General features: G+C 43.8%; 3 protein-coding genes and 1 long non-coding RNA gene across 8 annotated transcripts in view; 3 read left to right on the top strand and 1 right to left on the bottom strand.

The window, feature by feature from the left end:
• Window positions 1–42,342, top strand: part of PELI1 (pellino E3 ubiquitin protein ligase 1) — a 44,092-nt gene extending 1,750 nt beyond the window's left edge. The window contains exons 2-8 of one of the 4 annotated variants that reach the window (XM_048935997.1): window positions 9,784–9,948; window positions 33,272–33,416; window positions 33,865–33,994; window positions 36,396–36,497; window positions 38,438–38,635; window positions 38,745–38,933; window positions 39,884–42,342. In XM_048935997.1, the coding sequence (XP_048791954.1) occupies window positions 9,894–9,948; window positions 33,272–33,416; window positions 33,865–33,994; window positions 36,396–36,497; window positions 38,438–38,635; window positions 38,745–38,933; window positions 39,884–40,450 (1,386 nt within the window). In that variant the 5' untranslated portion in view covers window positions 9,784–9,893 and the 3' untranslated portion in view covers window positions 40,451–42,342. Of the gene's footprint in view, window positions 1–9,783; window positions 9,949–23,346; window positions 23,506–33,271; window positions 33,417–33,864; window positions 33,995–36,395; window positions 36,498–38,437; window positions 38,636–38,744; window positions 38,934–39,850 lie in introns of those variants that run through there. The other 3 variants (XM_048935996.1, XM_048935999.1, XM_048935998.1) reach the window with 3 other exon arrangements.
• A 17,429-nt stretch (window positions 42,343–59,771) lies between these two features.
• Window positions 59,772–104,241, top strand: VPS54 (VPS54 subunit of GARP complex). 2 transcript variants are annotated; one of them, XM_048935276.1, is made up of 24 exons: window positions 59,772–59,883; window positions 60,226–60,307; window positions 68,745–68,906; window positions 69,740–69,981; window positions 71,376–71,454; window positions 73,981–74,015; window positions 75,157–75,288; window positions 78,297–78,682; window positions 81,932–82,058; window positions 83,003–83,110; window positions 85,025–85,080; window positions 86,736–86,832; window positions 87,317–87,648; window positions 89,403–89,532; window positions 89,966–90,147; window positions 90,913–91,025; window positions 92,288–92,351; window positions 93,841–93,946; window positions 96,253–96,340; window positions 97,881–98,002; window positions 98,114–98,194; window positions 100,912–101,019; window positions 101,734–101,828; window positions 103,109–104,241. In XM_048935276.1, the coding sequence occupies exons 3-24, from the start codon at window positions 68,771–68,773 to the stop codon at window positions 103,212–103,214; spliced, it is 2,925 nt and encodes a 974-aa protein (XP_048791233.1). In that variant the 5' UTR covers window positions 59,772–59,883; window positions 60,226–60,307; window positions 68,745–68,770; the 3' UTR covers window positions 103,215–104,241. The 2 variants fall into 2 exon arrangements, with proteins under 2 accessions (XP_048791233.1, XP_048791232.1); XM_048935275.1 differs by having other exon boundaries at window positions 60,226–60,332.
• A 116-nt stretch (window positions 104,242–104,357) lies between these two features.
• On the bottom strand, window positions 104,358–127,562 carry UGP2 (UDP-glucose pyrophosphorylase 2). Its single transcript, XM_048935277.1, has 10 exons — window positions 127,373–127,562; window positions 122,209–122,336; window positions 121,564–121,671; window positions 110,864–111,049; window positions 109,083–109,216; window positions 108,168–108,465; window positions 106,926–107,123; window positions 106,498–106,740; window positions 105,963–106,067; window positions 104,358–105,463 (listed from the first exon to the last, which is right to left on the bottom strand). Exons 1-10 carry the CDS (start codon window positions 127,386–127,388, stop codon window positions 105,356–105,358), a joined length of 1,524 nt encoding a protein of 507 aa, XP_048791234.1. The 5' UTR covers window positions 127,389–127,562; the 3' UTR covers window positions 104,358–105,355.
• On the top strand, window positions 111,059–119,137 carry LOC125688797 (uncharacterized). The gene is made up of 3 exons (XR_007374880.1): window positions 111,059–113,699; window positions 114,013–114,075; window positions 114,997–119,137. It is a non-coding gene; the product is annotated as an uncharacterized LOC125688797 (long non-coding RNA).
• Window positions 127,563–142,297: the final 14,735 nt, after the last annotated feature.

The following is a 142,297-nucleotide window of genomic DNA, read 5'->3' as shown; positions in this document are numbered from 1 at the left end:
AGTCTTGTACTTAATGTTTCTGTTCTTACTAAACAATGAAATGTGTTTCTTGGTGTGGCAAGCCGTCATACTGTTTTGTTTTTTTTTTTGTCTGAAATTGAAATTTCAACTGCTAGTATTTCAATTAAAAATATATTTATATATAAATATAAGTATATGAAATAATATATATAAATATAAGTATAAATATTTGTGTTAGTGTAAAATTTGTGTTATAACCATTTTGAGTTTTGGTATTGGTTTATATTAATAAACTAAGTAGAGAAAACAGCATTATTTCACTTTGGGATTTATGGCTAGTGACTGCGTGGTTGTAGGTGCCAAGTAGAGCATCATCTGCTTGTAGCTGGTGATATTTAAATTGTTATTAATTTGTAAGGAACTAATTAGAAGTGTATTTTTGTATGTAATATCTTCTTAGACAGGATCTATGGAATACAGGAGAACTGAGAACCTGAAATGTTTGTAGATCCTGATCTGTGCTGTGAGCTAAAGGAAGAAGAAAAAGGGTATTTCATGAAAAACGAAGTCGTCTTTAAGGGCATGCTTGTAAGCTAAGTGGGGCAGTTGGTTTGGAGCTCTTGAAGGATGCTAATAATTGAAAGTACTTGTTGCTAGGCTGGTCACTGCATGTCTTGCTGATTAGGCCATAGAAGTTTTGACTGTAGGTGGCATTAAAAGGAAGAAGTCCTCAGCTCTTTTCCTTCCAGACATTCATTCCTTAATCTTCAGATTCACAAGTGTGCTGACAGACTGTCAAAGGAAGTGACAGCAAAGAGATGGTGTAGGAAGTAGGTCAAGCTCTGCTGAATACTGCTGAGATAGTTTCAGTGGAAAAAAAATAAGCATGTCTCCATCTGATCTAGTTTCTGTTTCCTTTCTATCTACTGGTTACAGGAGTTGCCAGTGAACCTTACCCTCCTACAGCGGTCTCCAGGTCCTACTGAAATGAACATTGTGTCCCTAATCAGGTGCAGTTAGGCTGCCTGGATGGAAGGCCTGGTGGTGAGGAAGACAAAACAGCAGTTTTGATCTGGTTCTGTGCAGTGCTGGGTGTCCACAAATTGCCAGCTGAGCAAAGCTGTAGTGGTCCTTTGTTTTCCTGGAGGCCTGAGGCAGTTTGTTGGGTGGATTTCCATTCGGGCTCCTTCACTGTGCTGCTGAGGTTCTGCTGGGGGCAGTCTGGAGCAATATGGTAGTGTTGTGGAGTGTTCTTTGTGGCCATGCTGTTTGCCAGTGGAAGTTAAAATTGTTGCAAGTATCTGTAATATTTCTTGTTTGGGTTGTTGTTTGAATATAACAAGTACTCAAAAACCTGTGAGTTTAAGAAAAAAAAATCAAAATCTTTGGCATGCTGCAAGTTATCCTTAAGTTACAAAAAAGCAAGCTGCCTCGTGGCTGCCGACAACGTGATCTGCAGGAAAATTACCATCTTGCACTATGAATGTGTTCCGATCCAAGTGTCCTGTATTTACACTGTTTTGAAGGCAGGTATTACTCGTATGTGGAGGTGGTGCTTCAGTGCTTGGCCCAGGTAAGTGCATGGCTTAATGGCTGCCTGTGTCAGCCTTCTGTCATGGCCTTCTTCTGCTGACCCTTGTCACGGTACTTGGAGCGGCAAATGCGCTTAGATATTAAAATGACCTTTCTGCAGTAACCTGGTAGTCATGAGGGAATACAAAAAGTTGAGCAGTGTGTGCCCTGGCGAGCTGTTGAAGCCACCTTCAGAATGTCTCTGCAGGACGATTCTGTTGATTTTGTTGGCCTCCCTTCACCATGCTGAAGGTAGGTGGTCATCTAATTTCAGTAAAGGCTGTGAGGTGCTTCTAAAGGATGTGAGCTCAAGTGTGAGCTAGTCAGCAGATTTGTTTGATTCGGACTGGTTGGAAGCATTTGGTTAAAGATTAATGGTATCCTTAGGTCCTCGCCATGTAGGAACGTGGTTTGGTTCATGAATAGGTAATAAAAGTTAGTCTGTTGACCTTGTTTCTTAATCCATGGTGCTGCAGTCAGTCGTAGTTACTTGCCTGCCATGCATGGTATGTACTTACATAAATGCCTAAATTTTAGGCTCAAAGCTCTTGTACTCAAGAGCAGAGTGGATCAACCCCTGCAGTGCATTTCGGGCTGCCATTTTGGGAGTGTTCTCTGTGACTGTTCTGAGGTGTATGGCACTTGGCAGAGGAGAAGCCCCTGGCCCCATTGCTGCATTCCTGTTGGAGAAAGGATTTACTCAATTCATGCTCAGATTGCAGTACTTTTCCTTCCTCGCCAGCAGAATATGTTGCAGAAGACTTTGTCATGCAGCTCAGAATGTTCTTGATCTTCCTTGATGTCAGCTATATGGCGATGTCAGCCAGATGTTTTCCTACACCGACACTGTTTGCAGCAGTTTAATTGCATAAATGTGTTTTCAGAAAGGCCAAAAGCATTCTTTTGGGGAGGCTTTTAGTAGTAGATTTGGGGCTGAGAGGTGCTGATCTGGCTGTATTAGATAACAGTGGGCTTGGGTATGTGTCAGTGGGGGAAAATGTGCCTTCTAATTGACAAAAGTTAATCAAAGTCTGTAAGCTAACAGGCTGACAAAAGCTTGCCTGCAAGTAAAATACTTGGGCAGATAACCATGACTGTTTTGGCAGAAAAGCTTTTGTTGCTAAATGCTGTGTTTCTGTGTTTGTTTCTTTAGCGTTTGCTATAGTGGCTGAGGCTCTGTTGTGGGCTAATCTATAGAGTAGTACAGAAATGAAAAGCAAGCACGGTAATAAAAAGATGAAGTTAGACTTGGACCAGAAGAGATCTGTGGATTATTTTTCTTAAGCAGGATAATTGGAGTAGCTACTAGAGAATGCCTTCTTGTGTGTTGAGGTTGCAAGTAAATTGGATACATCAGAAATGTTTTGTAGGTGTTTGCAAGGTATGGAATTGGTGCAAGTTTGTTGAGTAAGATTTGCTGGGTGATGCAGAGGTAGGACTCCAGGAGGAAAAAAGGAAAAACTGCCTAGCCAAAGCTGTTTTTAAGTAGACTGCTATCAATGGATTATTGCGTCTGTTGCCTCTTGATTTACTTGCTTGCATGTACTCAGCTACGTCTATTTCAAATATGTATTATATGACCATTTGGACTTCATTACAAACAGTTTAAAGTGCTCGTTCTTGAGCTGGGGTAGCAATTTTTTTCACAGGCAAGGTGGGTGATAAGAGAACAAAACTTCTGTAAGGAATATTCTGTAACATTCTGGAAGATTTGCATTAAAATTGGTGGAGTTCAAGCTTGTGAGAGGTTTCTGGAGGCAGAGTAAGAGCAAACCTGGATCTGATTCAAGTATCTCACCCTGAGCGGTCTGTTTGTCGCTGCTGCTGCCCAGTTGTTTGTCTGAATGGAGCAGGCAGTGATTGGGAAGTAGCAACTGCTGAGAGTTTCTGCTGCCTTCTGCCAGTTCCTCCTCTAGGAGGGCAGCCCCGTAACCTGGTTAACAGCATTAATGTTTTAGTTGTTCTTTAGGTCAGAGGGTCCGACTGGCATCTCTGGGTTACATCTACCATCAGTTCCTTCTGTTGTCAGTCACTGAGCAATATTGAATAGGTAGGACTTGGTGTTAAAAACATACGGACTGGAGTAGTTCAGCTATGTTTTATTTGTCCTAAGAAAATTTATCATGTAGAATAATAAAAGCTGTCTCTGAAGAGCTCCTATTTAAGAAGTCTCAAGTCTCCTTTTCTCTTAAACGTTAATGTGTATTGATTTTTTTCTGATTTTTTTTTTTTTCTTTTTTCTTTTGATGCCATCCTGATATTCTTTCTACTTTATGAAGCAGTTGTAATTCAGTGCTTTTGTAAGAATAAATATTGTCTTAATCGTGGCTTACCAAGATTTGGCTGGGAGGTGAGTAATGGTTCTTCTGTCATATCATATAGCCCAAACTATTTATTTGCTATATGGTTAGGGGAAAAAAATCCAAAATGCATCACACGTGGAGTCTTACTATCAAGTAATTAACTTCCTTTTAAAGAACTTGTTGCTCATTTTCCTTTTGTAATGCACCTCTTGGGATAAGCTGCTAATTCTAAAAATGTCAGTTCTACCATTTCCCAGTAACGTATTTCTGTCTTTGTTTGCTTTTTCCCCAAGCCACTTAAGTACTCAGAGGCATGTTTAACATGCAAGAAAATAAACCCAACACTAGGTGTTTAATAAATACTGCACCTCGCTGCATTTTGTTCACTGCTCTATTTCAAGGCTAGCGGAAGATGACTGTAAACTTCATTTCTTAAGTAAGAGTACAGGGGCCTTAGTTAGTCAGGTAGGTTATGTACTTGCCCTTTGGGCTGGCTCCTTTCTGCTGAGCTAGTGCTCTGTTTTGAGTTTAGAGATTGAAAAAGATGTCACTAATGATGTCCAAATCTTCTGAGAAACAGGAGTTCCTCACCTATGGGAAACTGGAGCCACTGATTGTCCATTGAGCCATTTCCATAATCAAACTTGTATGGTAAATCCATTTTGTATTTGGGAATACTGTATTCTGAGAATCTCACTGCTCACCCATGGTGGGAGTACATTGGCTGTCCATGAATGGCTTCCACACTGCACTAGTAGTGATGATCGAAAGCCGAGTAGTTGGAGGGAAGAAGATAGAGATGGCATGTTTTACAGCTCAACTCTTAACACCTACCAGTGGTTGTGTGATATTTCTTTAATGTGCCTTCTTTACAGAGATGGGAGAGATCCAGTTCAAATTCCCTGGAAGTCATATGGGCAATCAGGAAAGACTTTCTTAAGAGGGAAAAGATCTGAACCTTTTTCCTCACTTCTCCAGATAGGCGGTGCTGAGAATCAGGAGGCCCCAAAGTAGGCCCTTAGGTGTTCCATTTGGTCTTTTTTCTTAATTGTGTGACAATGCTTAGGCAAATTTGTGCTGATAGTGCTGCTGCGTTAGATAAGGACTGCTCTTCTGGTCCTGTCTGCTGTGCCCGCATCTCCTTGAGTTAAATGACCATGTAACTGTGCACCTCATCCCTGGAATGGCAGACCAAGCCAATACAAGTTGTACTGCAGTGCACGTTACTGACTGTAGACAGCTGATCTCTCCTTTGTGCATAGATGACTTTCCCAGCAAAGTCACCCCTTCTTGATCCCTGTGGTAGGTGGATCCATCACTCTACAATCTTTGTTCTTTGATCTTCTGTTAATAAGGTAATTACTATGCTGATGATAGCCCACATCAATTCTTAGAGCATTCATTTGGTGCTGCATGAGAAATAGCTGTACAGTAGAGCTTTCGACTGTAAAGACACTGAATTGGTGCCACAGGAGCTGCTGACTCCTGGTGAAGGTTTCTGAGCACTGCTCAAGGTTATTGCAGAGGGCTGGAGCATACAGTGCTAAGGGCAGCAGCTGGGATTTCTTCCTTCCTTTTGGAACAAGAAACAACACAGTATTTTGTTGAGGTGATCACCTGCAGAAGCTGAAGAGCTCAACTGATCTTGCAAGCAGATAATCACATAGGTAGCTTTATTTTTTTTTGTGCGTGTGTGCACATCTTTCTGGTCACAGGCTAGTTTTGTTAGCTTTGCCCAGGGGCTGTGTGAGTAGCAGATGTGAATGTAGAGTAGGTCCTTGTGCTTGTTGCTCTTGGCTGAGGAAGGCCATGATGCGGTGCTGGAATGTGGGGGCTTAGGGACAGCAGCTGCTTTTCAATTCCTCTGCCAAGCTGTGTGTGTGTGCTTCTTGATTTTTTTTTTTCCTCATTTTCATAACCATTTACTATGCTATTTGTTGATGAACTATGTGTAGCAGGCAATGAAACTCCTACCTGTACAGGAAAAGCATTAGGAGCATTTTTTCCTGCACTCGGTAATGTAAAGCTCCACAAAAAGGAGCGTATGGAAGTTGGCACTGTCTAAACAGGAGCAGAGATATGAGCGTGATCCAAAAGATAAGGGGAAGGTAAACTTTTACCTTAAAGCTCTGAGGGGCCAGTCAAAGGAAGAAGTGAAGAGCTTGCTTATTGTGTCAATTAGGGATGTGTAGTGAACATCTGGTGTTTTTCAGTCTCTTAGAGTCCACAATAACAAGTGGCGTAGGCCTGCTGCTCTTTTACTGGTAGTATGAACAGCAGTAACAATCAGGTTTACCTGGCCCTTTTGTTCTGAACTTCAGAACATCAGCTGTTAATAAATAGCAACTTTAACGATCCAGGTAGTACTTGGCTGTATATGTATATACATATACAGTATGTGTAGAGATGGCCAAGGTTTTTCTCCCCGCCTTGCTCTGATCAGATGTCACACATAGGGTGATGTGTTTGTCTCCTGCTCCCCAGCCAGAGATAGGGATGGGGCTCCTCTGAAAGCATGGGAGGGATACATTCCCTTCCAGATCCCAGGGAGGTGTGGGGGTGGACATGTAAGCTGTCCCTAACGTAACAAGAGCAAACATCATGAGGAGTTGTGCTCTGCTGTGCTATCCAACTGGGAGCTCAGTGTTCTTTTCTTGCATTAGGTACTGCAACGTTGGGGGGAGGGATCTGTTTGTGAGGATGGTGTCTGTGAAGCCCCAGGTGGATGCTAAGCTCATATCCTTGCCTTCATTTTGATAAAAGTTAAGGAACTCACAGGTGTTGATGCTTGATTTGCTGATGTTTGGAGGCTGCTACAGAAATGAAAATTAGCATTTGGTTCCTAATCAAATCTTGCTCAGCTCTGAGGTATGCAAACTAATGAAGTGCCAACACACGTGAAGCTGGGTGAATAAACTGATAGCACACTGTGAGTTCCCGAAGTTCACAGTTCTCATTTCTTTCTTCTGCTTTGACTGTCGGGTGTTGAGGCGTGTGACCAAGGAGCAGGTACAGAACTTGCCTGAGCCACGGTGCTTAGGAGGAAAGCACAATGATTTCTAGTATGAGGAGTCACAACATCTGTTTGTAACCTTTGTCACAAGTGGAACAAATTATAAAATGGTAAATGCAGTTACTCTGCCAGTTGGCACATGCTCAATTTCACAAAGCGTGCCAATTAGATTCAATACAAACGTTCCCTCAGAAAGATCACCTTGATTTAATTCTTTTTCAGATGCGTAAAGTAGAAATGGTCTGAAGCTTTCTGTTTGTCCTTTAAAGACTGCTATATTTCTAGCTCTTGGCAGTACTTGTCCACAAGTACTTCATGTTCCACTGGGCTTATGCCAAATTTAATGTACTGTGTGTACCGAAAGCATCAAAACCAGAGTGACTTCAATTTTAGATTTTCCAGCTACCATTATTGATATTTCTTAGATCTGTTCCATCCAGCCTATCAGTTTAATTTCTTTTCCCTCTGGGAATTTGTGGGAGGATCTTGACAGTGTTTATTTGCCTGTCTGGGGACTACTGATGTGAGTGAGTGCCGTGGATGAGGCATCTCTGCAGAGGCCAAACTCTCCGTTTATGGGAGCTAAATCAGCACACTGAAATGTTTTTGAGCTCCTGACTTTCACAGTGATGGGCACACTGTAAGAATAACGTTATAAGCAAAGTCCTTCAGCTGTTCTTCAAGGAACTTGAATTTGGTAAAAATCTAAGGCGAGAAAGGACTTATTGTCAGCTAACCTTAGTCCACGCAGTACCAAAAATTGTGGGTTTCTGTTTCGCAGTGCTCCTATGCTGTACGCATCCAAGCCTGTAAGATGCTAGACTCTGAAGAGACAAATGAGGTAAGGGAGAGAAACAGAGCAAGTAGAAGCTGTGGTAGTAGACAAGGAGAGGAAGGAAATAACTGGGAGAAGGAATGGGGCACGGTGCAAAACAGCCAACCAGCATGGCTTGGTTTGTTCATAGTACCACAGTCATCAGGTCTGCTGATCCCTGCCTGACAGCTGTGTCTGTTGGCTTCATATTTTGGCTGTTCATCTTTTATTTTCAACCCTCAGGGCCAAGTAGCTGCGCATAAGCATGGCTTCTGGCCAGGTGGCTCATCGCCCTCAGAGCAAAGCAGGATTCCCTTCTATTATGCTGATATGGAAGAGTGTGGCACTCAACAGAGCCTGGTGTTTCCCCCTCCCCCTCTTACAGTTTTCCTGTGCCTCTTATTATTAAATGCCGATCTGTTCTGGTTTGCAACTGCACCCTCTGTTAGTGCTGCTAGAGCAGAGTTTGCTTAGTTCTTCAAAGATGCCTGAAACTGGGAAGAGAGGGAGGGGTCTCTTGTTGCAGAGGGATTTGAAATCCCAAGCAGTTCTGTGTTCCTCATTAATACTTGACATATGTGGGAATTACTCGTTAGTCCTCCTGGCACCCAGTGGTTTTTGTTAGGCCTGACTCCTTTGCCTAGTTTCAGTTGTTTGGTGTTCACGCACAGCTTGTAGTTCAGTGCCTGCTCCCAGATAGGAGTGTAGCAAAGACAAACAGAAAAATTGTCCTGTAGAAAGAAAGTACAAGACATGACTAAACAGTCAAAGCACAAAAAATGACTAAGGACAGAATCAAAAAACTATTGCAAACCTGCTTTTGTATCCAAGACCAAATTGAAAGTTTTTAGTTTATTGCAGTTACTGTGCTTATTTTCAAACTAATTTTCAAATGTTCTTTGTATAAAGAGAGTATTTTGTGTTGGATTTTTGTTGTACCAAGTCATCTTTTTGCTAGCTTTTGTTACACAAAGGAGCAAAACAATGTAAATAAAAGGGTGCGTGTAAAGAAAACAAGAATCAACTTCAAGGTGAAGAATAGGAGTGGCTATGTTTCCTTGCTTTTTCAAGATTAAACATAGCTTTTAAATGCTGCTGAAGAACAAACTGCTTCCTGTCGTCTCATTATTAAGTAGTGCATTCATTTAACAAAACCCAGGCACTAATTTTGTTCTTTTTTGGAAACAAATGTACGGTCAGCTACATTGAGTTCTCTGTTCCTGTCTGTTTACAGACATGTACGTGAAATGTAATGAATCCAATTGAGGAATAATAGGTCTGGGCTTCAATCTGTGAACACCATAATGTGGCTGTGCAAAAATGTTGACTAAATGCAAGGCAGTGTACTTTATGCTGTCTTGAAATTGATTAACCACAGGTTGAAATCCTGCTGTAGGTCAGCTGTAACCTGGTGCGGGCATTCCTACAGAATAGGTGAGGAGGATAGGTGGTAAATAATAGTTCTGTGATGCAGTGCTCCTGTCCTTGCACACAGGGCTTGTATCTCTGTACTAGTGACCAGGTTCCCGATGAATAGAAGCGGTTTGGGAAGGGATCTTTGGAGATCATCTAGTCCAGCCCCTTCTGCTCCCCCCGCTCAAAGCAGTTTGAAGTTGAAGCCAGCACTTTAATCTTTTCATTCTGGATAGTCTTGAACAGCATACAAACAACATACATTGTCCACTGGCATTACTACCAATCTCCTGTCAATATATAACCTAGAATTACTCAGTATCACTCCAGAATTTTGTGCTTTTTTTTTTTTTTTTTTTTTTGTAAGTCTTGAGCATGCTTGAACAGACTGGTATCTGAATTCACTGAAAAATTTTGGACAACTGAATGTTTGAGCTGCTGTGCGCTAGGAATATCGATTGGGTGTAACATATGCCATGTTCAAAGAAATGCTATGAACAGAAGAATTCCTTTCCTCAAAATGTCTATTTGTTCAGACATTGAGCCAACCAATAAGTCTCTGCATACCCATTCTTCTTTACAGTGGCTGGAGCTACAGATTTCCTGGCTCTGCCTCCACCAGCCGACTGTTCTCAAATGGTGATGCTGTTTGGTGCTAATGTGGATGGGGCTTAACCATATGGTCTCGCTCTCACTTTCTCTCGCAGTGTTGAAAAATCTTGTCCTGTCTACACTAGCAGCTAACTGATCTGCACCCATTGTTGACAGCCACCATCATCAACAGGTCATTTTCCCTCTGCGAGCCTGGCTTTTGGTTATGTATCGTAAATCCAAGTGGAAGTGCGGTTACGATCTTGCGGTTCTTGGACACGGTGAGTTTACATCTGTACAGTTGCCATAAGAGAGCAAACGTTTCTTCTTGCATCTGAACTTCCATACATGAAAATCTTGAAGAGAAAGGTAACTACATGTAACTATCATCTACATTCCCTGAAGATGTCCCTTTTATTTAGCTCTTCAGATTTTAAGGTTACTTGCTAGAAGTACAAGTGTAGAACAATACAAACTATTAGTGCTGTCTTGCTGTTACTGACCATAACTATATTTGTTTCCTAAACACTGCCTTTTTAAACTGGGTGGAGAAGAAGTGCCTTAAGTTATTTATGACTGTCTCCTTACACTGACTGCCCCAGCTTTTATAAAACTGCTGACAAGAGATCTGACTGTTGAGCTCTACCAAGCCATATTCCCTCATTCCCTAACATTGAATTTCTACTGAAGACTGTTTCCAGGGGCTCTGAGTTGATATAATATCACAGTGCCTGCTGGCTTGCTTCTCCCTCTTGTCTCCCTGGCCTGTTTGCATGCAGCCCCACTCCTGGGCTCTGAGTTGTGCAGCCCTGCATGCTTCTTTGCTCTGGATCTGCTGACCACAACCTTCCAGCAAGGAGGAGATATTTCTCACCAACCTCATGGAAGACTCCTGTTGATGAAATTCCTTTCTCAGAGGTTCAGGGAGCTGAATGTTGAGCTTTGTCATTAGTCTGACAGTATGCCCTTTTGATGTGGTAGACCTAAAATGTTTATTTTGCTTTTAGTAGCTCTGTCACTGTATGTATGTGGCTCATTCTTTTTTTTTCCACTCTCTTTTGGATGACTGCTGCCACCTTGTTTGCACAAAAGTGATAGAGGAGCGTTACAAGAACATCATCTTTTGCTTGCTTAGACCAGCTTTGATAGCAAAACTAAGTCTAGTAAAAGTGAGAATGCAAGCTCAAATCCAATGGGTGTGATTAACAAGACGACTTGGCATATGACTTTGAAAATGTTTACAGTTTTACCTTACATGTTGGGGGATCAGAGCCGGTAGGCATGAGATGGTAATCATAATGATGTTTTTCACGATCAAAGGTATCATGACGTCAGTGGCTGCTATTTTTATTTAAACTGCCTAATTCCTGAAGCTGGTTGTGAGCAGTCAGTATAGGTGGTGAACAAGCTGGAACACTTTAAGTGTAGAAAACTCAATGTCATGACTTTTTCAAATGGGTTGGACTTGATTAATGCTGCGTAGCGCTTCCAGTTTCAGATCAGCTGTAGATTCCACCATGCCTCTGTTTTCTGTCAAGTTTCTCTTCCAAGGAAACTTTTATTTCACAATACTTGACAGTGCTGCTGTATTTGAAAGTGGAGCTTGTCAGATAATACGGTGTGATCTAGAGCTTTAAATGCACTGTAGCTGTAGCTAGTGGAACTTTGTTTTATCAGTTCAAAAGCCTCATCTATTAGTAAAGGAATAGTCTCTAACAAGACAGAATGGGTCAGAGAACATGCACAGTGCCTATAAGCCAGTGTACTTGCAACAAACTTAGCAAGACTCTGCTTCCATAAGAGCTGTGGAATACAGTTGTTAGTGAAGCTGAGTGCTGGAGAATCTCAAAGGGTCCTGGCTTCTGAGTGCTTCATCTCTTCAGTCAAACAGTGCACGACTGAAGTACTGTAGCTGGCACTGAGAGCTGTCTCTGCTCCGTAGCCATCCTGAATGTCTGGGGGTTATCCAAAATCAGAGTGGTGAATTAAATTACGTGTTCAGCCCATATCTGTTCTAGTGCAGTCTTGCTTGGGCAGGCTGATAGTCATCTTGCTTAAGCCGGTTAATTCGGTTGGCTCCAATGGAGCTGAATACTTACTTGCAATACTTAGTTGCAGGTAATAAATATGACTTGGATATCAGGTTTGGTGAGGTGACCAGGCAGGTGAACAAGAGCAGAAGTAGGAGTCTAATTCCTTTTCCTTGCTAAGTCTGCTTTTACTTTGGTTTTTTTTTTTTGGCATAATATACTGAGAAACAAAGTCCTGCTGCTCAGTTCAATTGATTGTTTGCAGATGAGCTGCAAACCTCGGTTTTATTTTCGTGAAACATTGTGAAGGCTTAATGTAATAACAAAAAGAGAGAAAGAACTCAGTCTGTTGCTACATTACTGTGCCAGGAAATGGTCTTTCTTCTCTGACCAGTTGTGTAGCTGCTCCAGCCATGGCGTGATGTAGCTGTACTTTTTTAATGATGGCTTTGTTTAGGTTATCCTTTTAACCAATGGTTTTGGCATGCTTCAAAGAAAGAAAGCAAGAAAACACTTATCTTTTAGGGGATCTTGCTGCAATATTCTGCTTTGGCTAAACTTAAGGACTGCAAACATTTATAAAAATTTAATGGGCAAGTCTTCATGTGTGCCACAGTGAAAGCCATCCGAAGTGTGTTGAGTTTGCAAGTAGTTATTCACAGGGCTGAAGCTTTGCCAAGGGATCTTCTAGCATCTTCTGTATGTTGGAGTAGTTTCAGGTTGTTCTGTGCATTTCTGGCTGGAATGATTCCAACCTGTAGTAGAGGACATGAGTTCTCTACTGCATTTTATTAATCTTTATATTTTTAATTTTTATTCTTGCAAATAAATATAAATCTGTCAGTCTTCAGCATATGTGGGCGAAGTCATATAGCTTTGGGGATGCAGTTTGCAGCCTTTTTTATCCAGTTCTTCTACTCTACAGGTAGACTTCTATGTAAGTATTTGTTTCTCATTTTTAATATGAGATGGGCACTTAGTTTAATTTTAAATGTGATAACAATGGTACAGCTATATACATGATATCTCTAAGCTCTTTCTCACTGCTATTAAAGCATAATTTCAAGATGAAAGTGTAGAGTTGCAGATTGGTTTTAGGGCAAAAACTTACTTGAATATAGAATTATCCTCTATTTACCCCTTTCTATTGGCTTTTTTTTTTTTTTTTTAACAATTAAAATGAAATTTCTCCCTTACAAACAGCAAAAAAGACTCGAACAGGGCTGCAAATAAATAAACTAATGATTGGAGCTGATGCGGTTTTGTAGTGTTCCTTAGGATGGGTATTATTTCCATGTTGGTGCCCTGCTCATCTGGCATCTTTTTGTTCCAGCAGTGCTGTGTACAGGCAAGAACTGCACAGTATGAACAAGGCTATAGGAGGGTTAACTTGTGACAGCACTATTTATTTGTGTAGTTTAGACTTTGTGCCTGGGACACGTAATTCACACGCTTCCTTCAGTAAAATGCTGAAGGTGCAGAATGACTTCAGACTTTCAACTACAACAGTGACTATGAAGCCAGAGAAAGTCATCTTTGCTTTGTTTAGAGAAGATATGTTACTTTTACAACTGGCTTTAAGGTTGCCAAAGCCTGCTAAGTCTGAGTAGTGACTTCCTAACGCGTGTGATGTGGCTGCTGTGGCTGTTTGTACCTCTGCCTTACAGCATTCTGCTTCTCTGTGCATGGCTGACACGGCATCCCCTAAGTAGCAGAGTAACTAATAAAGCTTGCAAACTGTGAGCAAGACTTCTGCAAACCTTTACGAGTGCACGTGACTGAAGCACTGATGTGCTCCATGTGAACAGCTGTTAGAGATTTGAAGAGAAATTCATGAACAATGTCTGTCCTGAGGGGGCTGGTCTGTCCTGAAGAACTTGCAAAGAGTTATTTCTGAAGAGCCAGATTTCTGGCAATTAATCAGTCTGTACTTAAACAGCTGGCTATTAAAGGACAAGTGAAATAGCCCTTCCATACTAAAAAAAGCTAATGCTTCCAAAGCAGGACTTAACGTTTCTTTGGTATACTTGAGGACAGATGCCCAAGCAATAACGTATCAGATGCTGATATGAATTTCTGAGGTGCACACAGGGTCAAAGTTGAGTCTTCTCTCAAGCTGATTCTCAAGGTTCAGGAAGGAAGAAGTCTGTAGTATATTAACAAATCATTTTGGTTCATAAATGACTGGTTGCTGTAAGCCATATGAAATTGTTTCCAAACTCTGTAAAGTACAGCTGTGTCAACTGTTACCAGTTATAAATGACCTGGTCAGATTTCTGCCAAAACTGCAGCTCTTCATGGCCCTTTTTGGTGCATTTGCTCTGCAGTTTTGCCTGAATGCAAAGGCTTTTCTGTGAGAGAGAGTGAGTAATCCTGCACTGCTTACAGTCCTCCTCTCAAAGCATGCATGTATCTTGTAAAACCAAAGCCATTGCTAGAAGTGAATTTGCCGATGTAAGGTATTTTGCATTTGTCTCTGTGTGTCTGAGTAATGCACAAAAAGGTAGAGATGTGAGTTTTCTTTCATGGATGATCTTATTCAGACCTGTAGCCTAATCTGTAACTGCTCAACTGCAACTGGTGTGAGGCTTCTTCAGGCAAATCTGAAGTATCCAGAGTCTTAGCTAGGATGCAGCTTTAACATGCATTTCTTGTGGTGGTGGTGGGTTTAGTTGTTTTGTTTTGTTTTGTTTTTCCAGAAGACTTTCTTGAGTTGTGTTGCTTGAAAACATTTTGTGGGAGATAGGTAAACCTGCATTGGATGATGAGAAATATACCGAGCTTGTGTCCCCAGATCTCAGTTCTACAAATATGTCCAGTTTCTAGGCCATTTGTTGTATGTTTGCTTTCAGACAGAATTCCACTGTCTTCAGGTGATCAAAGAAGAACTTGTTTGTCTTCAGGAGCGCCTTCCTCACTGGTAGAATTAAGAAGAGTCAAATTGCTGTCTCGCTAATGTAATTTCATTAGAGTGAGTGATGTGACTGGCCATCCTGGTAAATGCAAGGGCAGGCCACGAGGCTGCCTGCTGAATGGTTAGATGCTGTGTAGCTATGAGTGCACACTGACTGCTGCTGGAAAGCATTCTGGGTGCTTCTGAAAAACAGGTCCTGTGTGACCCAAACACTTGAAAATATTTTGCCTTTTGAGGACTTACTGGTGAGTGTGCTAACTCAAAGGAAAGCACTTGCCTTATTCAGCTGGATAGTCTTTTATTTGAAGGTCACATTTTTCTTTGTAGATAGCCAGTTGTAAACTTGAGTTATAGTTGAAAGTTTCAAGGTACCTTCACATTCAAGTGTTAAACACAACTAAGAGCTATACTGTCAGGTCAAAGGGACTTCAGTGTTTGTAGAAGTATGATTTCTACTCTTAATCTCTTTGGTTTAGTCATTGTTTGGCTTTTTTTTTTATTGTGAGTATGCACAGTAGTACCAGAAGTTCTATCTGAGAAGACTATCCATAATACTTCAGTGGTTGTGTTTGTGAGGCCACAGTTATTCCCACCATACCAGCAGTGCTGTAATAGTATTTTCTTTCTTTCTTGTTGAAATTTCAGGAAAAAGCTTGAAGGTTTTGTTCCTCTCTGTGCTCTGTCCCTCTGCAAAGTTGTGCTTGAATTGTTGCTGCACGGAGAGTGGTGGAAAAGAATCAAGAGCACCTACCAGCTCTTGCTTTGTACATGTGGACAGTACTCTGGATTCCTATATCAGCTTAAGGGTAAAATTTAGGGAGGGAATCCCTAGCACTGACTTCTTACCAGTACTGGAGAATGACCTGCGTATTGCTGTTGGTGCCCATGTAGAGGTGAACGAATGGCTGTTGCATCCTCTCAAGTGCAACTGCCTATTTTTATAAGCAGCAAACCTCTTAGCCAAATTGGATTAGAAGTGTAGGAAGTAAAGTATTGCTCCTCCTTAAATATAGATAAGGAGGAAAAAAATGTATTATCAAATAGCATGAGGTTTTTTTTTTTTTTTTCCTCTGAGCCATTACAAAGTGGGAACTGGTAAGTGATCCAAAGAAACATGAGGAGGTGGAGAAACTGGAAATGTGGTCTGTTTGCACTGCTGGCTGTAGAAGGATAGTAACATGAAAAGAAGTTCATAAAATTAGTTTTGTGTTTATGTAAAGCTGCAAATATTAGCATAGAAGCTTTCTAACCTTATTTGTCGAGATACAGCTTTTAATGTATTTAGAAATACTGAAATATAGCTTTATTAGGAACTTCTATGCGTGAAGAAACCAATTCTTTTCTCTCAGATCCTTGCTTAATGTATCCTTTCTTCTGCACCTGATCTCATATGACCTGATTTAAAATATTCCTAGAAAGGCATACTTGAATGTCAGAAATATGGGAAACTGCAGCCCAACCAGCCATTTAACTTGTGTGTGGGGCTGCAGAATGTGCTGTCAGGTCACTGTGGAACATTGATGCTGGGCTGGCAGGGGGTAGGCAGACCTCTGACATCCATCCAGAGGTATGTAGGTCACACGCTTTTATATGTAAATGCTGGAGGTGATATGTTTAGGAAGAGATGTGTTTTGTACCTTACATGAAGGCTGTTTGAAGCTTGAAGAGAAGGAGGAATAGAGTAAGATGGTACATTAATTAGCTGTAAGTTACCAAATATTCATGCGTGAACTACAAACTTGGAATGTTCTTGTGCAAGAATGGAGATTATCCAACATGTCTGTTTGTTGTTTGTTTTACTGGAACAACAAATGAACTTACAGTCGAAACGGTGAGTGTCAGGAGTGTAATAACAGGGTGATGAGAAATTAAGAATAAAGCAGAGGGAAACTGTTGGAAGAGCTTGACTTTCATACTTCACAGCTTCTCAAAGTGAAAAATTATATGCCTTGTTTTAAGATAGTCATTTGTGTAATGTGGGAGTTGAATAGAAACTGTACTGAATAGTTTTTAAACTCTGTCCATCCTAAGATTGGCTGGAAAGTGGGTTTGGAGAGTCAACATCTCATAGCTGAATTTCTATAACTGAATACTTTAATCTTTTTTTGGTCTATATGAAATGATTTTTCATGCTAAAAGTGAAGCAAAGATGTGTGAATGCTTCTAGCAACACGCTCTCTGAACTTTCTCTGAAGAAGTCTCTGATCAAACAATCTCACTTGGTGGGAATGAAAACTTTCAGGTATTGCAGGTTCAACTAGTCCTGCTAGCAGGTACCTTTAAGTTTTGCAAGCAGGAAAAATACGTCATGGAAATGAATTTGAATTGGAACTATGTTTCTTAATCTAGAGAAACTAATACCTGAAGCTCAGTGAATCTAAGTTCTGCTCTTCAAAGAACTCAGAACTACTACAAAGTTCTTTGAGGAAGTACTTGTCCATACCCGATGTTAATTGAATTTGCAGATACGGCATTTAATTTGCAAGGTTTTCAACATCCAGAAATGTTCCTGGAGAATTAAAAAACCAAACAAAAAAACAAAGACCCCTCGAGGTTACTTTCTTGGATAGAAGCCCAGTGCAACTGCATCTGTATGCTTCTGACTTAGCAAACTGCTTACATGACCTTTTGGGAAAGTAATGTTCTCTTCTCTATTAACTTTTCTGCCTTGGATTTTGGGAATCCAGCACTTCAGGTATTTCAGACCATTCTTGAGAGGCCAGATGAAGGGCAGTCTCAAGAGCAGGTCAAATCCAAAATGTCTTACTTGAGCAATGATTGCTGCGAATAAAGTTCTGTGATGCCGGTGCTTGCACAGTTACATGGAACACACTTTTCTTGAAGTGACTGTAAAACACAGGATGTTGTGGCTATTATCCTTTCAAATGCATAATTAGCCCACACAATCTTTGGTGTGTCTACAGTGAGCTCTCTGCAGTAGTTCTTGCTAAACATTTTGCTTCAGGCAAATGGTGAAACAAACTGGCATAGGAAGGCTGTCAACGAAGATGAAGCTCCAGATTGGTTTGGAAGTCATCTTTCATCTGCAGTTCTCTGCCATTCAATATGTTTTTCCTATTTCCCAAGGGAAGGCATGTCTTGAGGGGCCATTTCATGCTTAAAGCTCACAGTCTCTTGCTGTAATAACTTGGCATTGGGGAAATGAGCTTCTGCTCTGAGCAGGAGGTTGGACTAAATGGCATCCTGAGGTCCTGGATTATCTTGTGATTTTGTGAAGTTCCTCATAAGAAAGAGATAGACTCAACCTTTTGGGAACATATGGGCATTGTTCTGATTTTTGGTGCATAGTGAAGAAGGGGAAAGGTGACAAACCTGTAATACCAGATGGCTTATTTGAGGGAGACCTGAATTTAAAATCTCTTAGGATTCTGTTGTTTTGAACCTCAGACAGAAAATATTTTTAATATCATTGGAGACTTTTGGAGTTAGCTTTTGTTTTTATATTTTACATCATGTCATTCCATCTAGAATCAGCTTAGAATTAGAACTAGGATTAATTCTTGACTGACTGTTCTGTCAGTAGTCCTGCAACCTGCAGGTGTTTCTTCAGTGCTGCTGGAGGTTCCTTCAGCTTACAGTAAGAGTAACTGAAATACGTTGTCAGTCCAATGGTGAGTAATCTAGAAGCACTCTTTTTGGTGGGGTCTCTCCCCAGCAGGAATTTGGAAGTACTGAACAGATAGAGTGCCAAAGGGCCACGTGTGCCTGCTAAAACAGAAACCAGTCTTGACAGAGAGGGCCAGTTATGCTTCTGCTCTGCAAGATGGAATATGCATTGATGGTAACGTGCTGTACTTAAATCAACGAAGGGCGTTCCTGGTTCACCTCAGGAGGAGGCACACAAATTTCTAAGAGTGGAACAGGACTTCATAAGAGGTGCGTGCTATGCTCATCCAATAGCTAAGGATGACTCAAGCCATGGGAAATGCTTCTTGCAGTGTGATTTATAGCTTCTGTGACTAGGTTCTTGCAGCTTCAGCAATGGATTGCTCCACAGTTGCCTAAGACACACCATGGCTGTTGGATGACCACTGTTGTAGATACGGCAGATCTTTTTGGAAGGAGAGTTTAACTCAAGATTCTATTTGGGGCTCTTTTACTTGCTGTCCTGCAAATCTAATTATCCTCTCCTGACCCCTTCCAGAAGTGATCAGTATGGTTCATAAAGCTGCACCATCTACCCTTCATGTTAAAACAGCACGAGATAGAGCAAAGCGTTCTCTGAACACTCTAACAATGGACCTTTGTTTGCTTGGCCCTTGAAAGAATTTTCTTCTTGCCATTAGGCACCACTCAGTAGTGCAGGGAATTAGGTCATTTCCTTCCCTCCTCCTCTTCCTGCAGATTACTCGATTAACGTTTCTATTGTATACTCTTAATTAGCATGTTCTTGGCTTCGGGCTGCTTTCACCCCTTAATCTCCTTAAAACACTGTAGTATGACTTTATTAACTATATAACATGGGAATTCCTTGCGCAGAGATTACGCGTGGTGTAACACAATGAAAGATTAATGGGACTGGTAAGCCAGTAATCTTCCATCCTTTCTTTTTACCCTGTATACCCGTAATGGAGCCAATACTTTCCAGTGCATGGGAATTGTCTTTTTTGGAGTATCATCAGCTCTGATCATAGCTCAGTCTCTGACTCCATGGGAAACAGAGGTAAGGTGGTGGATAGTGCATGTTTGGCATTCAGTGTTGAATGTATTTCCCCTTGGGGCTGCTACAGACCTTGTTCTTCCAAGTTTTTGCTCTTACTGTTTCCTGTAGTCCCTTTTTCCTCTTTATCTTACGTGCAATGATTTTGAGCATTTATCCTCTGTTGGGCTTTAGTTTCACTCCCTGTCTATTTACTTAAATAAAATTATCGACAGTCATGTGTTTAAAATGTCTTTCTTGAAGCATTAGGATCAGGTGAACTCTGAGATGAGACATTTTCTACTCTGCTTTCTCAGCTGTCCACATGTTAGTGGACATAGCATTGCCCTTTATCCATGACTGCAAGTCTGTCTTTTTTAACGTACAGGTAGAAGTACATTCCTCTTAAAAGCTCATTTTGAATGTCATGTGGAATCACGTAATCATATCAAACTGTACAGCATCTGCTTGTGAGTCAGATAGAAGAACATGACGATTACAGCCCTTTTTCTTTAACGACTTCAAGAAAAGAACCTCCCCTGCATTTAAGCATCACTTCATGAAATTAGCAATGATATCTTGGGCTGCAGATTTCATTGTTTTGATCTAGCATGGTTGGCAGCATCTCTTTTTTGGGGGAAGTCAGAGCGTGCCTGGTGAGAGCACACAAGGCATTTGCTTCCAGTCCTCGAAGCAGAGCACAGTTCTTATTTGAAGTAGAAGTCATTAGACCTTCTCTTAATAGGAGTCAAGAACAGAGGAGAGAAGAGCATGGCTAATGAATAAACACAGGCAAGGAAATGGTATTTTAGAACTCAGGGTGAGGTTTTTGTCCAGCCACTTAAGTGTGCTGGAGTAAAATAAACCCAGATAGCCCCCTGCTTTAAGTTAGAGCATGATGAGCTGTGAAATGGAATTGTGAAGCGTATGGCTGCTAGAAGACTATCCTCAGGAACAGGTCATAGATAACGGGGGGTAGATGGGATGTAGGGATGTTAATGGGGATTGTTACCTGTGGGAGGCTGGGTTGACCAAGTAAAAGATACATCCAAACCTGCAGTTGCTCATTCTCCAACTTTTATGGCTGCAGCATGAGGTAATCCACAGGTTTATTAACCTGGGCTCTGTTAAATGAAGAAAGAAAATAAAGCTCTTGGAAGCCAATTAACATTAAGTTCTGCTTTTCAGACTGAACTCTTTTGAAACAGTGCTACTCGAGCCTTGTGACCTTTGTGAGAAAAGTAATCCAATCTAGAAATGTTTGTGTCAATGTAACTGATCACTGCAGTTAAATGAATGCACTGCTACAGAGCACCTTTTGTATCTTTTGTTGCCATGACTGTATGTGAAGTGATGCCAATGCAGTTATGATGTTTTAGGGATTGCTTGTTTGTTTTTTGAACAGCCATCGTTAATATTAAAGCTCTTAACCTTATGTGGGCCAGGGCAAAGTGTAAAATACTTGAAGATGATTGGGATTAGACAGCTCTTCCACCGTAATGCAAGGTGCCATTTGAAGGCTTTACTTCATTTCTTATCACTGGAAAGGCTAGGCTTGTGCACCACAAGAGTGAGAGCACTGATTTTGGCAGCGGAATGGGAGAGGGACCAAGTTTGAACCTCAGGATGTGGCTCAATGAGTCGCTGCCTTTACTGATGAGATTCACTTGGAGGGTTCTGATCTTGTCACTGGCATTGTGCAGCTTGTTTATAGAGTTAACTCACAAATGGATTTAAGAAATAATTTGAGTTAAAGTAGTTGGAGTCTGTGTGGATTTATTTTTTTTTTTTAATTGCTTTATCAGTTTGGTAATCTGATAGCTGTGATGATGGCCATGCCATCTGAGAGCAGTATTGAGCAGCATGTGCTCTTTGGTGGCCAGAAGCCGAGAGCAAAGTGGGAATGATAGAATTTGCACATTGGTGCTTCTTCAAAGTGCTCCTGTGTGCTTGGTGATTATGAGTCAGTCACTTCTGCTGTGCTTAGTAATCCGTGATGGGGTGGGAGGGAGCATCGTTGAGCCTCCAAACAGCTTTATTATCCAGAATATCTCTGTGGCAGGGAGTTCTGAAGTTTAGTTTTTCAAGTGACAAGATCACGTACCAGCACAGCCTTACAGTATTGCTTTGAGGAAGGTTAGCTGTGGAGTACAGGTGGAGGAGAGAGGAAAAAATCCTAAGCACTGACCTCATTCTCAGCAGTGAAGCTTGCATATATGGAGTTGCAACTTGTGCTGCATTACAGCATTATGAACCAAAAGGTAGTTTGGCAGTGCTTAGCTCTGGGTGCTCCCATCTAATGCACCTCCCCATCAGGCCTTCAGTTCTGCTGCTACAGCTGTTTGCACAGCCGTGCTGTGAGCTGAATTAGGAAACAGATCCAGCTGAAAAACAATAAAGCGGGTAAAGGAACTTTTGAAAATGCAGACAGCTTTGCTGTGAAGCAGATCAAGTAAACCAATCCATGAAGCTGTGCTTGCAAAATTGCAGTGGTGAGCTGTGCTATTGGAAAAAGCAGCAGAAATATCATCAACAAACTTGTTTGAAAAACAGACAAAATCCACCAACTCTTTTAAACAAAAATATCAGCAGCCTGGGGGGCCTGATGGATGAAAAACTTAACATGAACCAGCAGTGTGCTCTTGCAGCTCGGAAAGAAAGCAAATGGAATCCTGGGCTCCATCAGAAGGGGGTGGCCAGCAGGGACAGGGAGGTGATTGTCCCTCCCTACTCTGCTCTTGTGAGGCCTCATCCACAGTGCTGTATCCAGGTCTGGAGTCCCCAGTACAAGAAAGACAGGGAGCTGTTGGAGAGGGTGCAGAAAAGAGCCACAGAGATGATCAGGGGATTGGAGCACCTCCCCTACGAAGACAGGCTGAGGGAGCTGGGCTTGTTTAGCCTGGGGAAGAGAAGGCTACAGAGTGACCTCATTGCAGCCTTTCAGTACCTAAAGGGAGCCTACAAACAGGAGGGGAATCAACTCTTTGAAAGGGTAGATAACTGCAGGACAAGGGGAAATGGTTTGAAGTTGAGGAAGGGAAGATTGAGTTTGGATGTCAGGGGGAAGTTCTTTGCAGATTGGTAAGGTGCTGGAGCAGCTGCCCAGAGAGGCTGTGGATGCCCCATCCCTAGAGGTGTTGGATGGGGCCCTGAGCTGCCTGGTCTAGTATTAAATGGGGAGGTTGGTGGCCCTTTATGTGGCAGGGGGGTTGTAGATTTGTGATCCTTGAGGTCCCTTCCTGTCCTGCCCAATGCGGTGATTCTGTAGCACAGACAGATTTGGTTATGCCAGTCATCAGCCTGAGTGCGCCTCATTTGAGCCAGGGTAACTGTGTAACTGCTTACTTCATCACAACTACATTGTAAAATGATGTAAATGTTTAACTGCTGTGCTGGATCTTACAGCAGAGGAAGAAGGTTGGCTTGATCAGTTCTGTGAGGTGGTGACTTGGAAGCTGTTGTAACTCAGTCACCATTTTACGCTTCAGGCATTTAAATGATCCAACCCACTGGCTTGCTGCAGTGATTTCAGAACCTGATCTGGTGCATGCAGATTTACCTTTCTGGATGTGCGTCCTGTAGGAACGAGCTGTTGCAGCAGCATTGGCCAGATGAGTCCAATATCCAAAAGCAGCTGTGTGCAGGTATGTTGTGCATCCAGGACTCTAGTAGCTGAAACCAGGCTGGTAATACCTGAAGACTTTCTTCTGTTTTAATTCTTAGTGTATTAAGAAATTGCTTTGTGTAGGAGGTGAGAAAAGCTAGCTGGGCTAATAAGTGATGATTTAAATGAAAAAGAAAGGTATAGCATGCACGGGTACAGTTATGTAAGAGGAGCTGAGAAGGAAATAGAACAGTGATTCTCAGAGAGCCTAAACTGAAGAACTGCTGGGGAACTGGGCTGCAGGATAGCTTTCAACACACCCTCTAGTTCCTTTTTTCCTTTTTGGGGCTGGAGAGTGATGAATTTATGGCATGACAAGCAGGATGCAGGCTGTGACTTCAGCCAATGGTGCGCAGCGCGGTGGTGTTTACCTAGCTGACGTAAGGCAGGGCCAGCCCCTGTTTAGTCAGAATGCTTACCCACTGCCGAAGTAAAAGCACACAGCAGAGGCACTCAGTCTGACAGTTGCTGGGATTTAAGTTGGTGGATTTTGTCTGTCTTTTAAAGAAGATACAAGGTTTTTTTTTCTTCTCCACGGAGTAGAAATCTTGAAAGAACAGAAGAATACTGGTAAGTTCCCTCTGTGCCATCTCTTGTATGTTCTAACGTTGTGTTTCAGTCTTTTGTAATAGCCTCCTCAGTTGCATGGTTCTCCAGAAGGCACCTGAAAGTCAGTTTGGTGATGTGGCTGAGGGGAAATCTGAGAGCAGGCAACATTTGTGGGCTGCTTCCCCACCTCAAATAGGAAGAGATGCTCAAAGTGCTGCTTGTTCAGAAGGAGTCAGTTGCTTCTCATTTGCAGGTGCAGAGCAAGATGCCTATTATGAAATTGTACCAAGGGGGATTTCTCACAGAGCTGTTAAATGTCACTGTTGCCTAAACTGAAAGAGGCTTCAGTGCAATTGTAACTCTGATGTTTGCAAGGTGAAATAATAGGCTATGTGGAAAAGCTTTAGCGTAATACAAGCATCTGTGTAGCTGCTGTTTTGGTGCACAAACTGCCTCGTCAGGAAGTCAGAAGCTCAGAAAGCAAAACAGTAATGTTCAGGTCTGTGGAGCAAGATGTCATTGTGGTTTTGTGCAAGTGCAGGGTTCTCAGCTACTTCAGGTGCACTGTACAGTAGGTGTCCTGTGCTCAACCATCAAAGCATAACAAGCTCCATCTGTTTGTGTAATGGCCCTTTTAAAAATGGAACACCTATATTTTGGTACAAACTCTTAATCTGTACAGGGAAGTTGAATTACTGCGAGTGTTGAGACTACTTATTTTTGAGGTAATAGTGTGTAATTTGTCTGAGGGCAGTGAGGAGCGGGGATTCTAAGGGATCCTGAGTGCAGAGCTCTGTGTCAAACCATTAGACTTTACTTCTCCCACTTCATACTGGCACTGTACAAAGTTTTTCATTTCCTGCTTCTACTTTGACCAAGCACTCTGAAGATATAAATAGACAGTGCCGTGGTTAATGAGCACATAACATTGTTTTATCAGCATGCCTGTTATACTGTTTTATGGCTTGTATAAATGATTTCATACTCAGATTTTCAAATAAAAAACTCCCTTTTTGAAATTATACAGAGTGTGTAGTAACTGTCACAGTGCAAGTGCAACCAATCTGCAAGCTGATCTCTGTAAGTAGCTTGTACAAATAACTTTTGTCTGGTGGCTCAGCCAACACAGCCAGTGCATCCTGCAGTTAGTTACTCTAGTGCTCAGAGTATTAAGAAAGGAAAGCTTTCTTAATAGTAACCAGTAAGTTAACACTGAGCTTTTATGCTTTGTCACTGGTTTCTGACAGCTGACTTGGTGCACATGGGTGATAAGGGTGCGTTGGAAAGGCACCAATTTCACTGGTAAAGAGCCTTTTCTTGCTAATTAAGGTTACGGATAATATTGCAGTGACAGCTTTAAAATAGCCACCCTGTGCTAAAAGACAAATGTTTTCAGCTTCCCACACGCAGTCTGAATTACATCAGCTATAATCTGTAGGAGGATATCATGGTTTCCTCAAGGGAGGATCAGCTGTTACTTTTCGTAACTGAAAAAAATGCTGGATTTTTTTTTTTGAGAATATTTTCAGAATTGATTTTTGTCAAACTGTTAAGTTGGATCATTAGCTGTTACATAACTCCTTCAGTTTTAATATGCCTGACCCCGCTCTGATCCCATCAGTGGCAATTCAGAATAACGCAACTGAAGGTAGCAGAGGTCTGATTGAAATCAGGCCTCTGTACTTAGATTTTCCATCTTCTGAAGAAGAATATGATTTTTGAGCACCATCGTGAAGTACAAGTTTTCATATAGGCCCCTATAATAGAAGCCTTGTTCTAAAATGTTTGCCTGAACAAGTGCTTGTACTCTCAGTATTGTTTCTGAGCTTCATAAAATTGCTAAGAGCTGCTTTGGTTTGCCTCTGTGATGGAAGCAGCACTTGAGGCAGCATGCTGTATGGCAACCTAACTAAATTGCTGTTTCTCTCACTGGAAAAGGTTGGCTGTAGTCTTGGTGCACAGTGGTAGATATGCTCTTGTGTGTCAAATTAATGCCCTTTTGGAGTTGTCTATAGGCAATATGGTTTTTTTCCCGCGTGCTAAGACTCTTGTATGACATGTTTCCAGGATTACCAGTCTACCAACAGCAGATGCTGGTGATAAAAAGATGCTTTCATTCTGTTTAGGAGAATGAAAAATCCCTGCATTGAGACTTCACTGATGTTTTCAAGACAGAGCAGCAGACAGTTGTTTGCACTGCTTTGTGCTTGGTATCCTAAGTGGGAGAGGCTGCTTCCTGGTTTCAGGATTTGGCCTTGTTGTCTTTTCAGTGCTTTTATATCATAAAGTGCTCTTGTGTATATAGTGGATGACTAAGCTTATTCAGAGGTTAGAAAAAGCAGACAATATAGAGTAAGGAAAGGAAGCCATTCAAAAACAGGTCTGGGCTAAATTTCCACGCTCCTGAGGCTTTTTCTGCACCTTTTTTTAGGTGCTTAAGCATTTCTTTTCCTAGAAAGGAGGGGAAAATTAATGACCCTACTGTAGAAAGGAAAAATAGCACTACTGATCTGAAGTGACAGTGCAACTTGAATACTTAACAGCTGTTTTGCTGTACCTTTCCTATGCATCTGCAGTGCTGTAGAAAGAATCTGACTGATCTAGAAAGTGAAATTTAATTAAACTTGCTGAACCTAAAGTTCCAGGTATGTGTGTGAAGGAAACATGAGCTTGTTTTCAACTGGGAACTGGGTGAAGAGTGGAAACTATAGCTTATAAACATGAAACACTCTCCTGTGACTTATGTGCTCTTTTTACTGGAGTGACTGCCTGGGTAAAAAATAAATAAATAGAAGCTTTTAAAAAGAAGTCAATTGAAGGAGAGTAACTTCACAGTGATGATTTAACCATCTCATACAAGAAAGTGATTTCCCACTCTTTGCCTGCCCTCAGAGCCATCGTGGTACAAGGAACTGATTCCTTGCTGCTCACATAGAAGAGTAGGGGCATTATCAGTATCAGGAAGGTGACACTAATTCCAAAGACAAGAACATCTGTTTCAGAAAACAGGCGGTCACTTTGAAACGTGACGACCTGTGAAGGTACTGATGTTTCAAGACTGAGGCACAAGCCACTCACACAGAGTGATTCTATGTGATGATCCAAAATGTGCTGCTACTCCTGTTATTTTGTGTGTAGTGCTGTAAACTACTGCGCTAACAGCCGTGTTTCCAAATCCAGCAGCCTCGACTTCATAGAACTTCTAATCAAGCAAGAAGCTGGTCTGCTGGAGATTGCTTCTTCTACATCTCTCCAGTTGCTTATTGCCTCTCTGTTCTTTTGCGCTTGCAAATGTCTTCATCTTGAGGGACAAGCATTATACACCAGACCTCTTGTGTCATGGTTACCTTAACTTTGATGTTCCAGTCCTTTAAACATACAAGTCAGGGTTAATTTTTGAAGGGTTAAGGAGCACTTGTGCTTTAGTTGGCTCTTGAGATGGTGCTGGGTTTCCTAAAATGGGGTTCTAGAACTAGAATTAGGTTGGAAAGTTGTGTGCTCCAGTCTCTCTGCTGTCTATGTGGGGCAGCCCTAGATCAGGTTATTCAGGGCTGTGTGCTGCTGAGCTTTCAATATTTCCAATTCCTCCAGCAATGGAGATCTTGCAGCTGCTCAGGACTTTTTGTTTTACCCCTAATTGCTCATCATAATTTCCTGTGTTTGCAGCTTATTTGTTGCCTCCTATTTCCATCACTGCATACCTGTGAGAAGAGTTGGGTTATGTTTTATCTGTATCCTCTCTGACTTAAAGCAGAACTGCTGAGTGAAGAGCTGCATATGACAGTTGCAAGGGTTGTAAATGGAGAACTACAAATAGCAAACTGTATAAAAAATGAGTAGCTAAGCTGTCTTGTGCTTTATTTCTGTAAGGAAAAAAACCCCAAACCCTAGAATATGTAGATACAGAACATAATGATAATATAAAAATGGAAAAATATTCATCTTTTGCATCTGAATCAGCATATTTTTAATTTCCTCATTGACAGAGGACTTTTTATGCAATGTTTTTTTTTTTTTTTAATGCAGTATTTTAGAAAAGGGCTAGTCTGGCACTAGCTACAGTTGCGAACAGCCTATAATGCTGGCTCTGTGTTTAGAAAATGATGGTAATTTATTACAAAGAGACTTTTATTCTAGTATTTTTAGCTCACAGCAGAGTGTTTAATGAATCTCTGCTTGGACTCATTGAATTTATGTTCTCCCTTCCCCCTACCCCGTTTTAACCATTAATATACTAGGATGCTTGCTGCAGTTTTAAAAACCGTTCTTGGTCTACTAAATAGCAAGCTTATTCACAAGGTGCTGTGCCCCAGTGCAAACAGGATTGGAAGGCTTTCTACAGAAGCCAGTACAGACTAATTATGAATGTAGTCTCATGATCAGGAAAGACAGAGGAATGATTGAACATAGCTGGTAAGTTAAAGCTGGTAGTTCAACCAAAATTCATTACATCTCTGGATTCCCCACTGGAAATGGTTTGTTCTGAGAGCATAGATTCTTGTAACTTGCCTCTGTTTTCATTCTGTTTTCATGTGCCCAAAGGCTTAAACCTTGAGGTAGTAAGTGAAGACAAATGTCAGATCATAGAGTGGCTTAGGTTGGAAGGGATCTTAAAGATCACCAAGCTCCAGCCCACCTGCTGAGGCAGGTCAAGCTGCCCATGGTCCCATCCAACGTGGCCTCAAACACCTTCAGGGGTCGGGGGGGCATCCACAGCTTCTCTGCATGATATGCCTCACCACATTCTGTGTAGGGAATTTCTTCTGAACATTTAACCTACGTTTCTCCTCTTACTTTAAAGCCGTTCCCCACTTTTCCTATTGCTATCAGACCATGTAACAAATCAGTTTCCCTCCTGCTAATAAGCTCCTTTCAAGTACTTGGAGAATGCAGTGAGGTCTCTCCAGAGCCTCCTCCGGGCTGAATAAGTTCAGCTCCCTCAGCCTGTCTTCTTAGGAGTGGTTCTCCAGCCCTCTGAGCAACTTTGTGGCCCTCCTCTGGTCCTGCTCCCACAACTCTACATCTTTCCTGTACCTGGGGCCTCAGGCTTGGATGCAGTACTGCAGGTGGGTCCTCATAAGGATGGAGCAGAGGGAGACAGTCCCCTCCCTCACCTTGCTGCCACCCTCCGTTGATGCAGCCCAGGATGCTGTTGGCCTTCTGGTTCTCAAGTTCAGGTTCACACTGCTGTTCATATCCAACTTTTCATTGACCAGGACCCTCAAGTCCTTCTCTGTAGGACTCTTCTCAGTGAGTTCTTTTCCCAGTCTGTATGCACTGCCCCAACCCAAGTACAACACCTTGCACTTGGCCTTGTTGAACATTATTAGGTTCACATGGGCCCACTTCTCAAGTCTGTGGCATCCCTTCCTTCTGTTGTGTCAACTGCACTGCTCAGCTTGGTGTCATCAGCAAACTTGCTGAGGATGCACTCAATCCCATCGTCTGTCAGTGATAAGGAAGTTAAAGAGTGCCAGTCCCAAGATGGACTGCTGAAGGACTTGTGCCTCGACACCTGGACAAAGAGCTGTTGACCACAACCCTGACATTCCTGGCACAGATCCTGATGTTCAGTTGGACTTGAACTGATGTATGTATGTCTCTAAGTGGCTGAAGGCATGTTAGATTTGCAGTGCTTAGTGAGTCTGAGCCTGTTCATTATTACATGCTGCAGCAGCACATGGCTTGCTAGGTCTGTCTCCAGATTCAGAGACTGGTTTTTGAATGTTACAGGACAGAGGACAATGATAAGGCTTTTCCTTCTATACAAATGTTGTCAGAAGTATGTGGCTTGCTTTCTGCAATAGCAGCCTTTGCCCTGTGTGACTCAAGTGAGTATTTAAGAACAAAAAGGTTGGTAGGAAACTGGGTTTCCGTTCCTAAACCAAATTCAAAGTATGTTTTCAGTTTAGATGTCAACTCTTTCCACTCCCTCAAAACAGCTACCCGTAGGATGACAATCATAGAGTGGCTTGGGTTGGAACGGCCCGTAAAGATCATCTAGTTCTAACTCCCTGCTGTGGGCAGGGTTGCCAGCCATCTAACATAGCCTTTAGCAGCTGCAGGGAGGGGGCATCCACAGCTTCTCTGGGCAAGCTGTTCCAATGCCTCATGCCATGCATGGCAATGTTGTGCAAGTTACCTTCCACAGTCTTTCTCCTGGCTGCAGAGAAACCAGTTTTAAGAACAACAAAGTGTTGTTTATGAGGTCTTCCTCTTCTGTTTTCCTGCTTTAAGACTGAAAGATGCTAACTGGTACTCATCATGTTTTTGTGCTAACAGCAAAGATGTGCTTGCTGAGCAGCACCTCTTACCAATTCAAGTAGTAGTGCCTTTTCTGATTGTGTGTGAAAGTTACTTTACTCACAAATTCTCTTTAATTTTATAGTGGAGGACTGTGTTCAAGGATGTTGAAGGAGTTTTAAAGTAGTCTCTTGTTCTGGGACTGTCCCAGCGATGACAAATCCACTGATGGGCAGATACACCACTTCCAAATTAAAGGTCATGGCAAAAAGCTAACTTGCTTGTCTTCAGTTCACGCAGCCAGTTGCTCAGTTGTTCTTGGATACTACAGCACCAGGTTGACTTTTTGATGTATTTAATTAGCTTTTCATAGCACTTCCATGAAGTCTGATGTAGTATTCTAGAAATAAAAGCCGGGCAGGTCATTCTGTAAGACCAAAAGACCCATTACTGTAAAACTTAGTGATTTCTTCCGGGCAGCTCAAGAGCATTCTGTTCTGTAAGTTCCTGTATGCTGTATCCAGCTTTAAAAGATCCACAGGCCTTCTCTGTTTCAGGACTGGGGTGGTTATCCTGTGGCCCAATCGAGCAAATGAGTTGCAACTGGAGTAGTTTTGTGAACCTCATAGGAAGAACTTGATCAGCATTTATTATTTCCAGGAGGAAAAAATGTCTTTGTTGTGAGCACAGTGCATTGGGCAGATCATACAGTGTGAGAAGTAGCTTTTGCATTGCATGGAATTGCTAAGGGGTTCTGAATTTGGTATGTGCCTGAAGTTACTGTGGTAGTAGTTAGAAGAGCGACTTGTGCAGCCTGTGGAGGTTCTGACATACTTGAGAAAAAAATCAAGTTCTAGCATTCAGGCCATGTTTTTGAAAAATGTGGAAGCAAGCTGTTGTATCATTTGGAGCTCTGGAATTACATTTCTGGGACCTTCATTGAGTCAAATGAGAAGTGGGTTTCTGCTGTCTGTGCTGCTCCTGGAATAAACCTGCTTGGGTTTATTTAAATGTGAAACAACAACAAAGGAAGGAGCTGAGTGTCAGATGCTTGATGCTTTCTTGTATTAAGACTTGTTGCACAGCTAAAGCAGGCACGTGAGCTTCTCTCCCTTTTTGATTTCTGCTCTGTCAGCTCTTAAGAAGAGGTCACTGGCCACCAATTTGGGTGGTGCTTTCAAGTAGAGTCTCCCTTAATTGTTCATGTGCAATTACTTTTACCAAGACTCAGAAGCTGCCTGACTTGGAGATGCCTTTTGTTTCTTTAGCTTTCCATGAAGTTGTTCACTCAGCTGGGGAAGTTTTTTGCACTAGTGTTAGAGACTAACATTATTTTTACTACTTGCTTCCTCCCTTTCTCTGTGTGAATTGATGAGCTCTTTTTCCTGAATGTAGAGGAGGATGGGTACTACTCAAGTCCTTTTCTGTCTTTTTTTTGTGGCATTTACTGTGCTGCTTGCTAGTAGATGGCATTACAGATTTCATAGTGGTTCTTCTCAGTTGTTAAATGTTAATTCAAAGGACAGACACTGCGTGCTTTAGCAAAGAGATGTGAAGTGCTGCATGTGAATATGTGATGACCAAGTTGAAATTACTTCTATGTGGAGAAGATTGAAGTGAGTGCAAAAGACTGGTGTGAAGATTCAAGAGGAAAACAGGTTAATTGTTTAGGGAGGAGATGAAATCATTAGAAACTGGGTTTTGAAGACAACATGAGTAACTCTAATGCAAGGAAACTTTAAAGCAAAACAAATGCTGAAATACTGAATTTGATGGTACAAATACTTCACAAAAAATTATCTGTATATGAACATAAGGATATAGATTTCTACTGACTTAAGTAGAAATATTTGATGAAAATACATGCTGCTTATTACAAAATGAAAATACGGGAGAGCAGGCAGGAGACATGCTGTGTGGTAGTGCTGTACAGATCAGGTTTAGTAGGATGCACTTGTACATCTAGCAGTGGGTCAGGATTGTGCTAACGTTACGTGTGTGCTAAACGAAGGCTTTATTTAACTTATAGTTTCAAGTACTGCATAGTCCAGAGTACCCAGGCTGAGAGCAAGGAGAAAAAAGATGGAGGAAAAAAGAATAAAGGTAGATGAAAGGTTTCGGTTTAGTCTTCTGCTGCAATGACTGCAGAACACAGCCAGAAGTTGGGAGAACAGTAAGATGTGTGTAGCCCTCCTGAGTACATGGGATAGCATTCAAGGGGGCATTAAGGAACATACTGATTTCTGAGATAACATTGTGGCTGGTTGCAAGTAGGGGGTCGGTCTGTCTGTGCTGAATGAGGAGGTGCTAGCTCGAGAAGGGCCACTGAAGGCCAGGCTCCTGCACGGTGGAGCAAAGAGAACTGAGGGTAGAGATGGGTCAGTGAAGGTGTCTTTGTTCCAGGTGCTGAACAAATGTGAGCAGGATGGTCATGTTTTCTTCTCTATTAGGGCATATGGTGGAGGGTAGAATGACACAGTGGTGTCTTTTCTGCATGACATCTACTTCCAGGCAGAAGAAAGCAGAAATACAACATCATTGTCACGATTAAAGTGGATGACAGGATATGAGAAATGTCGTGTGGGCCAAAAATGTTTGCTTGAATGGAAGGCAGAATATTAACAATCCGTTCATAACCAAAAGTGCAGAACTAAAAAGCTTAATGGTTTTATGAGTCCGTAAAAAAGCTTGGTCTGGAAGTACCAAGGGAATAGTCTTATTTCTTTTAAGTGAAAGCTTCAAACGGGCTGCTGTCGGCTTTATTTGATATGAAACAAGTGCTGTGATAGTACGCTTCCTCTGGAGCATCCTCCTCTTTGTAGGAGTTGGGTCAGGGTCTGGAAATGTTACTAGTGAGAAGGTGTAAAGAATGGTAGTATGCAGTGATCCTGAAAACGAAATAGGACCAAAAAGTGCACTCCAGGAAACCACTCTCATAAAGAATTGCTCATAATTTTTACTGGAGATTTGTTTCAAACAGCTGTTTGCATCACTTCTCTCTCTGCTCAGGCACAGGTCACATTGCACACCCCAAATTCATATGGTAGACTCGATATGTAGTTGTATGACAACTTTCTCCAATCTGCCTACCCAGAACTTTTTTTGAAAGCTCTGAATCAGATAGTTTCCATGAGAACTTGAAGCTCTTTGGTTAATGCACCAGTCTTGTTTTTCCTTTCAATTTGATCCTTATCAGATTCTGCTTCTTGATAGCTGAACAAAGCATGCTCAGTGAAGCTATATACAATTTATACTAAAATTTTACTAGAATAAAGCGTAAATGGAAACAGTGTTTTTTATCAAGGCTGAATGGGAATTTTCTAAAAACACTCATCTGCTCATGTAATTGTTGCAGGCAGCACAGCCTGAATTGATGTATCTACGTGTGATCTTTTTAAAGTTATTTCAAGCAGAGCCAAAACATGGGAAAGCACCAGGTGCAAAATAATGTACCTACTGTATCAGGAGGACCAAAAATAAGTGTGCAGGTTGGTGTAATTGATGGATTTGAGTCTCTTACACTTCGTTTTCTTTATTTTTACAGGAAATAATGAAAAAAGTGTGCCACAACTCTTGATCAGTGACCTGAAGTTTGAGAAGAAGTCACTAGCTAAGCTCATGTTTTCTCCTGATCAAGAAAATCATCCATCAAAAGCACCAGTGAAGTATGGTGAATTGATCGTTTTGGGGTAAGTGTTTATGTTTGCTGGAAGTGAGAATGAAGGTAGAATTTCAGAGCATGCTTAAAGCAGTTATCTGCAGGTTGCTGAGAGAGGTGATGTTATCATGCTACCTCTCACTTTCATACTGTGTCTTGAACTCCTTTCATATTTTATCTAGCAAGCATTGAAATGAATCCTTTCTACTTGTTGATAGTAGCTCTGAGATGAATCCTAGAGAGTATTCCTTGCTCTGCAGTCTTTGGGTGCATGTGCTGTAGTTCTGTAGGCATGTTTCAGTACTTCAGTTACCTATTATCAGATTTAAATACGTGTAACTAATTGGAGATCTGTACCTTTTTAATATTGTACTAGTTAAGAAGACTTTGTGTTTAGAATGAAATTTTATGTAGGTCTGCACCTCTTGAAGTTGTACAGAAATATGGACTTCATTATTTTTCTGTCCTTTCTTTTATAGGTACAATGGGTCACTCCCAAATGGAGATAGAGGAAGAAGAAAAAGTAGATTTGCTTTATTTAAAAGGCCCAAAGCAAACGGGGTGAAACCTAGCACTGTGCATATTGCCTGTACCCCTCAAGCAGCAAAGGTAAGCTTGATTAGCCAAGTAATAGCCCCACCAGGGGGATGCAGTGCTGGACCAGTTGCTCACCAATGCAAGTGAGCTGATTGGTGACATCAGGACAGGGGGCTGCCTGGACTGTAGTGACCATGCAGTGGTGAAATTTACTCTCGGGATATCAGGCAGGCAAAGAGTAAAATCAGGATGCTTAATTTTAGGAAAGCCAAATTCTATTTCTTCAAGGATTTAGTTAACAAAACTCCCTGGGAATCAGTTCTTAAGGGTAAGGGAGTGAAACAGACCAGTCAGATCTTAAAGGAAGCTTTCCTGTATGCATAAGAGCTTTCTATCACTGGGTGTAGGAAGGCAGAAAAGGAAGGCAATAGGCCAGCATGACTGAACTGTGACGTCATCAAACTGGAGAGCAAGAAGAAAATGCACAAGCAGTGGAGGCAGGACAGGTAACCTAGGAGGAGTATAGGGATACTGCTAGGTTGTATGTATAGGGTTGGTGTCAGGAACACCAAAGTGCAACTGGAACTGGACTTGGCAAGGGGTGCAACAAAGGATAAGAAAGGCTTCTATAGGTATGTAAACTGGAAAAGGAAAGTTCAGGAGGGTATTTCCTCTCTAATGGGCAACAGAGGCAGGCTATTAACAGTGAACAAGAAGAAAGCTGAGATATCCAACAACACTTTTGTATTGGTCAACAGGCAACAGACTCTTTAGCAGTGATAGGACAAGGGGAAATGATTTCAAACTAAAAGAGGGGAGGTACAAATTAGATGTAAGGAAGTTTTTTACAGTAAGGATAGTGAGGCACTGACATGGGTTGCCCAGGGAGGTGGTGGTGTCCTGTCCCTGGAGACCTTTGAGGTCAGGCTGGACAGGTCTCTGAGCATCTGAGCTGTAAGAGTCCCTGTTCATTGCAGGGGTGTTGGACTAGATGGCCTCTAAGGGTCCTTTCCACTTGAAAGGATTCTGGGAGTTGTGTGATTAAGTCTTGTTTCTGCTGGTGCTGTCTAAAGAATTCCAAGTGAAATCCATGCTGAGATGAAATAAAAAAAGCATGAAGTTCTGACTGTGAAAAGAATGATTCATGTTTATTCAAGGATTTCTGGTACCTGTCAGGTTTAGCAAGAAGCCATGCACAGTCTTTGACATACCCAGAATGAAAAATGCTTGTTTTTGAAACACGAACACTCAAGGCCCAGTCCTGTCGTGTAAAACCTTTTATTTTGTTTTCCCTCCAAATTTGCTACAGACATTTGTTTCAAATTTCCTGTGTTTGCACTCATTCATGCTTTAGGGCTAAGCTTGCTTTGTATGAAGCTGATTTTGAAATGATCCTTGATCAAAGCTGTGTTTGTACTTCCTACTCAGTCCAGTGGGGAGGAGTTCCCTGAGATGAGGTGGTTTGGCAGGGCACATTTTTTGTGGCTGGTAACCAAGTTCAGAGTTCCCTTTAAGAAGCAGTGAAGAAATGGCCTAAGTCCTGAAGTTGAATTGTACTTCATGTCAAAACTCAGGCTATTATAGGTAAGGTATTACCATGAAATACTACTTTATTGTGGTGTTTCAAGTGTATTGCAATTATGTTCAGTAAGAAGCAGATTGCTTCCACTAATACCAGTGGAGTTCAAGAATGCATAAACATTCTTAGTTATTTAGAGATATTCAGTATGTTCAAAATCAGGCCCTTGGACAAATTCAGTACAGTTAAATATTTGATTCTGAAAATAATTCAGTGCTTAGAAATATTGATTCCTAGTTTAATACTATGCTGATTGTTTATGGTCTTCAAGTAATAAGTGCTATCTGGAAGCACTTCACAGAAGTTTGTTTGTTCAGATAGTTTTAGTTTTGCTTATGAAGCACTGCATAAATCTCTAGAATGAAAATCTAAACTCGCTGAAGCCTAGGTTACTTTGCTACAGCAAAGTGTAAACTGGGTAAGAATTGATAGCACTGCTTGTAACTTCTTTGTTCATGTGGTTTATTAATCATCAGTGATTTTAATATGAACTCAGATATATATGTATATTTTTTATAATGAATTCTGTAAGTTTTTATCACTTTGCTGTTGAGAAGTTCCGGCTGAATCCAGTTTCAGCCTTTGCACTCAGTTCTGTTCTTTGTGCCAAAGCCAGCTGTGCTTTAATATTAAGCATGACTAATAATCCGTCCTGATTACATTTATTTTGTGGCAGCGTGTGGTAAAGAGACCAGTTTGGTCTGTTGCTGAATCAATCCTACAGCTTTTTTTTAATGGTGAGGACTGGTTTTTGTCAAGTCTAACTACAGGTGTGTCACTAATGAGCATCACACTTAATGTGTTCATTGAGCAGAAAAGAGCCTGGCTATGTTGCTGCTGTATGTAGTAGATTTGTTGTTCACTAGCGCAGTAACTTGTCTTTTCTTTCCACAGGCAATAAGCAATAAGGACCAACACAGCATATCTTACACTTTGTCTCGGGCCCAGACAGTAGTAGTTGAATATACCCATGACAGCAACACAGATATGTTCCAGGTACGTGAATTAAGTGATACCTGCACGTATTCTCACCTGTGCTGGTTCCAGTGAGACATTATCTCAACATGCTTTTCCTCTCAGATGTGAAGCTGTTACTTTTGGCGCTTTATTCTTCAGAGATGTTTAATTCTGTTCATTCCCAAGGCCATCACATATACGAGGCTCTGTACGTGTGCATCTCTTTTAGGTTTACTTGGTCAGAGGCCAAATCTGTTTTTGCAACTAATGCACAGAATTATGGTTTTGCTGTTGACTGCCACTCAGTCACTTAATTTTGTGAGGAGGGATGAGACACAGCTTAAGAGTAAAGTGCACAGTTCTCTGAAGCACTTGGAACTTTGCTTCCAGCATTCATGAATGGATTTGGGATCAGCCAGTAAGAGGGTGGAAGAAATGCAGTGTAAAAATACAGGAGAAACTTCTAACACAACCCTAGAAATAAGTTTAAATGGTGGGAAATGTTGAGAAAGGCCCAATTCTAGTGTACTATTAGTTTAGAATAACTTTGTAGGAGTTTCCTGTGTGTATGACATTGAACCACAAACAACGTTTGCAGCTGTGTTCACTCATATCTTATTATTTCCTGTTTTTCTCAAAAGGGTTTTGTTTCAGATTTTGTTTTGTTTCTTCTAATTCCTGGACTGATAGCGCATTGATTTTCGTTGTACTTAATGTAAGGCAAGGAGTTCTGCTGTCACAGCATTTAACTGTGACGACATTGCAGAATCTAAGAAAGTAGGAGGTGCTGGTATGTGGTGAGGAAGCTGTGTGCAACTGCAAGTATCTCCAACAGCAAAAGGGCTGTAACAAACTAACTGCAGCATAAGCTGTAGTTTAAATGTTCTCTGTTCAGGCATGCTATGGCATGTATTCTGCTCTTAAATTGCCAGTGGTGATCTTTGTGTACTGTTGGGTTATCCTGTCTAAGGGAAAGAAAAAAAAGAAAAACATATTCTGACAAAGCAGTTTCAGTCTCATGAAAGCTCTCTAGCCTTCACCAAAAACTACCTCAGGCTCTTTGTCTGCTGCCTAGCAGTTAATCAGTCTTAATATAACCAGCTATGTTTTAAGAGGCTTGAGAGCTCTGAAAGTGAGTGAAAGGTAATAATGTACAAGTGGGCTTAAAACCTGGCTATGGGGATGTTTGGGGTTGGGATATAACTTCTCTGTTTTGTAAAGAGGAAAGGACGAAAAAGCAGTCAAAAACATGCAACTGTGTCAAAATTGGTAAAAGCGTGTGAGACTGCAAATGTAATTTTCTTCCATACAACTAGAAAAGAGGGCGCAACTACTCTGCAGCCTGCTGTTTCTAAGACCATCGTCTTAGAAGAAATCAGGCTGCGGTCAGATGTTGTATCCCTGTTGTGTTAATATTAATGTAGCATCACGCTGCTCCAGCCACAACCATCTTGTACCTGGTCTTTCCTGACAGATGTGCTGCTGCTTAGTACCTCACTGGAGCTGCAGTTTCAGCTCATGCAATCTCCAGACAGTTTTCTTACACCTGTACCTCTACCTAGTATGGCATTGCTCAGAATACTCTGGGCATGCAAAGTGTCTGAATACCACTTTTCCATTTGACTGCTTTGTCCCAGCTGTTCAGCTGCTGCTGCAGCTGATCCAGGTGACCTGAGTTTTAACTTCTCTGAGGAGACTTTCAATGGGAAATTATCTCAGTATTAGCTTAATTACATCTTTTTTTTTCCTCCTTCCTTCATTTGGCTGTACTCAACCTTTGGAATAACTTTGATCACATGAAGATAGAGAAAATAATTCAGATTAGGCTTCAGAAAACTAATCTCAAATTGATGGACCTAAGTGCTTCAAATTGGAATGCTATGATTTTTTAAAATCACTTCTAAATTGTTTTGGGCTTGAACATTACTAGGTCTAAAGGCAAACTTCTAAACAGCTTTTTTTTTTATCCCTTTTTGCAGATTGGTAGATCAACAGAGAGCCCTATAGACTTCGTTGTGACAGATACGGTTCCTGGAAGTCAGAGTAATTCAGATACGCAGTCTGTGCAAAGCACTATATCAAGATTTGCCTGCAGAATCATATGTGAACGTAACCCTCCTTTTACAGCAAGAATATATGCTGCAGGATTTGACTCCTCGAAGAACATCTTTCTTGGGGTAAGGGAATTCTTTTTGTTCTCCCAAATCAGTGCAGGCTTATTTTTGATCTAATTTGAGTCTCTACTTCAGCCAAATTAGAAGTTCTCATTGAGGTTGTTTCTCTTAGGAGAAGGCTGCGAAGTGGAAGACTTCAGATGGGCAAATGGATGGACTAACCACAAATGGAGTTCTTGTTATGCATCCACGTAATGGATTTACAGAAGACTCCAAGCCAGGAGTATGGAGAGAGATATCTGTGTGTGGGAATGTGTTCAGCCTCCGTGAAACCAGATCAGCTCAGCAGAGGGGGAAAATGGTAAGAGCGGAGACCAGCGTTTTATGTAGCATGTTTAAGATGGGCACAGGCACAAGTGATACAGTTTGGGCCTAAATAGAAGCCAGAATCTGCCTAATTCAGTGCATTTGTCACCTGTGCAATAAGCTGCATTGACTTATGTCTTCCTCTGTTCACACATGAAAGGTTCTTGCTTGACCTGGAAAACTAAATCTGTCTCAGAAATAGTACTAAACTACAGATCGAGACTATTCTCCCCAGATGAGTTGGCACTCGAGTGTGCCCTTCTGCAAGATGTGATAATCCTGTTCATGTTTTAAAGAGCATTTTCCCGATTCTTCCTTTTGTGTTCACGCTTTGAAGTTTCCTATGTTTCCCTTCTTAAAGAATAGAAAAGAATATTTATTAACACGTGTTCTCTGTACCTGGATATTCATTTCTTTGTTTGCATTTTTTTACCTTCCTCTTTGCTTCCAAAGCACTGGTGGTGACACTTTTAGGAGGTGATTAATTTTGGTATGACTTGAGTCTCTTAGCAAAAATAAATGTGCATGAATACTTTATTGGTGCATTTAACTAGGAATGCTGGCAGCTTATTTTTCTTGGGGAGAGCAAAGTCTTGTGTAAAGGCACAGAATCACATTGTTGGAAAGGACCTACAAGATCACCTAGTCCAACTGGCCTTCCATTCCCCTTGATAGCACAAGCCGCTTCACCATGTGTGAATGAAGCAGTCTAAAATACAATGGAGGACTCCACGTAATTTTTTAACGTACACCTTAATCTCTTAAGAAGTTTTCCTTAGAAAGAGGAGGAAGTGGCACTGGGTTCTGTGGAAGTCTTGCATAGGGCACTTATTAGTTGCTTGAAACTTTATCTGGATCTTCCAGGTAAAGCTGTGTAATGAAAGTGCCTTGTTACTCTTCAAATAATGCTAGGTGGCACCTTTCTCTTCCTCTGTCCATCACAAGGTTGAAAATGAGACAAACCAGCTGCAGGATGGCTCTCTGATCGACCTGTGTGGAGCAACGTTGCTGTGGCGCACTGCAGAAGGGCTTTCGCGCACTCCCACCGTCAAGCACCTGGAGGCGCTGAGGCAGGAGATCAATGCGGCGAGGCCCCAGTGTCCGGTGGGCTTTAACACCTTGGCATTTCCCAGCATGAAGAGAAAAGATGTTGTAGACGAGAAGCAGCCGTGGGTGTACCTGAACTGCGGCCACGTGCACGGCTATCACAACTGGGGAAACAAGGAGGAGAGAGACGGCAAGGATCGGGAGTGTCCCATGTGCCGCTCTGTGGGCCCTTACGTGCCTCTGTGGCTCGGATGTGAAGCGGGATTTTATGTGGATGCGGGACCTCCAACTCACGCGTTCAGCCCATGCGGCCACGTGTGCTCAGAAAAGACAACTGCTTATTGGTCCCAAATCCCTCTTCCTCATGGTACTCACACTTTTCATGCAGCCTGTCCCTTCTGTGCGCATCAGCTGGCTGGTGAGCAAGGTTACATCAGACTCATTTTCCAAGGACCTCTTGACTAACACACGTATATCCGAGGACTGCAGTAAACTGATAAGCTAAGCGATTCTGATTTTTAAATCAACCGTTTTTCGTATTCTCTGGGCTTTGCTGGTTTGCATTAAGATGAAGAATTTTGGTTTTTTTTTCTGTTATGACAGCTAAATCCCTCTCTATTGAGAAAGGTCTGCAAATGGAAGAAACAGGGGTAAGAGAGAAGTCCTGCTTGTTTAGTTAACTGCTTCCTGAGGAGGTGAAGGAAGTATTGCGGAGTGAATTGAAATGCCTTTCGTTTAATGGTTTTGAATCAAATGCCCCCACAGTATTTGAAATTTGTTTCCATTCTTTTTGTATATGGAGGGTAAACAGTTCAAAGAGCAGTAGTTTACAGCTTGGATGCAAACATTGTAAAATATAACGTGTATATTAACTCTTTTCTATTTATCTTTATTATTGAAAATGCATAGAATGTGTAGAGTAGCGTGGTCATAGTGAGTTACATCCAGCAATTGGATGTGTAGAATAGTTCTGGATGGAGAAGGAGGTGAGGTGGAAATGGTAGAAAAATCTTTTTTAATCTGCAGTACTGAGTTCTTAGAATAGTTAAAATACTTTTCGAACAAAGCTAATGCAATTTATGATGGCGTCAAGATGTGCTTTAACCACGTGAAAGGTAGCTAAGAAGGACTTCTTAAAACGTCTTTTTGGTAGGACTGTACTTAAGATCTGGTTATGAGAAAGATATTTACCAGACTCTTTGAATATGCAACTTAGTCTAGATTAAGGATTTTTCCTCCCTTCATGCTAACATGTCTTTATTTAGCATTAGTGACATTTCTGAGGGGTTTTTCCAATGTTGAACTTTAACAAACCTGAAAGATCAGGCTCATTTTGTTTCTTGCTGTTTGGGGAGGTGAAAAGTGCATGTGCCCATGCCACATGTGATGTGGGGAGCAGTTTGTGAGTGGGCCACAGTCTCTGCTCGAGAAAGGTTCTGTCAGTCACACATTCTGCCTTTTGTCTGGCTCCTTGCAGCTGTGCATGTGGGAGCCACCGGTATCGTGTGCTTGCCTATATGCTGCTCTGAGGAGCTGGGTGCAGGTACTCATCTAGGCCACACGTGGAACAAAAGAGAAGCCTGGTACCTGCTGGATGTGTGCTGCATCCTGGCGTCTTCGTGCATTTGACCCAGTTGGCAATCTGGTAGGGAAGAGCTTGCACTGGGACTGGCCTCATAGGCTTTGCTGTGGATCTGCATAAGATCTGTTCACACTGTGGTGGGCTCTAGGTCGTGGTCTCTGTGCTCTCCTTACCCTAACCTTCATTTCCATTCTGTATTCGCCAGGAAAGGCCAGTGCACTACATCCAGCTTTGCTGCTAACCCACCATGTTTAATGGCAAATACACAAACTGACTTTTTTTTTAGGCCAACCTTTTGTTGTTTTTTTTCATATGTACTGTATAATTGACGGTAGCAAATCTCCATACTTTATACCTTGCTTTAATTTTCCCTTTCAAAGCTGTTCTAAACTTTTTGGTTTAAAAAGAGGTGTATGTTGCTTAGATGTCATGAAATATTTGCTTTCGACTGTCAATTGTTTCTTCATTTTTTTTAAAAAGAAATTATATATATTGTTTGGTTCACTCAGGAAATGCATGTGTCAGGAAACTTGTATTATAAGTTCAGTTAGTTGTCATGTACATGTAACTGCTGTTACTCCCTTTTCATAGAAATATAACTGATTTTGACATTCTCCAGATTATATGCATTAAGTAATGAAACTTATGCAGCAAGAAACCCCCTGTATTGTAGTTGTTCTAATCATCTTATTCAAACTATGTTATACTGTAGTTTAATTTTTATTTGCAAATTAATTTATTCAAACTATGTGAGTAAACTCTTTTCAAAAATAGAGATCTTGGGATTATCTGTTGCTTTGCTTCCAGGAAATGGGGAGGGTGTCTAGAGATGACTTCTGTTGTGTTCTGCACGTGTAGGTTAAGACTGAAAAAAACAACTGAAGAGTTTAAATGTTCGTCATGGTTTGGAAAGGCTCCCTTCAGATCTCACTTTTCAGCTTCATGTTTAACCCTACATTAACAAAGGCAAGGTCATTGTTCAAAAGGCGGGTAAATGATCTCTTACTCTGAGTGACTTGAAATTAACAAAATGCAAGCAAAAATGCCAAGCAAGTGGCTGGACTCTCAGAAAACTTCAGGAGCTCTTGATTTCATTGTCCACAAATTGGATCGACACATCTTCTCTGGTCATGATCTTGTTGAATGCGGGATTCAGAAAAATCAGAAAAGGAAATAACAGAAGCTATTAAAGCAGGATGAGTAATACAGAGGCAAATTGTGAAAACAGATTGAGAATTGGAGTGCAAGTAACTGCACGCAGCATACTCACCCCACGTTGGTGGTACAGCGTGGAGCCAGCAGTGCTGTTGCAACTGGGTATGCAACCATCTGACTGCAGAGCAGAAGAGGGGCCCAGTGCACAACCATTGCTGAACCTCTACCTTATTGAGATGATTCTTTATGCTTCTGTTACAGTTCTAGCCTCCTCCCCTTCTTAAAACAGAAACGTTACAGACTAATGTGTAGTTGCTGAGGAACTGGCTATTTCTCTGGGTAGCATTATGTTAAGGTAATCTTTATTGCCCTGCACGCTGCCTGTAGTATATTTAATCTTGCTTTTCAAATGGGCCTTCAGAAGTCTGAGACGTGGAAATCCCACTGTCAAAAGTAGGATAGCAGTGGTTAAGAAGGCTGAGGAGCAATTTCCATAAGCCGTTCAAGCTAACTGAAAGCAGTGGCTTTGACTGTGGTTCCCTATTTGAGTTCCCCCAGGCTTCTTTTCTTCAATAAACAATTTGAACAGAAGGTCTCGTACTCTATAAACTGTAAAACAAACGGGAGATTAAAAGTAAAATCATCCCTTTAACACAAACAGCTGACTAAAACTCCCTGAACTTCAAGGCCTTTGCTTCTGTACAGATGTGGGAGTTGGGAGAAGTGCAGGAGGAAGCGCCCTGCTGGCGGTGAGATGACAGCTTGCTTAGCCAAAACCAGCCCCAAATGAAATCTCTGGCCCACTTTCAAAGGTTTATTCAAAAGGAAGGAGGCATTTATGCAACTGGCAAATGAGATGTGACTATTCCCTGTGGGGAGATCACCACAGGTGTGTGGAACTGATGGAGGAATGCTCATGGATGTAAAGTAAACATAGGCCTTTTTCTAGCCTTTTTGTGATCATCTGCAAAAATGCAACTGGAAATCAGCATGTAGCTTTTTGCACTTGGTTTGTGCATCACGGCTGTGCTCTGTGCAGTTCTTTGTGTGCTGTGTAATGCAGGTTATCTAATGAGCTAATTTACTTTTCAACTGTAGGAAATTGCAAGGATTTAATACCGGTAAAAGGGAGCAGGTTGATACAGCAGCTGGCTAATGAAGCCCTTTTGTTTCCAGAGCAGAAGCAGGGCAGCTCTTGGTGCATTGACTCACAGCAGAATTGGAGGCTAGGATGTTGCTGGGACTTTCCCTGGGGAGGCAGTGGGTAGCTGGCACCAACAGAGCACCATTCCCTGGGCTGACTCAGCCATTGGTTTCAAGCAGCACACCGGGCGCATGGTGTGTATCTGAGATGTGGGCTGGGGATGAGGTTTTCTAATCCCATCTGTGCTAGGCTTTGTTACACCTGCAAAAATGAGGCCTGTCTCCAGAAGGGTTTAATGACATGATTGTGATGGCATGGCCCTGGTGTCCTCCTGCACTGCACTGTGTGGAATCGCATAACGACCCTGCTGTAGCACGTGTTACCCCTGTCTGAACAGAGGCAACTTCCAGGTCTGACTCTAGGAATAGTTCTGCAATGTAAAGTTACTGGGATGGCTACAATTACTGCCTGCACACCGTATTTCAAAATGGATTAAGCCTGGCTGCTGTTGAATTAGTGGAGATTTTTTGCTCTTTGTCTCAGCTTGTGCAAGACTTGCTTCATTCTCTGAAAACACTGACAAAGCTGCTCTGCTTTTAGGTGTAGTATTTGGCTTCAACATAAGGGCTGTGATCATCCTAGAAATGCAACTTCTAAGGCTCTTCTTATGGCTGTAGGAGATCACTTATACATGCTGTCCTGCATCCTATGAAAGAGATATGGCAAAACAGGAGCTGCTTGGGCTCCTGTAACTTGTGCTGGGGCCCTTTGGCAAGCTGCTGCTGCTGAAGCCAGGCAGCACTGCACCTGTCCCTTCCCAGGTGCTGCTCCCATGCAGCAGCAACAGCTCAGGACCTTATTGACTGGTCATGAATAGTGGCAGCGTGTCATACTTCTGATGTTGTATCGCATGGAAATGTACCTTAAGTCAGAGAAATACTGCCTGTGCTGTTGCACATGAAACAACCTGGAGCTTCAGCTGAGCTGGGTGCTGCTGGTTGCAAGTCTCTGCTTTCTGAAAGCAATAAGATGGCAGCTGCAGGGAGCAGAGACCCATGGTTTTGTTCCTCAAGCCTAGGCTACCTCTGACAGAGCTGCCTCAGCACTGTGCCTGCAAAGCTGCCACATGAGGGGTGGCTGGGGCCATGCATTAGTGCAGCATGGGTACCAGAAGTCCCTGTGTGTGAATCTTTGTGGCCCTCCCTTGGTCTCTCAGGAGCAGCTGCACACTCTCCTTTTCCCTTTCAGCCTCGGTAGATGCAGTCCTTTTGTGGCCTCAGCAAGCAGGTGACTGCAAAGCCTGCAGCTGGCCCTGTTCATGCTGGCTTGTGTGGGATCAGCATAGGCACCAGCTCAGGCTGCATCACCTGAAGCTGAGCTGTGGGGAAGATGAGTAACCGGAGGCAAAGTGCCAGCTCTGGCAGCCAGGAGCTCCCTGCCCACTCCCTGGCTCCAAGCCACACCTGTGAGCACAGTGCATCTTGGCCACAACAGGGGAACGGTAGCAGCATGTAGGGGAAGGAATAACAAGGCAGAAATATCCACAAGCGAGCAGTCAGAGAAGGGCTTCAGTGCTTGGAAACATGGGCACTGATCCTTTGCCTCAGAAGGCCTCAGTACCTGTCAGTGGTTCTCCTGAATGAGCGCCATCTGGATCCAAAATAACCACTCAGAGGAGCAAGCTCCAGCCAGCCCGCAATTTGGTTTCCAGGGGCAAGTGTATGTGTGTGTATGGGAGGAATATGAGCAGGGCAAAGAGACGCAGAGCTGCCTGAGTCTTGTACAAACTGTGGCTCAGAGGTTTTTAGAATAAAAGGTGGCATCCTTGGATTCTTCTTCCTTTGACACAAACGCATTTCAGTTCAAAGAGGCTTCCAGTGCCCGCAAAAACATTTGGCAATGAGTCCCACGGCTCAGCTGCACATCATGAAGTTCCTTCTATTTGCTTTGAGCCTTGTCGCCTGATGACTTTGCTGAAAATCCAATCTATTGTATCACAGGAGGCAGCGAATAACCATTTCTTCTTTACCTTTTATATGCCACTCTTAATTTTGCTGCAAGCGTGCCCACCTATCCTTGCCTGTCCTACAGTGAATGAATGAATACCAGCACTGCAGTCACCCACATTTCTGGCCTGGCCTATTTGCCTGACTGCTGGCAAGATGCTGAGCTGTGAGCAGAAGCACCTGTAGAGCCTCCTGCCATTGCTGCTGAGGGGCCCATGCAGCCATACAGAGGGGAAGGCAGAGGTGAGGCATCTCACAGCCTCTGTGTGGGTGTGAAAGACCTTACAGATAGAGCAGTGAGGCACTTTGCTGCTGGGAGAGGCAGCTCCTTTGTATGTGGCAACACCTGCAAGATTGCAGTGTTTTTATTTTGAATGCTTTTGCTGATATAGTGTCACTTCTGTGGAAACTAAACAGCTCTGAGGAGGGAGTAAATTATTAATCTGCTCTGATTCCCTTCCTCTACCATGTCTATGTATATAACAGTTCTTCACTGAGATCACACCTGGAAAGCTGCTGCCTTCTGAAATGTAGAGTAGAAGAGTAGAATCCTTTGGAGTTATAGCTGGTACGCACACCAAGCTTTCTGTTTTCCCTCTTCCTCATGGAAAAGTCTCATTAAAAGACTTCCCCTGCAAATCGCTCTCATAGCACACAGCTCACTCCTAGGGATTCCCTGTGAGAATGCTTGCATTAAGCATGAGCAGCATGGGGAGGGTGGATAGGAAATGATAATTCACTTGTTCAGACAGTAGGTGAAAGTAGAGAACCAAGTTAAATCACTTGGGAAAAGCTTCCTTATATTCTTTACTAATCATTCCCAGGATCATCTTCTCTGCTTTTATTTACAGCTCATTGTCCTTATCCTTTCATCTGTTTCTGCTTCAACAGCAAAAATGTTCAACATTTTTCTGTAGCTGTTTTTTCAGATGGTTTCTCAGTTACTATGATAATGACTTCTGTTTTAAGTGTTTCTGTTGAAATATGTGATTATTTTTTTGTGCACCAAACCATGATGCCCAGGCTTGGGTTCTGCAAAATGTTTTTGGTTTTTGTTTTTGTTTGTTTGTTTACTTTTTCTATCTATTCTTCAGTCTAGATAGGGTTTCCCTTCGGTCTCTCCTGGATTAATGCTGAAAATACGAGCTGGCAAAGAGTGAGGTAAGTGCAGTTGCTTCCCTGTGCTGCTGGGACACAGCCATCTGAGGGACATCTTGTTGGTAGCCCCTGCTTCATCCAGGGCTGAGGGGTTTGCTGCTTTCCCTGGGTAATGCTCAGATCTCACCAAGTCTGTCCCAGCACCTCCCACATCGCAGTCTTCTGACACTTGCAAAAATAGCTCTTTGTATGACTACCTCACAACTGGGATCCACCTGTGCTATTCCATTTGTTGGGCTGCAACTGAGGAGCTGAATGCACACGAAGCATGTAGTTCTTGCATTCTCTCATCTCTCCAGAATAATATTTTTAGCTGATCCCAGAAGATTTGAAACAAAACAAATGCATGCAGCAATATTATAAACTTGCCTAGATGCAAAGCTAAAAACTGCAGCTTGCTGTCATGCGTGGTAGAGGAGGAATCGAGTCAACTCATCTTTTCCAAAAAACAGGCTTTTTTTTTTCTGTTGTGTGGGAGGAGGAGAGAATTAGTTATTCAGTGGAACAAGGACAATTAAAAGCAAATGCAGCTCCCAGTGATGCCATCATCTGTTCTGTTAGCCCTGAGCAACACAGACACAACCTGGCTTTTAATTGGCTTCTTTTTTTTCTGGTCCGTGCTTCCAGTTGGCATGGTGGCTGACATTTTCAAAAGCCTTCGTAGGATGGAGATGAAGACATGCCTCCTTCCATCGTGCCTGGGCAATCACTTCAAACAGGTTTTAAAGGGGTGGACAGCTGAGGGTCTCACCTGTCCAGCCTTTCTGCAGGGAGCTGTGTCTGGGGATCCCACCACAGGGTAGCTGTGGGTTCTGCAGAGCAAAGCTGCCCAGGCCCCACATTCTTTTAATGAAGTTTTGTTTCTAAGGAGGAGCAAAATCAAGCAGATCACCTAAATGCTGAATAACAGCACCAAGTATGTGTATATAATGCTTTTTGACTTATTGGTGTTAAAAGTGGATTCAGAGCAGCTTTCCTGAGCGGAGCAGGGTGACCGAAGTCCTCAGCTCCACCATCACTCCTCGTGCTTTCAGTGTTACTCAGCACTTTGCCAGCGTCACTCTTTATCACTTGGAAATCTCACTCCGCCTGTTCTCAAGCAGGAGGAGCAGAAGGTGTGCACAGTGCCTTCAGGCACCTCTGACTCAGTGCTCCTGTCACAGCTCCTGGCATCTGCCTGCCTGGGAAAGCCATCGCTGGGGCAAAGCCCTCTGTAAAAAGGCTTGACAAGAGACTATGCCAGCATCAGGCAGCAAACCACCACCTCTCTGTCCCTGACACTATATTGCCAAATGCACCGTCTTTAGACAGTAGTGTTTTTCATACCACAGGGCTTGTGACAAAAGTCTTACAGGCACATACAGCCCATAAATATATTTGTATTTTGCTATATTTTCATCTTATTAAGCTCATGGTTAGTAAAGCCAGGCTGTATGTATGTTTCTACGCTGAAAGTGTGTTCAACAGTATCACGCAATAGGCTTTGGTTTTGCTGACCCTCAACAATCTTTCAGACTGTAATCTGATTCAGATTGCAGACATATACATATGGGATGTCAGAAATTGGCTTCCCCAGTCTGCAGGTGGAGCAGGGCAAGCTTGTGTGAAGAGGTGAGTAACTGTGGGAGTCCCCATGCTGGGGGTATTTAACTCACTTTAGCTTTTGATAGCCTAATAAATGGTAACACGCACAGTACATGCTGTGTGGTGGTGGCTTCTAAATGATTTTCTTGCCCTCAGTTCAGCTTGCTACCTTACGTCCTGTACAGACACTGTCAGCAATCACTGTGTTTGCTCCCAGGTCCTGCATGGCAGCACAAAGCTGTGTCAGGCCCCAGTGCCTCCGAGGTGATTCCATCCTGATCCTGGCAGAGCCCCGGCGAGGAGCTGCCAGCTGATCCATTTAATGTGGGCTTTGCTGAGAAGGGAGAGTGCTAATCTTTTAATCGTAACGTCGCCTGTACTGAGTCAAACGTCTTACAAAATTCCACCACAGCTGCCAAATTCAAAGAAGGGAAGCAGGTTTGATAAACGCGTGTTTTTGGTAAAGAAAAAAAGGAAAACAAAAAGCTGACCGACATTCAGTTATTCAGTTGATGTCCTTTACAGGACATGAAGCTCTTATCAGCTTCATTTTGCTCGGTATGGATGTCAGATGAGCAGTGATGGTTCTGCCTCTCTCCTGGGTGCTAGCTCTTACAATCTCTGGAATTTCCCTAAGACTTCAAGCAGAAAGGGGAAGAAAAAAAAAAAAGAAAAGAAAACCAGCACGGGTTCCCAAATTGCATCAACCACCACTTTCTAGAATTTCAGATGCAAGCTTCTTTGCATCAGCTGATTTTAAAGTTTTGTTCACAGTGTAATCATGGATCTGTGGAAATCCTCTCTGTATTAGTCAGCCCTGGGGCAGGGTCAGCTCTACTCACATGCTGCTCACCAGCATTCAGTCTCAGTGACCTCTGCAGGCGGTCTGTTCCTCAGTTCAGCTATCCTTGCAGAGAGAAATTGCTCCTCATCTTGAACCTAAATCTCCCCAGAAGGAAAGATTTAGCACATTATTCTTGTTCCCTCCCCAGAGGATGCGGAAGCAATCATTCTGTTCTCCCTGCTTCTGGCAGCCTTTTACGCAGTTGAAAGCTGTTAGCATGTCTCTTCTCAGCCTTTTCTTCTCTACTAAAGGAGTCCTTTTGATCTTCACTAGTAGGTTATGCTTGCCAAACTGCCCTGGTTCTCGTTTCTGTTTCCTGATCTCTGTCTTCAGCTTCATCACGTCCTCCCTGAGGCCCTTGATGTGCTGACTGTAATGAGAAGGGCCCTCCCCATGTCCTGCACACTGCACGTCCTTCCAAAAACTTACCCACCTTCTCCTGTGGGGAAGAAGATCCCAATTCTGTTTCAGTATGTTTCTGATCACTGAGAAGCATTTCGGTTTTGCTTGCCTGAGCCCCAAACGCTGAGCAATTTGAATCTGTTACAGCATCCTCCTTCTGGGTTTTTATGACAAGGTGACAGGATTACGCGTGCCAAAACAACTCTGTGTAACAAATATCAGTGCCATTTTCTTCCACGTTTGTGCTGCACGTGAAACTAAGGCAGTGCTAAGGATGGGGGCAGAACAGCTTCTATCCTGAAGAACACTGGAGAAGCTTTCTCCCGATGTGGGCTTCTACTGTATTTGTTGCCTGTGCTGCTCCTGGAGCATGCACAATTCACCATGTTTCAGGGGGTGGTCCTGCATTAGGATCTGCAGATCAGCAGTCTTACATAGCCAGGCTGCTTCAGTCTTTCTGTTTCCTGTGAAACCAACCCATTACAGAAGGAAGCTAGGACTTGTCAGGACAGCTCCTGCTCTAATAAGGTAGAGTGAAGAGCAAGTTGAGACCAAAAATTACTTGCTGTTTGGGGTTTCTCTTGTATTTTGTTATTAGAAGAAAAGCAACCCAAAGCAATGCCTTTTGTACTGTAAGCACTTGTGAAGAGACTGAAAACAAGGACGTTACAGCTTTCTGCGTGATGTATGCCTGTCATTAATGGACAGCTTCCCCTACATGATGCTGAATGAACTCATCCACAAATGCACCTGGAAGGAGGGAAGGAAAGGTACCAAACCAGCCTTAAACTTCTGGTACTCAATTTATTAAAAATTAATGATAAGCCATTAATAATGAATGCTGGCCGGAAGATGGGAGAACTGCAGTATAATGGCCTCAAGATTTCTATTTAGTCAGATTTCTCTACAGAGCTACAAAAGAAGAGGGCAGCTTTCAAAGGGATGAAAAGACTCCTCTGAGGGACAGGTATTAGAAGCAGCCTGAAACAGTCTCTGCAGCCTGGGTAGGTTGGTAGAAGAGTATTTTAAGTGTTTCTTTCATTGAAAGCTGAGCTGAGGGGGTTAGCATGCGGGTCTTCTGAGGAAAAAATGATTGTGAACACAGAGACCTTGAGTACAACATGGAATTGGGGTCATTTCCTCACTGACAGAGATTTCCTGTGTGAAATTAACTCTTTCCCGCTGCATCTCCCAGCTCTCGCAGCACACGTGCAGAAGCACAGCCTTCTGCCTCTTTGGGCTCCAGTGCTCCCACCGTGGTGGCCGTCAGGGGAATACAGAGCCAGGACAGGATGACGTGATGCTACACCTTAAGCATAAGCAACTCACCCATCCGTTTGCCTTGTAGTGATGATGTCTAGACCATTTCCTTTGGTGGCTGCATGAGCCAGCATTATTCAAGTGAAGATATGGCACATGTGTGACTTCACTTTCCTAGCTGCTAGGCCAGTTGTCTTATCAAAGAGACAAATGGGGTCGGTTAGACACAGCTGGTTTTTGTAAGCCCAAGGTGGCTGCTGCAGTGTGCTGTGTCTGGATGTCCCCCTAGATTTTGATAGTAGGTTCTCTGATCCTGTGGGACCTCTCCTGTCCCTCTGTGTTTATAAAGTCATTTACATTTATATAAAGCTGCCATTGGAGTAGTTTCTTGAAGGCTCCAGAATACATTTTACTTGGCCCTGCTGACTCGGAATTCCTCTAATCTCTCTTAACTATTGTTTGAGCAGTTCTTTTCCTCATCTGGCCTGTATTTCCTGTCTCTGGTTGTTAGCATGAAATGTGTTAATAAGCATCTGGATGCCATTAACATATTTTGTGAGGACAGAAGCAGAATAATGGTAGAAACTGAAGGCAGAGTGTAAGTAGAAGTGAATCTAATGTTCTCTCAGGTTTGAGTTAGGAGCTACCTCAGAACAAGACCTCTCTGCACCTCTTTCTTCTCCTTGTGAAACAGTGGGGATGGGGGAGTTTCCACTCAGTAACAAGAAATGCTTCCACAGGATATCAGGTGTATCAGAAAGAGCTTGTGGAAAACTGCTGGCGGTCTTGTCTGGAAAACGCACCTGTCCCAATAAGCATTCCTTCTCAGGCTCTTAGAGCAAGGATCAAAAGGAGGCTGGAGACAAAAGTGCAGATCAGTTCTTTCACTGCTTTTCAGGGCTGGGAAAATCTACAGAGCATATCTGAGGCTCTTTTGAACAGTCACCAACAGATGAAGTGATTTGAGGCCTTGCCCATACGGCAGTTGATTGAGCCAGCTGCCGTAGGTCTTTTAGCAGAGGTGCTTTTTAATATGGCACTAGCACCTTATTAAATCAAGCAGTGAAAAGTGTCGCTTTGGTTTTGACATACTACCCATAAAATACGATGTTTTCCCTTTGGTGGTGTTGTCAAGGTGAAAAAATGAATTGGTGGATTTTTTCCTTTGATCTTGAACTGTGATGTCAATTGGAAGGAAAGTGTCACCCTAGACAAATTGGGGTGGTACAGTGGCTGATCGGACATCAGGTGAGGATGCAGGCCCTGCAAATGCAAGGAGATTGTTTCTGTCTCGTTTCTACCTCTAGCTTCTTGATCCCATTGCTGTGGAGGCTTCTGCTGGTAGCAAGCAAGCATCAGGAAACAACAAAAGACAATTATTGTCTGGAATCCTGCTACTTTTTTTTTTTTTTTTTTTTTGATAAGTGGGGAAAGGCTGCCATCTGCTGTAATAGAAAGTGGTTGCTAGAAATAGAACTGACCTAAATCAAATCGTAAGTCCTGTTGAAGCTGTGCAGAGCTCAGGCAAGGTATGATATCCGAAGGTAAAATGCACATTTAAAGATGCCTTGGTGTTTTCCAAACAAATCACTCTCCTAATAACAGCTATTACCTGTTCCTACAAAATCATGCCCTTAGTGCAAGAGTTATCCTTGTTGTTCCTACCTGCTCTAGCCCATGATATTTCCAGTTGAGTTTGGAGATAAGTAGAGGAGTCTTGAGGCATCAAAGCCTATAGCACTTCTCATGAAGCTGCTGCTGGGAGACAGGCAGTGTGCTGCTTCCCTAGCTGTCCTCAGTTTAATCTAGGTGCCAATGGGGCTTGCACAGCTTCCCAGCTCCTAAAATGCATAACAGCATGTGTTTCTCCTTGCAGTGGTATGTGTGATCACTAGGATAGCCACTTCTGCATGACTCTGTTAGGAACCGTGGTTGTACCATCTACCTGTGGACCTTGCAGCTTGGAAAGGACCGAAGTCTAAAGGCATCTACAACTCAGGGCCCTTATCTTTCTTCTTATTAAAACAAACAAACAAACTTCTGTGCTGAAACCTGTGATAAAACTAAAATAAAATGTGTATCTCTGAACCATTCCAGCCCTGCTTGCTTGGTACCAGCTTGCTTGCTTCTTCAAAACCGCATGCTTTGGCTCACGGGTGTTCTCACAAACAAACAGCTTTAGTTTGCTTGGGCAAAGAAAGACTATGAGGCCAGAAGGAATTGTACCAAATAAGCAAGATAGCATGAGAATAAGTGCAGTGTGGACTCAGTGATCCCTGTGGGCTCCTTCCAAGTCAGAGTATTGTATGTATGATTCTGTAGGAGCATCTCAAAGAGCAGGAGAATTGAAAAAGAGTCTTCTGCCTACAGAAGTCTTATTTACACCTGGCAAAGCTGGAGGGCCCTGATAAGGCACCTTAATTCCCATGAATTCCATATATCAGGCATGCATGGCCTTTACACCATGATGCCTTGTTCCCAAACATGAGAATCTCCTGTTGTATTTTTCAGTAACTTCCATGTTGCTATTTAATTCAGAAGCAAAGCCCCATTTGAACTCAGGCTGATGATATCAGAGGTACCACTCAGACCACACAGTTTTCCATTATATTTCCCTGAAAGCATCCTGCTAGAATCCCTCTATTTGTAATGGAGGGGTGGTGGTGACCCATTTCAAAGGGAGTGTTGTGCATAACAAACTAGCCTGGAAATCTGACATGCACAAAAAAAAGCCAACAGAACACACTACAGCCACTGCTTATTTTGGTATTCATGTACTCCACCAGAATAAGCTGATATCTGATAAAATGTGATACAAAAGCACAAGCTTTTAATTTTATACAGCCTCAGTACCAGAGGCTGACAGTACAAAGAAGAAACTGGGTTGAACGTGGATATGTTTGCAGCATGTCTAGTATGCCAAGGAATGCCTTGAAGCCAGGAGGAACTCTGATACCATTGTAGATGTGGAGGAATAAATGCTGTATCATTTAGGGGGAATGAGATTGATTTTACATCCCTGTTATTAGCTGTCTTTATGTTGTAAGAGCATCTTGAGACTATTAAGAACACCATTCCTGTCCTAGATAGAGGAGAAACTACCTTCATCCAGCCACTTTTTCTTTGGGCAGGCTATAAGAGCAACCACTTCTTGTCACACTCTATGCACTCTGCCATGCAGATCATCCCCATCCCTGTGAGAAAATATGGATATTGTCCACCAAGGTTAGGCCAGCATCTTGATTCAAACAAGGATGCAACATGCTATAGCATATGAGATGGGCCATCATGACCTCTCTACATGGACGTGATCCTCAGCTACAGTAGTTAGCATTTGGCTGACATGATAAAAATCATCTGCAAAATCACCATAGGTGGGATTTTTGAAAGCCACTGAAGTTGCCCTATAGAACTGCTGTCCCATTCTGAATCTTGTTAAGCCCCTGCTTTGTTTCTTGTGGCAGTGCACACCATGCTCCACTTACACAAGGCATGGAAATGTTTTCCCTGCTATTGCTATGAAAAATTCAGCCTTAAAATCCTTTCACATCACTGAAGACAAGGAGAACATAAACTCTCCATCTGCTTTCTGTGCAGCATTCATTATTTTACATATTTCTTTCATATCCCCTGCTTCCTCTAAGCAGAACTGTTCCTTGACGTTTGGTTGCTCCTATCATTGTTTGGTGCTGCTCTTTTAGTGACAGGATTACCCTGTGCACTCAGGGCTCCTGGGGGACCTGCCCCTCTAATGATATTGAATCACTATTTCCCCTCAAATTCCTTAGCATCTCAATGCCATGCTTGCAATGCAAGCTGTGAAAGTTTCTGGAATCCAGCAATACCGGGGCCCTTCCAACAAGGACCTAGGGTAGTAGAAAAAATTCTTGCTTAGAAGTATGTGGGATTTGACTTGTTTGCCTAAGAGAGTCTTTGTAGGACTATGTCCCATGCACAAAGGAATAAGGATGTTTGACATTTTATATCATGAGGGCACTGCAACACGGTGCCAGCGCTGAATCACATTTTCCTGCAAAGCCTACGTGGCCCTTGGCCTTCAGCGGGAAGCTGAGATAACCAAAGTGCTGCAGTCAGAAGAGTTACCAGGAAAACATACTTTATGGCTGTAAGTTGTACTCAAAAAAGGTAGATAAACACCACGTCAAATGAACTATGGTTTACTGGCTCACGGTCTCCTCACCAAACTCTTCTGATTAAAAAATGGCAATTTGAGTTCTGCAGAGAGCTAACAGCACATTCAGGCTGCACACACGAGAGTTCACAAGAGCAGAAATGCTCTTTGCCCCACGGCACTTCGCTGTGGTTTAAAGACACTTTCTCAAAGCCACTAGAAATCACCCATGAATATCCTAGGGTCTGGGAGACACAGAGACCTTGGGCTGGGCTGCTTTCTCCTCCCCAGCTGTAAGTAAATACAAAATTCTTTCCATTGCAACTGAAAACTGTTTATTAAATGTCATGAGAGGGCGTGTGGCTTTCCCCTACGTCTCTAGCACAATTAATCATTGTGGATTTAAATGCACTTCTTCAGTGTAAGAGAAACAAAGACCAGAGGTTTTCAGCCACTCCCTGAGCAAGTGTCATTGATGGGTAGGTCCAGCTCTGCATGAAGGCCACTTCACATTAAGTGAGTGATAGATTCTTTTTTAATGGTTGCTCTGAGTGATCAGCTAGTGTGAAGATGCTTCAGAGTCGTACGTGAGCACTGCACTGGAGATACCAGGAGAGCACTGCAGCCTCAGCTCTAGCTGGCACAGCGTGGCAGCAGGTGTCTCAGTGCACCACTCATACAGTTGTAGGCTTACAAAATGGTATCTGTGCCACAGCACTGGACATTAGCCTCAGGCTGACCTATGGGGCTGGAGAGGGAAAACTGGTTTACCACTGAGGCTGTGAAAAGGGCTTTTGCTTCACAGTGGCTGAATAACCACCCACGGCTGCTCCTCCACTGGAAATTCCCTTTCTTTTTGCCTTTTCCTCCATTTGCATCTCCTCCCATCCATTTCTTGTATGTATTCCTGGGCCCCACACAGCTTGGGAAGCCTGTTGGAGGCAGCAGTAGGTAACCCAAACCAGACCCACAGCAGAGCACAGGACTAAAATACAGCCTCCATCTCTCCCACAGGCTCTTGGACTTTCTTTCAGCTCAGTGTGGTTGCCAGCTCACTCACCTCTTGGACTCCACTGCCTGAACTGTCTCAGATCTGAACAACGCTGCAGCGCAGCCCTGACAGCACTGTGCATAGCTTTTGACCCAGAGCCTCAGTGTTTGTTACTCACAGGCTCCTTGGGCCTGCTTACTAATAGGCCTCAGTCTCACAGTGCTGTCAAGACCCAAAGTAAAATGACCCCTGGAAAAGTTGTGAAATATTTTTGATTGCTAAGAATGGGCAGACCTGAGCAGTGCCATTTCCCTGCCCTAGATCCACAACCCATTTCAAAGACACTTCTGATTTTATTGGCTTCATCCAAAGGAGCAAATTCTGCAGACTCTATGTTTCTGTCATACAGATCTATATGCAGTGATCAGTTTTACATTATTCACGATCTCACATTTTATTGCTGTGTGTCTCTGCAGTCTGAACACAGTTGTCGCTGTTAGAGACAAAGAGGTTTCTGCCAGCTAGTGGAAAAGCTGCTATGAAATACGGTGAGTGAAGTTTACAGGTTGCTAGAGGAAAATTCCCGTTGGCTTTGTAATAAGCATTTAATATTTAACATCTTTTTCCTTTACTACTTTTACTACTGCAGCTCCCAGAAAGCCTGTTTGAGCTCTGCTGAGATGATATTAACAGCAGTACTTCAGAAAGCCAAGAATGGTATTTTGAAGTGTGAGAAGGTACGTGTTTATTTTCCAAAGCATGTCTACGAAAGGTATCATAGATGTAAAGAGGACGAACCAGTGGTGCTGATGTCACGAGAAGCTGAAGCCAACAATTCTGATGTAAGAGTAACATTAAATTAACCATTTTTGCAGTGCTGCATTTTCTGCTTCTCAACCTCACAAAACAAACAAAAAACCCAAACAGTTACCTGCTGCTCTTGCAGGGTAGACAGAAAATGAGATTTAATTGCATTCTCACACACCAAGCTGTTTCAGCAGCTTTTCCCAGGCTGTCATCCACATGAGTGGCAATCAGTGGCCCAGGCTGAGTAGCCAACACTTCAGTCTCCATGTGGGAGCACACTGAGCTGTGCTTTCTATGAGCTTTGCAATGAGAGATTTGGTACTGTGTGAGCAGTGAGCCACAAAGACATTGTAAAATCTGGCAGGAATATTCTGATGCAAAGAAGACTGTGATCTAGAACACAGGTTTCACTCTTCAGTTGTTTTAGCTTTAGAGTTTTAACCTGGATCAATGGAAGCAACAACAGTAAAAACACCTAAATGTCCACCTCCAGTGCTGGGCATGAAACTATTGCTTCTTAACAGCTCTGGAATATCTGGAAAGAGCTGTATTGATACTGTATTGAAATAAAAAGGAGCTGAAGGCGCACCTTGTGCCCTCAATAAAATGTGATGTTGCACAATCAGAGCTGTGAGACACGCTGGCTGGAACTGTGATTACCACAAGGTCCAGGACTGATGAATAGGATGCTCACACCTGTACTGTGGCTGAGATGTTTCTTTGGCTTTGTAGCATCACGCTGCTGAGGCTTTCCAGATAGGGAAGTAAGAGCGAAGTAACTGCAAGGTAAGCATCTTCAGATCTTTCTTTGTGCTCCAGGATGTAACAGTTTGAATCCTGGGGACTCATGGATGCTTCCAGATGTATGGTGGCCCAAGAAAGCGAAATCAAGAAGTGAAAGCAAGAAGACTGCAGCCCTTCAGAAATCCTGCCAACTAAAACTCTCAAGCAATCCTTTCTGCAGTGTCTGCAGAGCTAACAGTTGACATGAGCTCCACAAACCAACAAGAACATACAGTGTACTGGATGGAATAGCAGGTCCCACAAGTAGTGAGAAACATGACCAGGAGATTCCACATCTTAAATCCAAAAGCTGTGACTCTGCCTCACATTTACACCCGTGCTAATGTTAAGACAAAAGAGTAGTCCCCTGGTAACTACAGCCTACGTGTGTAAATGCACAGGTGTGAATACCCGTGTCACTTTGCTGCTGAAGGCAAAAATATTAGCAAAACACAGCTTTGAACTGACAAAGACATGCAGTCTGTCCTGTGAACACAACATCCACACACCTGAAACTCCAGCCTCTACTGTGGGACGTACAGTGGCTTGCTTGCTGCTGGATCTGTGTTTTAAATGTACTGAATCAAATTATTCTTTGGGATAAGTCTTTCATACCCTGTGGTAGCAGTGCTAGTGCAATCTGTTTGGCTTGATACAACTTTTTGCCATGTTGCAGAAGATGTGAGACAGGAAGAAGGAAATGGGATGCTGCATGCATAATATGCAGTCTCTTAAAGACAACTAGCAAAAGGCAGAGTAATAATCTCCTGTGTGGACAGCAGAATCTCCACAATTCTCTTCCTGCTATTCATTTATGTATAATGAATGTGTGCATGTATCTATTTCTATTTCCTGCATCTACAACTAATTTCTCTTGAAAAAAAAAAGCCTGGTCTGCTGCACTAGCAACCGGCGTGAGGTTGTTAAAGTTGTCAGCAGTTTTCCATTGCCTTACTACGTGTGACAAGTGAGAAGCTGAAGACAGGAGCCTGCTGCCCTTTAGAGTTCCCTGAGCAGGAGGGCAAACACTAATCAGGACAGGTACAAGGCTCCCGAAGAAGCAATCCAAGAATCCTTGCAACTCTCAGACGCTTAATCCTGGAGGCTGCCATTTGGAACTCTGCTCCAGAGCCTGCAAAACACATTGTACACAACAGAGGCCTGTCAGCGCTCACTGGGGAGTGAAAAAACATCTCGCAGGCAGCTGTGGTGACGTGGTTGAATGAGCTGGGCTGCTGGGGCCGAGCAGCCAAATTCTTCTCAGTCGCACCAGCCAGAACAAACAGCGCTTCATGCCAGCAGAGGGGCAGGCGTGGTGCGTGCAGGGTGTGAACTTCCACCGACGCACTTCCGTGGCCATCAGCCCACGGTGACACGTCCACCTGCCTCTTTGCTCCTTAATACCAAGGGAATGACCGCCATTAATTAACCGGAGCCTCGAGCGGCCCTGCACTGTGATACCTTCCGAACGTTAGACCCGCGTTAGCGTTTGATCAGGACGTTTATCAGGACGCCCTGTATTTTGTAGGCTATCCCGAGTTCAGCAGTGGCTGAACGTTAAACGCGGTTTGCGAGAGCAGCGTCCGAACCGAGGCCGGCGGCTCGGGGCCGTGCCCGCTGCCGGGGGGGGCCGTTCCAGCGCCACGCGGGGCCAAGAACGTTTCTTTAATCGCCAATCCGACTCTCCCCGACGCGGCTTTGGCGACCCGCTGCGGAATCAGCGTCCAAAATGCAAGTCTGACCGCACGCCGAGCCGCGGGGCCGCCCGCGAGCAGAGTGGCAGCGGCATCGCGCCCGAGCCCGGCACGGCGCCGCGGGGCCCCCGAACGGCAGCGCGGCCACGGCGGCGGCAGCAGGGACACCCCGGGGCCATCCCCGGCCGGGGGCGGCCCCTTCCGCCGTCTGCGGCTCCTCCTCCGGGCGGCGGGGAGGGAGAGGCGGCGCCCGGGCTCCTCCCGCCGCCGTACCGCCGCGCCTCCGTGCCGCCGCCCGGGCCGCTTCCTGCGCCGGGGAGCGACGTGTCGGCGCGGCGGCGCGCAGTAGGCCGCAGGTAGGCAGCGGGGAGCCCCGGCCGGCCTCCCGGCGCCGGGCCGCCCACACGGCCGCCTCCCGAGGCGAGGGGGGGTCCGGCGGCCGCTCTCGGCAGCGGCCGGGAAAGTTGAACGCCCCCCCGGAGCCCTTTGTCTGGGCGGCCCCGGACCCGGCTGGGCGGGCGGGCGCTGGCGGAGCGCGGGGCCTGGCCGTGGGGGTGCGGGGGAAACAGCGCGGATCCCTTCCTCCCTAAATATCTATTTCGTATTTCCATGGCAACCGCGGAGCGGGAACGGGGCGGTCGTGGGGAGGTTTGCCCCGCGGGGACGTGCCGGGCTCTAACGGGGGCTTCTCCCCTCAGGTCCTCGGCTGCCTTGCAGCCACGGCGGCGGGCGGTTCTCGTATGATGCAACCGGCAGAGATATGACGACGGCCTCCTTCAGGTGCTCCGGGAGTGTTTTCACCGAGGTGCGGGCGGTGCGGTGGGTCTGCTCGGGAATGGCCGCCCCCATGTGCAGCCTGGGGGACGGCACGGGGAGCGCCTTTCTCGTTCGCCACTTCCCAAACACCTCTCCGAACCGGGATCTCGGTCGCTTGCCCCTCTGTTGTTGTGCTGAGGGATGTGATGCGGCAGCGGGGCTCTGTAGGTCGGGTGGATGCTCGGACCTGGCGATCCTGAAGGTCTTTTCCAACCTGAATGGCTCTGCGGTTCTGTGATAGAATTGTGGAGAAATAAAGGTTCTTCCCTTTCCCACCTTGGCAGCGGGAAGTCTTGTTGAGAGGGACATAGTTTGATGTGTCTGTCAAACACTGACCACCTGTACTCTCAACCAAACAGTAACTTTCTCTGTGACATCCAGTTCTGACCTTACCGTTTCGTTGATTTTCCTCATCCTTTTTCTTTATATTTTATAAACACTTTGGATTTCTGTTCTAGAACACTGAGTAGTCTCAAACTTGTAAAGTACAGCAAAATATCTGTCTGAGAGATTTGCATGCGTGCTTTTGAGAGTTTTAAGATGCAGGTGGTGTGATGACTTTACCCTCTGAGGGAGTCCTCCATGAGAAGGTGACCTATGAAATGAGGATCCTGAAGTGTAACCACGATTGCCCTGTGCATCCACAGCTGCTTTGTATCCCTATGAAGCTGCGTTCTTACTAAACACTCTGACTGCAGTACGTTAATTGTTGTAGTGGCTGCAGTAATTCTCCAGTCTGAGAGCCTGTGTGACAGTTCCACAAACTGTAGCATATACAAAAGCTATAGTTGCTCCATTGAAATCCTTTGGAAGTAAGACAGTGCTTCTTTTGGGTGGGAAAACAATGCCAAAGATGAAGTAATAGACAGGAGGTCTGCAGCTCTCTAAGCAAAAGCCACTGTGCGTTGTGTGGGCAGCCTCTCCAGTGAGGCCTGCAGTCTGTGTGCTGGGAGGGAGATCGGCCTTTCCCATCCTGTTCCCCAGTAATATCTGGGAACATCTCTCCTGCGTGTCCTTAGGTCTTCAGCAACCAATTTCTCTGTGGTAGAAGTTTGGTGCGTATACAGAGAAATTTTGTCTTGCTGTTGGCAGCATGAACTTCATGGGAAGAGAAAGGGATGTGTGTTGAGCAGAAACATTTCCTTGAGAAGTCTCAGAGGAGTCAGAGAGGGTAGATTGAGAACCCAGCCTGCAGACTTTCTCCCTGTCAGTTTGAGTGGGAAGAAGTTGGGAAATGGAACTGTGTATCGTTTCTTTTGGGGCAGCAGCTTGGTGTGAAAGCCACTTCTGCTTTCCCTTCTCACACTTCTGGGGAAATGAGGAACTGTGTGTCTCTTCAGGAGAAGAGTGAAGGGCAACAAATGCCCTATGCTCCAGGGCTTGCATTCTTCCCTGTTGGGAGGCTCAGTTTTGCTTTTGATTTCTGTATCTTTTTTTCTTCTTTTTTTTTTTAGCTCATTTTTACAGTTTTTATTATTGTTATTTTATTTAAGCTTCATTTTGTTAATTCCTCCTGCTGTTGTTTTTTGAATAAAGCATAGAGAAAGGATGAGCATGTATGGATGTTTTGCTTATATCTTTAAATCTTTCTGGGGCTACGTATGATTATGTCTGAGCAAATACAACGCATTGTAGATTCTGTGTCTTCAGCTCTTTGCATCAGTCTTACCTAGGTGTTAGGTTTTAAAATAATCTGAGGATTCTCTTCAAAAGGACAAGAATCATTAATGTATTTTCCTCTTACTCAAAAATGTCAAACTCATTTTCTGACCAGATGTTCCAAAATGCTCATCTTTGGATAGAGAAAATGCTAGGGTATTTCAGCTTTGAGGCTCATCTTAGAGCACAGAAAGAAGCACAAACTCATCCCTCAATTCACAGCCTAAGTGGCCAAGAAATGGTTGTTGGAGTAGCTTATCAGGTGCTTTGCAGTGTTGTAGGAAGTGTCCATTGATATTACACGATTCCTGTGAACAGCGAAGTAAGACTTTGCTTTCAATTTTAGGAATTCTAATTGTAGCATTCCCAGACTTTTTTATCGCTACGGAAATATTTACTTGTCTTGTGGGGGGACGCTCTGAGGAATGAAAAGGAAATGATGAGGTGATCCTTTTGGTTTTCATCTGTCGGGCCACTCTTAACGCTTATGAGAACTATAAACAAACACGGTGGCACTTCCTGAGGCTCCCCAAGGCAAAATTTCAGTGGTCGTGTTTGCTGCACACTTGCCCTGCAGAATGGCTTCCTGCCTCCCGCAGGCCGGCTGGCATCCAGTATCAGGCTTGCTTAATAAGGTTTACTACAAAGTATGATGCCTGCTTTTGGATAATCCTCGTTCGCAGCTGTTTTGCATAGCATCAGGATTGTTAAATATTCTTGATTGGCTATTGCATAGCTGCTTGTGGTTGTTTAGGGCTTTGATATGGCTTTGGAAAGATGTCATTCTCATGAAAAATCAGATTGCTAGAACATTAGTTTCAGGTTAATGAATTGAACATAACTCTGCTGCAGATAGCAAGGGGAAGGCCTGTGCTGGGAAACTTGCTGCTGACACAAATCACCACAATTTTCTGTCAGACTCCTTTTGGGAAGTCAGAACCTTAGCGTTACCATTTTTGCTTGGTGCATTTCTGCCTCTCCTCAAAATGTCACCACTCCACAGCCTCTGCCTTTGAGAGGCTTCTAGCTGGAGTGCCTGCTGGGGCTCCTTGATCTGCGTTTAGCTGTACGTATCTCTGCGGAGCTGGATGAGATGCTTTTCTCTCACCATTTTGCAGGAGGTGATGCACACTGTAATGCTGATGCCTGAAAAGAAGAGTACAAAGGGATTTTGCTCCCTTCTTTTGTGATAGGGTGGGCAAATAGCCACGAGACCTTCTCTTGTCTGATACACATTTTTTTTTACTGCTTTCCTAATTTTTTTTCTGCATGATTCTGCTGCTCCTGGCATTGAAGAACTTGACGCATACTGACCTAAATAGCTGTAGGAAAGTCTGTTCCTCCTGAAGTGCAGAAGCTGCCTTCTGACTTCAAATTAGTTTTCTTCCTTGGGAAACTAGGTTTCCGGATGAGAAGAAATGCATTTGGTGCATTGGATATAGCACAGATGTTCCATTTAATTTGTTTCATTTAGTACCTGGAGAACTGTGAAATAACAGCTTCAGAGATGGTTTGTCTATAGGGAGATACCTCTCTTTCAAACTTTTAACAAAATGTGTACACTTGGGTATTATTCTGAATAATTAGTGAGTATGTGCACTCAAACAACCACAGGCTACTCAGTGACAGGGACTTTGGGGATAATGTTTATCAGTGATTTCAGCTGAGAGGGCAAAAGAAACCTGTACAAAGTATCACAGTATGAAAATCAGGTGCTGTTTTGCCGTGGCCTTGTAATCCACCCACAGTGCTTTCCTAAAGTCAGGTTCCTTTTTTCTTGCCTGTTTCCCCACGTGAGGGAAGCCCTATGAGATGGCAGAGTGAGTGAGTGCTCTTGCTGTTATACGGTCCTCGTACGTGGGATGCTGGAAGGTAACATGGCGTGGTTCAGCACAGCCCAAGGCAATGCAGAACATGCTGGATTGTGACAGCACATCTGGGTATGAGTGGAGCTGACAGCTGATACATGGTTTCCTTGTCAAGCTCCTTTTGTTCCCGTGAAGCTAATCTGGGTGGTCACCACTTGTGCAGGGAAGGTGTTCCTTCAGTCTAGGAGGATGAGGTTAGGGATACTATCAGAAGATGTGTGGAATGTGCCGAGGTACACTCGTGTGTCTGACTAGAAATACGTGCCTATTTATTGGGCATTCAGGAAGGCTGGGCTGACACAGACTCCTCTCCAAGTTGTACAAGGAAGAGAGCTGTTAAAAGGCCCACCAAACGGGGTTGATTTGGCATGGGTACGTCACAGCTCTCCTCTGACTCCCACCTTGCCACCTCCCTGACAGTCTACTGCTTGCTCTGAAAGCCTAGGATGTAGATAAGTATTCAGAAAGTGCTTGAGTTAGTAGAACAGCTCGCACTGCCTTACCCTTATTCTCTGGAACTGCTTAAACCTTTTAGCTGAAAGCTAACTCTCGGCTCCTTCACTGGAAGAGATGTCTGTCTTGAGGTACATGGGCAAGCGTGGAAATCTCAGTCCAAGGAATTAGCTGGTTGAAAGATATAGCTTGCATTAATCTAGGCTGCTACACACTGTCTTACAAAGGTGGTTTGTACTTAACTCCTGTGATGGCTTTCTTGTTACAAGGTTAAATCCTGCTGATTTAATAAAAGGCTGTATAATAATGGAGTGGAAAACCTACACTTCTGGGGACAGTGTAAATAAACTGACTGGACCAATAAGAAACACACTGCTGGGTCCCAGAAACAGTCCCTGCTGCTTTCTTCCCTTTCAGTTATATTTCAGGTATCCTTTTTCTTAGGCAGCATCTCCAGTATTTATGACTTCTGGAAAGGAAATGTTTTGCTTTAACATGAATTGTGAGCAGCTTCTGATGGTTTTCTACTCCAAAAGGCATTAGTGAGCCAGAGCAGCACCTGAAAATGTTTTGATTCCACTCTATAGTTGCCAGACAAAGCGATGGAAGGCAGCAGCAGCTGTAATGTAGCATTCATTCCCAATGAGAAACTTCTCAGCTCACCTTTGGGAGCAGAGCATATTGATCAGAGGTACCTGGTGGTGTTATATGAGTGTCTCTCATCTTGAGTGATGTAGAATCATTCTTAAAGGAGAACTTGCTCGGTGTTGTGTGGTTAGCTTGAAGCCCTGGGTGCTTAGTGTCTCCTCTCAGTTGTTATGTTTTCGTGACCAAAACAGGGTTTGGAGATCAGGTTCTCTGAATTGGGGAGGTATCTGGAGTTAGTAAGCTCTCAGGTGCGCTATGTAGCACCAGCTGATCAAAACTGCCAGCTAAAGTTGAAGCTGCTGTTAATAGCGTTTGGGAGGTAGTGTGTAGATAAAGGAGAAATTACTACTTCCTTCCCTTCCTTGTAGAAATTGTGCTGGTTTCATACATTCTAATTTGTGTTGTTAGTATACATTGTGGCTTTACAAACTCGAATGTGTGCATGTGAAGATTCCTAGCAGAAACAGTCAACCCAAAAAAAGCAGTTACCTTAAGTAGCAAATAGAAAACTGCTCAGTAGTAGTAATGGAATGCTGCCAGAAAATGAGGAGACCTGAGAACAAAGCTAACCATGGATAGGTGAGGTGTAGTTTGTGCCTCTTGTCATGTAGTGTGTGTACTGGATGCTTCAAATCTTACCATATCAGAAACAGCATGAGTAGCCCTTAGAAAACGGAGAGGCAGTTTCTGAGGAAATTCATGCAAATATTAATAGTTCTAAAAAAAAATATCCAACCAACAGGTGCACAGGAGCTACAGCCATTCTGTGCAATTACTTCTGAGTAACACTCAGAAATCGTGTTGTTTGTTGTGCTCTTCTAAGTGCTGAGAGCTTTGTGGTGAAACTGAACTCATAGAGGAGTCATCACAGCACTTCTCAGAGTTGATGTGTTTAAGGTACTGCTGACTGCTCAGGTCTCTTGCTTTGCTGACTGCACAGCAGCCAAGCATTGGTCATATATCATCTGACGTTTTATTCCACGCTGCATGGCTGTGTTCAGGCAGTAAGGATAGGTAGCAGGTGTAATTTCATGTCATCCTTTAAGGGAGTTAATGCAGTGAGCACAGAATAGCTTTAATACCTTGCAGGAGCGTAGCAAATGTAGCTCTAATCCTGTGAGTATTTCCATTGTTACCCCGGGATCTGATCCCCTCGGTTTTTTGATTGTGTTAGTTTAATGTGTGTTGCTAGACAAAACGTGAGTAAATTATGGTGATTACTGGAGAGAACAGAGTTAATCTAACACAGTTCTAATCATATGCCACTTAAAAACTGAGGTCGTTGTTACCCAGACACACATTCCTATTGCTGCACCTATGCTGTTCTAAGCAGGAGGCTCAGAGGGCTCCCACTGCATAATTCCTGCTCACAGCTTTATGAGGTAGCTCTAGTTAGCTGCAGTGCACCTGCATGGCAGGCTGGAAGGGTTCAGGTCTGCAGCAGTTTAGTTCTGTGTTAACGTTGAACATCCCTGTTTCTTGTTCCTTTAAATCAGCAGATTTGTCTTTCACCACACTGTTTAAAACGCTCATTCAGATGGCTGGTTATAAATCCGTTTGTCTGTGAAGTCTTTAGCTGGATAGCACGAAGAAAGATGTGTGAGTGAGCAAGTGAAACTGTGTTTTTCATCCGTCTGACGGTTAAGGGTTGGGGTGTGGGGCAGGGTGTGTGCCTTCACCTGGACTTCTCACGTTTCCCTTTGTAATTTGGTTTTAATTCTGGTAACTGTGTCCAGTTGTCTTCTCTCCCTCTCTTTGAAGCAATGCCTCCTACTGTAAGGACTGCAGTTTGAGGGATGCCTGGCTTTGGCAGTACAGATCGGTTTATTTCTGTGCAAACGCGGCTGTTCGGAAGGTTAATTATCCACAAAGCCCTGACTTATGAGTCTACCAGAATAGCTGCTAACTATGAATAATTTAGTGCAGCATCGTATTGCTAGCCACTTAAGAAGGCTTCTCTGTCTGTGAATCTTTGTATCTTGTTGAAAGCCACTCAATAGTATGAAGGTTACTGCTTGCATTGACATTTCATTGTTCTCTTTTCACTCTGTTTTAAGAGTTTGTCAGTATGTAAAGGCAATGTGAATGCTTTAGGGTGATGAGCAATAAAAATACCAGTACCAAAGTAGTTTGTGTCTGAAAACTTGGAAGTACCGAACTTGTCTTCAGTGTTACGTTGACCTTTGTGTTTACTTTAAATCTTGCCCTAGCATAATGCAGTTAGCGTTGTGGCCGAGGCTTGTTTTATGTGCTTCAGACAACTCACATGGTAGGATATTATTTGGAGCAATACTTTGTTACAGAGAAAGGATAGAAACTTAATTGAAGACTTGAGAGCAAGAGTGAAGGTTTTCAGTGCTTCGTACAAATGGCTTTAGCTTCTCATGTGTCTGGCTAGGGCAGACCTTGAGTCGTGTTACAGAGGCTCTTCTGGGGAGAAAATCTGCCAGTGCAGGACTTTGAAGCAGCTCTGATGTAGTGCTTGGCAACCCTCCCTGCAGGGGAGCTGGAACTTGATCCTTGAGGTCCCTTCAACCTAAGCCATTCCATTAGAGAAGAGCTTCACAAACAAAGAATATGGGTTGAGAGTGTCAAGGGAAGAGCATAAGAACACACGCCCTCTAGCAGAAGTAGTAACAGAGTTCTCTTTGGGATGCTTTGGGGAGAGGGACTGATGTTGTGTAAGGAAGGTGTGGCAGATTACTACACCCATACTTCCCTTTGTGCTCCCATTCTCTATCTCAATTAGTAAATTCAGTACTGACTACATAGGAAACAACCACCGCTTCCCTGAAGAGGAGAAGGTAGGGTTCCTGCTCCTCTGCACACTTATGGAAAGGGTTCTGCTGAGCTGTTTTCACCTCTTCAGTGGTCACTTATGGCACACAGAAGCATGTTTACCATGTTGGCAGCAGGAGGGAGTAAGGCACATGTCTATCAGGCATTCAAGGCCAGGCTGGATGTGGCTTTGGGCAGCCTGGTCTGGTGGTTGGTGACCCTGCACATAGCAGAGGATTCAAACTAGATGATCATTGTGGTCCTTTTCAGCCCAGGCCATTCTATGATTCTATCTGCTATAAGTGCAGATAGCCAGATGCCTGACCAGCATTCCTGCTGCAGTGCTTGTTGCTTTGTGCTCCTGCTCATTGAGTGCTCTCCTAGTGCTGTGTATCATAGCTCAACCTTAGAATTGTTTTGCAGGATGCTTCCAGCCTAGTTTAGAAAGAGGAATTATTTTTTTTTTCCAAAAGAGTTTTGCTGCAGTGTAAGTGATGCTGTTAGGAGTTAGTAGTTAAGTGCCAAGATCTTGCAAGATGTGTTTATTTCCCTTGAGAGGGGAGGTTTCGGATCAGTGCCTCTGAGCTGTGCGTGATGGGGAGGTTTTGGTGAGCTCTCACACCTGCAGTAGTTCTGCAGTTGGCTACTGAGTCAGCGTGGAGCAGCTGCAGGATGACGGGTGCAGGCAGCAGCTCCGTGCCCACATACAAGGCTGGGCTGTTTACTCAAGCTCCCTGCTATCTCTCAGGGAGATGTACTCTGAGAGTGTGTGCTGGAACTGCAGTAGTTCTGGCGACGGGAAGGCCGAAGTGCCTGAAAGATTTCTGCTACTGTTGTTAACATTTATTGTGTCTGTGTTTATTGAACTAACCTTCATTCCTGAGGGCAGGGGAGGAAACGGGCTGTGAAGTTGCATTCTGCCTTCTGGTTTTGTCTTTAAAATGTTTTTCTATGTAACTTCATTGAAGCCTGGATGTTTATTGTTTCTCATTTAGCTTTTATCAAGTGGTGATTTTATGCAATGGCATCAAGCCACAGTTCTTCACCAGTGCCTCAGCCAAACAGCAGCGATGCTTTCTTTAAAAAGGAAAAGGATGTTGCAAAACGCTTCCAGCCCGTGCAGTCACTGCCTGATGTGTGTCCCAAGGAGCCTACAGGTAACGTTGGTGGGCAAAGACAGTGAAAATGCAATTAAATTTGTGAACTCAGAAATCCCCTTTCAATTCTTCGGTCAAATATTGCTGTATTCTGGGTGTAGCGTAATAAGCTCTGGTCTTATTTCAAAGTATGCCATCATTCTGCTGTATACCACCCGGCTCCCTTTGGAGCAATGGGAGAGCCTTCCCACTTGCAGCTTCTAATTAGATCTCCACACGATATGTAGGATCTTTTGAGGGTGATGATACACTGTACCACATGCCAAAAGAAGGTATATTCTGTGGGAGCCTGTAGCAGACCTACACCAGCGTGCTTGCAGCCCAGCTGCTTTACTTCTTGGAACACACAGAGCCCTCTTGCAGTGGGAAGCAAAAGACCCAAACCTGTCTGTACCTCTGTAGTAAGTCCCTAGCAGTGTCATAACACCAACCAAAGTTATAGCTGCTGTGTTATACCAAGCTAGGATGGGATCTTAAGAATTGCAGAATATAATTCAAATGGACTTCGACTATTTCTGATCAAGTAATCAGTTGAGATAGTGGAAAAAATTGTCTAAGTGATTAGATTCCTGTCTGTTTGGTGTAACTTAATGGTGTTGAGCTAAAGATGGTGAGTGTGGGTTTGTTATTGTGTTCAAAACTTGTACTGATTAATCTGATGGAAGAAATATCTCAGTGCTGGGAGAAATGGAGACATAACGTGTCTTTTGTGTAGGTAATTCTGATCCGTTGTGTAACTGTTAGAACATGGTTTGCTTAGGAACCACATTTTAACAAAAACTATGGCTTTCAGTTTCTCAGCTTAACAAACTGTCTTGTCTTTTGTGCTGCAGGCGATGCCAGTAGTTTATGTGACAGCCCGTCTCTAGTTGCGGATCAGCACAGATGGACTATTTATCATTCCAAAGTCAATCTCCCAGCAGCACTAAATGATCCTAGGTTAGCAAAAAGGGAATCTGATTTCTTTACAAAAACATGGGGAGTGGACTTTGTGGACACTGAAGTCACGCCTTCATTCTACCTCCCACAGATCACCAAGGAACATTTTGCATTATACCAACAGGAAATCGCTCCGGTAAGAACCCAAAGTCAGATGCATGTAGTACTAGAAAGAGATGTGAGAACCTCCTCCTAATTAGAGATTGTCCCTGTTAGTAGTGCATCATACAGTTAGCTGATGATTAATTTGTTCTCCAGTGCTTGTTGACTTTCCATCAGGTGTTTCTTGTTTTATCTCATTATTCTTAGAGTGAGAAATGTCTGAATTCTCTCTAGACAATGCCATGCTTTTTCTTTTGTATTTCTGAATGCTGTACTCTGTGCCAGGGCTTACAGTTATGTCAGTTCTTTCAGATTATTAATCCTTTTTCTGTAGGGATTCTTTTGTGTGTGAGCTTTACAGCTCAACATTTTCAGACCTTTGAATCAAATCTAGAGCATAACTACGTGCTGCTAGAATTATTATTATTTTTTTTTTTTTTTAAGAATCTCCAATGTAAAAATTCATACATGAACCTGTTAAACTATTATCTTGATGATTCCTTTTGTAACAGGAAATTTTAAGCTACATCTAAGGATGCCAGGGCCAGTAGGAGACTTCTAAAAACTCTTTAAAATACAGGTGTCAGTAAGTATGTAGTAACATTCTTTTTCTTTTTTTCTTTCCTGAGCTGAAAGAACATACAGAAGTCTCCCACTGTTTTCTGCTTCCTTGGTTTGTAGCTTTTTCTTAATTTTCTGCTGTTAGAGAATGAGTTACAGGAGGTGTTAGCTGCGTAAATAGTAGTTGCAGTATGTGAAAGAGAATTGTCTTTAGTGCCATTTGTTCACACATTCAACACCTAAAGTACTTAAGAGCTCATCTGTTAAAATTAACGTGTAATGAATGCAGTGACTGCAAAGCAAAGAAGGTTTTGGGAAGAGGGAACTGAAGCATGACGGAGCTTCTAGCAGAGATCCAGCTAACACTGGTGGTCTTCAGAAGTGCAATTTCTAATTGCTGTGGTCACCAGTGTTGATTGTACCTGTAGATAAAATTTGAAGCTCAGCATGACAAACCAAGATATTTGGCTTCAGCTGGGTGAACTAGCAATGAAAAAGCATTTATTGTGTGTTAGTGTGATGTCTGGATCAGACAGCAGATGAGTGTTGTCATTACATTGATCTATTGTTTTATCTCCTTACATAGAGAGGCTGTTGTGGCTTTTCAGTAATTTCTGTGTTCGTTTTCTCTTGACCTGTAAAGACACTGAAGAAACAACATATCACAGGTTGAGCTTTTCTGTCCCTTCATCTGACAAACATCTGAGTTTTTAAGAGGGAAAGAAACATTACTGCACAACTTTCAGAATTATTTAGCAGAATTATTTCCCTGAAATTTCCCTGAAAATGTTCTGTTTCAGAGAAAAAGGTTTTTTTTTTTTTTTAACTTCTTAGAGTAATTCTTTTAATGTATTTTCTGTTTTACAGAGAGAGAAAGTTCATGAAAGATGCAAGAATATTTGTCCTTCTAAAGATACCTTCGACAGGACTCTATTACACACCTATGGTACAGTCAGAGCCTTCTTTTAATCATTAAAAAGTCATTTCTTTCATGAATTCTGTAACACACTGATTATTTCCTTCAGTTGCTCATAGGCTTCATGTGCAAAAATAGCTGCTGGTGATTGCTTTGTAATAATAATTGAAAACCCAGCCATAAATGACCAGGCTCATTCATGATGGCTGCTGATATTTGATAGGTCGAAATGCTTGTGAGACCTGCTCATAATTTCTTTCTTGGCAGGTCATTAGTCCTTGGCAGTATTTTTGACTTTCTTTTGTTTAAGATAAGCTGAAACCATTGCATCAAATTTCTTTGCAAAGAAGAGCAGCAGCAATGGGCCAGCCCAGCTTGTCTGCCTTGAGGATCCCAGAATGGCTGAGATGGGAAGTCATGCCTAAGGATGCTCTGGTCCAAACCCCCTGCTCAAGCAGGGTCACTGAAGGCAGCTGCCTTGTATTCTGTCCAGTTTGGTTTTAATTATCTCTACAGATGGAGGCTATGTAACCATGCTGGGCAGTCTTTTTCAGTGTTTGGCCACCCTCAGAGTAAAAGATGAAATGTTTCATGTTTCAGTTTGTATTTTTTGCCTCTTGTCTTATCACTGGGCATATGAAGAGTCTGACTTCTTTACAGCTGTCCATCAGATACTTATAAACATTACTAAGAGCTTTTCCAGGCTAAGCAGTTTGAGCTCTCTGAGCCTCTCCTCATGCAGAATACACCCTGGTCCCTCTTCCAACTTTATGCAGTGGGTTCAATGACAGGCCAGTGTGTTCATATCTTCTACTGGGCAGCACAGAACTGGCCATGATGTTCCAGATGTTGTCTCACCGTGCTGCTTAGAGGGAGGATTGCTTTCCCTCAGCCTGCAGGCAGTGTTCTTCCTAATGGAACCCAGGATGCTTGGCCACAAGGGTGCACTGCTGGCTCACGGTCAGTTCATTGGCCACCAGGACCTGAAGGGGCTTCTCTGCAGAGGTGTTTCTCTGATCACTTTTAGCAAAGTGCTTTTTGGTGTCTGCAGTTGTAGCAAAGTGGAATTTCTGAACTTTTCAGAAATAGTTCAGCTAATAAATGCCAAAGGAAGGAGAGAAACAAAGGGAAAAAAAATGTAACCTGTAGCACGTTTGTAACATTTAATTTCTTTTGAACTGTTTTCTCAAAAATGTTAACATAAGGTTCGTCTGTCAATCACTGTTTGATCAGGCTCATCTGTATAAATGATCCATGGGTCATGCAGCAAAAAGCAAAAAACGTTTACTCTTCATTAAGGTGTTCTTTCAATCAGTTTTCTTCCTCCTTTTCCATGCATAAAGATACCCTTCTGTAGAGTTTCTCTGGGCTCATTCTTTTGAAGCAGCTGTCCCTGACTCAGTCTGTTTGTGGCACATACTGTAAAATAGAATTTCCTTCTTCAGGCTTAGCTTAATTCATTTTGAAAGAGTTTTTTGTTTTGAGAAAGAAAATGACTCTGTCACCAAAGTAACTGGGAGCTCCTGGTTTGTGTAAATGGGCAATTCCTCACTGAAGCATCATTAGGTAATCTGAAGCTCTGGATGTTGTAGTTTCTTTTTTTGGCATTGCCTGTTTTCCCCTAACTCCAGCCCACAAGACCAGGCCTTTTAGTTCTGTAAGAGTTGGTCTGTATTTCAATATCTGTAAGGTGACAAAGAGGTGAGGGAAATGTGGGGGATAATGCTGATGTGGTGTTTGACACACTTCTTAAAGACAGATGGACACTTGCTTTAAAATTCTTCACTTTACACTGCAATGTACTCGTTCTCCCAGCTCAACTAGCTCATCCCATGCAAGGTTCAGTGGAGCTTACCTCAGAGAGAAGGCTGCTTCTGTGCTATGTGCTCGGTGTGCTTGAGACTTAGTCCTGAGTTCTTATTCATCCTTCTGGCCAGCTGTTATGCATCCACACTCCTAGTGCTGTGCACAAATCATTCTATGAGCAGCTTTGATTTGGATCACCAAAATTGGGGTAATGTTAGATGGGCTTTTACTGGCTGATTTTACAGCTGATTGAACGCTGCATGATGGAATGTGAGGTCCAAAGTAGACTGCTTTGTACTACTAATGTTTTCACTGCCAAAGCAGCCAAGTAGGAACACCTTTGAACACTCTAACCACGAGACCTAAACTGCAAAGCACAGCAGGATGCTTGAAAGAGTCAGAATAATTCAGGTTAGAAGGGGCACTGGTGCAAATGCTGTCTTAATGCAACTTCAGCTGTGTGGGCAGACCAGACTGCTCAGGGCTTTACCCAGTCAGACTGTTAAAACCTTCAAGGATGGAGAGTGTGCAGTGCCTCTGGACAGCCTGCTTCACTGTCCTGGTGAAAAATGTTTTCACATTCAGCCAGAGCCTCTAGTGTTTCAATTTCTGGCCCTGTCTCCTGTCTACTCGCTGTGAGGAGTGTGGCATTTTTGTTCTGAAAAATTCCTTGTAGTATTTAATAGCGTTCAAGGAATTGTTTTCAGTTCTTTGCTCATGAGTGACTACTTGTGTTTTGCTTAATTTTAGATAAATCCAGGACAGATCTGGAACAAGTACCTAAGGTATGGTTTTTCTGAACTCTAAGCTTTTATAAGAATTTCTCATACAGTCTTGAATACATGAATGTACTCTCTTGTATGTGGAAGACTTGTCCAAATTAATTGAAGTGAGAGGATCTCTAGAACTTAGAATTTACCAAAATTAAGAACAGTCTGTTTGTTTTGCTTATTGTCTTTGTTTTGTTTCCTTGATCTTAATCCTGAGATAGATTCCCATGATTTTAGGATACACATGCCATTTTAAAAAATCTTTTAATAGTTAAAACTTTAGAGCTAGGCAAAATTAGCCATCCTGTGTTTCAGGAGGAAAGGGAAACCGAAGGGCTTGGCAGAAGTTTGGGTACTACATAGTGTGTACAAATTAGCAGTCGATTTCACTCCTCTAATCCTCAAGTAAAGCACCTCTGTGCTGATTATGAATGATTATGCTGATTATGAATGCAGCTGAGCAGCAATCACTGCATTGTTTGAAGTCCCATAAGCAAAAATGTTTGAGTATAGTGGGATGCTATAGCCTGTGTTGAATCTATTAAAATTACACTTCATAAACAGAGAAAGGGATAGTGCTGTCCAGCTGGGTGCCCCAGCTCTGTGGTAGTTTTGTTAAGTGAAAATAACACGACCAGGCCTTTCAGAGACCAGCACATTTGTTGTACTGTGCTAAAGGAGATGGGCTTCAGGCTCTGTTCCTTCCCAAGCAGCGCTTGGTGCACATGGGCAGCTGGCTGCATCTTTGGTCTGCTGGAAACTAAGGCTCCATGGATATCAGCAGTAAGATGCCTCTGCTATGTAGGAATATTTGCACTGCTCCTTTAGGGATACATGTGCAATTTAGTGTTACCTATGCTTTCATGCTCAGGATATTTGATCATCTTGGGTGCTTGATAACACAGGTCGTTTTGGAGCTTCCTTCATATTCTAGGAAGATGATGCTTTGTCAGATCGTGCAAGCTTTTAAAGTATGAAGTAAATCAGTTATAAGGTCTAGAACTAATTTGTCTGAGTTGATAAAAGAAAATTTGACTTTTGAAAAATGAACAAATAAGGTCACTGTTCGTTTTGTGAACCAGAATATCTGTTAAACTGGAAAGGAGTACGTACGGATAAGAGAGATGCATTTATTTCTTCTATTTCTCTGTTTCAGATTTTTATGAAACCAGATTTTGCCTTGGAAGATTCCTTAACGTTTAATGCCGTTTTACCATGGTCTCATTTTAGTACTGCTGGTGGAAAAGGAAATCGTGATGCAGCTTCCTCCAAGTTACTTCAAGAAAAGGTAAGGATCTGATACGATGTGTTGTTATTCTCCCTAGCTGTCACTACAAAGAATCTATTAGCAGTCCAGTCCACTGCTGCTGTCCTGTGCTTGTTGTTGAGATGTTAGTGTGTGGACTTTTGTAACTGAAGTTCTATCACAGAATGATAGAATGGCCTGGGTTGAAAAGGGCCTCTAAGGTCATCTAGTTTCAATCCCCTGCTGTGTGCAGGGTCACCAACCAGCAGAACAGGCGGCCCAGAGCCACATCCAGCCTGGCCTTGAATGCCTGCAGGGATGGGGCATCCACAGCCTCCTTGGGCAGCCTGTTCCAGTGCATCACCACCCTCTGTGTGAAAATCTTCCTCCTAATATCTAACCTAAACCTCCCCTGTCTCAGTTTAAAACCATTCCCCCTCATCCTATCGCTATCCACCCTTGTAAGCAGTCGTTCCCCCTCCTGTTTATATGCTCCCTTCAAATATTGAAATGTTACAGATTATTAGTAAACAATGCAGGAAGTATCTTATTTGGGGAGGGCTCCTTTCCCTTCTAAATAAATGTATCTGTAAAAACTTGGCAAAAAATCTGCATATAGCACATTAATTGGCTCTTTGAGGAAGCAGGTATGCGTTGACAACTTCAAAAACATGGAGCTGTTAAGAAGTAAGAGCAATTCCATGAGAAGGCAACATCAGAGGCTTTAGAACACGTGTTAAGACTACTGCTTTCTTGCATCTCAAGAAAACTTCAAATTCAAGGTCTCTATGTTAAAAGAAACCCAAAATCCAGATCTTTTATACGTCAGGAGTTTTCTCTTACCTTTTGCTATCAAGTCATCTGTACTGATCCATTTTTGCATTTTACAAAGAACTTTGGTGTGATGGTGAGCAGGGAAGCAGAGTTGCTTCACTCAAGCATAAGTCCTGTCTTATGCTTTTTTGGCGTTAGGTTATGTAGTCAGAGTAGAAAACAAATAGCTATAGGAAGTGAACATAATTTTGGGTTCTGCTGTAACTTAGATTTTCCTTCCTGTTTAATTTGCTAAAGCTTCTGGGAGTTAGATTTAAAAAAATGAAAAATAAATTAAGAAAAAAGAAGAAACAAGAGAGGCGCCTTAGGGAAGAAATAACACAAAATCCTTTGGAAGATGTTTGCAAGTCTCGAGGAGTTGTTCTTCCTGCGTTCCCTCCGTGTCAGGAGGAACCAGGCAGGCTCTGCTACAAGGTAGCTTGCTCCTTCCTTGCATGTCCACAATACTGAAAGGTTGCCCCTGGGATTGCTACTTTGTAGTTGCTCGTGGCACTTGCTGTGCAAAGATGAAAAAGCTGTGTCTGGCACAAGCTTGAAACTTGGGGAGTGCCTGGGTGCGGGGCTGGCAGCAGCAGGATGGATGCTCAGCAGCACTTGGAGTGAAGGAGACCCAGAGCCCCTGTTGCTGCAGCAGGGCAGGGATAGGGCTGTAGATAGCTGTGAGTCATGCTTTCTTAGAGAGATGATAAAAAGTACCTAAATAGCATAAAGAGTCCTTTGCCTTCCAAACCACATGCATGAAACCATATTACATTACTTAGTGGGCCCACACTTCTTGTTTTTGCTTTTTAAAGGCTCTGAACTGCCTCAAGTTTGCTTGCATCAGTCAGATAGGTAGATAATTATCCTGCTGCACTAATTTTCACTTTAGATCCCAGTGCTATTTTGCAACAGGTTTTGGAAAAACCTGCTATAAACACGCATAGTTAGGCTCTTACTGCTTATGTACTTGAACAATTTCCCTCTGAAAATTTAGTCTGTCTTTAGTCTGTCTCATCCTATTTCTTGCCCTACATCAGGACTGTAAGCTCTTCGAGGCAGGTGTTGTCATTTTTATTCTGTTTGTTCTGCAATACTTGGCGTAGTGAAGAGGCCTTGGGCATCTGGCTGCAAAAATCATATATATAAATTATCATAATAAACCTTTCCCTGATCCTTTTGTCACAGTCCATCTCAGCTTCTCCTATGGGCTAGATGTGTCACAGCTGATTGGTGGAGGATGTTTTTGCTTTAAATATATTACAAAAAAGATGAGTTTGCACACTGCATAAATCTCCACTGTTATAAGTATGTGGGATGAAAGTATCTGTGTAACTGACTTTCTTTTTTCCATCTCTGGATAGGCGTTTTGGAATCCAGCATGAGGTTTGAGTGCTTGGCACCTCTTAGAAATCGGATCATTTGAGTATTAGCATTCAGATGAGCATTCTAATACCTAAGTCCTTTAAGTTTGCATATTCAGCATGAGCCAGAACGCAGAGCTTTTACAGCTCAGATAATCAGGCCAACCCATTGGTCTGGTAGCAGAATGCATTTGCATTTGTTCAACATGAAGGTTTTGAATCTCAGGTTCCAAACACATAGGCCTATTTTGTCTCTGGGAATCCCATAGTGCCATGGCACATGAAGTGACTTTAACAGCAGCTCAAACTGGTTGTCAAAAAGCAACTGCAGCCAGAGATCTCCTGAGGATTTTTCTGCAAAGATGATGCTACAACCTATTATCTGAACAGAGCCATTCCAAAGTAATTCCATCAAACACAGTCATGCTGCATCTTTATCAACTCAAATGCCTCTCAGTACATAGCATATTTGCACACGTGTGCTGTTCTTACATGCATGCTAGTACTGAGAGCCCATCTCAAGGTTAATGGCTGTGTTGTAATGGTGCCAGAGTGCAGACCATGCAGTACAAAAGCTTGGGTATTTTAAAACTATTTGCCTTGTCGTTTTCAAGCAGGGTATGCATCAGGTCAGCCTTCCCAAAGTGATTTTGAGCTCATGTAGAAAGAAGTGAACAAGCCATACCGGGTGGTTATTTTCTTGCTACTCTGACAAAGGGTTTAATGGAATACTGTAGCATTTTTGATTGCTAGCAAAATTTCCATGATGCAATAAAATATTTCAGCAGTACTCTCAATGTATAATTTTGCATGGTGATGAACATGTCGTGCCATAACAGTGCCTTTTGATTTCCCCTTCCATCCTCTTTCCAGCTGAGCCATTATCTGGACATTGTGGAAGTCAATATTGCTCATCAGATTTCTCTGCGCTCTGAAGCATTTTTTCATGCGATGACCTCTCAGCATGAGTTACAGGACTACCTCAGGAAAACCTCCCAGGCTGTAAAATTACTTAGAGAGAAAATCTCCAAAATTGATAAAGTAATGTGTGAAGGCTCTCTTCGAGTTTTAAGACTGTCGCTCACCAGAAATAATTGTATAAAAGCATACAATAAACTGAAGTTAATGGCTACTGTACACCAAACGCAGCCCACAGTACAGTTGCTGCTGTCTACTTCTGAGTTTGTTGGAGCTTTGGACTTGATAGCAACAACGCAGGAGGTGTTGCAGCAGGAACTTCAAGGCATTCACAGTTTCCGGTAGGTAACCATCAAGGACTTGACTAAAATGTGAGCAGAGCTTGAATGTGTTCTGTCTTCTGCTGGCTGAAGGGGGAAGATATACATGTTTCTTTATTCTCATAGGACACAGTATAAAATATGACTATAGCAGAAGCAGCATAACTAATGCATGTGCTGGATGCATTTTGTTTTGGTATTGAGTACTAAGATGCTTTATACTCCTTTCTTGTCTCCAGGTGGTTTAGGAGCACAGGGATGAGCACCCAAGCAGGGACTGAACCTTCATTTTGCAGGGTTTGTAGCTCACAGCTGAGAGATGGTTTCCAAGCTGTGATCTGCAGTCCTAATGCCACAGCACCCCAGTTCTTACTGCACAGCTGCATTCCTCATCCCTGTGTTGACTGACAGATCTTGACACATGCTGGTAGGAATGTTCAAGTATCAGGAGCTGAGTGGGTCCTAACCTTCAGCCTGCCCTTGTGCTGGAAGGAGCTTTGCAAGCAAAAGCCAGTGCAATGCTATCAAACCTCATGGCTCAAAAAGTGGTCAGATGACAACTTGTTAGATAGGATGTGTTCAGCAGCGTCTGCTCTTGGGAAAAGCTGTATTTACAGTGGCCAGAGGGTGCTCCCTCTTGCTTCATCCTGCTGAGAAATCCAGTTCTATGAGCTGCTAAAGCTGGGATGGGAAGAAGCAGTGAAAAGCTGAGGCTTGAACTTCTGTTGCTATAGCTTTTTCACCTGTGTTTGGATACTTGGAGCTCCACATGGGAGGTAGTGCTGCAGTGGGCAGGGTCACCCGTGATGTGCAGGAGTAGCAGTACATCAGAATCCTTTTAGTAGATGCAAAGTTAGTGACCACAACTGCTGTGTATGCTGCAAAAGTGTCACATGCAAAGCAACCACTGTGATGTTGGCAGGAGTATGTTAAATAGGCTCTAAGACTTGTATTGGCGAGCTGGGGAGCTGTCTGCTTAGCTGAGTTACTGTTTAATTTCGTTTTGAGGTCGCATGGTTCCTGCAATCCAGGGTTCTAGTTTTGTAATAAAAACATGGTTATTGCTCCACAACTGTACCATGGATATTCTGTGCTGATGAGCACCTCTTGTAGCAGTCATTCTGGCTGGTTCAGAAAAAGAACCAAATTTTAAGTAGAAGAGAACTCAGAAAAAATAATCTGGCAAAAAAAACCCAAAACAAAGCTATTTTTTAAAGGCTAGTGAATCCAGTTGAGTCATGTTTGTACTTACATTGCTGATACTGAGTGTACTTCTGCTAACTTGTAACCTCAATCAGAATTCGTTTTGTTTTGCAATTGAGTAACCTGAGTTATGTGCAGTGTCAGCAGAGTATACTTGGTGCTCCAAGACTATGCTGTTGTTATGAAATCATAGTCGGGTGTGGAGCATATTTGCAGGCTTGTAAAAAGGGATTTCTGTGAACAGTGCCTACTTGGTTGGTTTGGTAGAGGTTAAAAAATACATATATATATATATTCAGAAAGTAGCAATGTGAGTTGGAAATGTCCCCTTTGCCTTGGCTGGTAGCTATTCAGAAAGGTAAGTAACTTCACTACTCACCCCCACCAGAGATGCAGAGCTCTATCTAACAGCCTCAGCGTGGTTGCTCCCACGTCTTACGGTGGCCTCTGTGTATTGCACAGCTGGAGAAATAACTTGCAATGAAAAGGTGGATGTCTTTAAACTGAGTCATATTGCTAAAGCAGTTCCCTACAATAGGTTGCACAGGTAGGCATCCAGGTAGGTCTTGAGTATTTCCAGAGGAGACTCCACAATCTCTCTGGGCAGCCTGTTCCAGTGCTCCGTCACCCTCATCATGAGCAACTTCCTTCACATGTTTGTACGGAACTTCCTATGTTCAAGTTTTAGGTCATTGCTCCTTGTCCTATCTCTGCACACCAGTGAGAAGGGCCTGGCCTCATCCATTTGCCTCCCTCCTCCCTTTAGGTGTGTGTAATCGTTAGTCAGATCCCCTCTCAGTCTTCTTTTGCCCAGGCTGAACAGCCTCAGGTGTCTCAGCCTTTCTTCATACAGGAGATGCTCCAGGCCCTGTATCATCTTTGTGGCCCTCTGCTGCACTCCTTCTAGGTGATCCCTGTCTTTTTTGAGCTGGGCAGCTCAGAAGTGGACACAGTATTCTAGATGTGACCTTGGGGCAGAGCAGAGGGAGGGAATCGCCTCTCTCACCCTGCTGACCACATTATACCATTGGCCTTCTTGGCCACAAGGGCACACTGCTGGCTCATGGCCAGCCTGTTGTCCACAAATTGTAGTCCAGCTGTAACTGTCCAACTCTCATTGAATATTTCCATACCTCTGAGGTTATGCCATTGGGTTTTAATGGCATTAATCACAGTTAGACATATAATTTACCAAAGAGCATCTTTGTGCTTACCTAAAAACCAGCAGTAAAGTAACGTCAGTGAGCAATGCAGCTTCAACCTGCCTCTGTAAAGTCAGGAATTCCCTGCATTGTAGCTGGGTTTATCTAAAACACTGCAGCTTCTCTTCATTCTCATTGGAAAAAATGCTTATTTTAAGCAGCCTGGTTTCTACAGATACTTGGTGACTGTAGCTGTCAGTTGAACCTGGAAAGCCACGAGTGTTTGGCACCTCTGAGGTTCCAACTCTGAATTTTACTGCAAGTCTCTCTTGCTGCTCAACTTCAACGTTTCTGATGTGAGGAGCTGCCTTGTGGCTTCGTATGCAAGCAGTCTGCAAAACGTGATTTAAAATCTGTAATATATGGGGGGGAAAATTAATTTAGAATGATATCAAAGTGGCAAATTTGAAAATTCACCTGTGTTGTCTGGCAGCCATTCTGTCATGTAAAGCTATCCCTGTATCTCAGCCACATGCAGTAAATCTCCTGTGACCGTATCAGAAGTTTGAATACTTGAAATGGAAGAACCTGATGCACTAGGTACAGACAAACATGGGATATTCTTGGTTCTGCTTCATTTCACTGGGAAAAGAGGGCACTCAGCACCTTCCAAAGAAGTCTGGCTTCCATTTTTAACCTTCCATTAATATTCAGGTCTGTGTGTTTTTACTGCAAGGTGATGTTGCCTCTGAAAAATGCATGGTTTCAGCTGCTCTAAGAACCAGAAGACTCACGCCTCCCATTAAGCTAGCATTGATGATTGCATGGAAATTACCTGCTGCGTGGTTATTTTCTTCAACTGTGAACTAATGATTCATTTTCAGGTTGATTATTTAGCTTACATCTCAATGGCTGTTTTCCTTAGGCACCTTGGCTCACAGCTCTGTGAACTGGAAAAGCTGATAGATAAAATGATGATTGCAGAGTTTTCAACGTACGCTCGCAATGATTTAAATAGACCCCTAGAAGATGATTGCCAAATTCTAGAAGAGGTATGTCTCTTATTGAAATAAACTGTCTGATGAGTATGTCTGCATCTGCAACGTCCTTAATTAGCACCGACTAATTGATTCAGTAGCAACATTGCGATTTCATGTAATTTCTCATCTAAATTCCCCCCACACCTTTCTGTACTCGGTCTAATTAAATAATTGTAACTAACCATATGGAAACATGATCCAGTACTACTTTATTTTTTAAATATGATTGCTTCTGTTTTAAATGTATATTAAGTTTCTGGGCACTTGATGAACTTCAACACACAGGTGGAAAAGAATGTGGACCCTTATAGCTGCTTGGCCATAAAAATTCACATTTTTGTGGTGAGGGTTGTGTGTGCTGTTCTTCTGCCTTCCTGTGCACTCTTGGGTGCTTATATCAAGCATATGACTGCCCTGAATGCGTGCTTCATTTGAAGGGTGTATTCCTTTGAAGATCTTGAAAATGAAGCTATTGTAATGGCTTTGGAGTGCTTGCACTGTTCTGCAGTAATTGCTAGCTCCCATGAACTGTTAAGTCCTGTATAACGGGTGGATTTTGTGACATGTGGTGCACGGCAGTTGTGTTGAAATGCTCCCATTTCTGCCCTACCATTTCTTCCCACCTCCATGCAGCAGTGTGTCACGTCTCACTTGTGCTGGTGCAGTTGTCTGCAGTGCCATTCTTGCTCTGGGCAAGGAAATGTTAAGCTTAGGAAATCCAATTGTGCTTACAAACACTGGTATGAGCACAACGGGAATGAAAGAAGCTGGGAGGAACTCCTTTAGTTGTTATTACCACAGGAAGCTTAGAACTGTTCAGTCATGGCGTTAGTCTGGAGGCACTGGACTGATGTAAATTCTGTCCTCCGTGTGTTTGATTCATGAACTCTATCTAATTACTGCACAGTTTCTTGTTCTCCCCTTGATATTTTTAGTGTATTTCTTTTTCTTGACAGGAGAGACTTGTATCACTAGTATTTGGACTTTTAAAGCAAAGGAAGCTAAATTTTTATGAAATATACGGAGATGAAATGATTATTACTGCAAAGAATATAATAAAACAGGTAAGCCCAAAGTTTTTGACTTATCTGACAAGGTTGCCTCGACCTCTTAAAAATGTTTGTGTGTTGAAGTGGGTAAGGACTGCTCTGAAGTTTTTTGCTGGCTGATGGTCTCACGTTTAGGGAGCCTGCAGGCACTAAGGGCTTCCTGAAGCACACAGGTCTGTTTGCAGAGAAGACTTTCTGCAGGGAGTAGGCAGCCCAAGAATGGCAGATCACAGCTTTCTCTGTATGATTACCACTGTTCTGAATTCATTGACTTCAGCTTTGTTTTATCTTTTAGCACACAGCTTTCCCAAATGCTACAGTTTGTCATAAGCCCCACAAATAAGGGCCTGCCCCTTCTGTGCACAGCTGTTCTGGGCCTAAAAGCACAATGTGCGTGAATGAGTAAGACCAGGATAAAGCTGTTGTCTGTGCATCAGTCTCCATTGTTTTTTCACTTACCTATATCAAAAGTCACGAGGAGACTTTTTTTCCCTTGAGTTCTGCTTGGTCAGGTAACAGACAAGTAACACTGTTTTCTAGCTTGCTTACAATCATGAAGTGTTTTTCCCAGTCTTCTAGAAATATTTGTCCTTTATGTTGTGATTTCTCAGGCGACACCTCTGCTCAATACCCAAGTTTAATCAATTTCAGCATAGAATCACAGAATGGCCTGGGTTGAAAAGGACCACAATGATCATCCAGCTCCAACCCCCTACTGTGTGCAGGTCACCAACCACCAGACCAGGCTGCCCAGAGCCACATCCAGCCTGGCCTTGAATGCCTCCAGGGATGGGGCATCCACAGCCTCCTTGGGCAGCCTGTTCCAGTGCATCACCACCCTCTGTGTGAAAAACTTCCTCTTAATATCTAACCTGAACCTCCTCTGTCTCAGTTTAAAGCCATTCCCCCTTGTCCCATCACTGTCAGCCCATGTAAATAGTCGTTCCCTCTCTTGTTTATATGCTCCCTTCAAGTACTGGAAGGGATTTCCAATTTCCAGTGTAACTTCCTGTTAAATAAGAAAAGTGGACAGGATCAGAGTCCTGTTGTCACAGAATGATAGGTGTTGGGAGGGGAACCTCTGGAGATCATCTAGTCTGAACTTACAAAGATATTTTTCCGTAATAGAAGAAGCAATTTCCCTCCTTTGTCCCAAATGCATTTGCTGTTAAAGCGCATTGCTGGCCTGTTTTGGTCAGTACTTCAGTAGCTCCTTGTTGCCAGACAGGTGGAAGAGCAGAGGTTTGTAAGCACTGAGCACACTGCTTAGCTCAAGAGCAAAGTGTGTTTGTAAGAAGCTTCTGTACTGAGCACCATTATTCAAAATGCAAGTAAATCCATGTAGCTTGAGATGGCTGCCAGCACTCAGTCACCACTCGGGCTCTGTTCACTTGAAGGCAAGATGAGTCCATGGCTGCTGACTCCTTTCGTCAGGTTATTGACTGATGCCTGGAGGAAAAACCCTGCTGCACTCTAAATGGAGTCAGTCTATACCATGGGCACAACAGAGAGTTGTGCAAAATGAGATGGGTAAACAAATCACTGTAAGACAAAAGATGCATTTGGAGCAAAAATCCATTATTCTGGAGACCTGAAGAAGCTGGCCAGTTCCATATGCACTGGCTGACAGTGGTATCTCAGAGTCCTTTGAGGAAAGGCTGCAGTGTAGCAGTAAGCATGAAGAAATCTAGGAATAGAGATCCCTGATATTTTGCAGCCAGCTGTCTTGGGGGAGGGGGGTTGTTTGTTTGGTTTGGTTTTATTCCTTAGAGAAAAAAAAGTTATCAAATGATACAAATATGCCTTTGCTTTGTTTTTCTTTTTCCTTATTTAATATGAGGATTACTGTGCATGCTATGAAACACAGCAGCAGTTAGAAAGAAGCTAAGATCTTTTTTTGTTGTTGTTTTTCCCCTTTAAATTTGACAGTGTGTGGTTAATACGGTATCGCAGATAGAAGAAATAGATACAGAAGTGGTTGTTAAGTAAGTATACAGCTAGTTATGTTGTTTTTCTTTAATGGTGGGTGGGGGATAGGAGATGGATGCTTTTAGCACACAGAAATTACCCATTCTAATTTTGTATCAATTTCCATATAATCAAGGATTCTCTTTTGTTTCACCTTAAGCCTCTGCTCCTGTCCACCTCTTTGAAAAACTGCATATGTTCCTCTTCTCATTCAGTCTCTAATGTTAGAAATCGTTCCTTTAAATGTAACTTGCTTTTGAAATAAACATTGAAATTCTCTCTGAATCTCCCTGCATGCAGCCTGAACGACTGTGCCTAGGCATACAATTCTTAACTGTGTGAAGGTGTTCCCTGTTTGTGTTAAAATGTGTTGGTAGTTTCAGTACATTGCATGTGAATGAGAACAGAGCTACCTGGGCAGAGATCAGACTGTGCCAGCAGGTAAGAAATGGCCGGCAGGAGGAACCTCACAAAGCCCAGCGGAGGCAAACGCCGTGTCCTGCAGCCAGGAGGGGGGCAGCCCCTCGCAAGATGAGAGGCAGAGGCCAGCTGACCGGGGGCAGCTTTGTATGGCAGGACTTGGGGCTTCTGGTAGGTGAAAGATCAGCTGTGGACATGGAGTGTCCTTGTAGCTGCAGCTTGGGCTGTATTAGCATAGCTAGCAAGTCGAGGAAAATAATCCTTCTCTGTTTTGAGGCTGCATCTTGTTCTCGTGCTCAGCTTCGGACTCCCCAGTGCAAGAAAGGCATTGAGATTTAATGGCTGAAAGAGCTGGGCAATCCTGGGGAGTGGGAAGCTGAGGGGTGAGGTGCCTGCAGCTGCACCATGGGAGAGATAGGGCAAAGGTGGAGACAGAGCCAGGCTCTTTGTGGAGGTGTGCAGAAGGGTGAGGGGCAGCAGGCACAAGAGAAAGCAGAGGTTGGACATGGGATCTTCAGAGGTCCCAGCTCCAGAGAGCCCCACCAGCCTGCAGCTCCATGACCCATTTGGATCAGCAAAGGGCTACCCTGAGATAATAAAGCCAGAGCAGTTGCAAATGCAAAGTGAGCAGCAGAATCTGCATGGTGTTCGTGCTGAGACTGAGAGACTGGGCACAGCATCACTTTTAAGCGTTGAAGATTTATTTGTTCACTATTTTCAGTGTTTACCATTCTGCAGTTGGATCCTAACTCTTTGTTACAGAGTTCAGCTTATGTTCAGTGAATGAATTTTCTGCCCTCTGCTACAAACAGCTGACTTTAATAAAAGTGATCTCATTGCAGTGCAGCAAAATGAACTTAATAACACAGCTGTTGCAATACTTGCAAAGTATTTTTGTTTTTTCTTGTTGTCTCATTTTTGTAAAAATGTTATTAACTCCCCATCTTCCCCTTTATGGTAACACACACTTATTTCTGGGAAAAGAGCATTATGCCCTAGAAAAGCTTAAGTGAGGCTTTTGTTTTTCTAGCATGATCTATCTTTCTATGCCTCCTTCTCCATTCCACTTGCATACACTGTGTTTGGTCAGGACAGTTTTTCAGGCGATGTCTGTTGTCTTGCTAGATAAGTCTGCACAGTTTTCCTTACAATTACAATTCCCATTTAGAGCTTGCTTTTGTTTTTGATATGCCAGTCGTCAGCATGACTAATAAATACTTGCAGTTTACCAAATACTGCTCTTTTTTTTTAGGCTTGCAGACCAGATAAGAATGATGAATTTTCCTCAGTGGTTTGATTTATTGAAGGATATTTTTTCCAAGTTTACTATCTTCCTCAAGAGAATAAAGGTAAGGCTTTAATTTGCCAAGATTTTCATGTAGCTGGTTCAGACACGAGACAGAATGAAGTTACTTTCCATTTGAAGTTTTTAGGTGTTCTTTTTGATTATAGAATTCAAACTTGATTGAAAGAGGGATATGTGAATATCACCATCCAGGCTAAAAATGATTAGTGCTAACAAAGAGAGCACTGGGAAGGAGATAATACCTCTTGTAGCCTGATTACATCCATTTCGGGCTGCTGGGGATTAGGACAGGACTTTTGTATGTGTTAGATTGCTCCAAATGAGGTTTCTTTCACTGTTCTCAGAAACATCTGATATAGGTTACCATCAAAGACGATGGGTCTGCCTTTGAATGCTAATTGCACAGTAGAAAATGAAGCCAGGATTTAGTCAGATTTTTGTGGGTAAGAGAAAATCTTCTCCCAGTGCAGGCGTATGGTACAGGGTTTTGGGTCTTTTTTTGTAATAAAAGTTATATTTGATTCTAGGCAACGTTAAATACTATCCGTAGCGTGGTTCTCTTGGTTCTAGACAAGAACCAAAGAACCAGAGACCTGGAGGACACCTTGCAAAAGAACTCTGTGAAAGACAGTCCCTTGGACACAGAAGTGGCTTACCTGACACACGAAGGCATGTTTATAAGCGACGCCTTCGGCGAGGGGGACCTCCCACTTGTAGCAGCTGACACTACCTCTCAGAGAAACACTTCTCCCAACAGCGAGCCCTGTAGCAGTGATTCAGTCTCTGAACCAGAGTGCACTACAGACTCTTCATCCAGCAAGGAGCCAACGTCGTCTGTTACTCCGGGAGTGGAGATGATGTGAGTACATGCAGTACCTGCCTCAGCTGTCAGGAGCAGGGTGTTGGGAGCTGGGGGTTGTGTGCTACAGAAGTTAGGTTGGAAGAGTGTGCTTTTCTAGGTAAATGAAGTGGCTCTCCACCACCGTCATCCCTACAGACTGCCACAGTAACAACTCAAATTTGTTTGGTTAGCTTTGTTTTCACCTCTCTACATATAGTGTATATATATATATACATATATATATATACACCCTTCTCCTGTCAGCTCTGCTAAGGAGCCTGCTTCTGTAGAGAGCAGGGGAGATGAAAGTCTACCCTACATGAAAGAAGACTAATTGCTTGTCTTGGCCTTAGTTGACTGAGGCATCTCAGTTGCCTGCACACATTTACTGTGGCTACTTTTTCTATTCTCTTTTAAAGATGATTTCATGGCATGCATCTTGATGAATTCTAGAGAAAATCTGCTGCTCGTGGTCAACTTGTACACCTCAAGACTTTGGTAACATAGGCAGTGCTGCCCCGTGGTGTGCTTGACTGCACAGCTGTAATATTCTTGACAAAGTTCTGGGCATTTCTTATTTATGGCTGTCATCAGCTGCCTTTTTGAAAGAATGTGTGGGATTCAGCTGTGAGCCACTTCAAAACCCAGCATGCCTAGATAAAGTTTTATGAAGCAGAGTTGAAATACCACCTCTTCTGTCGTTCAGCAGGGTGAGGCAGCAAGCTGCCTGCTCGCTCCTGCTGGTTGGTACTCAAGCGTCTATCCCTGTGTTCACTTTTGTTGGGGACCTTCCTCCTCCAAATCACAAGGAATTTGAATTAAATCTGTTGCAACTGAAGTGGATTCAGGCTATTGCATGTCCCAACACTCATTTTATGTTGGGAGGAAAACGCAGTGTGGAGATGAGTTCATGGGGTTAGAGTGAGGAGAGAGGAAGGAGGAGGGAGCAGGATCCCAGCCAGTCTGGAGAGGTTAGCTAAAAATAAACCACACAGATGGAGTTCTCAAGCAACAAAAGCATTCCAAAGGCTGATTGTGAAATTTTGTTCAGAAATGGACTTGCTTCACCCCTTCTTTGTTTTCCTTTGTACCTCTGCTCCACGTTTGGAGAAGGGTAATTCATTATACAATCAGGGTACTGCTAGCCCAGTTGATGTGCTGTTGTGTCCCAGGTTTTCTCCCTCATCTCATGCTGTCAGTGCTAGCAGCCAGGCGAGATCAGAAGATTGTTATCTTAGCTGGTTAGGTGAAGGGCAGAGCTGTGCTTATGTGCTTGTTTCACAGGACAAGCCACAAAGTTATTTTTAAAAGGAAAGGCTTAGGAAACTGAAGGGTAAGAAGGTAGCAGAATGATGGCTGATAAACTACAGTCATGAGAGCACAGAGCATTTATGGTAGATCTTACACCTGCTTTGGTACTAAAATACTGTGTTTATCCATCATACGTTTGTGATGCTCAAATGGGAGCTAGGTGATGTTTATGTCAATAAACATCAGTATTTATTGTATTAGCAATGGTTGTGTGGTTTCTTCCTTAAGTAACAGTAATTAGGACATTAAAATATAAGGACAGTTTCATTTCATATTTGCTTGTCACAGGGACTGACGTGGCATTGACAGCAGTTTAGATGGTCCCATCTGTACAGAGTGGCTTTGGTGATTAACTGACTATGTCTGACAGCTGCTGCAAAGCTCTTTCTTCCTTGGAATTGCGAGCAGAAACGCCATTTTCTATGAATTGATGCTCAAGCAAATGGTTCTGTCATTTGTAGGATCAGCGATGACATGAAGTTGACTGAACTGGAACTGGGCAGGCTGGCAAATAACATTCAAGAGTTGTTGTATAATGCTTCTGATATCTGCCATGATCGTTCAGTCAAGTTCCTCATGGCAAGAGCAAAGGTAAGGAGCTTGGATCAGGCTGCTGGTGGAGTCTCATCCTCTGTGAGATGTTACTACAAGTTACTGGCTTAATGAGTAAGACTCCTGAGATCGCTTTCTCAATTGGTATTAAGTAATTGTTTCCACGGTCAGTCACTTGATGTTAATTACTGCCCAGAGCCCAAGCTTTAATGTGTCACATTGTTGTAAAGTAACGTGAGTTTCGGTACTTTTTAATATTCTGACTTGTTGCCTTTGAAGTTCCGTGAAGAGAATGCATCGTCTATGACAAGACAGCTGTTTATACTGCAGTCTCCCTACTCTGTCCCATGTAGGATAAAAGAATGTGCCTTTAAAATACTGCTAGCCCTCAGATGTGCTGACTAGTTGACTCTTGTCTTCTCTGAATTTTTGTGGTGTTATGTCTCCTTACAATGGGTTTCTTTGCATACAGGGTGGCTTCCTAGAGAAGCTGAATTCCAATGAGTTTGTCGCTCTTTCTCGCTTGATGGAAGGCTTTATCTTAGATACTGAGCAGATCTGTGGCAGAAAAAGTATGTCCTTGCGAGGAGCACTTCAAAGTCAAGCCAATAAATTTGTGAATAGGTTCCATGAGGAGAGGAAGACAAAGCTAAGGTATCTCTGTGTAGAAGACCTTCATGTTCTTACATGCATAATTTCAATTCTACACCAGGAAAACACAAATCTTTCATATGAAAACACAAATTTTCATTGCCTGGATCACTCAGAACTTTGTACTTAGGAGGGGCAGGCTGGACAGCCATTTTAAAACACAATTCTTTTCAATTGTTCTAGGCTTTTACAATTTTCAGTACAATTTCTTTAAACTGGATTGTTCAATGGTTAAGTAAATAAGGACAGCTTGGAGCTACAGGAAGAACTCGAAAGTGATGTTGGAGGATGGGGTCTCTATCTCAGGAGTTAGTTGGGAAGGGAAGAACCTCCAAGAAAAAAACAAAGAAAAAAAACAACCCCCACACCACAAAAATCCAACCCATACTGGGAAACAGTCTTCCCAGTAACACATACAAAGTCCTTTTGTTCTCATTCATCAAAAGCATCAAAAGTTCCAGTACTTCCATGGTGTTTCAGTGGCATTGATCTTGTAAGGACTTCTATTTCTAACCAGGATGGTCGGCACTCTGTGATAGTTTGAATGAACGGGCTGTAAGATCTCTAGGCCAAAAGGGTGGTTTTCTGGTTTGCTACTACTAAGCATTGGGCACCTCTTTCTAATAAGGATTGATGATGTAACATTTTGGGCCACTGGCTCTTTTTATGTTACTGTAGGCTTGATTCAGCAGCACTACAGGCAAGGGAGGTGTCCAGTCAAGGTATTTTGTGTTCTCATCCTCCTTTCTTTTGTCTTTGTAACTTAAGCCTACTCTTGGACAACGAGCGCTGGAAGCAAGCTGAAGTTCCTGCCGAGTTTCAGGATCTTGTTGATTCTGTGTCAGATGGCAGAATTTCTCTCCCTGAAAAAAAACCAACAGGTATCTTGCAGTTCTACCATTAGCAGAATCTGAACTTGTGAGCTGCAGATGGTGCTGCTGAATGTTGATGGACGTATTCTGCTCTGTGCTTGTTTCTGTATCACGACTGGGGGGACATCAGAAGGAAGGAAACTGACACTTTTTGGTGTGTTAGCGGTGTCGAAACTTGGTCTGACTTTAAAAGTTTATTTTTCCATTTGAATACCCACTTAAGTGTTAGCACAGGAAGGGAGCTATGTTCCCAGTAGTATTCCCAGTGTAAAGGCTTGCAGTCCATGCATAAATTTACTCTTTCACTGAAGCGCTGCGAGAGAACAAGGAGCATGTGCATGTGTTCAGCTCCCTTTGTGTTATGAAGTGCTTTGCACCTTTCCACTGCTTTCACTGCCAGTTGTTCAAGTGAAAGACAGCCTTCTGGATGGCTGCTTGTGGAAGTGGAAACTTATGTACGTTCAATTATTTACCTTGTCACAGAAACCTTGTTTGACCTCAAACAAGTCACTTTTCTCTCCTCGTGCTTTCTTTCCCCACATGCAGTGTGGGAATGCATAATGTATTCTTACCTCGTGGGGATTCTCATCTGCTATTGCAGCAATAAATGTCTGTGAACAGTTGGAAAGGGGAGAAAGCATACCAAGAGGGGAAGGAAGATGGCAGAGTGAGAATACAGTGATGGCATGGGGCAGAAGCCCTGTCTGCCCCTCAAAAAGAGTGCAGAAGGGTTGGAAGGCACTAGGCAATACACAAATCATGGAACACTACTCCAGTGCTTGGCAGCCATTCCTCCTAAAGAAGTTCTTGCAGCTTTCTTCAAGAAGATAGGAAACTGAGAGCATCAAATTCAGCATGAAATGCTGCATCAGTAAGAACTTCTGCTGTGAAGCCTGAGGGAAAAAGTGGTTTGAAGCTGAAATATTAATATACATAGCAAATCACTGGAGAATCTACAGTAGAAAACCTCGTAGCTTTTTCTGCTTTTTTTTACAAGTGTTTCTAACATGTTGTATTTGAAGTTTCTAAATCTGTAATGACTTTGGAGGATTTCTGATGTAAAATCCCATCTGTATTCCAATAGATATGACCAGTGAGGTTGCTTATTAATTGTGATGAGTGACACAGTTTTTAACATGGATCAGTATTCCAAAGATTGATTCCCTGGTTTCAAACTTGAGCAAGGGAATGCCCGATTTCTAGAAACTAGCATTTTTTTATACTAGTTCTTAGGTCAACTCATCCTTTTCCTTTATTGCTAAAATCTTTAGGTGCTGAAGAAAGGAAGCCAACTGAATTCCTTATTGTTGAAGGACAAAAATATGCAACAGTTGGGTAAGAGGCACTTTTCCCTTACCAGTGGATTAGTTGGCAAGTGTTTTGGGGTAGAACTGTGATGAATACTAATAGCTCTAGCAACCTTATTTAAATAGAAAGCAAACCTTTCCTTACACAGATTAGTTTCCTTGTAGTTCCTGAACAGTTTTAAAGCATCACAAGCTCTTCTGTATTATTAAAACACTGTTTTTTCTCTGAAAGACTGGACTGAAATTTACGGTTTTATTTGATTTTTTTTTTTTGCAATTTTCTCATGAAAACACTTGTTCATGAAAATATAGATTTACTGTTATAGCATGTTGTTTTTATTTCTCACAATATAGGTTGTCTCTGGCAAAATACACAAGTCCTGTACAGATTGATTCCTTATTTTACTCAGAATAAAAAATAGAAGATAAGGCTTTCTCAGAAGCTGCAATCCATATTTCTTTGTAGCCTGATTGCTTTGGTTTGAAAGTACTTTCTTGCAGCTAGCTGGCTATATCAGTGATATTTTAAAATATGTGGCACTCCCATATTTCTTCCATTCAGAAGCATTCTGTGTTTCCAAAGACAGAGAGGCTTAAGTGTTAAATATGCCTGGGAGCGTTTGGTTTTTTCAGAAGGGAGTAAAACCTGGAAGATCTCACTTTCCAGAGTCCTGACATAATTTACCCCAAACTTCAATGGAAAAGTACTGATCTACATAAAGTCTTGGGCCAGCTCTCGTTTCGTGAGTTGCTTTGTGATGATGTGCCATTGTTCAATGAGAAACAGAAGCTGGTGGCTCAGAACTTCAGTGCCAGCCTGCTGGCGAAAGAGAATTTCAGGTCAAGTAGGAAGGAGTGTTTGAACGTGCTTCAAAGGATGAAGTTGCTCACTAGGCTGTGTATTTGATAGTTAATCTCTGCTAATTTGAAGCTTTATTTTTAGCTCTGTGAACAATTCCCATTGGTGCAACATGCTGTTCTGCACACTGTTACGTACAATTTCATTGTATTTAATCAAATGCATTCACCAGAAAAAGCCTAGATGTTCCCTCAGGATTCTCCAGATGTTTATTTGCAGCGATTGATCTCTTTTTGGCTCCTCAGTACCCACTGCATCCTTTTCAGTGGTTATTGTTTTCTATAGGCTATGCTTTCTTTGTGCTTGCTCAAAGTTGGCCAGTTAAACAATATTATAAGAGAGGAGCTTTAGATTTTCCCCAGATGACATCTGCATGGAGACTTCTAGTTCCACAGTAATTATTTCTGGAGATGAAAAAGTTATGCCTAATGAACACCAGAAGCTTTCTTACCTGTGTGTTAAGTACTTTTTCTACACATTTCCCCCTGAAACAGGTATTCTTTATATATTACCTGTACCTCAGATCAGTTATGGGGCGTATTCAACACTATCATTTCCAGCATTAGGTGGCTTTCTGTCAGTACGACTGGCCTGTTTGTTGTTTTTTGACTTCATCTGTGCACAGAGATAACGTATTTGGCTGTTTCCTCTCTTGTAGGACAGTATTGCTGTTAATAAGAATAATCCTGGAGTACTGCCAGTGCGTGGATAACATTCCTTCCATCACCACCGACATGCTCACCCGCCTGTCTGATTTACTGAAGGTATGAGTCCAAATGTGCTGTCTGTGCCAGATAAGAGTATTCAGGGCAGTGAACATGTCTTACTCTAATGTTTCACATGCTTTTACAACTTGGTGAAAAGGATGGAAATGATCTACAAACGATTGCATTTGTTACTGTGCCATGAGGTAGGCCTTTAAGGTAAGGGCACAGACGGTGCAATTTGCTGTGTCCAGAAGGCTGTTGTTCTTCTCGTTCACCAGGGATGGCCTGAAGTCCCATCTTCTAGTGTTTGCAATGGCTGCAAGTATATTTTACATAAAACGGGCTGAAAGAGATGTAAACTGTACCTGGGGAGGTGGGCCTTTAAATAGTATCCTTCTGTTGGTGGTCCTTACCTGAATAACCAGACACAGGGATGCTTCCTGTAGTCATCATTTGTGTTCATCCACAAACCTTCCCTCTTAAACGCCATTCAAGTGGAATCCAGTCAGTCTGGGACTGGGAATGTTCCTCTTTTTACTAAATCTGCTGCTTTGCACAGGACTTGCAGCACCTTTGTGCAGACAGGCAGAACAGCAGCAACTGCCTCAGGCTTCAGCACATTTGCATCTGTGTTACTTCTTTCTTTCTCCTTTCCATTTCTTGTTATTGCTCAAGATAAACGGTTCATGTTCTGTTGCTTGGTACCCAAACATCACGTGCAGTTTAGTTGTTGTAATTCCTGTCTCTGTGGCAATGAGATGACCATCAGAGAGGTGACAAGGAGAGCTAGCAAAAACAAAAGCACATTTCTTTATGCTTTGGACAAAATAAGGGCCACTCAAAGGAGTCCTTGCAGGTCACTACTGTTTATTTGACAACTGTCAAAGCTAGCAGGTTTTGAACGTAGCAAGAGTACTCAGTGATTGCAAGCTGTGAAGTGGTTGCTGGATGATTAAACTTGGCTGTGGCTGTAACCAGAGTGAAATGACACTGTGAGTGAACAGAAACACAGCCATCATCACTGGAGTTAAGCTGGCACAGACGAGAAGGTTTGCAGCCACAGTGCCAGAATGGAGAAATACTTTCCTCTGAACAGTCACAAGGAGGAGGTGTTGCTCTAACCTCAGCTAAATACCTCAGAGGGCTGAGGCTGTGTAGGATGTCTGTCTTTAGCTCAGTGGATATACTTCCAAAGTCCACCAGGAGGCACAAGGAAAGGTCCTGCTTTTCAGGACGAAAAGAGGAAATGAATGTCAAACAGCTTCACATCCTGACCACTACCAGCGAGCAGAGTAGGTGATGCCACTGTCAGATCAGGAACCACGTGTGGCTCTGGTTCTGTTGTTAGCACTAAGTCTGAGTTGCTCTTCTGGCCCCACTCCATTCACTACATCCTCTGTAGTCCTGAGTTCTGTCACTAGCTTCAGGCAATAGACAGAAAAATTCTTCCTATTTTTACACAGGGAAGGTTGAAATTTTGGGTTTTGTTCTCATGTTACTGCGAATAAGGAGCTGTGAAGCAGAGTTGTGATAACTCCCCCCCCCCCAAAAAAAAAAAAAAAAATTAGGAACTCTGTGTGAAGGAAATGCACTGTGTTGCACAGAGAAGCTGCAGGAGGGTGGCCTTGCCACAATTACTTGTGAATCTTTCATCAGGTACAGGAAAAAGGGTCAGCTCTTGGTGGATTTAGCCTCCTGACTTCCAGTCCCATGCCATCAGAGTAGCTGTGTTCAAATGTGAGCCCTGGAATTCCTGCTGTCCCTCTGGAGCAGGGATCAGGGACAGCAGGAATGGTTTTTCCATCTTTACTGCATCATGCAACGTAGTCTAGGGTGACTTGGGTCTTGAGCTGGGCCAAGAAATGGAATTCCTAAGACAGAATATGCTAAGAGGAGCTCTCTTGCTGTCCCAGAGAGCCTGTTGGCCTGTGTCCATTTAATAACATTTCTCTCTTGGAGCTACATTAGGAAGATCAAGTAACAAGTCTTCTAATATACCTGAAGTTGCTCTACCCCCGCTTTTTGACATGACTGAACATTTTCTGTGTGGCATTTCTTAGATTTCCAAGTTCTGTGGTGTAAGTAATGCAAATTCACCCACCTCAGCAGTAGTGATTGATGCTTTCAAGTTTTTCTGTATGGTAAGCAGTGTGAAAGGTGTGGAGCCAGAAACTCATTCTGATGTTTTCCATTCCGGGATTACACTTTTACTTTGTCCTTTCTACTGTAGCTCTTAAGATATATTTTTTTAATGTAACAGTATATTTTTAATAACAGTATTTCTCCTTTTGATGAAGGGAGCACACATCTGCATACACAGCCAGCATATCTTTTCGTTGTCTTTTCTTTTTTATGTCTCATAGTATTTCAACTCTCGAAGCTGCCAGCTGGTGCTTGGAGCCGGTGCATTACAAGTTGTTGGATTGAAAACAATCACTACAAAAAATTTAGGTATGTGTTTCTGCATTTAAGGCATCAATTGTTGTACTCCTGCCTATTCTAAGAAGTGTTCAGTGGATTTTTTTGTTGATGTTAAGGATGAGCTACGTTTGTGTTGTGGTACTTGGTGTGGAACGCAGGGTGATAAAACCTTGCTTATTTGAGGGTAAAACATGTACAAAAGCTAACTGCCTGTGCAAGAGGTGCATGAAAATCCATCCAGCCTACCAGAATGCTTTGACTATAAAGCTCCACTGTGTTAGGTGAGAGAAACCAACAGGTTTGCCATGAAAATGTTCTGACTGTGGGAAACTATGGGAAGTTACTCTTCCATTGGTGACTTTGGCATGTGTGTGTGTGTGCTGTGCAGAGCTTGGGTCTGCAGATGGGCAGTGTAGGCAGAGGGCTCAGCCAGACACCAGCCTCCCCCTGTGTTTTGCTGAGCTGTGCCATCCTGTCTGCCCTGTAGTGCTGCTTTGGAACAGTGTGTCCACATACAGCTCCTGTGGCTCCTGTGGCTTGTAACCACACGTAGGTAAAACACAACATGATTTCTGTGGGTGGCTGTGAACCAAATAGTAAGTCTTTATGTGGTTGAGTGTCTCCATGCAGCCAGGTAATTTAGGGCTTTGTGTGCTGGATCCAAACTCAGATTTGAGCTTTAGATTGTGCAGTTATTCAGCTGAATTGACAGCCCAAAGTTAGCAGCCTGGGCTGCTCCAGCTGCTGCAGAAGCAAGGGAGAGCTAAATGCACAGCTTCGTGCTGCAGGAAAGCCTGGTTGTACTCAAGGAACCCCTCCTCCAAGTTTTAAACTGTTTCCTGAAATGAAGAGCCTTTGGCAATGGGTTGAGGCAAGAGCCTGTTCCTGTATTTTGGGGTGCAATGATTACCAGCTAAGAGGTCAGCTTGAGGAGGGTGGATCCAGAGGCTCCCCTGGGGGGTCACTGGCCATAGTTGTTGCAGCAGGCACAATGAGCAGAGAGAAGTTGGGTCCAGCTTTTGGCTCCTGGCTTGGCCAGCACAGTGGCCACACTGGCACCGCCATGTCCTGCTGCTGGCTCTGACCCTGTGTGCTCAGGAGTAGCTCGGTGCTGGGAACCCTGAGGGCACTCAGGCAGGAGCTGGTTGCAGGCAGCTCAGTGCTGGTAGGGCAGTGTTTGTGTACATCATATGGGGGTGAAACATCGGTGCCTTGGGAATGTGGCTGCTGAGGTTAGGTGGCTGCTGAGTCGGGTCTTCTGAGATCTCTCTGGTGTGTGTGTGTGCTCAGGGCTCCAAATACCAAGTAGGCACTGAAGGCCTCTTGTAAAACTGGTCCCTTATTCTGTATGTTACCACAGCTGGGTGTGAATAGGCAGGTGCTTGTGTGGCCTCTTCACTGGGTGGGCTCCTCCAATGGAAATAAATGCTTCCCCTCTTCCTTGTATTGTTTTAAAGCACACTAAATTGTGTTTAGATCTATCTTATTCATGTTAAAGGAGATGCAGTCTATACAGAACGACTCTTCTTGTGTACTAATTGCTTTTCCTCTCTCAATTCTGGATTTACAGCCCTTTCTTCACGTTGCCTACAGCTAATCGTACACTACATTCCTATTATCAGGGCTCATTTTGAAGCTCGGCTGCAGCCAAAGCAGTTTAGCATGCTCAGGCACTTTGACCACATTACAAAGGTAACTCTTTTGACATTTCCCAATTAAGCAGGAAGTTCTGCTTCTTAGTTGTGCTCTGAAAAATATGAATGTCATTAGATAATAAATAAAACCTACTTTCTCTCATTACAGGATTATCACGACCACATAGCTGAAATCTCAGCAAAGCTCGTTGCCATCATGGATAGCTTATTTGACAAACTGTTATCCAAGGTAATGACTTACAGAAATAATTAGACACTCTAAATTGCTGTTGGAGGTCTCACTGTAGCGCCTGGTTGTTGCAAATGAATCTTAAACTTTCTTCATCAGTTGCTGTTAGAATTCTTCTATATGCACAAAGCTGTGTTGCATCGTGCATTTCTGTCTCAACACTTGTCACATGGGTGTCGTTCAGCTTCCTCCTCCCTTCCCCCATGTGGTTCCTTTACTTCTGTACCAGATGTGATCAGGCTGGTGCAGATGCTCTGCCTCTGCCATGCAGGAACTGAAGTGCCCTGCTTCTCTGGGCAGTACTACCCACCAATGGCTCGTCTGCGGCCAGGCTGCTGCCCCCTGCCTCTCCCCAAAAAAGCTGGTTCCCCTTCCCTGCTCTTCCTGATGGTACCTCATTTCCTGCAGCTGAGGAAACAGAAAAATCTACCAAGGGGGGAGAGTATTTTTGCGAAGAAGGATTGAACCATTGCTAGGGCTGCAAGCCTGGGCACTGCAAGTCTGCACTTAGAGGGTCCTGCTGTGCGGCAGAGCTGATCGCTGTGCCATTAAACGCTCTTAGTGTTTCACGAGTGTCTGTCAGCTGAACTGATCTGTCCTGGGCAGGATCCAGTTCCTGGCTCACCTAGAAGCAGAGAACACTGCGCTCCTTGGGGCTGTGGAAGAGAATGCCCTTAGGTGGGGTCTGCTGGGCCTGCTAATTTGGTGGAGAAACTATGGAGAAACTCTTAAAGCTTAGTGGTTTCCTATGGGTCTTATGTTCCTGTTGTGCTTATGCGTGTAAAAAGATCTTTATGCCCTTTTCTAAGTATGCAAACAGTGCTCTGTTCCCTGTACAAAATAGCAGTTCTATGTAGAAACGTGGCTTTTTGATCAGTTTTTGTCATCTTCCTCTTGAAAGTGAAAGATAAATGCAAGAACTTTGGTTACCATTACTAACCAAGTTAGCCCACAGCACGTCAGTGACACTATTTTTGTTTTTGATGGTAATTATTAAGTATCCATCTCCTGCTGTCCTTCCATCTTTCCAGCCTGTTCACATCTTGTGAGCTGGCAGGATATAAGAACTGTGAATATTCCTGTATTTTAAAGGTCTGAAAGGCTTGGGTGAGAGTGCCTGGCTCGTGTGAATGCTACCCACAGAGGACACAAGAGGAGACCATGTGTTGGTTTGCCTCCCTTCCTAACATTTCCCATAATTCGGTTCATCTTGTTCCTGCAGTGATGAAATCTTGGCACTGAGGGCAGTGATGAACATAAAAACTTGGGAAATTTGCAAACAGGCAAACCGTGCATCCATGCCAGTATCTTCTTTGGGTGACTTACGGATAAAATCGTCATCTGCTTTCAAGTGTGCAAATCTAAAAGGGTGAGCAAGTGAGTTTCATGGCAGTGCCATGTCCAGAGTGGTTTAAAACCAGATTGCACAGTCTAGGAGACACGCTGCTTTGAACAAGAGGAACAGTTTAGCCCAGTCGTTGGTGCTGGCCTGGTCCTTGTTACTTTTGTTTCTCTGAGCCCCAGGGGGCAGGAGCCCTGCTCGCACCATCCCACTGCAGTGAGGCCGTGTGCTCTGCGCGGATCCTGGCATCTCTGTTGGCTTTGGCACGGAGTTAAAACAAGAAAGGGTGGTGTAACACTTCTAAAAATCCCTCTTTTCAAACTGATTAAAAGGGTGCGTGTTCGTGGAAAAAGCCCAGGTGGAGTTCTTAGCTTCTCTTCCAACTTGCTGCTGTGTGACTGTCAGCAAAGAAGAGCGGTACGTTTGTGTGATCCCCGCTGCTGTTACCTGCTGTTGACCTTAGCTGGAGATGAAAACGGGCAGCTACTCGCAGCGCTGGGCTCATGTTTCCTCCTGCTGCTGTTACCCTGTCACAATGAGCAGTTTGTCTGTAGTCCCATAGGGGCCATTGCTGCAGCTTGCCAGTTCCCTTCGGCTTTGTACTGTACTGGTGAATTGTAAGTCACGGGTTGCCCAATTCTAATGTCTTGAGGCACCCGCGTGCTGTGTGGAGAGCAGGGCTCCTGGGGTACTAAGCACTGTTTCTGCTGCCTCTCCTGTTAGTCATTGGTTTGGCTTCTCCTTAAAGGCTTTCTCAGAACTCCCCATTTCGTTTCCTCCCTTTCATCTCCCACTCACGCAAGCTTTGTTCTGTTTCACAATTCAGACTAGCGTACAAGCGAGCATCTCCTCCTGTTTCTTAGTCCCAATGAGTCAGCTCTTGCTCTGAATGGTGCAAGGCTCTGTGGAGATAGCAAAGGTGACCGTGGGTGTTTAACCCAGGCCTGTGCCACCACAGCCTCTCCATCAGCACCTGAAGTGCTGGCTTTGCTGCCGGCATAGTTTTTCCAGGTACTTCAAAAATCACATTCCAATCTTCCGTTTGCAGAGTAGGGATGTAAATAATCTTAGAGGAGTAGATTCCTTTGGTGGAGTGCTCTAAGATTAGAGATGAAGGTGGAAATGTGCAGATTTCATGCTGGTTTGAGTGTGTTTGTAAAATAAAGCAGGAATTGCTAAAAGATGGATTGTGTGATGATCCTTGAGTGACTAGCACCAGATCATGCCAGGAACCCCTTTCCATTTGTGCTAAGTTAAATGAAATTCACGATAGCAGCAGCAGCACCACAGAGCTTCCACTGGCTGTTGGAAATTCTCCTGTATAAACTGCTCTACAGGGACAGAAAGGAATAACCAGTTTTGCTTTTATTTCCAGTATGAAGTGAAAGCTCCTGTTCCTTCAGCATGCTTCAGAAATATCTGCAAGCAAATGGCAAAGATGCATGAAGCTATATATGATCTCCTTCCTGAGGAACAAACTCAGGTGAGTGTTACTTTTGAAATCCATGTGACACCTCTCTTGCAAATGCACGAGCAGTCTGTAACAAGAGAGACTGCTGCTTTATCTGCACGGGGTGGGATTCTGAGTTCTGGCAAAACCTACACACAGCCCTTGTTGGGAATTCTTGTGTCACACACTGCTCATAGAGGGTGGGTTTCGGACGTTTCAAATGTGTTATGCAGCTAGATTGTACCAGATGGCCTTTCTCATGTTTTGCTGCAGTTAGTGCTACTGCAGAGTTGTAAATCTAAGGACAGGAAGGACTGCTAGAGTCGCTGAATGTGCTGAATTGTAGTTTCTCTTTTACACTAAATTAAATGTTCCCTTCAGATTGCTTTTTGCACTTCCTCTTGGAGGGAAAAAAAAAAGAGAGACTCTAAATGGTTACAGTGCAGGAAAAAGATTAATTCTCTTCTTCTAGCAGTTTCTAGATGCTTCAGACAACAGGGAAGAAAAAATAAATAAAACTGTCCTTTAAGTGCAACACGTAAGAAATAAGAAAGAGTGTGTTCTGTCCTGTATGCTATGGTATATTGTAGTGGCCAGCTAGACTAGGAGGAGGAAGGCCTGGCAGATGGGAAAAGCACATGAAATTGCATGAAGGAGACTGAAGGTCAGTGGGAGTCGAGATGTTTGCAGTGCATTCTCTGCAGGCAGTGGGATGGCTCCTCATTCGGTTTGGTTTGTTTCTTCTAGATCTTGTTTTTAAGAATTAATGCAAGCTACAAACTTCATCTGAAAAGGCAGCTGGCCCATCTAAATGTAGTCAATGATGGAGGACCTCAGAATGGGTAAGTATCCACATTTCTTTTTTATGCTGAGTGATTTAAACGGGAAAGCCTTGTCTTACACAAGAATTTATAGGAGAATGCAGCCACACTCCATGTTTTGGTATTCATTTGGAGTTTTCTTACACTAAAGAACATGACTTGTGCTTTTTGTGCCTATGGGAATGCAGTCAGCTTGCTAAGAGGTGGGGGAGCCGGGCATTGAATTCAGCCAGCCTACCCTCATGGAACAAAGCATTGTGTTAGGTTGAAGAAGTCAGAGAAAGAAGTTAGTAAACATTCTGAAATGTTGCTGGAATGAGAAATACTTTTGTTTCTGTCCAACTGACTCTTTCATGTTTTGCATGAGCTTATTCATCTCTATTAGTTTATCTGTAGCTGTGATGTAGTTGCACAACACCAAGTTGCTTAGTAGGAGAGGTGACAAGCTTACTGAATGGCAATGAGGCCACAGCAGCCCAGCTGTGAGATCGGAGCACCAGGGAGTGTTCTTGGCATGTTTTATCTGTCCTGAATCGTGTGCTGTCGTGTCTTCATGCTGCTGCCTTCATTCTTGTGTAATGTCTGCAGCTGAAGAGCCTAAAAGGGCCCCCTTCTGAGAACAGGGTCCTCTGATACCCCAGTGCTGTATTTCCCAGCACAGTCACCCTCCCATCACAGGGGTCCCTCATCTCCAGCTGGAAATGAATGCCCCAGGTCTCTTTCTTTCACAGCAGCTATTTCCTCTAGAATACACTCCAAAGAAGTGGTTAAGGCCATTTGAGAAGGAAAATATCGAACACTGAATTTTACTTGCTGTTGTTCCAGCAACCTTCACTGACGTAGTTTTTAATGTGCTTTTCTGATTCTCATCCTACTTTAAAATGCTTGTTTTTGTAACAACAGTAATAGCTCAGCACTGTTAATCTTGGTTAATTCTTTGCTATGAAATGCAACTTTTATTCCTATGTGGTGCTGCTTTCCAACTAGAATTACTATGCCTGTGTTTCTGTCACCCCCCCGCTGAATTTTTGGAACTTGCTGTTTAATCTGCCTTCCCTAACAGCCAGCTTTTACATCAGGCAGTAATTGCGAGTTGTGCACTTTGGCTCTTGTAAGATAAACCTTCTCCAGAGCACTGAGTTCTGAACTGGTACTTAATGTACTTAATCCAAGCAAAGTATTTAAAGATGTGTCGTCGTAACTGGTTGCCTGATTCATAAATAACCTCTCGTTGTCTTTCTAAATATTGGTGGTAGATTCACTAAGCTCAGGTGCTAACCTTGGTGCACGTTTCAATGCAGACTGGTTACGTCAGATGTAGCTTTCTACACTGGAAACCTTCAAGCTCTGAAAGGCCTTAACAACTTAGACCTAAACATGGCTGAAATTTGGGAGCAGAAGAGGTGATAATCCACTGGGAGCAGTCACTTGGCTCTGACAACAGACCGACTTTCTTCTAAGAAGCGTGACGACTGTGAGGTGAATACTGAAGAACAGAGTCCAAGAAAGGACACTATTGATAGCTGGGGAAACTAGGCTCAGAGGGAGCTGCAGGGAGTGATCTTTCGGTGTCCTTCAGCAAGAAACAAGTGATCAGCTGTCTGTGCAATGTTTTTCGTTCTCTCTGGAAACAGACTCAGGTTTCTTTGGACCAAATCCAAAAGAACACATAGCTGTAACACAGCTGTAGTTGTCTAGAATGCTCTGTATATCTTTATATTAAAAAGATGCTTTGCATTTCTTCTAGTGCAATGGAATTCACACGGTGTCCCACCTTATTTAATGATGGTACAACATAAAAAGAAAAAAAATCTTGCAGTTGGAACTCTGTAGAAAATGTTTTTCTCTATAAAACTATACTGTTCCAAAATTTATTTTTTTACAGAACTTTATATGAATAAATGTCTTTTGCTTGCATATAGGATTCAGAGTTGTTAGGGAGCAGTCCTGTTTCAGGGTATTTCTCACAGCTGAGCTCTGCGCTGCCGGCTGAAGAGGAGACTTTCTAAAAATGCGCCTGTTCACTGAAGCCATCACTGCAGGATGGATTTGTGCATTGATTGGAACCTGAAGGAGGTAGAAAGGCTGATGTGTGGATGGCTTCCTGCGGCTACCCCACCGCTGACTGGGCACTGCCACTTACACTAGGGTAAGTACAGTCAGTTTTTCCACTATCTAGCCCCCCTTTTAAAGATAAAACAGCCCTATAGAGACAGAGGAGGACACAGAAAATGGGGCAGGAAGCATTTTAATGTTTTTAGGCTGCTCATAAAAGGTTGTACCCTTAAGGAAGGTGCAACTGAAATTAAGAGGTTTTTTTTATACTACCTTTTAAGACTGGATGCTGCCAGTACTAAGTAAAAGTGCCTGTGTATTTCACCTCACACCTCTTTACCTGAACGGTCTGAGTGCCTAACCCTGTGATGATGATGTATGATGGAACTGTCTTACAGTGTGTGTGTGCCTATGGTTTCTTCAGACAGGCATGCTTATCTGTTAGCATAACAGATGTCATTAATTGTCAGTCAAAATAAAGCTATAAAATCACGGTTGTTTTTAAAGATCAACTTCTTTAATGATACATACCAGTGTTATTAATAAGCTTATAAAATAAATTGTCTGCATGTCAATACAAGAGAAACATTAAGAAATCAACAGTGATCAGGAGAGGGATTTCAATTTCTGTAAAAATTTAGAAATGAGTCAAGAGAAGATAATGAACAGAAGTAAGTGGCTGTGACAACATGAACGTGAATTACATCATGGTGACTGTATCAATTCATCGAAAAGAGGGCAGGTCAAGGATCAAGATATTAATGGGAGATCCAGTCTTAAATGGGATGTGAAAAGCAAACACCACGGGTGGATGATGAGGCATTTTTCTCAAGTATCAGCTTCTTTGGGTGAGTTTGGAACATCGGCGATGCCCACTCTCATGATACAGAAGGGAGGTACTGACGGCCTTGCCTTTGTATGGTGACACACAGAATGACTGCGGTACAATCCCACTGATCATTTGTGAGGGGTTAGGATTATAGGTTGGGATATCTGTGAGCACATGAACTACAGGGTTTTTCACAGCACATTTAGCAGTACTGAAACTTTTGGTTGTTCAACTGTGCCTGCTGTTTACACTTCATTAAAAGAAAAGCTGCATGAGTAGCTAACCATGTCCCACATGTATTGCTTCACAGCTTATTTCTGCAGTTACAAGCAATTCAAAACAACTACGTGTTAGAGGCAAGCCTCTGAACTTATCAAAGTAGACCTGTCCATCTTACCTCAAGACAAACAGTATTGCACTTCAAGGTTATATTAACTGAGTTACAGAATCTCTTTAAGGTCTGAAACATCACTTACGCACATCCATTGCGCTACGTATCTGCTTAAAAAGACAAGAGAAATTAACTTAAAATTAATACTGCAGGGTACTGTGAAGATGACAAAGTGTAGGCCCTCTGTGTACTTATTTCTAATGCTTAAAAGGTTCTTCCACGATGACTGGTTAGCACAGCAGTCTGCAGAACCGGCCGCGCCGTTCCATTGGCTCAGTGGTCCAAGATGCGAAGATTGCCTGATACAATTTTGTTCTCTAGCACGGCTCCAGCTGGGATGTCAATTCTGTCGCCATGATTTGCAATGATGATAACTGTTCCCTGCATTCACGGAGAGGAAAGCAAGTGTTCAGAAACACTGCTATAGATTAGCTCATTCCAAGTCAACATTTAGTGCTGTCTGGAGGACCAGCTTAAGTTTCAGCTGTGCAGCAGGCAGATCCTGCATGTATTTCAGCTGTTTCTGCAAAGACGTTTTTTGCACAGAGGTTTAAAGCAAGCAATATTGGCAGCATTGTAATTATGCCAGCATATTACATACCATCAGATTGCAAACAGAGGTGATAACTTATTTGAATATTAATGCTTGCTGTATGTGCTTTGATCGTGCCTGCTTGCTTTTTGGTGAAAAAATGTTCCCATGTTAGCTGGTAACACAGCTTACCATCACAGCTACAAGACAAACAAAGTGCCACAGATCCTGAAGAAGCATTGAGAAAGAAGCTAAACTGGTTAGCTCCAAGAAAGCAAGAATCCCAAACTGAGGAGCACGGACACACAGCTGTAAAGCCAACCTGCAAGGTAAGGTAAAGGTACTTGCCTTTAATGAAACATTCTTCCCAAATGTAACATCGCCTGAAACTGTGAGATGATCCAGTTCCAGCATATCTGGAATACTTTCAAACCTCCGCAGGTAATCCTGAACCTTTGGGGGAAAGGAAAGAATGCTGCCTGTTTTAAACCCATTTGTGGACTAAGACGTGCATGGGAGCTGCCTGAAAATTCATTTCAAGTGTCTTTCTGGAATCTCCATCTGACAGCCTGGAGAAGAGAAGGCTGCACAGAGACCTGAGAGCAGCCTTGCAGTATCTAAAGGGGGGCTGTAAGAAGGAAGGGGACAGACTCCTCAGCAGGGTCTGTTGTGACAGGACAAGGAGACATGGTTTCAAACTAAAAGAGGAGAGGATTTAGATTGGATATAAGGAAGAAGTTTTTTACAATAAGGGCGGTGAGGCCCTGGTACAGGCTGCTCAGAGGTGGGGGATCCCCTCATTTTTAATATATTTGTTGCTATGGTCTACTTTTATACGAAGGGAGAAAAGAAAAAACAACTCAGCATAAGTATAGGAGTTTACCTTTGTGAAAGAACTTCCCAGTTTGACAAGAGGAACGGTTGGAAATTCACGCTTCTCGCTCATTGTTAGAGATCCAGCATTAAGACTATACAGATTAGACATCACAAGCAGGAGATCAGATGTGGTCTTAACAGGCAGAAAACGACTACGAGGTACATTTATTCCCAGAGAGTTCTCAAAACTCTTAATAGCAGCACCAACTGCAGTCTCCAACTGGATAACGTTCAAGCCTCCATCCAGAGTCTGGAAGAGAAAGCTCATGTAAACAAGCAGCAGGTGAAGGTGCATGGTGCTAACACAGCTTAATTCACAGTTCTGCATTTAGCAGCAGACTGGCTCCTTTTTGAAGGCAGCAGCCCTTGCTTAGTTACACAGGAAGAAGTACTTCTTTAGAGTCCGTTTGCTCCAAACTCTTCCCAGCTGCTTACCTTTGGGTTAACGATGATCTCCATGTCAATAGCATTTTTCTCTTGCAGCCTTTTAATTGCAGACAGGGCAATCCACAGATTGTTCGTATTGAATATTTTGAATTTGGAGACAGACTTGAATTCATCAACGTGTGCTTTTGGGACCTGAGCTATCTCCACCAGTCTCAGCTTGTTTTCATATTGCGTGAGTGTCCCACCCTGCAGGGGTTAAAGAAGCAGCTTTAGGTCCTGTTCATGAGATGTCAGCAGAGAAACCACCCCCCCACCCTAAGCACACGCACTGCTTTGGTGCCATTTAAAGTTGAGCCTCAGTGAAAACTTGTGTTCACTGGGTTACTAATTATAGAGCAAGTTTAAATTACAGCTGTCCAATGATCACATTTCAGATCACCAGAACAGTTATTTCTGTTAATTAAAGTTGTTGGCAATCTTTTGCAAATGCTGTTTTTGTCAAAAACCACCTTTGGCACCAGTTTGCTACATTATGGAGCAAAATTTAAATAGGTCTATTAGTTGTGCTCTCTTGGATTTTATTGAAGAGACAAGTGGTACTTCAGCAACCTGGACTCTCCATGGATGAAGCTCTGTATTTTTATATAGCATTTCTGTGGTTTTAGAGGACTTTTGATATCTAACAAACAGGGAGAAAGTCCTGTTCCCCTTATCCTATTTAAGAGAACAGATACAAAGTTCTGTTACGGCAGATTTGTTGTGACAAATTACTGTCTGCTAGCAATACCTGACACACAGCCTAAACATCGGACAAGGTGTCAAACCTGCACTTTGTGCAAAGTCACGTGGCTGGGGCAGGAGCGGCTTTGCAGCCACGACAAGCTGAGCTGCATAATGCATGCACTTACAGCTGCATAAAGAGCTCAGAGTTTTCAGTCAGTTTTTACCATCCCCAAACTGCTGCCATGTGTAAGTGACAGTTTGGAGAAGGTACAGAGGTCATGACCCATATCATGTGGAAATCATCTTCAGTAACCAGCCAAGTTCAAGCTGTCCCTGTCTGCTGGTGCCCAGAACCTCGATCCAATTTGTTCCTTTAATTAAAACTTTACAAACTTGCTGATTGTGTGCCACTCAAATTAGACCACAGCCGACGTGTTAAAAGGTGCCTGAAATAGCTATAAGAAGATTTAATGCGTGTCTGAATTCACACCTAGGGAAGAGACAAGAGGCTTACATTTGCAGCAACGTGAAGGCATTCAGACGTGCTACACAACTATTTGCATTTACCTTCACATCTGCCCTGGTTTTGTTGGTGACTTCCATGACAAATTCACAGCGTTTTCCATTGGGTGGGTTCATAAGATGATTCAGAATATAAAGGTCCACTGTAGCACCCAAGTTATCTATATTGGATACAAAAATATATTCCTTCCCCTCTGCAATAAGGTTATCCAGCAGACCGGAGTTATAGAAGCTGCCATAGATGTCTCCATGGCCTGGGGGATACCAGCACTCCGTATTCTCTCCTGAGTAAGATACATCCTTGGCTATTGGCAGCAGAGTTTCCTTGTTAATTCTAGGATACCTGGGAAGACAACATTTTCTTTAAGTTCTCACCAATGCCAGAACAGCACCAAATAAAACAAAACCACAGTAGTTAACGTTCAACTGCATGGGCTTCTTTCATACCCTTTTGACTCCAGGCTTTCAAGGTTAGCATAAGTACTCTGAATTGGAAGAGTCATCCAAATCCTGAGCTATAGCTAGGAAATGCAGAATGCAATCTCTCAGTCAAGGATTTAAAACTGCAGTCCTCAGACCAAGCAGTTTTTCTCTGATATGCAGCTTTACAGCACGCCAAATACACCTCCAACATCATCAGCCACATCAAACACTTTGGAGTTTGTTCCATCTCCCTGAGAGGATACCAGAGCCCTGGTATCCTAAAAGCAAATTCGGGAATCAAGTGGCCAACATCCAGTACTCCGTTACACACAGTTCTTGAGACTGTGCCCCATCCTCAATCCCTCTCTACTTCCAACACATTGCCTTTGGCTCTACTTAACACTGACATTTCAGTCTTTCAAGAAAATGAGATTGAATATGGGTGTAGAAGTCCCTGTTACTAAACTAAAAGCCATTTGGAATATAAGGAAATGCAAGGTATGTTCCCTTTCACTCAAGTAGAAAAGTTGTTTATACCTGCTTTGATTAAAGGTATATATTTTCACTCGGGTGTGACTGTATTTCTGCAAGATTTTCTTTGTGTCTTCATCCGTGTTGAAGGAGTTCATAAGAACAAGAGGAACGTCGGTGTTGTAGGTTTTGTTTAAGTGCTGAGATGAGAAAGAAATGGTAAATTCAGCATGAATGTTTAAGTTTAACTCCTAAGGATTTGTGGAAAAAGGAAACAGGTTTATTAATCCCAGTCTGCCTCATCTAACTATTAGATAAAAGGAGTACTCTTACGCTAATTGAATGTATTAATAAATCAAGTGAAGGAAAACAAAACCTTGTGAAGTATCTAAGGTAATGACCATGTTAATTAGCGTACAATTGATCTTTGTTTCTAAATCTGCATGAAGATTCAAGATTTCAAAAGCATTGCAAAACGATCATTTCAAATTTCAGCCAATTGTTGGTTACGAAAGGCTCGCTTTCCCCCAAATCATTAAAGTCTGTGAGGTTGCAAAAACTATTCTGCACAATAAGCAGTTTTGAGCCTTTTTGGTAAGCCATGAGATGAAAGAGTATCAGGAGTACATAATGGATAAAATGTTAGTGTTTAATTATTTGGACATCTGGAAAACAGAACTGAAATACACCCATGTGGACAGCACAGCAAAAGGAAACACATTGGAAAACAAGACAGTGTTTCACCAAAAGAGAGTGCAAAAAACCCACAAAATCTACAGTGGGTTGAAAACTTGGTACATTAGATCACCTTCATCTGCTGGGAAATGTTTGGGATCGTCCACCTCTGGTAGAGGCTGTACCACAACGATCCTTTCGAGAAAGCACCCACGAGAAGGGAAGAGTAAAGCTGCATTAGTTGGATAAAAATGTAAGTTTTCTATTGGAGTAGCTCACGTACATGGGGGAGCCACTCCAAACAAAAACCATGCAGAGGCACCAATGGCTGGAGATCTAGAAAGCAAGGAGCAGGCACAACCCATCTCCTACTCCAGTGACCATCCTAAGTATCCACTGCGAGAGGAATAGTCAGCATTAAAATCATAAGTGAAGTGCCCTCTCTCAACACTAGCAGCTGTTCTTTTATCTTGTTTCCTCAGAGGAAAATCCTAGCCAGCACTTCCATCACGAGTGTTTCCATCTGACAAGGAACTCTGAGCTGCTCTGGAGAGCTTTGTTCCAAGGGACATGAGAAAAGCCACCCCCAGACCTGCATCTGGAAGGGTCAGAAGTCAGCTCCACAACCTGATGCCTTGTGTTACAGGACACAACCACCACTGTTCAGGGTTGGTGCACACAGCTGTGTTACACTTCCAGTAACGTGCAGAGAGGACAGATGTAAATCCCCAATTGCTCCGTCCTTTTTGTCCACGTGTGCTGCACATCACTACTGCCTGTTCCTTCCAAAGCAGTTCTCTGCTTTACCACTAGCGTGGTGACCAAGCTCCCTTTCCTTCTCTCTTTTGGTAAGTCTCTACTGTGATCTCTCCTATGGCTCAGATGCTTCAGCGCATCTTGCTTCACCTCATGTAGAAAGGGAATGCTTTATTCCAAAGTACAGCTCCAAAAGCCAGCACGCAAAACAAGAACTGGATTCCAACTCCCTCTTACCTCAAAAAGGGAAAGCATGACCACTTATTGGGTCTTGTATTCAATTGAAACCACATTTGTCACAGGAAGGGTTTCTGTATTGGCAGGAATTTCAGCTCTAAGTGGGTTTCAGAGTAGGTCTCGAGCACACAGATCCCCTCAAGCATCCACACCAGCACTCAAAGCATATTACAAATTACCTCAATCTGCTGAACCGTCAGATCCAAGAAGGTGTTCTCATTCCGTACCCCAATAAGACTTTTGGGGCCTTTACAACCCATGCTTGTGCCCAAGCCGCCATTGAGTTTCACCACTACCAGCTTGTTCAGGACAGAAGCAATGTTATCGGGCAGTCCTCTGGCCTTTATCTTCTCATAGGGCTGGATCTGTAGAAAGTAATTTGTTTATTTCAAGTCAGATATTTGTAGTGAAATTGCTCTTTCCTAGAAACTTCAAATCTTAAAATTTGCTAAGAATACCCTCATTCTCTTATATGATGGTAGAACACTTGCAAAATGAGTCTACAACAACCTGCTTTGTTTCAATAAGATAACCTATTCTCTGGAGCAGCTCTGCAGCTTTGTGAGACCAGCCACCAGCAGCTTCATCCAGAAGAGATGTCTCAGTCTCTTCTTTCACACAGGAGGAACTGACACAGCGGTGAGAAGGGGGCACAGAGGAAGTCATGCCAGTTACACTGGTTACCACAACCCCCTTCTCTTTGTGACCCATCTAACCCTTCCTCATTAAGATATCCCCCTTCAGCCAGGATCAGTTTAAGAGCACAGGCTTTGCACGCCCGTCCCAACTTTCCATCCTCAAGCAGCATAAAGTCACACCAGTTTTTTTGATACATTGCAGTAAGGTTTTCAGAGGCAACATTCTTGGCAAAAAGACTGGTTCTTTGACTCAGTCTAAGCCACCTGTTACTCCAGTTACTACCCTGATATAACCATTCATCTCTCCAAATGGAAGACAGGAAGCTCCTAGTTCTCATCCTGATATTTTCAGGATGTGTTTACCAGCTCACATCAAAACTCACAGAAAGCCTTCTACCTTGCTGATAGCTATATCCTGCAAGTTTAAAAGCAGTATAAATAGAGTATAGGCTGCTTTTGGGGTGACAGATGGAGAGCAAAATCAGGCTTGTAATGAAAGCCAGCATGCTTTTCATTAAGCACTGCTTCTCTGTAATCCAAACCACCTAAGTCAAGGAAACACAGCTAATAATGCAGTGATAAGAACCACGCCAACACTGTTAGAGCAAAGTCAATACAATTATTTTTTAACCTGCCCTTCTAGAGATTTTCTTTAGCAGAAAAGTCCCTGTGCCTCAGTGCTGTATGTATTCTAGCAACAACAAATTATTTCTGTGCTGATAAGGGATGTGTAAAATCCACAGCTGATTACCAAAGACAAACATGTGCTTAGCAGTTTTCAGAAGTCTGTTAGCTTGGGGCACATCAGGCTGGGGTTCCAATGGAAATTCATGTTGTGCTGGAGCAAGAATCACGTTTCTTACTCAGATGTGAGGAACAGGGAGGAGAAGTGCAGCTCCAGCAGGGCACAGGTGGCAGATTAGAGCACATCCCTCACATTAAGGAACCTTACGCAGTATCTGCACAGCGTATGGTGCATTTTTGAAGATCACTCCACAAGCTGCAGCATAATAACTGAGGAAACTGCCATTACTCAGTGGAAACTGGCCCAGGAAGATCATGATGCAGCTGCTTCGATTCGTTCCACCTAGAAATGGTTCCCAGTGCTTAAGATACATACTCCAAAAAACCCCAAGCAATTAACTGGACTTGAAAACCCCATTAACGATAGAAATGTTTCAATCCACATGCTCTTTACCAAGCTCCTGCATTGCTACCTACCGGTAAGTTTGGACTCACTGTACTTCCCTGTTTTTCAAAGCAACAGAGGTTCCCTATGCTCAAAATCCTTGAGACAGCACCTTACGAGTAAGGTGAGGAACCTAATGAGTAAGGCACAAACTATCCTGTGTTTTCAAATTACCACTGCACTCAAGGTGAGGTGATTTTGCTTGCAAGAGTTAATTATGAAAAGGGAAATCATGCACTGAAGCCTCCACTTTCCAGTATGTCACAGTAGCAGACGTGGTGGTTACACAGTTTTTATTTCACCCTTTCAGCAAACTAGCCAGAAGGGAAACAAAGTGTTATGGTGGCTCAGGCAGCAAGCAGCAACACTATTACTGCTGCAGCCATGTGCTAGCATCCAAGTTCCCTGGAGAAAGGAGTTAACTGATGAAACAAAGCAGGTGATGATGGCATGTCAGTTTCCATTCAATCTGCAGATGATAGCAGTAGAAAAAATGCAATTTCAGATAGATCTGTCAGTAAGATTTATGTGCATCAATAAAAGATGAGGGGAAATTTGTCAGCCAAATCATTAAGTTCAGCGCTGACCTTAGGACAGCCACAAGTTTGATCCCTACAAATCTACCTTTGTTGCCACAATTTGATTCACTTGTCTACAAGGGGTGGTTTTCAAGCAGTGCTTTCAGGGTGTCCCAGCAGTTTGACAGCCAGTTTCTCAGTTTTGACTCCGTATCATGAGACTGAAATCACACAATACCTAAACAACAACGCACGTCTAAAGCAACCCACCAGAAAGTGTACTAAATCAAAACGACTGCTCTGATTGCTGCTACCTCAAACGAAGAACAGACAACAGGCTCCTTCCTTATTAACTATCTTGTCTAAAACAGCTCTCCAAGATCCCTTGCTTAAAAAGCCTGACAGTTTTGAATGCATGGCTTCAAGTGAGAACTACAGGATTTGTTGATGTATGGGAACTGCTGAATCACGGCCTGAACCTCTGATTGACCACCTGAGGCAAGCACTGAGTCAGCCATGGGAGCACAGGTGAAGGCAATTCAGCTGTGCTGCTGGAAGGGGTGGAGCCTGGCTGCACCTCTCCTAGACCCATTTAAGAGCTGGCTGCCAGGTAGGAAGGATCTCTGCTGGAGATCCCTCCTTCAGAGTCTCATAGTGAGCCCAGGATCAGGTAAGCATCCTATCTATTCTGTTGTGATGTAATAACTGTGTAGCGAAGCTCTCTGGTATATCTCATAACTATAACATCTGTACATTCATTGATTATACATTTACCAATAATTTATGCAAGATTCTATTGTGCATCATCTACTGATAGGCACCTTAGTCTGACTGCTCCTCTAAGGAAGCAATAGAGTAAGACTTTCCAGCTTCCTCATGTGAGGGTGTGACTGAATTCATTTTAGGCTAAAAAGAAAAAAAAAACCTATCTGGCAACTTGAAGAAATTAAGCAACTGTTCTAATCACAAACACATCTTCCCAGCCAGTCGCAGTGCCTGCTGCTAACAGGATTGTACCCTGTATTGCTCCACGAGTCACAGGCAAGGTAAGACACTGTCAGTAGAAGAGAAACACTCATCCCTGCTTGCCTTGCTTTCCTCTCCTCAGCCAACTGTGCTGCCCATGCCCTCCCCTACATCTATTTGCTGGTTCTGACCTCTAGCTAGCTGCAGCCTATTTGCAACCTGAACCCTGGCACAACCTTCTGCCTCCAGGTTATAAATTATGCTCAGTTGCATCATCCAGAGAAGGCAGAAGGTAGAAATAAGTAAGGAAAAAGACAGCTGAGACTGATAAGAGGGAGGAAGGTGGAAGATAAGGTGACAGCTTGAAATGAATGGAGTCCTAGGGCATGGGGGCGAAAGACCTGAAATAACAAGAAATCAAATGCCAGTACACCAATGTAAGACCACTAAGTCTTATCAAAACATTCCTCTTCGCATTTTAAATTTCACAGCAGGATTTTGGAAGCATCTCCACAGTCCTACTTCAGCAAAGGCTTAAAAGATGGATAACCCAGGATAAGCAAAATTGGGAGCAGCCAAATGTGGCTCCAGAGCAATTCAGCTGCAACTGCGTGCCCTGGCCTAAAAGCCCCATGACAGGCAGCCCCAGCACTTGGCTTCCCCAGCAGGGGTTCCAGGAGGGCTGTGGTGAGGAGGTGGGGGATCACAGCCCCAAGCCTGTCCCACACCACAATACCATGCCCTGGGGATCAGGGAGACTTCTTTTTAAATTGGGGTTTGTGCCTGTCAAGTCTGTGAGGTCTGTTGATCTGGCTGTGTAGGAAGCAATCTTTCCTTGGAAAGGAAACTGCAAACTCCAGAGGCAAACATGGCCTCAGTGCTCCCTCAGCACAGATCCACTATCTTGCCCTTTCCTTGCTTAAAGTATGTTTGATAAACAAATCCAGCAGGTAAGTGTGCTGAAAAGAATTATGCTCTTTTTGTTTTTCTTTTTTATTCAGAGACTTGCTCAAAGCCTAAAAAAAAAACAACCAGAGACTATCTGAAAGAACAGTCTACCTGAACTTTGTACTTCTGGTAAATGAACAACATCTGCACTTGCGTGACATTGCAATATTACACAGGGAAAATGTCCTGAACTACGAAATTGCCTGATTTTGGAGTAGCGTGTTCTCTGCCTCTAAGATGCACGAGATGTGAAGTCCAATGACTCCTGCTTGCTGAAAGAAAGGATGAAGCAGGCTGCACTGCTTTCACACAGCTTGTACTGCTTCTCTTCCAACACATCCAGAGTGAAGGAGGACAACAGAAGGCAGACTGACCACAGCAGCTTACTACAGGAGGCGAGCTGCAAAGTGAGAAACTGGACCTACCCATCTGTAGCAGGAGTCTGCATCTCTCCAGGCATTCTCAAAGATTCTTCTTCCTCCTCTGCAAGGGGCATTTGTTCTCCATAGCCCTGAGCTGTATCCCTGCACTCCAAGGGTTACTAAGCACTGATTCTCACCACTTGCATCTATCCTGGCCTCTGTCGTCATTCTGCCACCTGCATAAACCACGACTGCCCAAAGAACACCAGGATGAGAAGGTTACAAGTCAAGGCAGCTGTGGCAACCTGGACAAACACCACGTCAAAGCTGCTTCCTAAATACCCACATCTTCCAGACTGAAACAGGACCATTTCAGACTGCCTGCACAGTCACTTTATTTTACAGAGGAACACTACAACCCTTCAGCAGGAAACTTATGACCAGCAATAGAGTTATTCAGTTAAATTAAGACAGAGAAAGCTTTCAAGTCTACAGAGTTGTTTTATTTATAACTCAGCTGAGAGGCTCATTTCTTCCAGAAAGTGAGATGCACAGAATCAGGAGACCGGCATTTAAAAAAAGACAAACAGAACATACAGGACTTATCGTATCCATGTGTTATGTGCTCTGAAACAAAGAGTCTCTTGAAAATATTAAGAGGTGACTAAATGAGGAGTAGAAAAGTCAGCTACTTAGGGTATGAGGAAGTGAGAAAACATTATATATGCCATACCTTTCCTACTGGGGCAGAAAGGCTGGATTATCAAGTCGACTGAACAGGAAGCTTGGATGGCAACACTCCTGACAGAAGTAATGATGCTCTCACTCACGTAATCGTACCTCAAGGGATTGCCAATCAGCTACAGCTGACCTGACAATCACTAGATGCTACAGGTTTGTGGACCCTGCCATCAGCAAACCTAGAGATCTTGCACGGCATGCCCTGCATGCTCCTGGGGTAACTGAGCCAAGCAAAACTGCACGAAGACCGCAGCAAGAACAGCTCCAGCAATTGGTTATCAGCAAGCAGTTCTGCAGCCTAAAGGCACACAATAGGCTGATCTTGCTTCAGTAACACCTTAGTATCTCCAGGTGTCTCTCTTCTTGCAACAGAGCACATGAGCACAACTACAATAATCCGAACCAAAGCTACAGCAGCAGCCCTGGTTGTGTCCATCAGAAAGTGACCTTTTAAAACAGCATCCACTGCATTTTCTGCAAGATGAGTTCAGTGCTGCCTGACAGCACAGTGTTGCAAATGAGAAGACTTCAGCTGCTCCCACAGATGCCTCAGCTGGTTCAGAGCAGGATGCTCGCTTGCTAACATTATGCACCCACACACACTGAGTGCCATGAATGTACTCTGAGGCCATTCAGCAGGTGGGAGGGAGAGAACTGGAAGGCCACAAAGGCTGGTAAAGCCTGGAGCAAAACCACAGCTTGGAGATGAGCATGGCAATGAATTTGCATGTCGGTTCTGGTCATCTCCTCAATGCAGATCAAAAGGACAGAATAATTCAAAGGAACCTTCAAAAGAACTGAACCTTTTCACAAGAAATTCATTGCTAACCGGAGGCTGGGAGAGGACAGGGAAAGAAGGGATACAAATAATGTGCAGTATTCTAGATCCAACAGGAAACATCACCATTTTCATCAACCATGCTAGGTAAGAATAACACAGAGGAATGCACAACAAACTTGAGGCAAAATGATTTCTACACAAAATCCTTTGCATCTCCCACACCCCTTTTGTTTCCTTTTCCCTTTTCTTTCAGCTACAACAAAACTACGTACAAGAGAATCCCTTAGCAATCTTCTGCATGCTATGCAAGGATCTTTCATAGCAGCAGTTTTGCAGAATGTTGAAAAGCTTCAGTTCTGTTTGCCTATCATCCAGTACAATATTCCTCTCTTACTTCAAATGCACATCCGTTCAGAAATGCCATCTGTTCAGAGTCAGTTTATTCTATCCACAGTCCATTTATTCTGCTGTACTTTCAAAAGGGAGCGTGTAGAACAAATGAGAGAGGCAGGATATGGAGACAGCATTTCAGCAGTGTAGGATGTGTCTGAACAAACTACAGAAGGTAAAAGATCCCAAAGGTTTTAATCATGGATTTGTCAGAAAGGCAGGGGCAGCTGATACAGACAAGGGGTCATAAACGCAGGAACTGACAGCAGATATCCAGAACTGAGCACACACTGTTGTTACACCTCCTACCCACTCCAAAATCAACACCACCCCTACCAGGCTGCCAGTGAATTTCAAACATGTAGCTGAGTAGGACACAAGTCACACCCAGTGTTCAGGTGTTGGCTGAAAAACAGAGGGGAAAAAAAATAGTTTTGCCTTTAAAGTCTCACTATGTTCTTCTTGCATCATGCACAGCACAGCTCTCCAAAAATAGAGACTGCTGCTCAGTTTGCCTCAAAATCATTCGCTGGAGTGCCAACCACCCCTTTTTGGTCTTCACTATTGCACTAGAAATGAGCTTATGCAGAAAGCCCAGAGCAAAAATCTGATGCCAGTGAAATCAACGATTCTACCCCAACCCTCTTTGTCAAGGACTGAGTTCATTTGCTGTAGCTCCAACACAAGATCTGTAACTCAGCCTAAATATTTCAGTTTCTTTTGGCACAAATGTTGGAAACGACAACTTGGAAATGAAGCCCTGGACCTTGAAGGGTCTTTAATTCAGAGAACAAGAAATGTTAGGAATTCAAATTCAAGCAGGATCCTTCCAGCACGTGGACTGCTAGGTATTGGTGCTATTACTGAGCAGTTGCAGGTGTGCAGAGGCTCTAAAATGCAAAAGAGCTGCCTCATTACCTACAAGCATATACAGGAGTAGAAACTGCTCCAGAATAACAAAAATCAGTTCCTGCACTCAGAGCTTGGAACAGTGGACTTGACAAGAGAGGGCCGATGAGAAAATACTTCAGGAGTAAAACTGGGCAGGAATGACAGGACTTACAGATGCGTGATTACAGTGTTAGTCATTTCCAACGAACCTTGAAACTGAGGTTTGGGATTCCTCTGAGATGATATCTAGCTCCATTCAGTTCTGCAGACAGTGTCACAGAAGTGATTTTTGGAACAGTTCGCATGAGGCAACACTGGGAGTGTGACTAACGTTTCAGAAGTACTCCTACAGCAGGGACATTTGGGAGAGTTTGCCAGAGACAAAATGAGCATCGGGCCACCACCGTGGGTAGACAGGAAAAGAATACACCCATCTTAGTCAATATTGTAGTCACAGAAAAACAAGGTAACATTTACTCAGCACCAAAGGGCAGTTTTAGAAAGAGCAAAAATGAACCCTTCAGACCTGCTTTTAGAGTTCAGGATTAGGAAGACATTTTAGCTTTGATAAAAAGCATGTCATTTTTTCCTTTTCCTTCACGATCACAGCTCACCAAGGTTGGAAAAAAGACCTCCAAGATCATTCAGTCCAACCACCCACCTACCACCAGTATTTCCCCGCTAAACCACGTCCCTCAGTACAACCTCTAAATGTTTCTGGAACACCCCCAGGGATGGTGACCCCACCACCCCCCTGGGCACTCTGTGCCTCACCACTCTTTCAGTGGAGCAAATGTTTCCTAACATCCAGCCTGAACCTCCCCTGGCACAACTTGCTCACACTCAAACTGCTTCAGATGTTCACTTCACATCAAGGATGAGGGTCTGCATTGCTATTCTGAGGTTAACTCAATCACTGCAGTTTCCTCAGAGGCCCCCAGCAGGGCTTTGCTACTGCTTCCAAGTCAAACAAGCTGATCACTGCAATCTACATCAATAAGATTAAATTACACTTGCTGTGTTCACGTTCTTTACTTTGTCTCCTACTTAACCAGGACTTTAAGTGCACGCTTTCTTCTCTGAAGACTACAGAAATGGGTCAGCTACCACTGTAAGCCTTTAGACATACAGAGGGAAAGCATCTGGAATGAAAAAAAACAAGAAGTTTATCAACATGACATGTTAAACCCACACAAATGGGTTCATCATCTAAAGCCTACAACTTGCTTGCCCATTGTTGTTAGCTGTCATACTAAAAACAGGGGGGAGAAAAATGGGATATTAAAACACAGTTATTCTTACACTGCAATCTGCTGTCAGGAATCTTTACTTGTCCATTGGTATTTCAAAAAGGAACAGAAAATGACATTCAAAGAACAAGAACCGTGGATAAAACGTTATCCATGAAGATAATGAAAGACCCATGAAGTCTGATCAGAACTTCTTCTCCTGCATAGCACAGTCACAGCACTGGACAGAATCCTGGAGCAGTTTTCCTACTCAACCTGAGTCTCAGAAATACTTCATGTAGAATAGAAAATTAGAAGACAAAGCCTAAATACGCCAGAACCTATTCATGAACTCTAAGCTGTTAAAATCTTGGTTGCATTTTTGGGTGCTTACATGTACATGTATGTGTGTATGTCTGTACATATTCACATGCAGCATGGGAAGGAAGCTTGTTTGAGGGTATTTTTCTCTAGCTTTCCTCTGTGACATTTTTGCTATGCAATTTGGAGTTCATGCTAGGAAGTAGAATTTCAGCCAAGAACAGGCATGCATCTCACCTGAGCCAAAGCAATAGGATGGTGCAAGAGTCTTTACTATATACTTTCACATTACTGGACAAAAGTTGCTTCCTAGCTGAGTGATAGAAATGAGCATGAGCCAGAACTGGCCATAAGGAAGAAGAGAGATACCACCTCTAATCCTGTCATCCTTTCAGGCCTCTGTGACCTTAGACTAGACCTTTTTAAACAGCTTGCCTTGCCTGGGAATCCCCAAAAACTTGTTTTAATGTTTTTTCATCCCTCTTGCTTGACATTTGCTCCCAATATCCAATAACCCAGTAATTTTCAGTCCTTTATAGAACTTGAATTTTTTTCAATGAAAGTGTACAAAACTTTAGAAATGGACAACAGCTCTCCCTCTCTACAAAGCAGTCCATTCATTAGCATCAAACTGCTGTCATTTAATCCCAGGCTTTATTTTGACACAGAGAACAGTTTATTCCCTTTGTTATTGCAGCTACCTTTTTACATATTTAAAAGAGCGATTGCTTCCTTGAAGCCTCAGCCTGCTCTAGACTAAAAGCAAGCCCTTTTCTGCAGCCTTCCTTGTAAGATGTCACCTAGAACTCCAGCTTCTTACCTTGGCCTCTTTATTCAAGGTGGAGTTTTTTTCCCCAAAACAACATTTCATTCAGTTTTACAGTGCGGAAGAGACAGACATCACGTGTTTCCGAAGTCAAAAGAAAACACTCAGCCTTGGAAAAAACCCTATCCTTGCTCTAAAACAGCATCATTCATCAATGCTTTAGAAAGCAGTGCTGCATCTGTTCTGGAAGTAACTGGACAGCCTGTCTTTCAGCTGCAAACAGAGCCCTGACTGAATCACCACAGAGGCAAAAGGAAACCACAAATGTGTGCAGGGACACAGGAGTCTCACACCATGCCAAGATTGCTGCATTGGGAACAGCAAGAATTTGTAACACAACTACACCGTTCGTTACGCAAGAGCCAAAAGAACAGCCTTGGGCCACAGATGAATCAATAAAATGAGGTTAGGCTTAATGGGAAGTGTTTATTTCAGTACTAAACACTGCCAAAAAACATTATTAGTGCTTTCTCAGCAGCATCTCAAGTGGAAGGTTATCCATTATAACAACATAGATGGCATTATAAAATGACACTCAGAAAACCTTACAGTCAACAGCTAGTTTCAGATTCCTCACTTCTACTGAGCTGCTCTAGATTACAGAAGTTGCTAAACGAGCTATATAACCCAGCCCACTTGCCATATGTCCCTTTCAAATTATTTAGCAGAACGGATTGCTGGAAACAGTCTCATCTGAGGCGTGCCACCTTCTCTCACGGGCAGGAAAAAAGGGTGACAACAAAGGTCCTTCCTACTAGCTCTTTAACAAGAGTTACCATTCACTCAAGAGAAGGTACCAAATGGTAAGATGGCATCTGTCCCACTCAGTTCCCCTGTTCAGGAACAGTTAAGAAAATAACACTGGATCTTGATGCATATGTTGAACAGGACCTGATGTTCATGAACACACACAGCATATGTCTGTAAATTATTATGTCTCAGCTAGGACCCCAAGTGTCATCCTACGTGATCTTACAGGACCAGGGAAGTTCTATCTTCTCCAGGCAACTACAGCATTTGTTGCAAGCTGCAATTATCATCGTTATGTTCTCACAGACTGTCACTTAATTGCAACTTACAGAATCTTCTGGTGGTCTCTGAATCTTCCCCCAGTCCACAGATGGTCCCTTCTCCTGTAGGAATCTATGAAATAGCTTCTTAAATCCTTCCAGGTCCTTTTTAGTGTGCTACAAGAAAGAAATACGTTAGTTAACAAAGGTATTTATTGCTTACCTTTTAGATCATGGAAGCATTATTACAAACTTGATATAAAGCACACTCCCAAGAATAATTTTATCCACATACGAAGTACAGACACACTAAATTTTAAGTAAAAAGGTGCCAGAAGACCCTCTTCACTAAAGCTCAAAATAAGAAAACAACAAAAACAAAAAAAATGCCCAACACATTTTGGACAGCTAAAAGGTCTTCAGTCAAAATTACAACCAGAAGAATCTGGCCCAATCTTTAGGATAACAGTTTTACCCTTCCTGTATATAATCTGTAATGGATTACAGAGAACCTTTAATAACTAAAGATGATTAAACAGTAGGTAATAACTCTGCCATGTGTTTTGTATGGAACTGAAGTCTCCTACAGACACTGCAGCCATGCTACTCTTCACGGCATTAGAGAACATCCTATAAACAAGGACTGCATCGTGCTGTGATTTGTCCCCCTGTACAAAATTTGCTTCTGTCTCCTGCCCCTAACAGACTTCTTACCTCTAACTCATTTGAGGGCGCAGTTGCGAGTATTTTATCAAGTTCTACTTTCATTGAATACGCCAGCTCTTGCCGAATGACTTCCTGGAACTGCGACGGGCCGGCCTGGGACATTGCTTTGCTGAAATCTTCAATGAAAATGAAATGCATGAGTTCAAGGGAGTGAGTAAACGGATACAGAAAACTAACTTACTTATACTACAGACAGCTCTCATGTTTCCTTTATAAATATATGGGGGCTGCTCCGGAATAATGCCTCCTATTTCGTTATTTCGTCCCACAGCATCAGAGGCAGAATGGCATCCAAACTGGGAGTGCCTATGAAACAAAGGTGTGGAACTGATTTCCTCCATGAGGAAATAATTGTACCCACTGACATCTGTCGATGCTTGCTGAGAATTTAGGGAGACCAAAGAGCGGATGTGAGCACAGAGAGGTGGGAGGTGAGTTTCAGCAGTGGCAACAGCAATGTGAAAGACACGTTCTGGATGGCCACAAACAACTGCCACACCAGGAAATGAAGAGTGCTTCAGTCAGCTCACTCTCCACTGCCAGCATGAGATGATTTGTATGTCAAAAAACGGTGTTTTGTAGCCAAGAACTTACTCTACCAAATAGTGTTATTCTGCTCTCTGCATCTGTTGTAGTTTCACGGGGAAGAAGTAGGAAGCATTACTTTTTGAGTACCCACATATATATAATCAATTCACATGACCTAATCTCAGTTTTATTACTGTACTAGCACTTCAGGAATCCAAAGCTTTCATTCCTAGTAATTTGGAGAACAGACCTTAACTTGGGAGCAATAAGCAACAGCCTTCCTCTCAAAACCCTAAGAAAATCCCCAAAGATCAATGATCCATCTCAAGAAACATCCAGAAATCCATAACAGTACTCTTTTTATTGCTGTGCAGCTAAAGAATTCATGTCCTACCACATCTGCATACTTTAGCAAGTAAAAAAAGTGAAAAAGCCATTCAATAAAGTACGTATTTTACACAGAACATTGCGATCAAGGGTACCCTTCTGTTCACACAACCAAATAAAACCGGGGTTTAATTATTTAAACAGTGCACTTTCACAGAATTCTCAGTTTGCTCCAGTAAATATTCTCTTACTTTATCATATGAGTATTTTCACACTACAGCGCGCACTTCAAGTTACTAAGCAACCCAGAGAATTAGTCCGTCTATCACTTCAGCATTTGCTTTGCTTTTGAAAGTGATAAGCTCCATAAAAGTAAAAAGAATAAGTACACAAATGGACTACACGGTGAAGTCCACGCTGTCAAAGCACCTCACAGAAAGAAATGGAAGATAACTCTGCTTTATTTTCCAGAAGAAAGCATTTGAAGTGAGTGGCTCCTCAAAAGACATTCCCAGTACGTTCTCTAAAGACCTCAGTTAATTTAATTTCGGCCAAATCCCTTGAGCAATCACTTCTCTGTAACACAGAAAGGTGCTGCCTTGCCAAATATAGCGGGGATTTAGAAACACTGTGAATAGTAGTGCAAAAAGGGACAGGAGCAAACTCTGCAAATGAACCAGTGACAGGAAACACTGCTGGAAGCAGCAGCCATGTTTCAAGTTTTCTTGTTTGGAACACGCGTTAAAGTCTGCTGGATGCCTCGGAAAGTCAAGAGCAGTTCATTTTAATATGGTTCTGATTATAGTTTTGTTTTGTTTTTATTTTTTTATCAAAGTACCCTATGGCCTCAGATTCAGTGAGAGTGATTCCAAAGGCCACAGAAGCCATTTTCCTGACCGCATCGTTTTGCAGGTAAGGAACAGAAAACAAAACAAAACAAGAGGCAAAGCGCTGCAGAGCTCTCTGTGCTGCGATAAAGGGGGAAGGTGAGCTCAAGAGGAACATTACAATTAACAATAGGTCTGTTTTTTAAACCATGCCCTTCGTTTGGCAGTACGAGCAGCTCATAGCCTGGTAGGTGTCCCTTCCCAGGTGAAATACGGAGAAACACGAGAGCTCTTCCTTAAGGCTCACCTCCTCCTGCAGAACGATAAGGAGATCTGTACCAGCCTTTGAGCCCACACAGATTGAAACACCACTTAAGCTTTGGGAGAACAACAGCTACAAGATATTTCCAGGTGTCTGTAACCCTCCCAGCTGTGTGCTGCAATATACGGCTGCAGCCAGAACAAGGGCGTCCACTTCCAGCAGCTCATCAGCCTGTAGAACACATGAAGCTCCTGCTATGATGCAACACATCCAGCAGAAACTCAGCAGTATCCAACAGGGACCGGCATCCACGTTGCTGATCATGTTTTGCTTAAGGCAGAGCCACGAGCCTCTTCCCCAGGCTGCCACATACGTAGGAGAACCCAGTTAGTCCACAGTGGCCAAAAGACTTGTCTCTCCCAGATAACAAGCATTTAGAGACTGAGTAATACCACAAACAAACCAAAATGAGGCACAGCAGAAGTAAACACATGATAACGGCCTCGCTCTCTGCGTGGGGTCCAAGACTTACTGAGTGTGCTGGATCACCAAGGTCCTTGCAGAGCAGCAAAGCCAGGCTCCTGCGGGTCAGCCTGCCACAAGATCGCTCCTCACCTCAGCCCACAGCTGCCTTGGCTCTGTGGGGACATTTCCACAACTACCTGGTCTCACCCAGCATGTCAGGAGCCAGCTGCCCGTGTTTGCAAGCCAGAAGTTTTTAAGCATTTATCTTCAGGTGCAAACTGGGATTTGGACTGGAATGGGGAATGATGGCCCTCTGTAAAGGTTGTGTAAGCACTGCTCCAAACTCCTGTGCTGCTGTCCCCTGGGCACCGTGGGGAAAAAGCTGGTGTTTATGCACTCCAGCCTACCGACTGCAGGAGGACAGCTGCAGTCCTCCATTGTGAGCTGCTGTTAAATTTAACAGCCCAGGTTAAGGTTTATTTCCCCCTTCACCGTAATTGCAAGGAGGACACGGAAAGGCCAGTGCAACTGCACTGCTAAAAGCAGTCATTTCCTATCAGCAAGTGACATTTTCTGAAGCTGCAATGGAAAGCAGTTACTGTGCCTCTGTAAAGTCAGATGGGAGGCTGGGGTGCTGGAAGAGCTATCAGGCTTCCAAACTACTTTAGAAAATAAATGCCTCCTCCAAGCATTCTGCAGCCATCAGCCTCAGGTTTCAGACAAAGCTCACTTTTACAGGATCAGTATTCTTCACACACACGTAGTTTTAATGCCTTCAGCAGGAAATACTCCCTCAGTTAAGCCACTGGTAGGATTTCATTCAAACCCTGCTGCCCACACCCTTAGGTTCTACTTTGCTTTGTGCCCTTATCTCACAGCCAACCTGCCACTGTCCTCACACCAATGTAAACGGCAGGGCATTTTCAAGTCCATCATGCATGGCTTTATAACTGACATTCAGGGAAAAAGAAGAAAGATTAAGCTACTGTAAAGGGGGTCTTTGTGAACGATCAGCAACAAAGTAAGAGACAGACTTCCTCAACTGCAGTATATTACCTCTCTGCCATCCCTATTTGATTATATCTATGAATATTAAAAAAGAGGAACGAACAAAGCTTAGTTTCGCTGCCCCGAGAGCCCTCTGTCCCACTCTGAGGAGGATTTCACTGCCTTGGAACACGGCACACAGGAGAGAGGTACAGGTCAAGTCAAGCAACAAGTCCTCCTAGGGAAATAAGAGGATCTTTTTGGGCTGACGGTTACAAGTTTTAATTCCTTTTGCAATCCAAGCAAGTGTGCGGGAAGAGCTACAGCAGAGAATTATTTACATCTCCGTGGAGCCAGCCCGTTCTCACAAAGATCCAGGAGGCTGATCCGTAAGTTAAAACATGCAGCTGAACTTTAAGCACTCCGCTCGTGAACTCGGGTCTGATGGTACAGAGCAAATGCCTTAACTTCCACCAGCTCTGCTCCAAAGTTCAAGGCAATTTTTATCCCTGACAGGGATAAAAGCCTCATAAATACCGACGCTGCAGCACACAAAACTAACAAACAGCCCTTCACTTGATACTTGAGAACTGAGAGCACCCACTCAACCTTTACAAACTTTTTTCTTTCTACTACAACAGGCCACGTCTGTCAACATACATTAGAGCAAAGCATACATGAAGTGAAACTCACAGATTCTCTCCCCTTAGCGAAGCACGTCAGCACGAGCTCGCCCACAGGCTTGTAGCCCAGGGCGCTCCTTGCCAGCTGCACACACCGAGGGCTGAGAGGTTACGCAGTGCAATTCTGAGTGGAGCTGCTCATGCTAAAAATACCACCTGACACCAGCAACGTCTCTCAGGATAACAGCAGAGAAGCTCAGGGCCGTATACTTTTTAAAAGAAAGCTTTCAGCGCCGTCAAATTCTTGGTGATGCTGGGAAAATTTCTGCTCTGATAGGCTTGTTCAGTTGTCTTTATCCCCAAAAGAGATAGCGGAGTGTCTCCAGCTTTCTTTTTCCGAATAAAGGGGAGATCCTATAGGGGAATGCCTCCAGTAGACTAAGAAAGGGAGAGACCCTATGGAGGAATACCCCCCAGGAGATTCTCCTTTTATTCTTCTCTGTCCTTTGGGGATAAAGCTAACAGAGAAACCCCATCTGAGCAGAAATATTCCCGATCTCTTCACACAGGTCATCACTGCTTGCTGCAAGACGGGGACCTTCATCAGGAGGCCAAGATAAGCCAATTCCCCTCAGAAGCTGGGTTCCGATCCTATTTCTGTCCCGTGTTCACAGTCTGAAGGGAGTTATCTCATCTCAGCGCTGCCACAGCGCTATTCCTGCCCCGCGTCGACCTGTCGGTGCGCTCACACAGCACGGCTCTGCCCGGCGCTGCACATCCATGGGAAAGCTGCAGCGGCCCCCCGGAGCCTGCCAAGCTCTCGGCTTCCTCCCAGCTCCCCTCGCAGAATACCCACGGATGCCCACTACAGGCAGCGCGACATCCCGTAGGCCCGCGTGGGTTTGCACCGAGAAAGCCCGGAGGCGCAGAACGCGGCAAAGCACGCGCGCCCCGTTAGGAACACCGGGAAAGAGGAGGGCAGGGAAAGCATTCGAAGCGCCGACGTGATTTTTCTTCCTGAAACGATCACCGTTTCGCAATACGGGAAGCCGAAACTCCGGCCACATCCGCGGGGCAGACCCGGGAGGAGCCGCGGGGAGCGGAGCGGTGCACAGCGCGGGGCACCCGCTTACCTTTGGCGAAGGACATGATTGCTCGCTGGCGAGCGCCGTGCGGCTGAAACCTGAGGGAACCGCGCCCGGCCCGCTGCGAAGGGCAAGGCACCAACACCGGCCCCTCCGCCGGCGGCCTCCCGTCCCCACGCAGCCCGCCGCGAGCCGGCAGCCCCGAGCGATTTAAATTTCATCGAGGGCAGAGGCGGGCCCGCAGATCGCCGGCTTTCGCCACCCCTTCCCCTAACCCTCCCCCGGGCTGGGCCTCCCGCCTCCGCGGGGCTCCCGCTCGGGCTCCTCCCCGCTCCGGGACGCTCCCGCCGCCCCGCCATGCCCCCGCCGCCGCCTCCCGTCACGCGAGCGGCCCGCGGGCCCCGCGGCGGCCCCGCCCCTCTGTGGGGCCGCGCGATCGGGCCGCGGCCCCGCCGTACCCACCTCGGCGTGCCGGCGCGGAGAGGGGCGGGGCTTCGGGGGAAGGGGGCGGGGCCTGAGCGGGGGCGCGTGCGCGAGCGGCTGGGGGGGCGCGCGCGGCCCGCACGCACGCGCGCTGCGGTGTAGGGTGGCCGCTGGGGGGCGCTTCGGGGCGGGAAACCTTCACTGGGGGCGGCTCGTGTGAGGGGCCGGTGTTGGGAGCTGAGGAGGAGCGGTGGTGCGGCTGCCTTAGGCTCAGCGCTGCGCACCCCGAACTGCAGAGAACTCGGTGCCTTCCTTTCTTTCCCTTTCCCTCTCCTCTTCTCTCCTCTCCTCTCCTCTCCCTAGGGCTTTGTGGCTGCCTTAATGCCGTGCAGTGTTTTAATTCAGCAAACTCTGCGGCTCTCCCGCTCTTTATATCTATCCCTGCATAGATCTGTGCCTTAATATCGGTATTTTATTGCTTTCTATTTGCAACCAGTCACTCAATACCATGCAGAGCCTGGTGTCTCCCTACGTCTGCTCGCTCAGCCCAGTGTTAGCAGCACCTCCTGGTTTTTCCGAGGAGCTGGGAACCCGCTGTGCTGTTCCTGGGTCACGTGGATGCAGGGTAGCTTTACTCACAGGCTCAACAAAAGCTCTGGCATCATTCAGTGCCTATTTTTGGCTCCGTGACCTACAGTGAGTGACAGATGAGCCCCATCCTGACTGTCACCCCCTCCTTGATCTTTCCCATTTGCCCCCCCTCACTCCCATTTCCACCACCGTCATTAAGGGCAAATCAGGTGTTGGCTTGCAATGTTGGATCTGGTCATAAACGTTCTCGGCACACGGCTTCTCCTTTCAGGGCTCGAAGCCAGGCTATAGGAGGTGGAAAAGAGGAAAAGAAGAAAGCTGCTTGTCATGGGTTCAGAGTATTCCCCATTTTGCTGCTTGCTTGAAACAGACTCCATTTCCCCAAACCAGCCTTCATCCCCACTGCGCCCATGCCATGGGATATGGGCACTGCAGTGCCCATCTACATCCATGTGCCCTCCTATACAACCGTGTGCCCACCTACACCTCTATGTGCCCACCTACACATCAGTGTGTCCACAAAGCTGAGCATGGCCCCCATGGGGCAATACAACCGTGTCCAAAATGCATCTTGTCCCTTTACCGCAGTCTTGTCAGCCACACATAACGGTCCCTTCCAGTGAAGAGCCACCCGGCGCCATTTTCTTCAGGTCTTAACATGGCTGCCCAGGATCCTGTGGCCCTACCACCATGTCTGGCAGTCGGTTTGAGCATCAAAGAAGACATCTGCATCGATGAGTGCAGTGCAGTGCTCTAGGGGGAGGCTGGAAACGGACTTGTTCTGCTTTGAAAGGCAGCTGAGAAAATACACAGTAAAGCAAAGCAAAACAAAAATCCCAAGTTTGTTGGAGCTCCCGTTCCTTGATGGATCTTCCAGCAAGCAGAAAGAGGCCCGATGGTGTGAGACACCTGCACTCTGTGGCTGACTGAGCCCCAAAGGGTCCCGGAGCCTGCTACAAGGTAGTCCTATACTGTTCTTACAGAGGCACAAAGGTGTTGGGGGAAAACCTTGGCGTTGCCTCATGGCAGACATTCCTGCACTGACACGATCAAGCCACCAATCTGTTTGGTGGCTGAGGTTCTAACCCAGGTCATCCTCCCATGGGCTTGGTGAAGGGTCTCAGAAGGATTTTGGTGACTGACAGGGGAGGAGAGTGTTACTCAGCCCTCTCTTGCTCCACCTGGCCAAGTGGAGCACAAGGAGGCATTTGACTGGCAAGTAATTGGTAATTAAATGTTGTACATGTGTGCACTGGAATGTGGTGAACCTGGCAGTGAAAAAGCATGCAGACTGGTCATGAGTGAGATGAAACAGGAGCAGTTATGACCTTTCATGGGTTCTCAATGAGCCACTTCTGTATCTGTTTCTTCAATCTGTTGCTAGGGGGTCTTGTGGGATTGTAGGGAACAAGAGGTTATGGTGCCAAAGGGGTCTGGTGCCAGCTGACCCATGGTGTGTGCCATGTGCCATGTCCTCACCCAGCTCTGCCCCACACCAGCCTTCCCTGCTCCATCTCAGCTGGAACAAGCTTGTTTCACTAGAAAGAGCACTTAGTAAATCCTCTTAATTAATGCCATATTTGCTTCCCTTCCTTAGTTACACAGCAACAAAAGAATTCAGCTGGAACCTTTGCTTTTAGTTTTCTTTGCAGTACTAAATGAAATGCCAGAAAACAATTATTTCTCTTGCCCAAGCGGCACGTAGCAACACATGAAACTTCCCTTATATCTCCTTTTGGTGTCAAACGGGGAGTCTTGCATTCCTTTCAAGGACATGTCACTACTGCTCAGGTTTTGCTGGCGACTCCATGGATTGTCTCAGAGCAGCTCCTTGGATTGTAAAGCTGTCTGTGGATTGTAAATCACATTTAGTGCCTGTTAGCTGTTTCTCAAGGAGAGGCTTAGCTGAGGTGTAGTCCACAGCTTTGGTGCAGTCCTGGAGGCTCCTGCGGGCTGTGGCGGTTCCTCGTCTGGAGCCGGAGATGGCTGTAAATGCAGCATGAGGGGAGGAGTGGATGCAACAGGGCCGAGTGGCATCACATCCTGGGAGGAGGCTCGGAGGAGAGTGATGGCATGTTTTTCCCATTACTCAACATCTTCCCGCACAGTAATGTTCTCTTCTGCAGGGGTGGATGGTCTTGGTGCACACATTTTGGTGTTTTGCAGCAGTCCCAAATGATTTTCTGCCTAACGTAGCATGTGAGTAAGAGATGCTAAAACCCAGCCAGGAACAAATGAGGTCTGTGTTCCTCTCGATGGCCTCAGCACTGGGGAGCCTCTCCTAGGCAGGTCCATCCCTGCCTCCTCTGCTGCTACATACCCCAGGCAGCAAAAGCAGTCCACGTCCATGGGCCCAACTTGGGAATGGAAAATCACAAATCTAAATCGAGGCCTTTCAATCTTTGGTGAATTATTCCATCCTTGGTGTGTTATTCTTGTTATGGGGGCTGGGGTAGGGACACCACAAGCTGGGGAGATATCTTCTTTGCTCACAGAAGTCCATCGTCAAGGTAAGCACAGCGGGTGGTTGCCTTCAGAAACAGAGGGCAGGCCTGGAAACCAGCTGGCTGTGTGTGTGACTTCTGGGCAGCACGGGGCCAGCAGCTGCCTGAGGAACAGCCTCAGCGGCTGGCAGTGGGACAGCAAACACTGCTGAAGGAAGGGACACCTGGGATCACTGCCAGGTTACTGCCAGGTTCCTTACACTGAGCTTGTAGCTGGTATATGTAATACAATCTTCTGCTGTGCTAGGTCCCACCAACATCAACATCATTTGTTACTCTGCAATTGCGTTCTGACCGTGCTGGAGCTGGTCCTTCAATGCCATGCATCCCACTTGTCTGAAAGTACTTTCTTTTTATTTCTGTTGTTTCCTTAAGTTACGACATGAAATTTAAATGCTGCATAACTTTTCTGGAGAAACCCAGAAGCAGAAGCAGCCAGGGATGTTTTACAGGCGTACCAAGAGCAATGTGAGGTGCTCTGCTTCAGCAAAGAAGCTTTGGCAGAAATTACAGTTTACTGGTGGAGGAGCTCAAAGCTTTCCCTGAATACAGACTGCTTGCAGGAGCCAAATCCTTCAGTTTTCAGTGAAAACCTTGGAAACCAACTCCTTAGGAATGACAAATGGCAGAGTTTGCCAGCTGGAAGCCTCTGGGAAGGGAAGTAACAAGTTGATGCTGCTGAGGGGAATGTGCTGGTGAGGGGGACAGCACGGACACGAGCTGGTGCCAGTCAGGCTGTGCTGAGTGTGAGGGCTGTTCTACTCTTTGATTGACTGAAAAAATCAAGACCATAAAGCTGGTATGACCATGCAAGAGGTTAGGCTGGCATGTGCTGGGTCCCCAGGGCACATGCTGTTTTGCCTTCACGTGCCACTGCCAAGTCCTTGCTGGTGGACCTCCTTGCAGCCCAGTGCCAGCTGGTCCTCCTCATCTTCCACTTGGTGGCAATACAAAGGTGGCTCAGCTCCAGCAGGTGTATGTCATGGGCACAGCCTGCCCTGTTACCTGCTCTGTCAATGGATCTGCAAGGATCTCACACCTTGAGAACTTTGCTTTGCCTCTCCCTGCATCCCCTTCCCTGCATGGTGGTTGCCACTCTGTGAGACACAGTGGCTGTGGAGGGGCACAAACCGTGGGGACAGGAACAGGAGAGCTTGCCAGGAAATAAACGTTTTCTTCTTTGCTGGAGGCAGAAGCAGGCTGCAATTTTGGTGGGATCAACTCATGATCTTGGCATAAGGCAGAGCGTAAACTTGGCCTTCTAGAAAGTTAGATTAGAAGCTCCCTTAAGCTTTTATGAGAAGCCTCTGCAAAACGATCAGCAGAAGCAGTCGGAAAGCAAATTACAGCCATTGATGGGAGCTGAAGGAGCTCCAGTGGCTGTAAGACAGCCTTCCCTTCAAACTTCATGACCTTCTTCGAGAGCTTCCTCCTCTCCACTGCTCGCCTTCTATTGGGGCCAAACAGGTGGCACCCAGACAGCTGTGCCACTCGGCAATTGGATCTTTTAAAGCTGATTTAGGGAGACTTCCGTCTGGCTGAGTATGGCTTTTGGACACATCAGATGGCTTAAAAAATAAATGAGATACGGTCAGCTCATCACCCAATGGAACCTGGGGAGAGAGTGAATTTCTGCATCGATCGGCTCCTGCCTAAAAAGAAAGGTGCAGTGTATCTTGGCCTCTCCCCTGCAATAGAGTAGTTCTAGCATGTCGCCCTTCGCTTCAAGGTTTGTCAACAAGGCTGAGTCATTGCTGCAGCTAATTGGAGCCTTCAAGCTGATTATGAGGATTGCAATAAGTGGAGTTACAAAATCGCTGGATCTGATACTCAGTAATACAAAAGCCACTTTACGCTGACCTGGACTTAAAATACCCCAGGATAATGTACAGTGCTCTGGGAGGAAATGGGATGGATCCTGCAGCTGGTGGGTGCAGTGTGCACGTGTATCGACCGCCCCATCTGCCCTCCAGTGAGCTGAAAACATCATTCTGGCCACGCAGCACTTGGCCACTGAATAAACAAGTAGCCAATTCAGGCACCATCTGAAGGGCCGGCTGCTATCGATCCCATAAAAGTAGAATAAAGCCTTGTGGAGGTCATTTGTGCATTCTTGGGGGTGTTTCAAGAGAAGACCTCACCAGTAAAAATTCCCCATCAGATCACTTCTGCCAGCATACCATGGCTGGGATCTCCCTAAACTTCAGGTGTATTTTAAACTCACATAAACCTGAAGTTGGCAGAGCTCAACTTCTTTCTATCAGCGATACAGAGAAAGGAAAGGTTCTGCCAAGTGTGTTTAAAATAACTCAAAGCAATTGTTTTGTCTTGTCCACAGAACAGCTTCTGATGTGAAAGTGCCAGGGAGGTGTGATGGCCTGAGGTGACCATCAGTGCTTGCCCTGGGCTGCCCTCCCCTAATGGAGAGGAGCCCAGCAGCGTGAGAACTGCTGCATCCCGTGGTCTGGGGAGTCCTGACTCAGACAGCTGGCGTGCACAGCAATAATCCTGGTGAAGAAAGGGAGCCAAAAGGAAGCCTTATCTCTGGGTGAAGTACAGGTCCAAAAATACGACAATAGTCATGAGACCTGCTGCCTCGGCCACTCTGTGTAAGGTTACTGCCACGATGACATTTGGATGACAGCATCATCTGTCACAGCTTTGAGTCCACAAGTAGGTGTAACCAAGGGTTTAGGTTTCACTGTTGATAAAATTATGCAAGATTTAGGGGGTGCATGGTTGTTTTTCAGCCTGGCCAGTGCCCCAGATGATGCACCCCTAACCACCTTGGGACCACTGAGCCCTGAGTGCCGCCGTCTGGGTTCCAGTTTCCCTCCCACTCACTTCACAGGGCACAGAAACCCTTGGATGTGAGGTAAACCTGCAATAGGGACAAGAAAGTGGAAAATCTGGCCAAACCAGTATGTTCAGATGGTGGTATCAGGAAAACTGAATGACCCTGACTGGTGGAAACCAGACACCTTTCAGCTTAGATGCACTGCCTTTCCCCACAAGCAGCACTTTGGACCTGAAATACCAGAATCCTTTGTGGTCAGATTTGTGCCCTGATGAAGGATAGTTCTTAGGAAGGACCTTCCTCCTGAAACGAGGGGATTTGCTGAGACACCCTTGGAAGCCATGGGATAACCGTGTGGCAGTGGCACACGCAGCATGTTTGTGGAGAGGATGGGATGGGGCAGGACGGGATGGGATGGGTTGGGATGGGTTGGGGTGGGATGAGTGTGGATGCCTGCACCAACAAAGCAAATAGAGCTTGAACTGCTGCCACAGCCCTTTTGGGAGAAATTGTGGCTCAGGTAGGATGATGAGCTGAGAGACATCAGGTATTTGTGTGGGTAAGAGTGCTTGTGTATAAATACACATCAGTATATACACATGCTTCTCCCATGCATGGGATGCTCAGATCCTGATTTGGAGTTTCTTCTGAAATGAGGGTGCAGTGTGGACGTAACCTCTTTGCCAGCTGGCCCCTAGTGCCAAACCAGCCTGGTTTTACACCAGCGCTACCATGCATAGCAAGCGTAAGTGGCCAGGAGTAATCCCAAACACCAGATCTTAGTCTCATGGGTAAATTGCTAGCACAGCCCCAAAGGCAATTCTCACATGTTTGCATCTGTTCCCACAAACACACATAAATAACAGTAAACCAGCATGGAAAAAAATATCCAATGTTGCTAGGCACGCGGGAGCTCCGGCATAAACAGCAAAGAGAAATAAGCTCAGCATTCTTGATTTGTCAGGTCATTGGAAGCTTCAGAGCTAAATGCCAGAGCAGGCAGTAACACTCGGTGGGAAGGGAAGCAAGTGCCCTGCTGTTGCACAAACAGGGCTAGGCAGAAGGGATGCTGGGCAGGGAGGGGTTTGGCAGTGCATCCTTCCCATTAAATCACTCCCTCGTGTGTTCTGAGGGGAGCTCTGCCCATCTGAATGTCTCCCTACGTTATTTTTTTTTCAAAATAAGGTGATAGTTTGCAATTCCTCACGTTCTGCTTTCCATCTTTTCTTCAAAATGCACCCTCATATATTTTACCATGTCTCAGCAGCATGCTGAGACATAAGTGGAATACTTCCAGTGGCTGTGAGTCGCTGTCCCACAGTTAACTAATAAACAAAGCAATAAAACCCTTGCACATTTTCCTTCTGAAGGAGACAGTATGTCCATTGTCATCACTTCTTAAGAACTGCTATTATTAGACCTGGTTTTAAACAGCTGCCTGTTCCCCCGGTGCTTTAGTCAGAGCAGTTGCTAAATATATGCAATTCATTCTTACCAGAAACTGTTCTGATATTCTGATATATGTTAACTTCGTTATCAGCATTTCATTTCCAGAGAAATGAAAAGGAAATGACCAGTGCTATTCAGTTAGCGAGAGCTCGTTTCCTAATCCTCACAGTGAGGGTATCAGCAAGCAACTGAGCCGCATTAGCATCTGCTGGGATCCAACCTGTGTCCTAATGTAGCGTTCTGGGAAAGTGAGTCATTCCTGCCCATAAACATTGCTCGTAGAAGCTGTCAGATGGCATAAAACAAGTACAAAAACTGGGAGCACCAACAAGGATTCTAGTCTTAAGAGTGCTCGAGTTTTAGATCATTTTATTGCCTCTCTGTACTCTGCCTTCCTGCCTGTGAGTCTGCGTGTTCCCTGCTAAGCACAGAGTAATACCGACTTCCTTGGTGTTTTTTCTGCAGATGTACCTTTTAATGAATTTTACTGCTCCTTGGGAGCCTCCTGATAGCCATGTGATACCCAGCATCATCTATAAGGGCTGCTCCAAAAGTAATGCCTCCTATGTTTTTATGCTGGCCCACAAAGTTAGAGGTGGATGTTGATGGTGTGGCAGCAGAGGTTTAACCTTCTCACCGGTACCCCATTACATGTTGTTGCTGTGGGACAGACGGCAGCAGGGGGACAGAATGGTGTCTGACATGGAAGTGAATGAAGCAAAGCTATGTCACTAAATTTCTCCATGTGGAAAAAATCCCCCCCACTGACATTCATTGATGTTTGCAGAATGTTTATGGACACCCAGCAGTGGATGTGAGCAAAGTGAGACTGTGGGTGGTGAGTTTCAGCAGTGGTGACACTGATAGGAAGGACAAGCCAGATTTTAGATGGCCATGAAGATATTTAGGAGAGCACCCTGCAGGCTCTTGTTCATGACTGGTGAAAATGCACAGCTAATGGTAGTGTCTGTGTTGAAACACAGTGTTTTACAGCTCAGAATTTACTCTATCAAACAGTGTTATTGGCATTGCTGTTGTAGTTTCCATGGAAATAAATGGGAAACATTGGTTTCAGAGTGACCTGTGTAGGTTGGAAAAGATCTTCAAGATCACCAATCTGATCTTCTGAGCCCCATCACTAAACCAATGCTCCTCAGTGCCATCCTGTCTGGGCCAAGACCTCATTAACTTGTTTCAGCTTCTCAGATCTCCTCCTCTGCACCCCATCAGATGCCCCATCCAGCTCATAGGTTTTCTGGGAACGTGAGCAAGCTCAAAAAAGAAATCTTTTCCTCTCTGACAACGCGTTTTCCACCTGCCACACCTTCCTCACCTTCTCAAGGCCAGGCAAAACTAAGGCAAAGATTATTTAAAGCATTTTCTCTGTGTGATAGCAGATTGGAGAGTGAGTCAATTCATCTTATCAGGGGGACTTTGGTACTTTTTGCTATAAGGCTTCGTCCTTGGTGGGATAGCATGTAAACACTGTGAGCGTGTAAACACTGTGAGCAGAGCCATGTACTGGGCGCAGACAACTGGTGTTGCGTGTACCCATGTGCTGGCAAGCCCCACACCATTAAACATTAACCCTGCAAGGTACCCACTCTGTTCTTCATCCAGCACAGGCTTCTGCTCGTGCAAGTGCATCAGCACACATGGCTGAATGGGAGATGAGTGAAGCTCTGCCCTAATTCTGTTTGGGTTGGAGCTAATAGCATAACATAGAAATAACATAACAATGTCTGTCCTATCCTTGAGTGCCTCCAAATTAATCTACAGGCTCTTGTTTATTACACATCTCCTACTTGCCTGCTCTGTGACTGCTTGGGAAATGTTGTCACCCCTTAAGGTGAAACTGTCCAGGCAGAGAGATTTGAACCTCTCCTCTCACTGTTTTCAGTTATACACAGCCACACGTGATACCATACCAATAATTCTGAGGGAATAAACAGGGCTGTGAAAATTCACTCCCCATATCTTCTGAGGTTTGGTGGAGCCAGGGTGCAGCTGGGCAGGGGTGGGGATGGGGAGGGTTAATGATTTACTTTTTTCCCCTCTCACACCGTTGTTATAAATCTCCAAAGGACCGTGTTCGTGTACAGAAGCTAACACAGATGTATGCACCCAAGGGAGTTGGGAAGGGAAACAGTGGCTTGGCCAAACAATCTGTCTTTATAGTATCGATTCAGCCAAGTGACCTAAATGGAGGAGCAGCCTTTCAGTCTAAGCACCAAAGCGTTGTGTCCATTTGATGCAATGAGCACACATTTTCGGGAAATGCACGGCAGAAAGCCAGTCAGAAGAAAATCTGAGGCTTTCTCTGAACACCCCTTGGCTGCTCAAGGACAGAAGATGGTGCAGGAGAAGCATGGACAGCCTGGTGCTGTTCTCTGCACTGTGGACCCCCTTCTCACTGCCACGTCTTTTTGCTGGGGGTGGATTTCCCAACAAGCCAGAGCTGGCTGTGTCGGGTCCTCGCTGGATCCTGGCAATGGGACGTGGAGATATGGACATGGACATGTCCTCTCCATTGTGGCCCTACAGCCCCTACATAATCCTGCTTTGATCGAGCCGGCTCAGTGCTGGAGCGAGGAACAGCCGCCTGCATGGGAATCCCACAGCATTTCCTAAGCCCTGCCCCAGCTCTTTGCTTGGACCACCTCCAGGTTCTGCCTCTCTCCTGTTGCCGATTCCTGTCTTGATTTTCGATCCACGTGATTTGCTCCTAAGCCTTTCCTGTAACCTCACTTTCTGCCTTTTGCCCTGACTTCTCACAGCAGCGAAAGCAGAATATCCAGAGCAGCATTTTCCTCCCGTCCCTTCCTCTGTGCTGTGACGGCAGCGGGGCGAGGTGATGATCCGTACACACACCCCAACTGGGCTGGCTGCCTGCCACCCACATTCTGCTTTTTCCAGTCACACTCTTTGCCTCGCGTGTGCCAAAGCACACACGCAGAGGCACCTCGTGGCACAGTGCACTTCAGGCCACGTGTGCTCTCAGCTGCCAGTCACGACATTTGCTGGAGCCTGGTCCTCCGCCAGCTTCCTTCAGGGGTCGGGCATGACAGTGCTGAGTGGATCTCACACGGGTGGCACGATGGACACTGTCCTCCCCCTGTCTCCAAACACCCAGCTCTCCGGTGCGCCAGCACCATTCTGCCCCGTCTCGTTCCTTTCTCCTTACCTCAGGGCTAGTCTGTCCTTCCTTCTCCATTAACCTGAATTCTCCCTATTTCCGCCCATATTCCCCTTCTCCCACACTCAGCACCTTTTGCAGCTCTCCATCAGAGCAGTCTGGCTCCCCTCCCACTCCTTTTATCATTCCACGTCATCAGCTCCTCTTATTTTGAAGTAACCCCCACGTCTTCCCAGCTACATTGCTTTTCTAAACAGCCATGCATTCGCTTTTTGTGTCTTCTCTTCTTGATGTTCAACCACAGATTTTGTGAATTCAGCCTGCTGGTTTTTGGTTCTCTGCATTTCCTCCTGTCTTCCCTCTTTTGAAATTCCTTCTGTTTATCACTCTTCCTGACTAGCTTTCTTCAGCTCGCTTCCATAAAATAGGTTGGCCTGTGTGAAAGTCAGAAACTCACCTTCTGCTGAGAGAAGAGTTTAGGAAAGCTCTTTTTTTTCTGCACACACACACCAATTATTCTCAACCCATTCTAAATCAGGAAAAAAAAAAAAAAACAACACACAAAAGCAAATGTATCTTTCAGATAAAGGAATTGGAAGATAATGGCATAGAAGGATGTTAAAACTGGAAATGAGTCACTGTGTTACAGCTCTGTTAAGGAATAGCTATCCACACAGACCAGTGTCTACCCACTGGATGGGCAAAAGGTATCTTAAGAGGAAGTTCATGAAGCAAAAAGGGGAAGATAAAAAGTCATCATAAGGAAAAATACCTGGTGCTATCAATAGAATGTAATGGACTGAAAGGGTGAGAAGCATTGATTTTTTGCCTTGCTCTGCTTTTGCTGAAGCCCATGGCCAAAACTCAGTCAAAATCAATAGCAAAATTCATCGGGAAGCCACAAGACAGCTTTGATCAAGCTGTGTCTCTGTGGGGTTGATTTTCATTTTGAGATCGCTTGACCATTTTCTGTATTTCTACACTTTTTACACCTGGACTTTCTTAAAAACTGTCCAAGAACTACTGTGTGTCATGTTGTCCCAAGGGTTGGCTTTCTATCTCAGTACAAAAAAGCTAAGGTAAACTTTGAGTAATCATTTATGACCTTTTCTCACATTCCTGTTTGTTTAAGCGTATTTGAAGCTCTCCATGAATGAATGGCTCTTTTGCTGTCACATCCCTGAGTCGCACCTCTGTCCTGCTGCACCAGTTAGGACTGAGGAGCCCCACGTAAGAGCGCCGTGAGCCAGATGCCCATTTATTTGCTCAGCTGCTCTTCTGTTGTCTTGGGAGAAATTTTGCCCCTAAGCAGGTGCCAATTTAGTCACCACCTTTGTGGACATATCAGAAATGTGGATCCTTCATGTTATGAGTCATGTGTCTTCAATGCACAATACAGATCCAGAACATGGCAGCCCTTCTTTCACGCTGAAGTGCTTGGGAATGATTCCACACTCCAGGTCCTGTATTTTGAGCAAGGATGGTGGGCAGCGAGACAGCTGTGTGCCTTGTTTCACCTCTGCATTCTCCTCCTCTACCCACATCTTCTCTTGCCAACAACTTGGTCACTCTTGCAGTGGGGTTCCAGTGGTGAGCTGGATTAGGGAACTGAGCTCCTGTAAAAGTAACCCCCAAAAGCCTGGCCAGTGTTCAGTTTTATTGCTTGCTACATGGATGTGCAAAATCCTGGGCTGGCACAAGGAGAGTTGAAGGAACAGGGCAGTATTCCTTCTGTGGCAGTGCTGCCTAATACTGCCTTCAGTTATTTCTGGAACTGCCTTGTTGGTACATTGGATGATTATAAAATGGGATTTTACTGCTGAAAACACTTCTCAAATGTGTAACCATTATAATTTCTATAACAAGAAAGGTTAAATATTTATCTTCTCACAGCTTCTGAACATTGTTCTCAGATTTTTCAGGGATGGCTTCTCCAAAGCACACGGTTTCTCAGAAGCTTAGTAAATGTTAGCTGTGAAATGAATTCAAAGCTTGTTACTGCCATGCAGTGTGGAATGATACTGTGTGAGCATTCATCCTACCAAGAAGGTGACGTTCTTTCTGAGTCTTCAGTAACTAAAATGCTGCTATTTAAATGGTGTCTCCTAATTTCGCCATTAAATGAATGAACAAGCAACTGAAAGGACATGACAACTGAAAAGATTTATTATTCACACATCTTGAGAACTATCTACCTATGAAGTAGCCTTCCAAGGCTGAAGGGGCTGTGAGCAGCCTGGTCTAGAGGGAGGTATCCCTGCCTATAGCAGGGGCTTGGAACCAGATGGTCTTAAAGGCCCATTCCAACCCAAACCATTCTATGATAAATATGGCTGATAGCAGAAGAGTAACTAAAAAATGCAAAGGGGAAGATTTACTTGATGAGAAATTGGTACTGAAAGTCAGCAAGATACAGGAACTAAAAGTTTTAGTTATTAAAGACAACTGAGGTTCCTTCTTGTGAGCAGCAAACACCTCTTCCTCTGCCAGAAGTGCAAGAGATGAGGGAGATCCTACGAAATCATGTTGCATTTCAGTGAATCCATACAGATTAAGCTGACAAATGAAGCTTTTTGTTCTTTCAGTCTCAACAACTCTCAAAGGCCCTTTCATTCCCAGCACTTCCACCTTAAATATTTTTTTCATTGACTGCAACACATTTTCCATCGTGGTCCCACCAAATGATCTCAAACTGGTCACTCCAACCAATGTCCAGAGTTGAGAGTTGAGAAGATACCTTGAATATTTATCCTCTGAATAGCTCCCTTCTGGCAGAATGGATGGAAATCAGTTTCCCAAGCAGTGTTAACAAAGGAAAACAGCATTCTCTTCCCAGTTTGTTGCCATTTCTTGCAAATGCTCTGTAATTTCAATAGCACAGCTTCTGCAAGGGAATAGGTGATCTGTATGTAGATCCAACTAGAAAAATACACAAAGTACGTTTTGCTAATGACATGAAAGAACATTTGAACACCATTCTCAGCCACTATGTTTGGGTTTCGGGGATGCTGTGTGGAGCCAGGGATTGGGATCAACAGTCCTTGTGGATCCCTTCCAACCCAAGATGTCCTCTGATTCTAAGATCCTATTATTCTAATTCTTCATCCTTAGCTACCTCTGTCCTGCGTACAACAAATGTGGGAAGGCAGTCACCCTGCAGACAATGTCCAGCCCTGCTTTCCCCCAATGCGTGGTCAGCAATTCCCATGCCAAAAGCCAAGATAAGAGGTTACTCTCAACCATTCATTGCATAACTGAAGATATTATACAAGCTGAGGGCCTGGTTAAAAGACCAAGGTCATTATTCAGGATGAGTTACTCGGAGCCCTGTCTCAAACAGCTACCCTGCAGCTTCGGAGAGTCTTGCTCAGGAACTGCAGTGTAAAATTTCTGCCCTCAAATGATCTCTTTTTGCAAAATCAGTTTGACCAGGAGTTGTAATTTCTTTAGACCACTTCTGCTTCTCCTTCACAGCTGGACTGAGACCCAGGGCACTGGGAACAGGGGAGGATGAGGGAAGTGGCACTTCTGCTTTCTCCTTCTCCGGTTAAGAATCCAAAGGAGGCTGGAATAGATCAGATCTTTTTCTTTCCAAAAGAAAGGGAGCATCATTTCTACCATAAGCCAAAAAGTAGATGCTCACCCTTCAAAAGAAGTATAATATATCAAGAGGCAGACCTGTAAGATCAACACTGCAGGGCTGATTCCTCTCCTGGGACTTCCCTCTGCCCTCCCCCAGCCTGTGCAGCTGCCCTGTGGGGACACCTCGTGGCTCCAGTGGCCCCTTTTGTTTGGGTTTGGTTAGCTGGTTTCAGGGAAAGAGAACCTCTTCTGTGTCTCTACGGGCTGAGCAAAAATAGGACAAAAATAGAATGTGAAATCAGATATGCAGGTGGTCTCTACAGGGAACAAATTTAATCTCTAATTTCTATCAATTACCAACTCTTCTCCTAATGATTCTTAGCAGCTAGTGCTCATTTCAGGCAACATCCATAATGTTGCACGAGAGATTTGGTCTTCCTGAGTATTCACCATTTTTAGGTCAAACCAACATAAATCCCCAGTTGTTTGGG

The sequence above is a fragment of the Lagopus muta genome, chromosome 2, assembly GCF_023343835.1.
Source record: "Lagopus muta isolate bLagMut1 chromosome 2, bLagMut1 primary, whole genome shotgun sequence".
In the NCBI taxonomy this organism is placed as follows: domain Eukaryota; kingdom Metazoa; phylum Chordata; class Aves; order Galliformes; family Phasianidae; genus Lagopus; species Lagopus muta.
The sequence above is the reverse complement of the archived record's forward strand: the minus strand, read 5'-3'. Positions and strand labels throughout refer to the sequence as shown.

What these genes read in the sequence shown, in the direction of transcription:
- VPS54 (XM_048935276.1), top strand. Translation starts at nt 68,771, where the DNA reads ATGGCATCAAGCCACAGTTCTTCACCAGTGCCTCAGCCAAACAGCAGC. An exon ending in GAGAGGAAGACAAAGCTAAG is followed by an intron (nt 90,148 to 90,912) that starts GTATCTCTGTGT and finishes TTGTAACTTAAG; the next exon opens with CCTACTCTTGGACAACGAGC. An exon ending in CAAAAATATGCAACAGTTGG is followed by an intron (nt 92,352 to 93,840) that starts GTAAGAGGCACT and finishes CCTCTCTTGTAG; the next exon opens with GACAGTATTGCTGTTAATAA.
- UGP2 (XM_048935277.1), bottom strand. An exon ending in CGCCCTCAAATGAGTTAGAG is followed by an intron (nt 121,672 to 122,208) that starts GTAAGAAGTCTG and finishes TCTTTCTTGTAG; the next exon opens with CACACTAAAAAGGACCTGGA. An exon ending in AGAGACCACCAGAAGATTCT is followed by an intron (nt 111,050 to 121,563) that starts GTAAGTTGCAAT and finishes TACTTTCTACAG; the next exon opens with ATCCAGCCCTATGAGAAGAT.